Source organism: Alexandromys fortis, unplaced genomic scaffold, assembly GCF_014885135.2.
Source record: "Alexandromys fortis isolate MF-2015 unplaced genomic scaffold, M_Fortis_MF-2015_v1.1 scaffold_78, whole genome shotgun sequence".
Taxonomy (NCBI): domain Eukaryota; kingdom Metazoa; phylum Chordata; class Mammalia; order Rodentia; family Cricetidae; genus Alexandromys; species Alexandromys fortis.
This window is the reverse complement of record NW_026067977.1, coordinates 3,468,448-3,595,258: the sequence shown is the minus strand read 5'-3', so window position 1 is coordinate 3,595,258 and position 126,811 is coordinate 3,468,448. Positions and strand designations below refer to the sequence as shown.

General features: G+C 45.3%; 1 protein-coding gene across 1 annotated transcript; it reads right to left on the bottom strand.

Moving 5' to 3' along the window:
- Positions 1 to 22,439: 22,439 nt before the first annotated feature.
- On the bottom strand, positions 22,440 to 73,643 carry Ngf (nerve growth factor). The gene is made up of 4 exons (XM_050157552.1): positions 73,619 to 73,643; positions 44,524 to 44,735; positions 28,668 to 28,791; positions 22,440 to 23,340 (listed from the first exon to the last, which is right to left on the bottom strand). Exons 2-4 carry the CDS (start codon positions 44,553 to 44,555, stop codon positions 22,603 to 22,605), a joined length of 894 nt encoding a protein of 297 aa, XP_050013509.1. The 5' UTR covers positions 44,556 to 44,735; positions 73,619 to 73,643; the 3' UTR covers positions 22,440 to 22,602.
- Between the last annotated feature and the right edge of the window lie 53,168 nt (positions 73,644 to 126,811).

Genomic DNA, 126,811 nt, shown 5'->3' with positions numbered 1-126,811 from the left:
TGTGGTGTGAGTGTGGGTGAGTGTGGTGTGAGTGTGGTGAGAGTGTGGTGTGAGTGTTATGGGAGTGTGGTGTGAGTGTGGTGTGAGTGTGATGGGAGTGTGGTGTGAGTGTGGGTGAGTGTGGTGTGAGTGTGGTGAGAGTGTGGTGTGAGTGTGGGTGAGTGTGGTGTGAGTGTGGTGTCCCTCTTCTTTGTCCACCACAGCAACAACCTACGGCACCAATGATATTGAGCTGCTGGTGGCCTGGGTCCCCAAATGAGGATCAGTAAAGAAAGCTCTACCCCACATCTTTCATGACTGGTGACAGTTTGTATTTAAGGGGAAATGGAACCACATATAACATGAGCTTTCCGGAGTTAGCAAACTAGCTGGTACTGACAGGTAACTCACCTGAGTGAAGCTGAGTATAAAAATGGTCTCCAGACACCCCCACCCCCACCCCTGTGATAAGGGTCTCCTTCACTCTCAGGTTCTTACTACCTGCTAACTGAATGTGTTCTGACTCAATCGCAGCACTCAGAGACCCAAGGTGGGTAAGCAAGGCTGTCTGCCGCCAGCACTCACTCATCTGAAGCCCTTCCGTGACTCCTCTGCCTTGGTATGGAGTATGCTTAGATGCTTCTGGGGACAGGGAGATCACTCTGCTTCCAGTTAACTTGCCCAACTTTAGAGGAAAACGATGTTAAAATTTTTAACCTTATAGAGATCAAAGTTTAATTTAGATGTGGTATCCTCCCCTTGGTCTGAAGTACCTCTCTAACTGTGAGTCTTGGCCCTGAGTCCATCTCTGTGCAGTACAGAGGAGAGGGGCCAGTTCCTTTCCCACCACCACCCCCTCTTGAGTCCCCAAGTGTTCATGGGAAGTTGAGAGGCCCGGGGTGATGCTGAAATAGTCTTGAAACAAAAGCACAGTCATCAGGGAAGGAGATCTTTCCTTCGGTTCTCTCCAAGTCCTAAGCTCGATGGTTACAAGCTGTGAGGACAAAGCCCCACAGCTTGGGACACCACGGCCTTTTCCCTCAGATGTGATTAAACAACCCCAACCAAGAGCCACAGCAAAACATGTGGAGCTGTTCATCTTACCAGCCACAAGTCTGGCTCTGTTACGTCTAGCCACTGACCCTGCCTCATCCCTAGGGACAGGCTCAGGATGAAAGGGCTTGGGAGGGTTTCCTAAAAGGACACGGCTGACGTTGATCTAGACAAAGTCCATGGGGATGATGTTTTATTTGTGTGAACCGTGACTCAGGGCTCTGAAACCACTGGTGGCTCTGTGGAGGAGCTTGTGTGACATGTGCAGGAGCACGTGGAGACTCAGAGCCAGAGGTGAGAGAGTTGAATGCTCGACAGAGGCAATACTATCACACACTGAATCATCCTCAACTATAACAAGACAGGTTTTCTTTGGAAATGGTCTCATTTCCTTAAATGAAAACAAAACCTCTCCTACAGGAAGCACAACCTTAGAGTAGACAGTCCTAGAAGAAAGGCTTATAAAGCCAAGAGACCGAGTTTTCTTTTGGGCAAAATAAATAGATTTTAGATTTTATGGATCAATTTATCTCCCCAAGCACCTATTTAGCTTTACTTTATAGACTTCAGAGAAAATGAAATAGGTTCCCCTATGTTCAAGGTAGGAAGTTACCCATAGATAACTGATACAATATTCAAATACTCCCTGTAAGTGTATACACACACACACACATACACACACTGGGGGGTAGTGTATACACACACATACTGGGGGGGGTACTTTCTTAAGATTAATTAGCTTTTGTTTAGTACCATTATGTGTTAAATGCTAAAAATTTTCACAAAAAACCCACAGGTCTTGCGCTTGGATCGGAAAGATCTCCTCAAAGCTCTTGTGTTGAAGGCTTGATTCCAACAGAGCACTGTTCAGAGCCGGTCTTTGGGATGCAATAGATTGTGAGTTCTCTGATGCCATCAGTGAACTACTGTGTGTGGTAGAAATGTTGGGAAGTGGCGTCCACTTGGAGGAAGTGGGTCAATGGGGTTGTTCTCTCTCTCTCTCTCTCTCTCTCTCTCTCTCTCTCTCTCTCTCTCTCTCTCTCTCTCTCACACACACACACACACACACACACCTTGAGGTAAACAGCTTTTCTCCTCCACACACTCTCACGACATTATATCTCATCACCTGGAAACAAGTGACAATGGGCTGAGTCCATGAGCCAAATAAATCTTTCTTTCTCTCTTATGGAAGGAATGACGCCTTGAAAACAGTGATGGGAGCCTAATTTAACTCCTTCTCTACCCCTAACCCAGCTGGAGAGAAATGAGATGACCCAGGATGCAGAGTGATGAGAAATTCTCACATTGGTAGGTGTTGTGAGAGGTCCTTCTGTCTATGTGTTGCTTTTATTGGTTAATAAATAAAGAAACTGCCTTGGCCTATTAATAGGCAGAACTTAGGTAGGCGGGGAAAACTACACAGCATTCTGGGAGAAAAAAAGGCGGAGTCAGAGAGACGCCATGGAGCCGCTGTCAGAGACAGACATACTGAAACTTTGCTCGTAGGCCATGACCTTGTGGTGATATACAGATTAGTAGAAATGGGTTAAATTCAGATGTAAGAGTTAGCCAATAAGAAGCTAGAGCTAGTGTGCCAAGCAGCGTTTTGATTAATATAGTTTCTGTGTGGTTATTTTGGGGCTAAGCAGCTGGGAACCAATAAGCCCCTCCTCCACCATGTAGGGACCAGAGAAGAACGAGCCCAATGTCTTGTTTAGTTGGGTTGCCAGGGAACCAGCCACTTCCCGGACTCCACCTCTCTAGAAGAGGCTGCATACTGCAGGTGGCAGGACAGCAACGCCTTTGCCTTTAAGTCTCTCTAATTTCTCTGGAATCTCAGGATCTAGCTAGCTCAGGCACAGGACTGATGTCTTCTAGGGTTTCCTAAGTTGGAAGGAGATCCTCCCTTAGGGAAGAGAGAGAGAGAGAGAGAGAGAGAGAGAGAGAGAGAGAGAGAGAGAGAGAGAGAGAGAGAGAGAGAGAGAGAGAGAGAGAGAGAGAGCGCAACTGAGAAATCTAAGTCTTTGAGAGATCTAAGTCTGATAGGCAGAACTACTAATGATGGCCTGGGGACAATAGGCATTAAGTGACACCCTTATCTCCAGATGCAGAGCTTTGTAGTCTGTTCTCATAGTTAGCTTCAGATGCCATGTTGTCACTGAAAAATGTTTCTTTTAATTTTTTAAGATTTTAGTATCATTACATGATTTCTTCCTTTCCTTTCCCCCTCTGAAGCCCCCCATATGATCTTCCTTGCTTTCTTTCATATTCATGGCCTCTGCCTTATTTTTCATTAACCTGTGTGTATACATGTATATCCCTAAATATACGGAACAACCTGCTCGATCTGTGTAATGTCACTTGCATGAATGCTTTCAGGACTGACCACTTGATATCGGATAACCAAGTGCTGTGCTCATTCCTGGGAAGCCTATTTGTCATGCTTTTAGTATCCCTTAGTGACCTCTAGTTCTTTGTGTGGGGTTGAGGCATTTGGGGCTTTATCTATCCATTTTGGTATGTCTATTGCTGTTGTCCGTGTTCACCTCAGGTCCATGTTCATGCAGTCATGCCAGTGAGATTTTTATGGATGCAACTTCTGACTTTCCTAGGAGACACAATCTCACAGTAAGCCCCATGATTCTCTGACTTTTCATAATTTTTCGGCTTCCTGTTTTACAATTTTCCTTGAGCCTTGGGTGTGGGAGTTGTTTTACAGAGGTATCCTTTGGGCTGAGTTCCACAACTCCGCATTTTGATAGGTTGTAGTTTTCTACAATGCTCTCCGTCTGTTGCGAAGAGAAGTTTTCTTGATGTGATATGAGGATTACACTTACCAGGGGTATAAAGACAGATGTTTAGAATGCTTGTTAGGGATTATGCTGCATTGCTAAAGAGTCAGCTGTAAGTTCTCCTCCAGTAACCATGGCTTCACTAGCCTTGAGTGTTTGTCTAGGTTTCCAGTACAAGCAGTAATCTCTCTCCTTTTGTGGAGGTATCCCATGGGCTATTTAGGCTGCCTCCCAGAAAAGGAACACGTGGTCTTTGGGTATTTCATGGTCCCCCCCAATCCCCCTTCTCTCCATGCTTTTCCAGCCACCCGGGAGTGCTCCATTAAACGTGGGCATCTTTTATTCGGTCTAATTTGGTCTGATTGGATTATTTGCGTCAGCTAAGAGGCTCATCTTAAGAATGTTCCTAGCAATTACCACTTAGGTTTATTGCACCACACTGGTTAGTGTTGTGGTTCATAGGTGTTGTATTGGGTATGACTGTTGGTTACTTTTCTCCCTTGCAAGCTTGTCTGGTGCCTGCTGGTCCTCAGGGAGAAGACATTCAGGTCAGCTCTAGTCCAGGGGTCTCTGTGCTCTGCCTGAAATGTGTGATATTCTTCAGCCATAGGGACTTGCCTTCCACCTATGGGGGGAATAGGGCCAATTGCAGTGGCCTGTATGGTTCGGGAGTCTCTTAGCCAAATTTGGCCAACAACTTGAAAAAGAATTTCTCATGTCTGATGTTGGGGGTTTTGTTAGATGATCCTTGGCTTTTGGGGGGAGCATCGTCTGCCTAGATGAGAAATTTTTAATTGAATTATAAGTGTGTATTAATACACTGGCCATTTTAGGTCTTTTTAGGCAGTTAAAGGTACAATTCCTTGTGACTTTTTCAGCCATACAACTATTCTACCCTCCTCCCTCCTCCTGTAGCTATCTCCCTTCCCCTTCCCTAATTTCAGTCCTTCTATTTTCCCATTTTCCCCATCAGATAACTTGTACTCTGCCGTTCCCCTCTCTATTTCTCCCTCACCCCCTCCTTATCCCAGCAACCAGCCCTTTTAACCTCCCTGGGTTTTGCAGTTATTCTAGGATATGCACTCACATCTGAAGATTTGGATCTAGGAGGCTCAGGTGAAAGAGAACACACAGCGATGATATTTCTGGATCCCGGTTGCCGCACTCAATGTGATATTTTCTAGTTCCACCCATCTACCTGCAAATGATATGATTTCATTTTTCTTTGCAGCTGAGAAGTAGTCCATAGTGTTTATGTAGCACATTTGTGTTATCTATTCATCAGTGGAAGAACATTTAGATCACTGCTATTTCTCAGATATTATGAATAGGACAGCAACAAACATGGCTGAGCAGGTATCTGTGGAGCAGGATGTCTAATCTTTTGGGTATATGCCAGGGAGTGAAATAGATGGGTCATATGGTAAATTAGGTTTTAGATTTTTCAGAATTCTGCACATCCATTTTCCTAGTGGCTGCACCAGTTGGCAATCCTGCCAACAGTGAATGAAGCTTTCCTGTTCTCTGAATCCTCTGTAGCATTGTTCTTTATTCCTTTCATCTTTGCCGAGGTAAGGCGAAATATCAACATTGTTTTTATTTGCATTTCTCTAATTGCTATGGACAATGAACACTGAGATGTTTCTTGGCCATTTCAGGTTTCATACTAGGCATTTGAGTTATTTATTTATAGTTCTGTGTAAGGTGATAGGTGCAGCTATATTTTCATTCTTCTGTGTGTAGACATCCAATTTTCCCAGCACCATTTTTTTGAAGATGCTTTCTTTTTTTCCAGCATGTATTTGGCATCTTTGCCAAATAGTAAATGACTAAAGTCATATGCATTCATGTTTGGGTCTTCAACTTTGTTCCATGGGCCTAAATATCTGTTTTTGTGCTAGCACTGTATTTTTATTACTACAGACCTGTAATTTATCTTGAGATCGGAATAGTGATCCCTCCTGCTTTGTTTTTGCTCAGGATTATATTGACTATCTGGGGTCTTTTGTGGTCCCACATGAATTTTAGATTAGTCTTTTTATTTCTGTGAAAAATGAAATGCGAATTTTGATTGGAATTGCATTGAATATGTAAATAACTTGTATTTCATTGAGATATTCTTGTAATTTTTTTTCTTTAAGTCCATTCATGTAGTTTATTACATTTATTGATTTGTGTTTGTTGAATCACCCGCACAATTTAGAGATAAAACTGTCTTTGACATGGTGGATAATCTTGATGTCTGTCTGTACTGCTTGCAAGTACTTGATGAAGCATTTTTAGATCTGTGTTCATCAGGGATATTGGTCTGTATTTTCTTTGTTGTGTCCTGCCTCTGATGTTGGTGTTATAGTCAGATTGGCTTCATAGGAGTCTGGAGTGTTCTTCTTTTTGCTTTCCTACTTTGTTCTGCCTGCCCATGCCTCCCAAGTGCTGGGATTAATGACATATATGACCATGCCCCTCACCCTCCACACATTTTTTTTAAACCCGGAAGGCTTTTTATTATTGCTTCCATCTCCTTATTTGTTATGGGTAGTTTAGGTTGTTGACCTCCTATTGGTTTAATTTTGGTGGTTGAACTGAATCTAGAAATTCTCCCATTTCTTTTAGATTTACCAATTTAAGGCTGGTAAATCTATTAAGATTTTTAGAGTAAATCTATAACATTTGAAAGTATTCCATTATAATATTCTGAAGTTCTTTGGTGTCTGTTGTGATGGTTCTCTGTTCCTTTCTGATTCTGTTAATGTGGGTCCTTTCTTTTTTGGTTGGTAGGGCCAAGGATCTGTCAATCTTGTTTATTTTCTCAGGGAACTAGCTCTTAGATTTTTTTTGATCCTTTGTATTGTTTGCTTTGTATCTATTTCATTAATTTCTGTTCTGATTTTATTGTTTCTTGCCATTGCCTGAGTTTGGATTTTGTTTGTTCTTGTTTTTCCAATGTTTTGAGTTTTATCATTAAGCCATTTGTGTTCTTTCTGGCTTGTTAATGTAGGCAGTGAGAGTTATAAATTTCCCCCATAGGACTGCCTTCAAAGTGTCCCAGAGGTTTGGTTGTGTTGTTTTTAATTTTCATTTTGTTCCAGGAAAATTTTTATATATTTTTTGATTTATCCTTTGACCCATCCTTCAGTAATGAGTTGTTTAATCTCCATGAGATTTGTGTCTTTTAGAGATCCATTTGTGGTCAGTTTTAAGTGTTATTGCATTGTGCTCGGACATGATATGTGAAATTATTTCCATCTTTTTGAATTTGTAAAGATGAGTTTTGTGTTCCCAGATGTGCGGGCTCCATTTCAGGAAGCTTCTGCGTGCTGCTGAGTAGAATACACATTCATTGGTGTTTGGGTGGAACACTCTGTATATATGCTAGGTCCACTTAGATACACAATGCCGTTAAACTCCGCTGTTTTTGTTTTGTCCAGATGAACATTCTACTGGAGAAAGTGGAGTTCTGAAGTCTCCTATATTTAATAGCTTGGTGTTAATCTTTGTCTTTAAATCCAGTAATACAATGTTGTGAAATTGGGTTCATCAGCGTTTGGTGCATATGTGTTTGAGACACTTTGAGTAGAATGAAATTCCCTTCTTTATCTCTTTTTATTGGTTTTCATTGGTTGCCTGCTTGCTTCCTCTTCCCATTGGTTGGGATTTTCTTCCTCATCCATTTACTGCAAACTTTAAAGTTACTGCCTAACTTTGAAGCCATGTTTCCTGTAGACAACAGATAAATGGATTTTGTTTCTTGAGCCATTCAGTCAGCCTTTGTCACTTGATTGGAAAATTGACACCATTAGTATTTAAATTTATTATTGAAATTTGTGTGTTGTAGTCATTGTGTTGTTGATCCCTGGTGTTGTGTTCTCAGGGATACTTTGTGTTTTAATAATTATGGCTTTTTGCTTCTTTCCACAGTCTCTTGGCTGTGTTCATTTCTCTCTTCAGCCTGAAATAATGCTTCTTGTATTTTCTTTAGGTTTAGTTTGTTTTTTTACACTATTTATATTGTGGAAAAAAGTCTTTTTCCTTCAATGATGGCAGATAGTTTTGCTGGGTATATTAGTTTACATTGACCACCATGGTCTTTTGCCTTAGGCACTGGAATACAATTACTCCAGACTCATCTGGCTTTCAAAGTTTCTATTAGAAACCAGCTGTTACTCTAATAGATTTTTCCTTATATGTGATCTGTGTTTTTTTTTCTTTTGCAGTTTTCAATATACTTTCTTTGTTCTGTGTATTTAGTGTTTTAACTTGAATATGCTGTGAGGGATTTCTGTCCTGTCTTGTCTATTTCATGTTCTGTGAGCTTCTTGTGTCTGTACGAGCATGTTCTTCCTTAGTTTGGCAAAGCTTTCTCCTATGATCCTTTAAAGTCTGGTCTGTGTCATTAACTTGGGATTCTTTTCCTTCATCTATGCATATAACTTGAAGATTTGGATTTCTCATTGTATCCTACATTGACTGTATATCCTTTTCCTGTGTTTAGCATGTTTTTTCATATTCCTTGTTTATTTGGTCAAGAGTCTCCCTCTCCAAGTCTTGACATTCTGTCTTCTGCTTGGTTCACTCTACTTGAGAGGCTCCCCTTTGAGTTTTCTAGTTTGGTTATTGTTTTTTCAGTTCCATCTTCACTTCTGTTTGGATCTCTCCAATGTTTATGTTTGTTTACTGGATTTCAGCTTTAACCCCTGGATTATCTTTGCATTTCCCATCAGTTTGTGTTTTCTTGGATTTCACTCATGCATTTTTTTACATTCTTTCTCCTTGATTTTATTTGGTTTGTTTCTTTGTGTTTTCTTTAAACTCCTTAAATTTTTGGACAAAGTTCATGATTTTTCTTTTGAATTCTGTGCCCTGGGTTTCGTCTAGGTAATTCTCATTGGCAAACATTTCTACAGGATTGGTAGGTTTTGGAGGGGAGATGCTGGCTTGATCTTTCATGTTATTTTTATTGTTTGCAACTAGATCTGGGCATAGGAGTTCAGTTTCTGATATGGACAGGGCTGGGTAGGGCAGAAGAGAGGATGTGTAGGCAGGTTGGGCCTAGAGATTGAAAATGGTTTAGGGGGAGTAAAGTCTGGTGGACAGAGGGGACTGGGAATAAAGTCAGATGTTAGAAGATGTGTGTTCTGGTCCAAGCCTAAAGTATGGGGTTTGATCTGTCTGAGTGCAGAGATTGGATATGGTAGGAGGAGCCTTGCATTGGGGAGGCAGGCAAGGCAGTTCATGGAGGAAGCCTGGAGATATGGTTGTGACATAGGCAGAGATGTGTAGACTAGGCTGGGGCACTGTATGTGGCATCTGGGCTGGGTCTGGCACGTTGGCAGGCATGCACAGAAGGGAGGGTCAGTGTGTTGTCATTCTTTTTATTTTGTCTTTGAGCAGACTAGGGGGTGCCCCCGGGGCTGAGGACTCCTCAGACAACCTTCCCATGGAGAAATATAACAGAACTTCTGAGGACAAGGTCTTGGGTGTGAATGTGCGGAAGTCTCCGCCTGTCATTGTATTCCTAACAGCTCCACCCAGACCCCAGCACATGCTGTGGGCCAGGAAAGGAATGTGGGTGAATCAGCCAAGCCTTGGGGGTGCAAGCAGGCCCACAAAGCCTCCTCCCAGTGGTCCTGGTTAATCTCCACGAGCCCTGGAATCTTCTCTGGCCATCCACTTTCTTTCTTCATTCTTTAAACAATAAGGAATATTTTAGGAAATAAGAGATTTCACTCTAATCCCACAATGCACATACTACACTCAACATTCCCTCCATTGTTTCTTATCACCCTCTGTACACCTCTTTCCCTGTTCCACACCCTAATAATCCTTTTACTTTCAAGCCCTCTGCCCCAGGGCCAATTCCACAGGGGATATTTGTCTCTGTGACTATGGCTTATGTGCTTAGCCGAATGATCTCCAGTTCTAGTCATTTCCCTACAGAGAATGCAATCCCATTCTTTCTGGTTATGACTCCCTGGTGTACACAGGCCACATTTCTTTTATCTACTAATCTGTTGGTGACACCCAGGCTGAATATATGTCTCATTATAGACACCATCTTGCAAATATCTCTTTAATAAGCTGACTGTGATTATTTGGGATAGATTCAGGAAAGTGGTATAATTGGATCATTGTTTTTTTGTGAGGAACTTCCATATTGAGTCCCAGATTTGACTATATTTACATCAATAGTATGTAAGATGACTTTTCGTATCTGTCTTTACTAATATTTGTTGGGTTTTGCTTTCTTGATGGTAGTCATTCTGATACAATTTGTATTTCCATGATCACTGGCTATGATTGAGCATGTTTTATGTTTTTAATGGTCATTTGTATTTCTCCATTTAAAAATTGTTTAACTAGTCTATCTATCTCCTTTTTGTTCAGTTGCCCACTTCTCTATGTTTTCCTGCATCTCCTTGTCTGCAGACGATGCCTCCTCTGCTAGACATGGCCTGCCATGAACAATAGTTTTCTCCCCATATATTTCCCTTCGGCTCCAACATGCCTGCCTGGAACTCCATGCTTACATATGTAGAATTAAGTTTTTCTTACCTAGATTACCATTCTCATGGTGGTTTTCTGGCTGGCCTGTGAGCCCACAGCAGTCAGAATTCGGTGCTGCTAATGTTTTTATCGCTCAGCGCAGTGTGTAGCAGAAACTCAATCCCCTTGTTAAAAGAACAGGTGACTAAATGAACTAGCAATAATAGAGGAGGTCACTGCTCGGCTACGAGTTTGTGAGCAGCGTTACAGTGCTTGGCGACTGTGGAATGGAAGAAGCGAGGATCATGCTCCGTGGTCACCTGTTGACATTTCTTTCTAATAAGGAAGAACACTGACACGTGCGATGGTGAGTGATGGGATCCTTAAGGATTAAATCGAACTGTTCAGAGGAAGACAGTGAAGTTGTGCCTAGCTTTCCTAACTAAAATCTGGTTTTTCCCCCTTAATCTTCTCTAGCACTTAAAGCTTCTCCTGTCTTCTTCCTTGCGCTTTCAGGGATGCTTGTGCAATTATTGTTAAACAAAGGCAACAATCAAAGACCCTCTCCTCTCCTTTCCTTTGAAAGACTATCCTCAAGTCTGCAATTGTTCTACCGGGTCCATGATCTACACATGGAGTATTTTGTCCTCTCAAGGAATTGAGTCTATAAAATGCTTGCAAGCAGGGTAGGAAATCTGCATTAAAAATGATTGGATCGTTAGACTCAAAGAACACTGCTATAGATCAGAATTATTCTTAATGACCTTCTTCCACTGCCTCATGTTCCCTCAGGCTTCCACTGTGTGATGGTCTATTAGACCAGCTTCCTTGCTGCTTCTGGTACTTGCTGAACTCCCTCTCCATCAGGCCCTTGATGTAAAACCCTGGCGTTTGCTTGGAAGCTCCCTCAGTCCATCCTTACACAACTGTGGCGCTTGTCTCTCGTTTCACACCCATTTTTCTTCCCCAGCGAGGTCAGAATCCATCATTTCAGTGCTCAGGATCTCAAGAATTTATCTTTCTAATACCCATTATGGCCACACTTTCGCTTATTTCTGGATTATTTTTAACCATCACTAGATCATACGTTCCATATTTGATATTTTAACCTACAAATGTGTTCTTTAGTGAACAAAGGAATGGACAAAAGATCCAAAGTGTGACCAGCAAACACAAAGTTCAGAAGTTTGTTAAAGAAAACCCTGTTTCACATAGTGGCAGGAAAGACAGTAAGAGAAGGGGCTTGGTGCACAGTCACAATGAACCTGCAGCAGCTGCCTTGGGCTATGGTCACATATTCCAATGTTATGTCTATTCAGGTCAGCCTCATTCTGCCTACTTCTTTGGTAGTTGGGAGAAACAATCAACGTGTTGGATTACCAGATCAAGATTCAGAAAGATACCAGGTCAGTGACCACACAGGTTGTTGAACACTCCTTACTTATCCTAGGCTCTCACTTTTAGAGCCAGAGGTTCCTCCTCTCCTTCAGGACAACCAGAAGAGAAAAAACTTGTCTTAGTGTCAGGAAGAAGCAAACAACCAAAACCTGGGCTGGGCTGGGCTGGGCCAGCGTTCTTTCTCAACCCCTTGATTTGAACAGCACCTTTTATTTCATTTTTGGTTCTTCCCTACTGAGTTGGCCATCGGGTGGGCTTGTCTGGATGAGTTCCTAACAGTTCTACTGAACTGTTCTCCTCCAAGTTTGCCACTGTAAGGCTTGGTGCCTTATACTTTACTTTAGGTTTAAAATAGAGCATTTGCTTGGCCCTTTCTAGGTGTCTTCATTCTAAAAGCTTGCATCTAGCAGAAAATACAGCAATGTGCCAGCAGACTAGGCACAGTGCTAGACTCTGGCTATCACAATGAGTCAGCTAGAGTTCCTGGCCACATAGATCTTCTATTTCACCATTTAGTAAGCCATATGACTTTGTGAAGGTCAAACAATCATGGAAAAAGAATGCAAGATGGGAGAGTCCTGGTTATAATAGTAGGAACCAAAACCAAAGTCAAGGGCATCATAATATACTGTCAACTCAGAGTGGAAATCTAGTGTGATGTTGCAACTTGGAAAGTCTGCTTATTATCAGTCTGTGTTGCTGGAAATAGGTATGCTGTGTGGTCCAAATGAGTTAATAGTCCGGTTATAGTTAGGGCTGGTCAGTCTGCAGTTAGAGCATTGCGATTCCTTCTGGACACCACATTTACCACATTTGAAAGGAACAAATTAGACTGTGTCCAGAGAGGGTTGGAAGGTCTGGAAACCATCGTACAGGGGACTGAAGGACCTGTTTAGTCAAGGAAATAAAGCCTTAGATGGAAGAGGTACAGCATTTTCAAAGACTTGTTGTATTGACACGAGCGTAAATCAACTCTTGCACTGTCCAGAGAGTACTCCTGGGTCAGCAGTGAACAAATGGGTGGAGAGGTTAGAGAGACTCTTTTGTTCAAAATGAGCCAAAATTCACTTATATATACAATCTAACAGGGGACCAGGAAAGGTCTTTTTGCTCAGCACTTCATACTCTTCCATCCCTTTTGCTTCCCCTCCTTGGGGCAAGAACTTTTTTCTTTACCTCTTCCCCTTCCATGCCACCGTAATAGAACAAAACTGTAGAGTCTCCTATGTAAGTGACAGGTTATATTGATAAATAGCTCTAGGATGTAGACTTTCCAGAACTGACACTTCAATCTTATTCAAAGGATCCTCTGACATAACAGGTGAAGAAATCAAACGCAGATAACCAGGCAGAGGCGTCTGGACTGGTCCTCTGGAATTCTGCTTCTGTCCTCTATTGTCCTGATCACTCTACCTCATGTGTCCCTCCATCACTAAAATACACATCCATCAAAAAAAAAAAAAAGCATGCGGATTGGTAGTCTGAAGGCGTAGGGTATTTTCATAGTAACTGAGGGAGGAGGAAGTCAGCATGGGTGTTATTGGGTTGTTTGTATCCCTAGGGCCTGGCACCACCTGTCATGGCGCATAGTGGACTGCAGGGTGTCTGGGCGAAAAGAGAGCAATGCCCAGCGTCATCCCGCGGTTCCTATGTACGGTAGGTCGCTTGGTTGTTGTTTCTACCTTTCTCATTTCGCTGGGGTCTGGTTATTCTGTTTTAATCTCGTCTTTATTGCTTCAAGTAGGACTAAGCCTTACACTATGAGTAAAGTAACCGAAAAACTTCTTCCACTTGTTAAAAAAAAAAAAGAACAAAAAAAGACTTTTGTGACTCACCCAATATAAACCGCAACCCAATAAAGCCGCGATTAGAGTGGATGTCGACTAAATCTCTCAATGAATGGGGTTTCGCTTTCTGTTTTCACGAGCCACCCGAGTCCTTTGATGTATGTTGGGCCCTCTTGCTCAAGGCTCTCCGCGCTTTCATCACTCTTTCCTTCCACGAATCTCATGCCTGCGATGGCTCAGCACAGTCCTGGCTAACAGGAGACGGAGCTTCCCGGGACACGTGGAGCAAAGTCAGGAAATGACCCAAGTGAAGGTGAGCCCAGAAGAAGATTAGCAGTAAGCGCATGCGCTTCCAGCTGGACAGCTCGCCGGGGCTGCCTCCAAGGCTGCCGGAGTAAAGTGATCAATGCCGACCGGGTGGGACACTTACCCACATTTTTGTCTTCTGGATCATACTCTGGGTAGAACCACGTTGTGAAATTTAAAACAACAGCAGCAGCAACAATAGCGAAACTCCAGTCTCCGAAACAACATATTTTCCCAGAAGCGAGCCTTACAGTCCATGGCACCTTTTACCTGCATGCAAACCACAGAGATTCTGGGTGATGATGTTAATCCTTGACTTTTGGCACACACAAGCGTGTTTACGTTGATCTAATGCTATGAGAAACCATTAATGCAGAGTGCTCGCTGGCCATCTGGTCTGATAAACTTTGGGTAGTTTGAATTCTTTGCAATATTTTTTTTTTTTCAGCAAATCTCCTCTTAGGGCAGTCTTAAGACTCATTTTTATTGTGTCCATGATCTCTTACCCAAAATAGTGATATTTTTATGTCCTGGATCAAAGAAAGATTGTGATTATAGCAGGGACTATTATGAAACCAGAAAGGAGCCAACTAAAGAGAGAAGGGATACAGTGGGTTATTTTTAAATGGCATTCTTCAAATATGACCGACTGTAAATAAACTGTATGTTGCCCTTTGAGGGTGAGAGCCTGCAGTGGAAACACCACATATGGCCATCAGGAGGTCTGCTGTGGGGCTTCTGAATGTTCCGAGTGACTCTAGATATGGTCTGGCTACAGAACTCCCCAGCATAAAGCCTCCTAGGACGGGCTCTCTCGGAGCACTGGGAACTGCTTGCTTCACGCATTGAAATGTGGCATTTCCCTTTTTACAGCGATTACTGATGTCTGTAGAAAGAGTTATGTAAACCGCCCTGGGCTGAGGGCAAACAGTCCCTCTGGGAAGCTGTAGGCTGGTCCAAACCTCATCTGAGAAGGGTGACATTTCATCCCCCATTATCAAGAAGATAAACTGAAGAGAGAGACTTGTTCAGAATCATGTAAAGATGGAGAGCCTGTGCCATGGTTCCACAATGGCATTCTGTTTGTGGCCAAGCCTTTTGTTCCCTCCAAGCACTACCATGCTATGTGGTGAGTTGTTTCTCCTGACCCACACCGTTCCCTACAGCCCGATTCTGCCCCCAGCTTCCCTCTGTTATGGTCCTGCTTTGGGGGACCTTGGCTGTTGTTCTTACCAGCACATTCTTTCTGGTCTGTTGTTGGTCAGACAGGCCCCTTTCTGACTTCTACCTTTCCAGGAATGACAACAGAGCTGACTTGGGGGACACGGGCCAGGAGATTGAAGATTAAATTCCCAGGAAGGCTACATAAGTCCAATTTAGACTCTAAGAACCAAGGAAAACGAACCCCATCCAAGTTCCTAGGTGAGAATTGATGACCAGCCCCCACTGAGAGATGAGGTAGGGTCCCAGGCCTAGCTATTCAAAGGGTGGGCCTCAGAGTAACAGCCCTGGCATCATTGGGAGTGTTTAGTTCCTAGAAGCTCAGCTCTCAGTCCCTACTTAGACCTCTGGGTGCTTTGGGTGATCATAAAATCTTGAGAAGTGCATCTCAGAGAACCTGAGGCAAGGCCAAGGACCTAGTCAGGGTTGGTTGAGGAACTGAACCTTAGTAGGGCTGGGAATGAGAGCAGGTCAGAAGAGAGTAGGGAGAGACACGGGAGGAGGGGGCAGGGCTGATGCCTGCCAACACCGGGATCTCTGAAGCTGTCTCCACCAGCAGCTGTAGATATGTGGTTATGTGGTATGCTGGTATATCTTGACGCTAAAAAGGGTTCGAATCCTCCTCCTGTCAGCCTTCTCTGAGACTGTAAGAGACAGGGGCCCATCTCACTCCTTCATCTGCCCCAGACCTGCCATGACATCTCATAGCCCCAAGACATTTCCTCATATCTTTGTTGGACAGAATAGGGTCCCCCAGGAACCCCATTCCAGCCACACATCTTGAGTTTATTGTCATCTAGAGTCACCTTTGATGTTGCATGTCTCTCAGGAATGAACTTGTGAAATACCAATGCTTGGGTGTCTTCTCTAACACAAGTCAAAGCAAACAGAATACCCTGCTGGGCCTCAGCAGATCCAGCACCACATCCCCGAGAGTTCAGGCAGTGTCCCAAAAGAACTCGTGAGATTTGACCTGCCAATGCTCATTTTCTGTAAAAAGGCCAATGAACCTGCTGGCTCCCATGATGGCTGTCTGAAGAGCCAGTGCCCGGAGGCCCGCTTTGGCGGTTCGCTTTGTGCTCGGAGAGACGGAATGGCCAGCCACCTCGAGGCTTCAGGAGAGAGGGCTCTGTGCAGGGCAGCCTCCCACTGGCAAGAGTTAATGCTAAGGTGCAGCTGCAGGAATGCGAAGCTGGAGAGCTAGCTCGGGGAATTGCTATTGCAATCAGAGGACAGCCCGAGTCAGAGTTCCAAAGCCCTTTGAAGGGATGCCAGCTCGGACACATGTTTCCAATTATCATGTGCAATCTCGAGGCAGTGTGCAGGCTGCACTTTCATTATGTCAAAGTGAAAGGAAGGGTGAGGGTGAGACAAAGCGGGGGAGAGGCCGCCAGCCTGGAGACGGCTTCCCCGTGGCACCAAATGTTACCCCGGGCACAGAGTGGGCCTCCAGCGTTAGTCTGTCCGGGAGACGGAGGTGTGTGGCACCTACTCTGAGAGCCTTTGTTTTCTTTTATTCTGAGGACAGAGGAGACCCAACTGACATAGCCACAGGAGGTTCTGTCCTAGGAAACTTGGCCATCTCTTTGGTATTGGGTCTGACCATAGATAAGATTCTGGGTAAATCTCACAGGGACAGACACTGGGTCTAGCCATAGGGTATCGGGTTATTATTTTTAATTTTTCCCAGGTTTGTATTTCCATGAGGAATTGGTTCCTTTGCCTGATGTAACTCAGAAGGAGGCAGGAGAACAGACAGCTCCTTCTCTCCTCTCCAGGGCTGGCCATTCCTAGGCTGGGCTTCTCCTTCCTTCTCATTCGGAAGCAAGTCCTAGTCCAGGAAGCCATTGCTCTCAACCTTGTTTTCCAAACACAATCCAAGAGATTTTCCTCCAAGTTCCCCGGCCTTACCTCTTCCACACCATTGCCTCTTAGGGCTGTACTCACCGTTTGGAATGGCTATTTGACTGATCGTGTTTGCAGAGGCATGAGAGGGCAGAATTATACTTTCTGGCTTCTTCTAGCTCCCAAGAGTTATTTCACACACATGCATACTCACATTTATACACATATACAGCTTTGTGTATGGATATATCTTTTCATATTATATTTACATCTGTACACACATGCACCTGCAGCTGTGTGTATTTACCTGTTTATATACAATAATTGATGCTGGATTAAGTACTTTATAAGATAACCACAGAGTTTCCATTACCACCCCTGTTTGCATGGAAGAGAAGTGACATCTAGAGCTATAAGGAGCTTGGAAACACCATTCAACCAAGCCAGTGGTGAGGCCAGGCTTGGGCTCTGGCGATCTGGTCACAATCCTCATAGCATCTCCCTCTGAAAGCCGCTCAGATGTCTCCCACGCTGTGTACCCAGGAAATCTCACCCTGACTATTTTTCCAGTTATTGCTGACATAGGGGGTACAGGGGGAGAGGGGACGCAGCAGGACTGGTCTGTGAATAAAAAGGCAAGAACTAAGTTATGCTCCAGCTGCCCTGTGACACCGCTTAAGCAGACACTTGCCTGCTGCCTGCAAGACTGGGTCCTGGCGTGGAAGAGGCGCAGCTGGATCACACGACTAACACCAGGAAGCAGGTCTGGGTTAGAGGAAGCTCCTCAGGTCACTGCTGTGGTTAAGTCTGCCTAATTTTGGCCTCTGGGCCCCCTGAGCCTCCTCCGCAAGCCCAGAAGGACTCCGGGGAGGTCAGAGCTTTTTCTTCACCAATCCAAGTGAAATGCAGCAAAACACGCTCCACATGCTTGACACGTGGAAACTCTCAGAGCCAGCGGCTGATAAACGTGCCAACCTTGAGGAGTAAACATCCCAGAGAAGACAGAGCTGCATGCAAGTCTTCCTGGCTTCATCAGGAGGTTATATTAGTTTCAGAGCCTGGAGGCTAGCTCATAACTAATCCAGACAAGGAGTCCTGTGCCTGGTGCACAGCGAGCGAGCTCTCAGGAGGTGCCAGGAGGCACGATTGGTACCACTCGCTATCACTAGTCAGAAGGAACTGATCATATAACAACACTGGCGGCTAGTGAACTCACCTGCCTCGTGGAAAACCATTCCACCACTTTCTCAGGGCCTTCTAGTGTTCAGCTGACTCTAGTTTTCAAAACTAGAATTTATTACACATTTCTTAAATGCCAGGTGCATGCAAACATACAAACATACATACATATATGTATATGTACACAAGCACATACATAATCTAGACTTTCTGAGACGGTTGTCTCATAGAACTGTGTTTAGAGGCTGGCAAGATGTCTCAGCTGTGCAAGCCTGACAACCTGAGTTTGAGTCCCATGAGAACCCCTCCATGAAGTTTCTTCTGCCCTCCATACATGTTCCATAGCATGTATGCTAAAATATACCCTCCCACACACACACACAGAGTACATTTAAAAAAAGAACTTTGCTTCAGGTAGCCCAATACAAGCTCCCCATGTGACATCAAAGCCTGGATCTTCAGCACTGCTCTGGAACTTCTAGAATCTACAAGATCTCCACCAACCCCGATTCAGGCAGGATCTACTGAGGGAACGGCCATTCTGCTCCTCCCCTTCCCAGCCCAGCTGTGCACATCTGTATTCCATGATGCCCACTGAGAAGAGGGCGACCTTATCCCATCTGTACACCCTCCAGTAAACAAACATCCACTGAGCCCTAGCATGGCTGCTCCTCTCCTAAGTCAGCACAGTGCTGCTCACAGCTATGGCTTCTGACCCTTGCCTAGGACTTAACTGGTGTCACGGCTTTGCTTCATGCTCCCAGCTCTGCGATTGTTTTCATTTTATAGCTGCCCTACTCAAGAGGAGCTGTGCCTTGCCAGCGTTTACAGACAGCACCAAGTGAGCCAGCCTCCGGACTCCGCTCTGCTGCCTTCACCCCAGAACTTCCAGGAGGCTGCTTCCTCTCCACCGTGGGCAGCTGAGGACTTTGACTCTGTGTGGTCCAATGCCTCCTGCTGTTCCATTCCTACCTTTGATAAGAAGATTATAAAGGCAACGCAGGGTAGACCTCTGCTTTCCAGATAACCGGTGCTTCCCCTTGGTTCTGCTTTTCTTGTCTATTTCTTTCTCCCCAGAATACAGGCCAGGCATTCCAGATGTGGCAGAAGCTGCCCTCTCTCCTCTACTCCAGGTCTGAGGCAGGCCTACCCCACAGTACACACTCCTGTGGCCCACAGGAACAAGCCTAGCCATTTGGTGGTGGTGAAAACCTGGGCTATCTCAGCCTTCTGTTAGGAGTGCAGCTACCTTGGGGAGGGGCTCGGGGTCTGACTAGAGGTGGGAATGTCCAAGGGACAAACGGGGACTCTAACCAGAATCAGACCCCCCAGTGCTGTCTGTCTGCTCCTGGAACCAGGGAAATGATCCTGGAGAGAGGCTGGGCCAGCAGAGAGAACAGTGGGCTTGTGCCAGTTTTCTGTGGCTGGTTGGAGGATGCCTTCAGGTGGAAGAAGTTGCCAAAGAGAAGAGAGAAACCCAGGTAGAAAAGCTATAGGAAGACGCCGGGGGAAAAGCATAGGGTGGCCGCTGTTTCTCTATAAACACAATGGAGGAGTTGGAGCTGCCTTTTCGTCATGCTCAAGTGGTTGGGACCCTGGCCATGCAGTGACCTCTCGGGTAAAGCCAAGATAGACCGCTAACTGAGCCTCCCCCTCAACACACACACAGAGGGGAAGAGTTCAAGCTGTGGAAAGGCCTGGGCCTGGTGGGTTTGGACTGCTTACACGCTGCTCAGCCAAATTGATAGTCCCTTATGCTGTGTGAAAACACTGGCTTCCACATTGTGACTCCAGTGTTTACCTAAAGCACAGTTTGCCTTTGGGGGCATAGTAGTACCGTGGGGGCAGGAGGTCTATTCTTTCCAGTGACTGTAGGACTTCTTTCGTGGAAATGGGGTGCCCTCCACCGGTTTTCATTAGAGATCTGGATGCCAAGTTAGCCTGTAAGCAGGCCAGGGGAGCCAATGGAATTTTTCAGATATTCTGAAGAGTCTGGCAGCACTGGGCACGGCTCTCCAGAGATGACTTTGCTGGTGTAGCCACCCAGAGGCTCAACTGCTCTGCCTAGAAGCTTCCAGAATGTCCCTCTCTCTCTCCTCACATTGCATCTCCTCCCCCACTTAGCAGGTCTGCCTGGCCCTAAGAGAAAGGCCTTTATATTCTATCTGTTCCTGAGAGGGGCCTGGGACTTCTGAGGCCATGGAACTGGAACCCCACAAAACCCACAGACAACAGGCCAGTGGGAGGACTCCCTTTATCTGACAGAGCATCTCAGCACGAAATGTTCTGGTTAGTGTTTCTTGAACATAAATCTTTATTCCAGTTGCAGTAGCGGCGATAGGAAAAGCCAGCATATTTCACCGTGCTTTCACCCGAATCAGAACTCCAAAACTCTGAGTTTCCAGTGTGCCCTAGCTAAATGAGGGTAGGGGTGGGGCAGCGGTGATGGCTGCAGAGGAAATAAATGCAACCAGCTCCTATTTTAGCCAGTGAACAATTTGGGGTTGGTTTGTTTTCTCTCTTAAAAACCAGAGTGGGCATTGTCATCTTTGGAGAAGAGGTATGGAAAAAAAAAAAAAAACCAACAACAACAACAACAACAAAAAAAACCAAAGTATTGGTGTGATGTTCCTATTCTAGGGACAAAATTGTGGCCTGAGAGAAACAACAACAACAAACAATAAAAAAAAAAAAACAAAAACAACAAGAAGAAAAACAAGGTGAAAGGGATGGGGACTACTTAGAGCTGGGTCATATCCTGCTCCATGGAGGATTCTGCAGTCTCTCTGTTACCCTGACTGCTCTTGAGACAATGGTTAAGTGCACATTAAAAAGAAAGTTACCTTCCCCAAAACTACCCAGGGCACTTGGCTGTGGCGGTATTTTGTTTGTACTATAACAAATAAAAGCTTGCCTGATGATCAGAGTGTGGAGCTAGCCACTAGTTAGCCTTAGAGACCAGGCTGTGGTGGCACACACCTTTAATTCCAGCACTCGGGAGGCAGAGGCAGACGCATCTCCATGAATTCAAGGCCTCCCGGGGCTGCACAAGGTTGATCTAGTAGTCTAATAGAGAAACAGAGCCAGGTAGTGGTGGCTCGCACCTTTAATCCCAGCACTAGGGCGGTGGAGACAGGAAGGGATAAGTCTGGGTGGAGAGAGGAACATAAAGAGGCAGGAGGCAAGAGCGCAAGGCTTTCAGTCTGAGGACTTACAGACCTTACCTCTTTCTGTCTGAGGATTTCGGAGAGGTAAGAACTAGTGGGTGGCTGCTCTGCTTCTCTGGTCTTTCAGCTTTCACCTCTTAATATCTGACTCCGGGTTTTTATTATTAAGACCAATTAGAATTCGTTCTACACTTGACTGTCTTGAAGGCAAGGGCTTTGGTAAAGAATAGACAGTACACACACACACACACACACACACACACACACACACACACACACTCCAAATCCATTGCATCTTTTTCTGTCTTTCTGTTTCCTTTCCTGTTGGGCGGAGCAGAAAGCGGCTGCACCCGCCTGATTTGGCCTTTCTCCCATCCAGCTTCCTGGGCTTCTCTGTGTTCGTCTTCTATGTTTGTCTTTATCTGTTCTACCCCAACTCTCGTCTCTACAAGTCTGTGGTCCCAACTAGCTCTGGTCACCCATGGAAAACATCTCAGTAAGAATAAAAGGTTTTCAAAAGTTTGTTTCTCACTGGTCACTGGCTTTCTACTTGGAAGCAGATGCTGGGGTGCTCGGGCCACCAACAGTTGCCGCTAGAGCTGTTTGTGGGTGGTGAGAAGTTTGGAAGTCCTACTGTTTTCCTGGGGTAGGGATGCCTTTCTGGAGAAAGCCACAGGGGAATTGCGGAGAAGCAGCCATCACGCCAAGGTAATCTCAACATGAAATCAGATCCGCCATGACAGGCCTCAGGAGATGGTTTCATTACAGCTCCTTCAGACTGGCCCCCTGACAGTAAGCAGCCAGAAGGCCTTCCGCGCCGCCTCCACTTTTCCACACAGAGCGTTCCCAGTATCCTCCAAAGACCAGCCCGGGTCTCTCAGAGGTGGGAGGCCGCCTCTGCGCACAGCAACCTGCCTTCTTACTAGTCTCAGCTACCCTCCCTCCTCCAGTGAGGCAATCAAGGCTCATGGATCCAGGCCGTGCAGCAGATAATCCAAGGATTTGATAGATTTGGCTCTGGAATGTAGACCGGAGCCTGCAAGCTGACTTCCCTTGCTAATCATGCTATGCACAGGGTAGCAGGGTATCGTCTGAAACCAGTTAGCCTGCCCTAGGGCTGTGCTGGCTGGGAATGAGGGTTACAAATGGGCTTTGGAGCCAGGAGAGGCCTGCTCTCTTCCCCAACTGGTAGGTGTTCTTACCAAGAAAAAGGACTCTAGGGCGGGTACACAGGATGCTTTGAAAATTTAATAAATAATTGATTTTTAAAATTGTATAAACGATAAATTACCATGCAGTCATTATAATTTAAAATAATTTACAGGCTGAGGTAGGGAGGGGCCGAGGAGGGGGTGGAGGGAGCAGGTGGGGAAGGGGGCTGCAAACAGGTCAGCCTCTTCTTGCAGCCTTCCTGCTGAGCACACACACACAGGCTGTGTCTATCCGGATGAACCTCCAGGCAGCCTGCTTGTCGTCTGTTGTCAACGCCTTGACAAAGGTGTGGGTTGTGGTGCAGTAAGAGTTCCAGTGCTTGGAGTCAATGCCCCGGCATCCACTCTCCACGGGATTGGCGGCTCGGCACTTGGTCTCGAAAAAGTACTGTTTGAATACACTGTTGTTGATGTTCACCTCGCCCAGCACTGTCACCTCCTTGCCTTTGATGTCCGTGGCTGTGGTCTTATCCCCAACCCAGACACTGACACTGTCACACACTGAGAACTCCCCCATGTGGAAGACGGGGTGGGTGGACGAGCGCTTGCTCCTGTGAGTCCTGTTGAAGGAGATTGTACCATGGGCCTGGAAGTCCAGATCCAGAGAGTCCGAAGAGGTGGGTGGGGGCTGGGTACTAAACAGCACGCGGGGTGAATGGAGTCTCCGTTTCTTAAACAGTCTGGGGTCCACAGTGATGTTGCGGGTCTGTCCTGTCACGCGGGCAGCTATTGGGGTAGCAGAGGCGCTGCGGGCTCTGCGGAGGGCCGTGTCAAGGGAATGCTGAAGTTTATTCCAGTGGGCTTGGGGGACGGAGTCTCCTTCTGGGACATCGCTATCTGTGTAGGGCTCTGCCTGTACGCCGATCAAAAACGCTGTGAGCAGAGTGTAGAACAACATGGACATTACGCTATGCACCTGGAAGGACAAAGACGGACAGGTTACTCGGGGGAGTGGCACTGAGCATCGTCAAGTCAGTGTCGTGCTCCCTCTCAGGGGCCTCTCAGGAGGACGCCAGGAGGTTCTGATGGTGGGCTACGGATGCGGAGATGCTGGACTCGCAACTCAAAGTATGGTACTTGGGAGAGTGAGAAGGAGTGCTGGCAGCAATCACCCTGGCACGGCTGGCATTACCAGAGCAGCCTGTGTGGTGGTTCTCTGACTGCTGGCTGGGAGGGTGGTGGGAAAATTCTGGAAGCATAGCAGCTCTGAGCCTGGAGACTAGTGCTTACATGACCCACCACCTTGAAGACTCGGGGGGCATTCTGGCTAGGGCCTGCCATCTTTCTTTCACATATCAAGAAGCCTTCCACAAGGAATCAACTAACATGTTTACAAATTTACGCCAGAAGCTAGACCAGCAGGAGAATCTAAAAGATCCCTTACCAATCTTCATTTCTTCCACCCTCCCTCCTTCAGGTCTTCCATTTTTTGAACAAGTCCATTCTTTTTATTGCTTGCTTGTAGGTGAGTAGAGACCAAATGCCAGGCTCTAACCCGGATCACCCTGAGTAGCACTAGAGTCAACTTTGCTCTGGGTACCATTGTCCTTTCCACAGGGAGCACCAATTCACATCTGTAGAGGTGGATCAAAGGTCACCTCCTATGTGAAGCATCTCCAGCTGGTGGTCAGCTCAGAGGATCTCCTCTAGAGCATTTTCCAAGGCCCGGATTCTGTCCTTTCTCTCATCTTCCTGCTCTGATGGATCATTTTGCCTCCTCCCCTGTGTTTTCAGCCCCGTTTGTTTCTTTCCTACTCCTGGAAGCTTTCTCTGATAACTCTAGCATAAATGTTCCCTCTTGTCTGGCTTTCTGTCTCTCTGTGGGTATGTGAGTATATGCTTGTGTCTGCATGCATATGTGTGTGTGTGCATGTGTGTTCTTCCTGATAAATCTACATAATGAAAAAAGAGCCTTAGCACTAGATCGGAGAAAACGTTGGATATCCAGCCCAAATACTTGTTAGCAGAAGAAAATGCCATTTAATCTACTGCACCTTGGCTTTCTTCATGGACAGGAAACACTATTTTCCAGAGTGACTGTTTGGATTAAGTGTGTGTTGGTTCTGAATGATTGGGTCTCTCTTAAGACAAGGACTTCATCTTCTTTAGTTCTGCCTCTGGCTGGTCACTCTCTGAGCCCCTTCCATGAGGGGATTTTCATAGCTTATTGTTCTTCCTCTCTCAGACGTCTTTAAAGCATGCTTTTGGGCTTGTTCACTTCCTGGCTGTGTGGTCTTAGAGGGCAGAGCCGTGTCTCACCCACCTGGGTGGCAGGCTCCTCCATCACTTTGTGAGCATCTTTCTTGTCTTTCACAGCGGACTGTGTTACCTTTACCTGGGCACACGGTACTCATTCCCATTTCTCTCTCCCTGGTTGGGTTTTAGAAGTCATGTGACTTCCATTTTGATCATTGCACTGCCATGCACAATGTCTGAAATGCTGCAGTTTCTCAGCAAATACAAGGACAATAAGGAAACTATTGAATGGAGGTGTCAGAGAAGCCCACTCTTTGTTCACTTTCCGTATAGACGCTGGTCCTTTCAACCATGCCCAAGCTACACACTGCCTTCCAATCATCATTCAGCCAGTGAAATTCCATACAATACTGTGCTTCATGGTGGGATCCAAGAAGGAAACCGTCGCATTCTCTTCTCTTGGGTTCCTTTGAAGGACGTTTTGTCGCTTCACTTCTCTCGCCGTCCGTGCAGAGGATGAGGCGCTACACCTGAGGTTTTGATTCCTCTCCCAGACCCGATGGCTAAAGGTCTGGCTGATAATTGTCTTGCCAGCCCTCAGAGGAGCGAGCATTCTTTTGGCAGCTAATCCAGCCTTTTATGATTGCTCCTTTTCTTGTTTCGGTTCTTTCTTCTCGGTACACATTATCTTTCATCAGGTGAATTAAGGCAGAAGACACGGAACTGTAATCCATACTTGTATGTCCAAATTGGTAACACCTGTTAGAACTGGATCGGAAACTGAAGAAAAGTTGACTGGGGTTTAGGGTTTCAATAGAAATAAAGCCTGCCTTGCTCCATGGTCCCCATGGTCTCCTTCCACAGGGTCTTCTGGGGGTTCTCATCCTCTCTGAGGGACTGCTGATGCCCGTAGCTACATTCCTAGCCCAGTTGCTTCCTGGAGCACTCTCTGGACCCCCGACTTCCCAGCAGCACCTCTCCTTGGATATTGACAGTCTCAGTGCAAGACATCACCGAGTGGCCTCTTCCTGCTCAATCCCACCGTCATCCCATCTTTGTCTTCTGCATCATCGATAGCTGTCCAATCTTGGACCACTCAGTGCCTTCCAAATTAGTTCCACAGTCACCATCTCTCATGCTCTGGTGTTCTCGGTCTCCTAAATTGCATCTTCACTTTTAGCTTTCTTATTACGAGGACCATTGTACCTTCATCTCTCTTATTCCAGTGCCATCCTGCCTGGCTTCCACATTAAGCTTCTTAAGGCATTGCTCTGACCTTGTGACCTTGATCAAGGAGCCAGTGGTGAGTTTATGAATGATTGCTCAGCCTGGCGACAGCCCCTCCTCCATCAATGACCTCATATTTCTTCATTCCAGGCACAAGAGCTCCTGGCCTAGCTCCTGCCCTGTGCTTAGCCACCCTTGCTCCTGCTTTGAGCTCTTCCCTCCAGGTCTGCTCCTCCTGAACTCCTGGTCGCTTTATGCTCTCTCCATCTCCTGCTAGAATCCATCCTGTTGTCTCCCAGTATCCAATTTCAAGGTCATCGCTCCAACAGCACCCGACTCTTGGCAGCAAAACCCTCTCTGGTATACCCATCTTATGGCAGGTGTGTTATTATTAGCCTCTCTGACAAAGGAAGAGCTCTCATAGACAGAAAACTACCTGCTTATTGCTGTTGTCTGTGGCACCCCCACCTCCAGAAACCATTTTGTGTGGAGGTGCCTCTTTCCTTCTGAGTTCCTTGACTTCTCCACCTGAGTGTTGACGTTTAAGGTGTCTATACACTCTGATTTTTATAATTTAAGGAACTATCAAGTTTTCTACATGCATAGCACGTGCTCATTCCACACAACAACTCTGTCATGTTTTAAAAGTCTAATGATATTTGTGCATTTGCCATTGGGTCACCACATGGTACCCACTGTCCTTCAACGGCAATAGAGAAATGTCTCAAACAGATCTTTTCAGTTTTTGATTAAGATGTAATTTGGGGAAAACCTTATTGATCTACACATAATGGTGTGTTCCTATTATCTTTAAAAATTATTAGACAAGTCTTAGAGTCATCAGAGAATCCAGAACAAGAGAGAAATAATCCATGCTGTTTCCCATTCTAGCGACACAATGCATGTTGTAGGAAATACAGTGAGGTAGGGAGGAGTTGGTTTATTTATATTCAGCCTTCAAAACCTGTGTCTTGAGCAGTGATAAACTTCCATGTAGCTTCATGGTACATGTCTGAGTGGAACATTTAGCTGGGGAGAGCAGCTAGGGTTTACGTGAGAGAACACAGTCCATTTTAAATGTTCTTCATTTTGCTATGCTCCCGTTGACAATGAAGGGCAAGTGGCTGGGAAAGAGGAGTCTGTCCTTGGGGTGGCTTTGACGCAGCCTCCAATGGGACCCTCTCCCTGGCTAGCAGGATGTTCGGTGATTACCAGCATCCACCCCTGTAGTAGGAGATGCTCCTATAACAGATGAGTAATCTTTACATAGGTCTGGCCCTACCTGACTAGGTGATGAAGCTACCAGACAGAGTTGGACAGATGATCCTAACCAGTCCTTGCCTCCAGTTGCCGGGAGACCTGCCAGCCAGGCCTGCAGAGGTGTGTGATGGGGGGAGGAAGGCAAATCTCTGTCTTAGAGAGAGGTGTCGTGAGCTACTCACAGCTCCTGGGCTAGAGACCAGATGTGTGAACCTGGGTCACCAGTTGATGGCCAGAGAGGAAATTCTTGTGACCAAGGAAATCCTTCCTCTTTTATCTCACTGCCTACAATCTGACAGGGGGTCAAGGGAGCGCTGCTTGCTTTATCCTTGGCCTCCACTCTAAATGTAAGTCGGCTGCTGCCTTCCACTTTAAGACTTGGGAACTCTCAGCTGTTGGAGCCTGCATGGAGCATAAAAGGAATTCTGTGGCCCCTTAACTCCCTAGGGAGGGTTCCCCGAGGTGTCCTGGGATGAACACAAATGAGCGGTGACAGGACAGAGTCCAGCACCTCTGCCGGCATGTCCCACATAGCACTCCTGAGGAGGAGGCACAGCATGGAAGTGACATCAGAGACTGAGTCCAGGCTCTTAAACTTCCAGGCACCAGCCTGGAGACATCAGTACCCGGAGGTCCGTTAATCTAGGCGACTTCATCTACTTGTAGAATTGTTGATTCTCTAGGCTCAGGGGTGGGAGAGACATCAGACAAGCGACAGACAACACTGATGTTGCTGATCTAGAGGATGCATTCTGAGTTCCTAGGCTAGCCTTGGGGAGGCTGAATGATCTGGGGTAATGTGACTAGTGTGTGTTCTGTTGCTCAGCCTCTGCATCTTTTTGAGGATGGAGACTTGAGGGAGCCTAAATTCAGTGATTCACAGTGCATCCTGAGATGTACATATTCTCTCCGACATCCAAATGAAATTCTCAGATTCTGAGTTCTGACTCCAAGGTATCACAAATCTGGACACCAGGGAAGACACTGATGTCGGATTGCTTTTATGCCTGGCGTCTCAGGTTTCTGAGTGTCACGCAGACATCTATGATCCTGATCCAAGTATGTCTTTATCATAAAGTACATAAGATGGCCATGATGGTTACATGTGGCCAGAGAGTTCCAGAAGGTCCTAGACCCTTGGTTAGCTGGCATTCTTCAGGATAGGTGTGTGAGCCATGGGTAAGGAAAGAGAATGTGCTGGTCTGAGTTCCAGAGTCATCTTATGTCTCACCAGTCATCACAGCCACCTGGGAGTTGGGCTGTGTTCATCCCATTATGGTCAAGGGAACAGAAGACATGGGGATTACATCACTTGGTCCTGGATACCTGGTAAAGTAGAACTTAGAGCCAGACCCGCCAGTGTCCAGATAATGGAACTCTTCCCTTAGAAGCCACAAAGCAAAAAGACTTCTTTAAACAAGCCCCATTTGCAGCAGCATCACTAAGAGCCTTGGCCCTTACTACCCCATCAGGTCTGACTCTCCCTCCACAACTTGCAGAGTCTTTCCAGCCATGTTTCCCAAAAAGCCCCAGGAAGGCAGCTCTCACACAAGTACTTACCTCTGAGTGGCCAGGATAGAAAGTTGCGTCCTTGGCAAAGCCTTTATTGGGCCCAGACACTGAGGTGAGCTTGGGTCCAGCATGCCATCCAGCCCCCTGGACTGCACGACCACAGGCCAGAACTCTGCGGGGGAGAGCTGACATTAGACAAGGGTTACCATATTCCCTAGCACATTGGTAGACACCAGAGCCCATGACAGAGGGGAAGGGAAGTGCCAATAGGCCTTGAACCCTATTTCCACAATTCCAGCACTTTAGCAACATCAGAGCTCAGGGAGGAGCAATAGTTCAGTTGCCAAGGTTTCCAGGGCCCTGGGCTTACATAGCTCTGGTCTTGCATGGCCCTGCAATGATCCTTGCCTTTACTAGTCTCAACCTGGACACAGTCCACAGTGGCACTGCACCTAGTGTAGTGGCTTCCAGGTCTATACTGGAGTTCTGCTCCAGGGGCGCCTAAACTAAAATGAAAATTATTTTGCACACTGCCCAAGCCCAGATGTAGTAAATCCAGCTCCGTCCAATATTGGTGATGCAATATTAGAAACGCAGAAGTCCTGACAATTCAAATCAGCCAATTCAGGGATGAAAATACAAGATAAGCAATGGGAATGGGACAAACTGGCTGCTTGACACACCACTTGGATATCCCACTGAGACACATCAATGGTCTTGGGGCACTGTGCTAAAAGTCAAATTTCAAAAATCGAAGCTATGGCAATAACACATTAAGAGAAAATATTATGTTTTAACTTGTAGCTTCTAGAGCCACTGTTTTCCTCTCACTTCTGTCTACCTAATATATGGTCGGTCTTTCTTTCTTTCTTTCTTTCTTTCTTTCTTTCTTTCTTTCTTTCTTTCTTTCTTTCCTGAGCATCTACTATATGCCAAACACTATTCTTGTTTCTGGAGGCACAGCAGTAAATAAAACAAGCTAGTTCTTGACCTCTCTTGTGGCCTTTACAATCTAGTACAAATAGCGTCAGACTCTGTTCAGCCTGTGCAGAAAACAAGCATGGTGTGACGGGGGAGAGAGGAGTGCAAGAAGCCATGCAGGCAGCGTGCTTGTGGGGAGTTCCTTGAGGAATCCGGCCTCAAGCTTATGACAAGGAATGGAGGGCAGAGCATTCCAGGTGGAAGTGACAGATGCCAAAGCCTTGGGGATTAGTCAAAAGTCAGGAACAGACCTGGGAGGCGAGCTGGAGAGCTCCAACAACTGAGACATTAGAGATGAAGCCAGGAGCTACAGTCGCATCCCTGGGGGTGACAGGGAGGAAATGGGGGCTTTAAGCAGGACGGTGCCATGGCAATTTTGAAGGCTGAACAGATAAATGACTAAGTCTAGGAAGACAGTTTGTAAAGAAAGCTCAGGAATTGCATGCTTGCCCTATTGTCTGTGCTTTTTCAAGTCCCGCAGACTTTTCTTTTGCCGTGCCTTGCTCCACCGTGACTCCCACCACACCTCTCCCTTTTTACAGTGGCGACAGATGTCTTGGAAGCCTCCTCAAAGCCATGCACCTGATAGGAAAGAGGGGGCTGGAGAGCAGCTGAGGTGGGAGGGGCCCTGGAGTAGCTTCTGTGTTGCTGGAAAGCGTCTTTCTGGGGTGTTTCCATTCCTCTTGCTTCCCCACTCTGGTCAACACACCCCTTTTGCATTTCAGAAACTAACAGAGAAACCTTCTGATACACAATTGATAATTCAGGCATGGAGAAAACCTGACTCTAACGCTCTTCAAACGTGAGATTCTGGGACAAGTGACATCTCGATGCACTCCAGGATTGAGCTTAGTCTGGGGGTAGGGAGACTGACATGCGCTCTGAGGTTAGGAGGTGCATCTTAGGGGCCTCCTCACCCAAGTGGGGGAGCTCATCTATTCCACAAGCCATTTTGCTTGGGGCTTGGCTCAACTGTACAGGTTGCAAGGTTGGAAGCCACAGACCCGTGTCCTGACCCAATTCCAGCCAATTCTTGGGCAGGACATCACTCTGACTGTCTTTGTTTTTTCACCAAAATGAAAAGTTCCTATAACAGATGATAACTCAGATCTCTCCGACTTCAGTCCTCTGGAATTCCAAGACGGTATGAGTAAACAATGCTTTTTTCTCCCCTTACACTGAAGTTCTTTAATTTCATCAATTCAACACTGACATTTCAGACCCTCTGGCAGACGCTGTGCTAGGTGTTAGGTTATGGAGAGAAAGAAGACACAATATTTCCTATAGCAAATCAGCTAGAGGGGAGGAAGGGTTAGCACAAGCTAAGTAAGTATTTAAATCAGTGTGACGTTCAGGGTGTATATTACTCACGATGGGGAAGCACAGTCACCTAGGAACCTACTTTGTCCATTCAGGCTAGCCTGGGTCACACACTCATACAGGAATAGGACTCTTAAAAAGAATAGAGCATCTGAGCAGGATGCAGAAGAATAGAGAGAAAAGCCACACACAGCCTTTGAGCTCAAGAGCTAGCTGAAGGTCTAGCAAGGGTTAGAGTGTTGGGGAGAGTGGCAAGAGTGTGTGCCATGCCTGGATGTCATCCCATTGCTGTGCCTGCCCACTTCCTTCCCACAACACACAACAAACTTTTACTTTGAAGCCACGGAACAACCAGGGAAGGAAAAGTAACTCCCTGTAATTATTCTAGATATTTGTCTATGGGACGTCTTCTAATCTAAGTGCTTGGAAGGAAATTTAAATGACTGCCCATCTAAATTACATATTCCACAGCTTCTCACCCTTGCCATCTTGCAGAATGGAGTGCACACAACCACAGTTAAATTTCCCAGCTGTATATCCACAGTCACTTGCCCAGGTAACCTTGGTGCACACCAGTCTCCTGCCCATTCCACACTGGTCCTAACAGCTGGATCCTTCCAGCATCTTCCATGCCCTTGGTTTTTTTCTCATACAGTGCTGGTACAGCATAGCAGTTTGCTGCTGGAAAGAGAACTTCCTGCCAAGAACACAGACTGATTTTTTTCATAGGTGTTATTGCTATAGTCTCATTCTAGGGAAGGCTGGAGCCCTAAAATTAAATCCAACTTAAATATTGCCAATTTCTAATGTGAATACACCAGGGGCAAACAAAGTAAATGGATGTCTATTTTTACATCCCTAACTGTTCTAATAATCACTTAAGAAGACATCAGCTGGCTCTCACACTCTTGAGAAATGCATGGAAATAGAAGACAGCTCATTTCCACACCACCTTAGGCTCTTTCTGATAGAACACAATGAAAACCGCTGAAATCAGGGGGTGCCTCCGCTAGACCCTGGCCTGGTCTGATGCATTAAAGCTTGGTACCTCAGTCTCTTCAAACTTGTTACAAATGCAAAGTACTGGGCAGATGTCCTGAGTGCCAGCTTGTGGATTAATAGTCCTGTGTATTATATTATTATTTATCACTGAAGTTTAAGAATAATTAGGTTCCACACCGGTCTTTCTCCGTCTCTACTTGACTGGATGAAATCACCTGGGCGATTGGGATGTTCCTCTGGGCGCATCTACGAGAAGTTTTCTAGAGAGGATTGAATGAAGTAGAAGATATGTTCTTAATGTGGGGGCCCTTATCAAGCATGGGTCCAGATATAGAGAGGTCCAAGGAAGCAGCAGTTGGGAGGACCTGCCTTCCTTCCCTCTTTCCGGCGAAGCGTGTCTAACACAGCCATGCGACCCTCTGCTGACTTCAGACATTGGCCTCTAACATGGAATCTCTAACAGTGGCTCTTCAGGAAACTTCCATACTTTCTGGTTTGGGACTGGGTTGAAGCCCAAGCTTCAGGGACTGAACAGCTCCTGGGTTCTTTACCTCTGCAGCAAGCAGACAGACATTGTTGGGCCACTCAACATCTATTGAGTGAGCCAATCTAACTGTTTATAGTAGCAATTTACTATTCATATCCTGTACCACTAGAGAACGCTGCCTAATATACTTCCCGTGGAGTGAGAGATCCAAGCCAAAGAAGACAGACTCAGAGATTGTCTGCTGCTGCGGACTGCCTACCTGACTGTACCTTTCCGTGGGACCCCTCACCTTAGAGCCCATCAACAACCAGCCCAGAGTTTTCTAGAGAGGGGGTGGCAAGACTTTTCTGAAGATCCCTAGAAACAAGGTAGTCCATCTGGCTTTCTGACCATTGTTTCTCCATCCCTCCCACCCCCACCCCTTTCATTCTCTTTAAGTCTCAAAAGTATTTCTGTCAATTCCCATTAAGAAGTTTAGGTCAATGGAAAACTGTTAAAATCAATCAAAATGTAATCAAGGATAACTTTGCTTCTGTTGATAATTCATGGGGAGTGGTAGACATCCCCCTAAGTTGTTCATATTTAAATTTTATGCAAGACTCTATCTAGCTCCCTGGTTTCTACTTTTCATCGCCTTCTCTGCAGGGATGATTCTCAACCCAGGCCCTGTAGCTGTTTCACCAGGCCAGCTTTATAACACCCACCATGCTGCCTGGTCCTGTCTCCAGGGAGCCTCTTTTCACTAGCTTGTAGTGCTGCCTGCTCCCTAGGAGATCCAGATGTAAGACCAGAACCAAAGCCACTGATACTCAGGAGTACAAGGAAGCTTGGCAGTGACTTTGATGGGTCATCTAGGAGCTTCTTCAACATCAAGAAACTAATATATCTTAGATAAATACACAGTACAGGTGCAATCACTATACACACAACAAGGAGACATGAAAATATACCGTGCCAATAGGAGAAGGTTGTCTTTGCAAGCCTTCGTTGTCTAGTTACAAGCAACAGCTGTGAATTGGGGGTTTTCTTTTTGGCTTCTTGCGAGCTCTTAAGAAAGACATTCTTTAGTTTTGGAGCTCTGGTGGCTTAGTACTAAAAAGTTCAAGGACTCTTTGCTGATAGTTTTCATTTCCAAAGATTTGGGGACGGTTAACCTAAAGGACTGTACATCTCCCATGCTCCAACGAAGTAATAGCCAGTCCCTAGAGCAGCTTACACTGTTTGAAGATGCCAGGGAGCAGCTTCCACCTGGCTGAGTTCTGAGTAAGGAAATCTTCTGTAAGGTCTAGCATTAAAAACATGTTGTCAGGGTGTAGTTCATTTTGGTGTCGCTGTTATGATTTTTTCTATTGCTATGACCATTCTGTTTAATTTTATCTTCTGTCCATGGTTTCTTCTGCTGGGTCCACATACAAAGGGAGGGGAGCGGGAGGTGTTTTATATGGTTACTCTGTTTTCCTAATTCTTAGCCTTATTAGACATTTCCTAGGGAGGAATATGACTATAAGGTTTGTTGATTGGGAGTTCCCTCCTCCTCCTCCTCTTTCTTCTTCGTCTTCGTCTTTGTCTTCCCTTTCCCCTTCCCCTTCTCCTTTCCCTTCCCCTTCCCCTTCTCCTTCTCCTTTTCCCCCTTCCCCTCCTCCCTCCTACCTCCTACCCCCTCCCCCTCTTCCCCTCTCCCTCTTCTTCTTCTTTTCAGTTTGGGCCACTTTGAGACGACTTGATGTCTTTTAACTGTTTAGTGGTTTTGGCAGATCCAGTAGAAAAATAGTGCATCTGGCATCGAGGACTTAGGAAGACATAAAGGTCCAGCAAAACTGCGACTCTTCTTCACCAAATGACCTGATGCTGACAATTCTCAAGTGTCTTGTCACATTTCTTAAGGAGATCTGGCCCTGTGGCTCATTGGGAGATGCTGAGGTAAATTACAAAAGCCATCTCGGCATTTCCCCAGAGCCAAGCAGATCAAAGAAGAAGCCAGTGGTTGGCTGCCCTTCGGCTTTGGCATGAAAGAGCATTTGCTGTGACTGTGAGTGGTCTTCTATGGTGGGCAGCTGCCCAGCGCCTGCATTGTGTTTACCTGACTACAGTAACTCATGAGCTCTGTAGTGCATGACACACAGAGAGGCTTTCAAAGTACGGCTTATTACAAGGACATTAGTGCAGTAGATAAGCTATCTAAATACAAAGCAGCCTTCCAGAACCGAGAGCTGAGGGCCGGCAAGAATGTACTGCTAAATACAGTCCATATAGCCTAGGCCATTGTCTTAGTAATATTAATAATATATCTATAATCTATGTTTGAACGCCAAAAACAATCCAATAGTTTTGCAAGCTTCTCTGCAACCTTAAGAAAACATCTCTTTGGTTCCAACTGGCTGATCCTTAAACCACAAGCAAAAGATCTATTTCAACTATGCTTTTGGTCTTTTCCTGGCCTGCTCCATGCTTCTAACTATGCACAGACAGCAGTACTTGGATAAGGGGGACTCTGGTTGCTTGGGCTTGAAGTTCATATTCAATAATAACAGTCTCTAGGTCACGGCAGATCACAGATGACAACCTGGGACAGAAGATATGAATGAAAACAAACGGGACTTTTGTTCAGAGAATTGTAACTCAGACTGGGACCGTTTATTCGATTTGCTTTTTAGGAGCCCACGTCCTCAGTTCTCCTGGAGCTAGCCTTTCCTCTCAGTGTGTGGCATGTTTTCCAAGCAGTAGGACGAGAAATGTTACAACACATGACTCTCTAATGCAAGGCAGATGTAACTCCAGGAATTAAGCTAAATATCCATAGCTCTGGAAAGATCCGGGCTTAAGAGATACATGGGAAGGATTCCGAGGCTTTTAAAAGGCCAGACAGCCCTCCCCTTCGATCAGGGAAGGATAGCAGAGAGCCAGGAGACTTAGACGTAAGGACTCTAGCAAGATGCCACCTTAATGGGTAAAGCATCTGTTCTGAGGGCATTTTTGTTTAAGGAGCTGGACTGCGGGTTCCCTGTAAGAATTATTATAACGCGTCACCCTGTGTTCAAGAAAACAGGGATCATAAATGTCGCATGTGGACACCTCCTCGCAAATCCAGAGCGTCAGCTGTCACCGTCTTGAACCCCCTCACTCTTCTGCATTGACATTTCCTGGCTTGTCTGCTGACTTCACACCCAGAAAAATCCCACTTGAGGCAACAAATAGATCACTGCTCGCTTTGCCCGGGCATGCCACACATGAAGATCCTCAGTTACCGGAGGCTAAGACAGGCGCTCCAAATGAAGAATTGATTCCCGGGTGTGTTTGTTGGTGTTGGGTATGGGGGGTGGGGTGGGGGACGGGGTGCTGTTTCAGCCACTTCCTGTGTCTGGTTTCAACACTCCAGTCCCATGCTGTGAATGGTTTACACTAGAGAAAGGCATCCTTGGGCTATGTTAAGGAGATTCATCTAACTCAGATCTCAGGGGGGAGGTCAGGGGCCACGCAAACCTGCTGCCTGCTGAAGTCACTTTGACCTCTCATGTCACTGAGTTTTAGAATAGTTCCCATCTTCTAGTGTTTCTCTTTTTAGGGTTTATTTGGCCATGACAACATGGACAAAAGGAAAACTCCACTAAGGAAATTCACTCCAGAACAAGAGAGCCACAGAGAACATCTGTCTCAGAGACCCAGAATTGCAGGTAATTAGAAATTCCAGAGAGAAGGGCAATTTTCCACAGTTCATCGAAACACGCGCGCGCGCGCGCGCGCACACACACACACACACACACACACACACACTCATCTTGTTGCTCCTAAAGAGCAGAGCTGGTTTGTGTGATTAAGATGCAGAGAAATACAAGCTAACTTGCTTTAGCCTCTGCCTAAGTCTGTAGCCTTAGCTGAAAGGGGAGGCTAGAACCCCCGAAGCTCAGTTTTCTTGAGAGATCTGAAGCTGGTTTCCTCTCAGTGCTACCAGAAAAAAAAAAAAAAATCAGAATAAATTCCACTTCCACCGGGAGTGGAGAGGATTAACAGAATAAACACCTAGCCCAGTGCACAACACCCAGTTAGTATTATAAACATTACTTAGTCTTCTTTCTAACAATGAAGTATTGGCAGGTCTGGGTATAGGGGAGAAGAGATGCAGAGTGTCCCTTCTATGCCCCTATCTCACCCTCTCCTGAGGGCGACAGTGTTGGGGGACCTGTGGCTTTGTGTCCTAGTTGTGACCGGGGTGGCTGGCCAAGTGCATGCCCAGTGGCACAGAGAGACCTCAGAGCAGTATTTGCAACCGCATGGCAGTGAGTGACAATCAGTCTTCTGCCAACAAGACGCTTAGTAAAATCCAGAAAGACTTGCTCTCAAAATGATGTTTTGTCTCAGCTCTGGCCCAGTCAGAGGGAGAAAGCTGTTTCAGTCACCGCTGCAGTTAGGCAAACAAGGTGACCCGGAGCGACTGCCGGAACTTGCCTGACACTGTAAAGTTAGGAACATCTTCGCTTGTGGTAATTGCTGCCTTAGAGGGAAAGTGAGTCACAGGAGAAAGCACCAGAGAGTCATGGTCAGAGTCACAGTCATGAGAGGCTTGGGACAAATTTAGGCTCCTGCTGAATGACCAGCTTCTTGAGGGGTTAGGTGTATTTTTATCTGCAGGCACGTCCCGGAGTAGGCATTTAATGAACGTTCATTGAACAGAACGGAAAACTCCTCACACAGCGGCTCTAGTTTCTTTAGCCAAAGTGAATCATTATTTCACATTCTATTGAGAAATAGAATACGGTACCAACCCACAATTTCTGGATATTGTGTGCTCCGGTGAGATGCTCTCGGGAGCATGCCCTGTTTATGGGCCGGCAGGTGTGCCACTGGGGACCTAGGATGAGGGCCGCCTCTGCCTTCGCTGCAGAAGTGTGCACAGGTGCTGTGCAGTGTGCTCCATTCTTCTTGCCCAGCGTTTCATTAGCAAAGGCTGTGTCCAGTTTGGCCACAGGTTGTTATGCAATCCAATGGGATGGGTAATCACCTCATTGTTTAGTTCTAACCCAGGAGAAGAAGAAGGAAAGAGAGAAAGTTGAGCACACACAGATGTGTGCTGGTGGGGATTGTACAGTGATAATGGAAACTATTTGCGAGCATTTCACTCCTTTCTTTGTGGCTCAGCCAAATTCCTGGCAGCAGGCCTTTCTGCTAAGAGAGCTGCACCCCAAGGACGTTCTACTCATGCCCCGCGCTTAGTCTAAGGTTGTCACCCAGGTCCCCAGGAAGGTGGGTGCTTGAATGACTTTTGTTTCAACCCTTTCTTCTCACAGAACTGATTTCCACACTTCCAAAATAAAGCTTTAGGGTTCCTTTGGGCACAGGGAATAAAAAACAAAAATACAGAAAACATGAAAAGTCAAACAAAGTCTCAACAAAGTTACAGAGTCTTACAACTGGAAGAACGATGCATGCCTAAGCCTGTTTCTTTTGCCTACATTGTCCCCGAGAAGAATTACTTCAACAGACACATGAGGTGGCTTCACACAGAGAACTGTGTTGAAGATTTTTGGTGCCCTTGTGTCTGTCAAGTTCTAAGACCCAAAAGATTTCACCTTTCTCTATTCACTTCTCAAACCTATCACAGCATTTGTGTAAATCAAGTCCCTTTTTCAGATTCACAGAGCATAGCAGCACTATTTCCAGTGGCTCAGCCATTGTGACCACCAGGATCACCACCACAATCACCCCAGGATCACCACCATGATCATCCCAACATCACCACCAAGATGATCTCAGCATCACCACCACGATCATCCCAGCATCATCACCATGATCATCCCAGCATCAAAACCATGACAATCCCAGCATTACAACCATGATCATCCCAGCATCATCACCACCACCAACTCCAACACTTCTTGACCATCACTGTCCATTCTCCACCACTGTGTCATCTAATACCAGTTATCAACACACCAGGACACATAGAATCACCTAGGAAACAAGTCTTTAAAGTTGCCTTCAGGGATTATCAAGATTAGGTTAGTTGAGGTGAGGAAATCTGCCTACTGCAGGTGGCATCATTCCACTGGTTAAGATCCCAGGCCACACAAAGAGAAGACGATCTGAGCATAAACATTCATCTCCCTCTCCTTCCTGACTACCGAGAGAAGGGGACCAGCTGCCTCATGTGTCTGTCACCAGGACTTCTCTGTCCTGAGGTACCATATCCTGAAACTGTAAGTCAAAGTCAACCCTTCCAACTTAAGTTGCTATTGCCTGCTGTTTTGATGAGAAATGTAGCCAAGACAACCACTACCCAACCAACATTGCCACTTTAACCACTTTGCCATCACTATTTCCAATGTCACCATCAATAGCACCATCACTGCTGTAACCTCTGCCATCATTATTATCAGCATCATTATCTCCCCCAAAGTTAAGAAGCCTTTGGAGGCATCAAAGTCTGATAAAGGGCTCCCCATGGCCTACTGTTAAACTAGTTAGAGTCCTAGGAGAGAGTCAACTCCTGAGCTCAGTTAGCTATTCCCAGAGTGCTTCAGTGTATTGTTCAGGTCCATATAGTCAACTCCTGCGCTCAGTTAGCTATTCCCAGAATGCTTCAGTGTATTGGCCAGGTCCATATAAGTCCCAGATCGAATGGTGAATCAAGCAAGGTACAAGAAATAAACTTTCTTATTTCCTATACATTCCATTAGATTATTTTCCAGCTTCTTTCTAGAAGTTGCTTTTATTTCTACATCCCCTCCTATCCCTTCCCTTCTCCTTTCCTCCTTTTCTCTTCTCCCTTCTTTCCTTTCAAGCAAATACATATTTTATGTCAATTTTCAGTTTAGACCTTAATAAACTTCAGAATTATCTTAATAAGTAGGCATAATTTCTACAAGAGAGTTACAATATATCTATAAAATAAAAGCAAAAATACTGCAAAAAAAAAAAAAAACAAATGAGGAATTATATTCCTGGTTTCTCAAAAACGAGGCAGGGCCTTGCCGTTTCCTGATGCAATTGTTAAATATGTATGCAGTTTTTACAGGCCAGTGTGAGGCTTTTCCTAGCTGAAGACAGGTTGAACTAGCACTTAGGATCCTGCAGAGAGGAAATCTCTCTGTGAATCCCCTCCTCCTTCAAAGTATAAAAGTTCTATGGAAATAATTGGCTCCTACTTGAGATAGGGGAGCTAACTCCTTGAGAGTAAAGGTCAGGCCCTTTCAGCTCCATGTGTGTAGTGGCTAGCCAGGTGCCCCGAGAGGATGCCCTGGGTTCTCCTTTCTTGTCATTTATTCCTTCTGGTCACTATGAAGAGCGCACCAACATTGGGCGTGAATTGGGACTTGTGGGAAGATAGGACAGGGAGGGGACAGAGGTCCCACTGAGAGTCACCTAAGGCCCACAGTTTCATTATACAGGTATGAGAGTCAAGGTTAAATAGTGCTGTGTGTTAGCATGTTAGGTGCTTCCCTGGCATAAACTGTGGGTTGTGAGCAGGTCCATCTAACACTACGAGTGATAAACAACATAGAGGGGCTTCCTACGTAAAAATACTACAGCTCTTCTGAGGTCAGCGTTCCCCCATTTTACAGAAGTAGAAGCTCAAGCTGTCACTCAGTGACAGCCGCTTGCAGCCACGCCACACCCTGCTCCCATCAATGCAAAGGCTCAAAGGTTGCTGCAGAGTATTGACTTCTGTTTCTGTGACATGAGTAATGGATACCTTGTATTTTATACATTTTTCTTTTCTTAAACTTACCCGGTTTCTAAACAAACAAAAATATGTAGGACAGGTGTCTAGAACACTGTGATAGCTCCACTTCTCTGTCACGAGTCTTTCCTTGAAGGAGCCAGAGAACAAATGCCCTCCCTTCTCACCAAAATGCTCCAGCCACCAGAAATGGGGTGTGGGGGGACCCAGTATTCTGAGGGGAATGGAATAGCCATGGGAGACTGGTGACTTAGAAATGTTCCGTTGCTCTTTACTGAGAATGCTATAGAAATCAGAACGTAGCTATTTCTTTTACTCCTACAATTTTTTTTTAAACACAATTCCTTCTCTGTGTCCATCAAGAAATACCACAGGCAAGATGGGAGCTACTTGCCCTGTGCTGGGGATGCGACTCTCTGTTGATTGGCTTTTTGGGTGTGAAGACAAAGCCAGAGGCCGGAGCCAAGCATGGTCTGCTAATATTTCCATTCATGGACATGCAATAGCAAACCATTTCATACATTCGCAGGAAAGCATCAAATACAATATCTTTGTTGTGCTTAATCAGAACCAGAGTAGAATTCCAGGCGACAAGAATAAAAATCCATCCTAATGATTTAATTTTTAGTCCAAAACATACAGTTTCTCCCACTCTGTTTGTCACTTTCTAAAACAAGAAACCACCAAGCAGAGAGAAACATGGAGATATCGGATGGCAAATGGCAGAGCAGAAGAGGGGTCAATCCGGATGCTGAATTTACTCCCTCGGTTCGTGGGAAACACTCAGTTAGGAGTCAACTGTCCAGGCTTCGTGCTCTCCACAGCTGAGACCACCTTTAACAGAAGTAAATCCCACAAAAGAAACGTTCAGTGAACAGCAAGATTGTTTTTCAAGGAAGATGTAGACACTTTGATTCTTAGCAGGTGGAATACTCTTTTTCAAAAAGACTAAGAGTCTCATACCTTGAAAAGCAATAGGCCGCCTAATGGAAGGGAGTGCTTCCTTGTGATTTGCCCTATTGGATTGAGCGGGTGGCTTTATATTAGAGATCCCATTGCTAAGCACACAGCAAACCGCTGGTGTTCATTGTAAGCATTTGCCTTGTAAAGTCTGGAAGTTCAGCTAGCCCACCAGCTTGCTGCCTCTAGAAACCCACTAAAGGAGATGTGGTAATGGTCTTCTTTCGGAGTCTCAGGAACAGTAAATACTAAGGCGACAAGCAGAAGGCTCTTTAGCAGTGAGACGTGGCTATCACCTACAGAGTAACAATGCCATTTTGGCAGTCACTTCAGAAGGACACACGCTGGCCGTTAATCACACCGCTTGGCCCTGCCTCACAAGCGCCATGGGAAATCTGACTAATGCTGGCAGTGGAAGGGACCCTGCCCCTGGTACTGGATCTGCTGATTTTAATTAGTGGTCAAATTGGGGCTGATCCCAGATCGGGGATAGAGAGAGAGTGAGTTGCCCATCTCATTTCCCATCAGCTTGGAGCCTGGCGAGTGTAGTGGTGAGAATGGATGAGTCCGGATCAGACGGAATCAGATCAACCTGGCACTCGGTATTTGGCCTACCCTTAGGAAAGACCAAGTCATCGTAGAAGGAAACTGAGAAATCAGGAAGAGCAGGACAAAGCTACAGTAAGAGGCAATGGAGAGTTCTGGAAAAATACTCCTTCAGGGAAGTGTGGGCACACACCTGTGAACATGAGTTTGGATCCATAGCACCATGTAAAAATCTGGGTGCGTGATTGCATGTGCCTAAAGTCCTAGTGCCGTGGAAGTACAGACAGGAAGGCCTCTGGGATTTGCTGGCCAGTCAGGCTAGCCAATCAGCGAACTCCACAGTCAGAGAGAGAGAGAGAGAGAGAGAGCCAGGCTAGCCAACCAGCGAACTCCACAGTCAGAGAGAGAGCCAGGCTAGCCAACCAGTGAACTCCAGGGTCAGAGAGAGAGCCAGGCTAACCAACCAGTGAACTCCAGGGTCAGAGAGAGAGAGCCTGTCTCAAAATATAAGGTAGAGAACAATTGAGGAAGACCTCTGACATCAATCTCTGGACTCTACACATTTGTGCATAGAGATACATGTACATCTACACACACTCACATGCACACACACACACACACACAAGGAACAATTAAGAAAAGGAAGAGACTGGAGAACAACATCAAGGGTGATGAGGAGAGGCAGAAGAAAGTGGATAACTCAAAGGAAGGATGGAGAGCAAGATCCAAAGGTGGAGAGGCCGGGCGAGAGGGAAGAAGATTGTCCTGGAAGGCGACCAGGGAAATGGCGAATCTAGAATACGGTACAGGCTGAGAGAAGGTTTTGAAGACGAGAGCGAGAAACAACCACACAAACTGTAAGCAGATCCACGCTCCTTAGCCTGTGTTGGGGAGATGGGATTTCTAAATGTCCCCAGAGAAAAGACCCAAAGAGTAGGTAATCACAGTCATTCATAACAAGTAACAACTCTGCCAACAACACCAAGTCTCACTGAATCAGCTTCTGGTAACCTTACAAGACAGTCCTGGTGATGTTTCAGTGACCAGTCTATCACAGTGTGTGTTCTGCTGAGAAAACCCCAAATCTGAGCCCAAACCCAGTGATAGCATTGCCTTCTCAGACTGATTTCATCACACAGGTTAGGGGCAAGGCCACACTGCAGACTCACAGCGGATCCAACATAAAAGCCCTTCATCCCAAGGCCTCCAGGCTGGATGAGCCAGACTGGCCCTGGAAATAAATGAGATTGTATGACCTCACCATTATCAGCTTCAGAGAGAATGCTTTGGAAAGAAATCAAGAGCGGAAAGGACAAAAGGACATCAGGGGAACTGGGGTTTCCCACTGATGCTCCGGTCCAGCTGGAGCTGGTTACAGTGTAAACTTTGTTTAATCAAATCCACTGTCATTAATAAAACTCAAAACCAAATCCAAACAGAGATAGATGAGGATGTACTTGGATTTCACATTGGGTTTGCATCACTGTTCCGCCAGGTGCCATCCATAAATCTGGGATGCAGCCTGCCGGAGCTGGGGCTGCAGAGAGGCCATCTTGGGAACCTTCCGCCGTTTCTCCGAGCCACTGCCATTTCCAGGTCCTTGTCGCTCCTGCTCTGGGCTGAGAGAAGCACAGGATCTTCTCAAGACCCCTTCTCCTTCCTTCCCAGAGCGATGGATGTTAATGGCCAACTAGGAAATTGAGACCACTGGAAGGCACCTTGGGACAAACATGGCTGGAATTGGGGATGTTATATATTTAGCAAAGCTGTCCACAAGGCAAGGGGGAAGAGCTTTTCTCCAGTGTTGCAGGGGACACATCTGGGATGAGTGGGCAGAACTAAAAGAGAGGCAGGTGCTACCTCAGCCCCACTGACATTCAGCTAAAAGACTGGTCCATAGATTAGGGACTTCCAGTTCTGAGTAGCAAATGCCTATATGAGATGGATAAAGGTAATAGCTCTGCTTATAGAATCAAATGTCTGTGCCCATAACCTACATGCAATCATAAAGAATAAACATGAAGAGGAGAAGAGGAAAGAAAGAAGAGGGAGGGGTGGGCAAAAAGGAGGGAGAGAGGGAAAGGGAAAGAAAATGAATATCATTCTATCAAATGCTGAAGATAGAGACTTGCGTACACAAATACACATTATTCATACAATACAGTCTTCCGTTGCAGTTGGTTCCCATTAGCCCTTCATCCTGCCTGATATTGCAACTGATGATTTGCCGGTTTTAGACAACATGGTCTCTTTTGAAGCCAACTGATGCTCAGCTGAAGAATACGATCCTTTTCCGTAAGGGAGATAAAATGAACAGGTTGGACTTACAATGCTGTGCCCCAGGCTTGGACCCTCTGAAGGGTGTGCAAGGGAACTGTGACTGCATTTCACAGATCTCTTATGGTCTGGCTTTGAATGCAGCCCTGCCACACTCTTTTGGATGGGGCTACTAGAGAGATGTCTGCTGCCAGGGAGGATGGACAGAGGCAACACCTGGATGGACTGCTGTGTGTGGGAGTGTGGATGGGGGAGAAATCCAATAGCCTACAGACAGCCACCTCTGCACTCTAGGAAGAATACTTTATTTTGCTAAGTAGATCTGCTCACTGACTGCCTTGTAGACTAGTAAGCTCTATAGCCTAACGATTAGTGACCCTCGTTGTGAAAATGTTATAATAATAAAACTAAATTTAGATAGATGCATATGGAAAAGATGGACTTGGAGAAAAAAGTTAATAGTTAATTAAAAATCTGGAAGGGAATAAAGTTAATAGTTGAATTAAAGGACTATGAGTAAATTTTTATTGCTTATGCTTTTCTATACTTCATACTTTATTGCAATATTCCATAATTAGCTTTTATAATCCAAGTGATATCTTTAAAAATAATTTCCTAATTTCATATTAAGCTGTAGAACGCTCCTGGCTTCTTACCTGCTAGTTACCTCTGAGATGTTTTCCTTCATTGGGAAAAGTTTCACTCCTTTTTCTTTCTTTCCCCACTAGAAAATTTCAATCGCAGGAACCAGACACTAACTCTTCACAGGACAGTTAGTTACTTCGTGCAGAATCTTTTTCACGAGTGTCTGTGCAGTTAGTAGACATGAAACCCGCGAGTCCAGCGAGCACAGAGGGGTACTGGCAACCTAGCAAAGAGTCAAGAGCGTAGAGGAGAATGTGTGTGAAACCATGGCAGCCAAGGAAATCACACACACACACATAGGAGTCGGGCCTGGAAGGCGGTGTGTAAACGAAAACAGTTGTACAGAGTGTGGGAGCTCGGCATGAACCCCACCCTCCACCACCCTCCACCCCTGCCTCTTTCTCCAAGTGGCTAGTAATGTGGTTATAATGCCTTCATAATGAAAATAAGGTCCGTAAGCCTTTCCATATGTCTTCTCTCTGGGTCCCCAGGCTCCGGACTACACCAAAACTGTTTCCACCTTTAGCCTTCTCCCCTTGGTGCCTAGCTGGGGCTGCTTCATTCTGCAAAGGCTCAGACAGTGTTACTGAGTATGTAACCAGGTCTATTGGAGGACTTAAGATGGGTTTGGGTGGCAGATGGCACTTGTGCCTCTGTTTAGGCAAGTTACAATCTTATCGCAGAATGAGTCACTGAAGAATGGTTGCAATGTGCGTATTCATCCCTTACATTAGACCGTTCTTGAGTGCATGAGGGAAAAAGGCTGGGGGTTCAGGCTCTCATTCACCCATTGCTGGCTTATACTGTTCTGTTCTACAAAGCTCACATAAGGTTTGGATATAATATTAGCTCCTACAGATCTGTTCTTTAGAAGGGGAAATTGAAAATAAACCACCAAGACATTTGTAGAGCATAGAATTTGGCTGTGTTCATTCCAGACACCAGGGCAAAGGCTGGAGGGAGAGAGAAGGGTAGCTGGAGGAGGAGGAGGAAGGGAGAGGAGGAAGGGAGCTGGGTACTTAATGCCTGCCTTCTATTCCCCAGACACCATTCTAGGACATTTCTTTTAGGGCCTGGCTCACTATTGCTTGCCACGGCTGTGGAGCAGACACCTTTCATACAGATTGGGAAGACAGATAACTTGTCCCGAGCCACAAAGACTAGAAAGATAGATTCGCCTTGTTCTAAAGCTCCATTCTCTCAGCACAAACCACTGGCTCACCCGTGGGATGTAGACTTCACACCATTGGTCTGGAACAAACTTTAATTACCTGGATTTCTTTTGTGATTCTCAGTCAAGAGAGGTTTCCCTCACCTCTTCCCACCCCAGGGAACATTTGCCAGTGTCTGAAGACTTTCTTTCAGACCAGCAAGCAGGTAGCTGGGGAGCTGGAGGCGTCTAGTGGGTAGGGGCTCAGGATACTACAGACTTCCTCTAACACCCAGAGAGTCTTTTACTATAGAGAACCATCTGACCCCACAAGTCAGTAGCACAGATAATATGAATGCCATATTGCTGTTTCATAAGGGAACCCAAGGGGAACTATCCCCCTCTTAATTCACGTTCTCATTCACTTAGGAAAAGAAGCTTTTGTGGCTGTGAAGAATTCTCAGGTCATTAAAGCATCAGAGGTGCTTAATGGCTGTACAATTAGTAACCGCCCGGCATATATAAATCAAATAAATGTGCATAAAATCTGGACGACAATGCCAAGTTCAAATCTGAAATTTATGTAGAGAGTTTACAGTGAAATTGCCAGTAAGAAATTAACAAGTCCCCAAGTGTTCCCAATTGTGGCTAACCCTAATCTGTACCAAATTCTACCATGAGTAACTAAATGTTCACTTGATTCCAGGATGCTCATATGTAAAATCAGAAGCTTGGCTATTCTCTGCTTACAAATTGATTGTGTGCTCTAAGTGGCAACCCTTTAGCTGTGTCGGGGGCAGAGAGCAATTCTGCTTCTGTTTGCTGTGACTTCTCCTTAGGAGGGGTAGTGGCACACTTACTTTGTTACTTCTATGACATTAAGATGACTCTGGAAAAGCAGAGCCAATGAGTTACTTGATAATTCTGTGGTCCACCTTAGTATTGCAGGCACAGGACTGTACCAATAATTGAAAAAGACTCCTATCATTTCAAAACTCAAAATAGAACATTCTGTTCAGTATTGATCTTGAATCAATCAACAGGTATCCATTCGCCATCCTATTAGGTAGCTATCCCATGCTAAGAACCTGAGGGAATGAGTCTTGCCCTTAGCAGTAAACAACATGGAGGGAGATGGGTAAGAAAAGGGCATAGGAATCGTTAGCAAACCCTTTAGGTTGTAAATGAAGGGGTCAGGAAAGCCTGTACCATATGCTAGTGTGGCTACTGTCTAAATGGTCCTCTCTTCCCTTACACTAACAGCTACCAGCAAGCCAGGACTTTGGCATTTCCCTCTTATTTGTCTTGGTGTCTTGGTAGGATCTGGTCTGTAGAGGCAAAGAAATGTCCATGTAATATGCCAATGGATGAACAACAGCAAGTGGGCACCACAGGAAGGTCTTGCCCATGCTAGAAATATTAAAGAAGAGTTTTGGTGAAGCAAAGATTCTGCTAAGGTTTTTATCTGAAGTGTCTCCCACACCCAGGCTCACATGTTGAAGACTTGCTTCCTAATGGGCAGGCTCAGTCACTGTGAGGAGACTGAACTCTGAGAGCCCCGCCTCCATGAATGCATTAACCCATAGGCAGAATCATAGCTTGGTGAGACTGTTAGGGGGCTATAGAAAGTTCTGGAGACAGAACCTAGTTGGAAGCAGTAGGTCACGGGAGGCACGGTCTTGAAGGTTAAGGCTTGTCTCTGATCCCTTCTCGGCTTCCTTGCTACCTCATCCTCCACATACTGCCAGCTCCATGACATCTTTGCCTCAGGCCCAAGGCAATGACTCTAACTGACCTTGGAATTCATTCTTGAAATCGTGAAATCATGCTTCCCTGCAAGCTGTTCATGCTGGGTATTTTGTCACAGAAATAAAAGGGTCGCTAACACTGGCTCCATAGTCAAACACATTTAGGAGCTCCTGGGTTAGGGACGACTTTCATTGCTCAGTGCCTCCCATACACCAGCTGGCACTGGCTTCTCCAACATTTCATTTACTTGGAATCAGACTTATTTCATTAGGGGATCAACTTTTTTATTGATGAAAACTTGGAAGTGCATGCTTGAACCAATACCCCAAGAAATTCACTTTGACAGTAATCTAAATTATCCAAGAAAATGGTTCCTTGCGTTGATCAGAGCTGGAGAAAAAGAGACGTGTACACTAAACTGCAATCTGGGATTTTCTGGCGAGAGGGAGACTGCCTATCCCTCTCAGCAGGTCAGAATGAAAAACGGACCCGGGTGCTTTTCCTGGCTCACTTAAGTAGCTTCGGTACGTGCCTTCTTTGTGGTTTAGGGAGCTCTGCTTTGGCCTGTTGGAATGATTCAAGTCCTTGGTGCATATTTTTAAAAACTCTGGACAAGTCTTTTCTTAATATTCTCACTGGGCTTGTATTTTTGTCTTTTAAACGTCGTTTGCCCTAAACCACTCAATTGGACTTGATGAGTTCTCAGCAGACCACTGGCTGCTGACCCCTCGGGTGATCCAAGACAACTGCAGTTTGCCACTCTGAGATTCTGCACTTGTTTTGATTCTGGTGGGCTTCTTGGCAGTTTCCAGTGGTCAGGGTCAGGAGTGGGCAGCGACCCACTTAGCAAAAGCAAAACTCCCCATCATAGCAAGCTTCTTTACCTTATTCAACCTTTCTCTCTCTCTCCCCCTCTCTCTCTCTCCCTCCCTCTCTCTCCCTTTCTCTCTCCCTTTCTCTCTCTCTCCCTCTCTCTCTCCCTCCTCCCTCTCTCTGTCTCTTTCTTTTTGTCTCTCTGTGTGTCTGTCTCTCTGTTTCTCTGTCTGTCTTTCAGTTTCATGTATCTTTCAAGTGTATGATTCTCTTTCTTTCTTTCTTTCTTTCTTTCTTTCTTTCTTTCTTTCTTTCTTTCTTTAAAAATCAATTTTGAAACAAGTCTTCCAGATGCCAAAGAGTTTTTATTAAAAGACAAATATGTCCCCAAATAAGTGATAGTGACCTGGGGAGTTAAAGACATTCTGTTGTTATCAGGAGAAGATATAAACAGACAGTGACACATTTTGTGAATGATTTCTCTTTAAGTATTTGAGCCTGAGGAAAGAGTTGAATACAGAGATAAGTCATTCTTTTTTACAAGAAGTTTTGATTTTAAGATAAATTTGTCAAATGATCTGAGTGCATTGTGTTGTGTTCGATCTCCACTCACAACCCTGCGTTCTGTGTAACTCTGCTCCTCATAAAGGAACCAATTAATTGGAAAGACCTCATTATATCACAGTCTCCCCAATACTAGGCGTGGGTCCCAAGGATGGCACCGTGGGAGCCCCTACCCGTCACACAAACAGATGGGCGTGAGCCCAAAGTCAAGGGACCCAGCAGTCCCACTCTTGTGAAGTGCCGAAGTGGACAGGAGCAGAACTCTTCGTGTATCTCACTCACTGGTTTGTCTACATGGGTCTGAGGCAGACAAATGACATAAACTTCCCTCTGTGACAGACCCTTTGACCTTGGCTGCTCAGACCCAGTCAACTCTTGGGTCACATTGGCTTCTGCCTCTTTCCCCAGAGCTTGGCCGTGCGTGCTCAGGCCCAGCTAAAGGTCACTGCAGACAGCCGTGACTATTGGTGCAACACAGCTGCTGCCCACATTTTCAGTCACATGACGGCTATTTGTGCTGTTCCTCTTCCAAAGAGCTGTGCCCCAGGTTCTAATGGAACCCAGGTAAAATCTTTTAAAAAATTCATCCTTGGGTACAATTCTTCTTTCAGATGGCATGTGTCCTGACTGGTTTTATGTCAACTTGACACAAGCTAGAGTCATCTGAAAGAAGGGAACCTCATTTGAGAAAATATGTTTATAAAATCCAGTTGTAGGACATTTTCTTAATTAGTGATTGATGGAGGAGGTCCCAGCCTATTGTGGGTGGTGTCATCCCTGGACTTCTGGTCCTGGGTTCTATAAGAAAGCAGGGTGAGCAAGCCATGGAGTACAAGTCAGTAAGCAGCACCCTCTATGGCCTCTGCATCAACTCCTGCTTGCAGGTTCCTGCCCTGTTTGAGTTCCTGTCCTAACTTCCTTCACTGACTAACTACAATGTGTAAGTGTAAGCCAAAGACACCCTTTCCTCCCCATGCTGCTTTGGTCAGTGTTTCTTTGCAGCCATTGTAACCCAAAGCGCACCAGATTGAAACCACATAATTTGTGACTGGTACTGGACAACCATTTTATATAATCCAACACTCATGTAAGGAGCACCTGTTGTCCTGCGGGTGCACCAAGCTTGATGCTGCAGGGATTGCAGGGGTTAATGCCACCCACCTAAGCAGGGCATTTGCTAAGCACAACCACCCAAGTGAATTATGGCAGGAAAGTACATTGCTGACTTACGTTCACAGCATTTCCATACTAAGCACCTACTATGTGCGAAGGCATTTTCCTAGAGATGAGATACAGGTGTGAACAGAACAAAAAGTTCTCTGCTCTCAAATACTAGCAAACAAAGTAAAGCAGTAGACAGCAAAATGTCAGTTGGTGATATGTTTGGAAAAGGCCAAGTATAGGAATCATTTTAGAATTGAAAAAGTGCCAGTTTGGTCTTTCTGTGCAGTACTGGTTGCAAGGAGGCCTGAGTGGACTTCTGAGAGGTAGCAAAGGCAGTGGCTGAGAACCACGGGTGTTCTTCTATGGCCCAGGCAGCGTCAGCAGAGGTCAGCTGTGATGGGCAAGCGTAACTGGCTCTGACAGGGTGCTGTAGTCCTGAGAGAGTCTGGACTTTATTATGAAAGAGGTAAGGAAGCCCTGAGAAGGTATTGAGCAAGAATGGGGCACAGCTTGGAGTGTTTGAAAGGGAGCGCTCCAGCTGAACACGTGGAAAGGGGAGCGAAGGGTGACTGAAGCAGCTTCTGCAATCATCCGGGTGGGCAGTGACTGCAGCCTGGGCTGCGGTGACACCACCGTAGGTGGAGAAGAGCGCATTGTGCATGGGAGATGCTGGAGGAAGAAGGTCAGTGGGAGGTTCTGATGGACTGTGATGTGCGGCGAGGAGAAACTGAGGGGAATGAGAGACTCAAGTGTTCCAGCGTTTCGCTAGATGGAGGGCATATCCATCGAGGCGGAAATCACCGGGGAAGGAGCGGGGTGGAGAGGCAGAATCGAGAGCTAGGGTTGGGCATGCTAAATTCAAAAGCTTACACACTCACACACCTGCATTTGAGATAGTTCGTGTTGGACATACGAGTGTGAGGAGGTGGCCAATGCAGAAATTTGGAGTTAAAGAAGAAGTCAAGGGCTGTAAATATAAGCGAGAGAAATAAATGCACACTATTAATTCTATCTGGGGTGAGAAGCCTGAAGGACTAGTCCACTGGGGCTCACTGGGCAATTCCTTTCTCATGTTTTCATCTGTAAATTAAAGTACACAAATCTCCCCTCCGGAAAATTCCCATACCCCTGCTGTCCCTTCCCTGCTAAGTCTCCGGAAATGTTTTGAGGGCAAGGACTCTGTTATTTCGCTTCTAATCTACACCTCTCGGCAGCTACTTGGCACATCAGAGGTCTGATCAGGCCATTATCAAGTACCTGCGGTAGGCCCAGGGGTGGGCTACTGCCTGCGTGCCATCATGAGATCATCTCGGAAGTCAATGCCATTATAGATTAGCCAGGAGCAAGGCCATCTGTCAGAGTGGAAAGAGGGAGAAGCCTCAAGAGCTGAGGCCAGCCACGTCTTTGCTTCCCTGTGACATTGGGCGATGTGTCTGTAAAATGACCTGAGGTGATTATTACGGTTCTTTCCAGTTCTTACTACCTGCCATGCCATCTTGAGCACAACTTGGAGGGAAGCTGAGAAGAGAGCTAACAGCTGGCAGAAGCTAGAGGACTGTGGCCGGGCCCTGGATGCTTTTGTTTATTTTGTATTCCCATCTATCTCATAGACTCAGAAAAGAAGACAATTGAAGCCCTCTACCCTGGCACCTTCTTTCAAACATTGTTTAAGGGGTAAATGTTGACCATGCAAGCATGAGGACCTAAGTTCAGAAATTCTGAACACAAGTGAAGCTGGATGAGGTTGCGGGTATCTCTAGTCTCTGTCTTGGAGACAGGAGACTCTCTAGTAGACTCCTGGCAGGCACAGCAGTGACCAGCAAGAGAGCCTGTCTCAAACAATGTATAAATAAAGTGATCAATACCCATGGTTATCCTCAGACCTCCACAAGCAAGCTGCGGTATGTGCATGCCGGTACTCACAGAGGGTAGGCACACACACACACACACACACACACACACACACACACACACCATACAACACATCATATACCCATATTTTAAAAAATTAGATCTTGATGTTATCTTTGAAAGAGATACTAAAAATGAAACATGTATTGAATACACACATATACACATATATCTACAGAGAAAGACAGAAAAAAGGCTGAAATGATAGCTATTTTTCCAGTATCTAATATATTTTAGTTGCTATGGAAATATTTTAAATGCATTATCTGGATTGGTGCTCACAATAGGCCTGAGTTATTTTTCACGAGAAAAAAAAGGAAACTAATGAATTTCCTTATGTAAATCTCCAATTCCAATCAATTAGTAAACTTCCTCTAACAACCTTTTACCCAGATACTGTACTTTTAATTTAGGAAAAGAAAAAAAAATCATAACAATCTAGATTAAAATGTAAAATTTGGAGCTACTGAACTAATTTGTTACTTCTCGAACATTTTAAGATAAAATGTTCTTATAATTAAATTGAAGTACTAGAATAAAATACCTTATATATTCCTGCACAACCTCAGAACGTTTTATGGATAAATTACATATTTGATGGTTAAATATAAATTCTTCCATTAGCCTTATTGTCTTTCATTCCAATGCCATATTGATTTTTCTTCCAATACCTGCTATACAGAGATAACTAATATTAACATTTATGGCACATTCTTCTAGAATTACCTATCGTGTTCAAGTTTCTATTCAGTAATCACCCTTTATTGGTTTTAAGACACCCACCTTCTGCCTTATAGCCTGAAACATTGGTAATGTTGAATCTTCTACATACTATGCTCTCCCTGTTTTTTCTTTTTTCTTTTTTTTCTTTTTTGGTTTTTCGAGATAGGGTTTCTCTGTGGCTTTGGAGCCTGTCCTGGAACTAGCTCTGTAGACCAGGCTGGTCTCGAACTCACAGAGATCCGCCTGCCTCTGCCTCCCGAGTGCTGGGATTAAAGGCAGGTGACAAACAGGTAGGGGTAGTCCATACAGTGGGAATACGCCGCGCAGAAGAGATGACTAATATCCTAGCAGGATGGAGCAGGATTTTTGTCGAGCTACTCAGAACAGCGTGCAATTTACAACCAAGCTGTTTATTTCCGGAATTTTCCATTGAATACTTTCAGACTGTGGTTGACCACAGATAACTGAGACCGTGGAAAGTGAAACTAGATCAAGGGGCAAAGGTGCCACTTTAGCTATCTACAAGTGTTCTCTTTGACAGAGGTCTTGCCCCTCAGACTGCGCACAGAGAAGGGAAGAAGGCCTTTCTTCCGTGTGCTTCCTTGGTTAAAAAAAAACAACAACAAAAAAAAACAAAAAAAAAAAAACAGTTGTCAGAGCATTTGAAGTTGGAGGCAAAGCTCCTGACATTTTCTGATGGTGCTTGCACGGAGCCACCATCTGTTTGTAGGGCAGTACTGAGTGTCGTGCATCTGATTTCAATAAGCTAGAAGAATAGTTCCATCCTCCGGCGCATTAGCGGGACTCACATCTGCTCTGTCTCATGCTGCAGAAGCCAAGAGAAAGCTGGGCTTGTGGAGCCTGTGGTCCAACTTGACAACAGAAGACAGTAGTTGCTGTTGGAGCCTCTCCAATCCCCCTGAAGGTCACATTTTGACCCTGAGCCTTTGGGAGCATGGAAGCCAGGCTAGTATTGTGCTTTATCATTAGTTGTGTTGTCTTGATCAGGAGAAAGAAAAAAAAAAAAAGAAAGAAAAGAAAGTCTGGACACGGAATTCTCAAGTCTGGAATTCCTCCCACACATGGAAAACAAGACTCAGTCAAGGAAACAATGCCACTTGTGTTTGTCACCCACGCGTTCCACATTTTGGGATCTGACCACAGAGAATAATTTGCTCTTTATCAGCGTGATCCTCACCTGGAAGTGATAAGGAGTCATTGCTAAGCCCCAGCCCAGGGATGCCAGCCAGGTGGCTATGCGGCAAGGAGGAAAACATTCTGGCGCTCTGTGTAACCAGAGATGCATCCCTGGCCCTAGCAGGCGGCCCCCATTTACTGTAATGTTTGCACAATTATCAGCAATAAGATGTTTTATTGAACAATATTTGGACAACGAAGACGGTAAACTAAACAAGCTAATTATTTCAATGTCAATAAGGGAATCACCCCTTCATCTTCAGACCACAAACGCTTCAGCTGTCCCTAGGCAATATTGTAAAGTTGGTAACAAGAGTGTCTTTCTCCCTCAAGGGCTGCCTCCCCCTGATACTAGTGCCAACTCAAGTTCTTCTTCTCTGGCCAGCAGGAGCTCCTAAAGTCAGGATCACACAGAATCTTTGTGTGGATTAGAGAGGCCCTTTCCTCAGGCAGGTGCAGTCCATGCCAGGGGCACAGTTTGGAGAGCAGAACCTCTCTTGTCCCCTTGACTCCATGCCTTGACAGTTCGCACAACCATGATCAGTGATGGGATTCTGTCTCTCTATTATTATTAATTGGACAGTACTTTCCCTCCAATCCATCTTGCTGGCTTATTGTGTCTGGATCTGGAACCTCAAATGAGTGCACTTTGCTCTAAGAGGCAGGGATGCCTGTGGATCTCAGGGTAGGGTCACAAAAGGATGCTTCAGGGCACTGTGGTGGACCAGCATTGCAGTGCAGCAGAAAGGGAGCCTGGGGCAGTTCATTTATCATTGGCCTGGGTGCCTGGCTCACTGCCCACCCTGTGACATCTCTTTTCCTATAGACTCCAGGCTCTCCGGCCATGCCCTCTTCCTTGTCTCCTTCAAGAGCACAGAACCCTCGAAGAGCATCCATCATCACATCTAATCTCCAAGCCACCCTCGCGGATCACCTGCCGCCCCTTGCTCACCCAACAGTTCCTGTGTTGGGGAGACTTTCTCCCTTCTCTACCCTCAAGCATAAAGGCTCACGGTTCATGACCTGAAGAGATGACCTTCAAGACCAGGTGTTAGGAGCTGGGAGCACTGCCCTAACCACTCTCTGCATTTGCTTGAGAAGAAGTCTACTGGAGACGCACAAGGCAACAACCAAGTTCTAACATATGCACATGCGTACACACGTGTATGCACACATACGTGTGCATATAGGCACACGCATGCATGCATGTACACGCACACACATCTCATAGGTACCACATCCCTTTGAAACAAAGGTATTGCAGCTGCGAAACTTGTACCTCCAAAGTGACTGCCCATCCTTACTTCCTGATAGTCTTCATTTAGAACTCAAAATCCGCTTTTTCTTTGGGGGAACTCCCTCCACAACACCGTGATGATAGTGGGTGTGCACAGGTGGCAGATTCTGTTGATTTCAAACTTTGTTATCACACGTGCGCTAACCTGCAGCACCCACTCACCCGAGGGACAACATGGCAAGCACCAGCTGGGCCGTCTCCTGTCCTTTTGTCCTTAGCGGGGCTCCCAGCCCTGACTCGTGTGCCTCAGAAGCCCATGTTATATTAAAGAAGAACAATGTCAGCCGTGCAGCCTTATCCAGGCCCAAATTCCTCAGGGGTCACAGCCAGACTCGGGATCTGCCTGGCTGAGTGTCTCACGCCGTGCTGGGTAGGCGTGGGTGGTTGATAAATATCATTAGATGGCCGGGGTGACAAGACCACAAGAACAGGCCCTTTCTTAGCAGCTTGCTGCGAACATGTTAGGGTGTCCTGAACGCTAGTAGAAGCTGGATGGCCCAGGGTCTGAAGTAAACAGCCCCAAGGCCAAAGGCACTTGTTGATAAGAACAAGCACTTGGTGGTTTCGAAGGGAGGGAGCTCAGGCCTTTGGCATAAAGTGCAGTGTTTGTGCTGCCTACAGGCAGGAAGCAGGTGCCCATGAGGCCTGTGGAGTACTGGTAAAGCCCCTTTCCGAGCTCAGAGGAGGAAGGGCTGTGACATCTGCAGTTTTCTGTGATGTAAGCACATCCGCTGCAACCAATTGCAGGTTACCATGCGACCTCACAGAGCCTGGAGATGGGGGAGCAGTTCACGGTGGAGCTGCTGTGAGTCTGTATGCACCCCGTGACAGAACATTTCCTGGGTGAGGAAGGAGGATTTCCCTTCATCCTCGGAGCAGCCGTCTTCCGCCTCCTTCTGCCCAGCTTTGGATCTTAGATGAATTGTGCCTTCTTCCAGGAAGTCTGCTGCCGTCAGAAGGAACACTTTGGGTTTCTGTGTGGCATTGATGATGGATTGCCTTCTAGACTGGTCTCCAAACCCAATCAGGAGTGCAGGAACTGCATGACTTTGTCCACCAATGGCATGGGTGTGAGCTCTCAACACAAAGTAGTTGGTAAAAGGCTGAAAGATGTTGGAACCTAGAAGGGCTCCGCTAGTCACACTGGCTTTAGGCCAGGCATTTTTTCCCCACTCACTTTGGTTTACCACCCCCCCTTGAGACAGATAAGGAGGACCCACCGCTCTCAAGAGCACTGGGCAGATATTGAACTGTCAAAATTGCTATCGGCGTTAATGGCAGGCTCTTATTGCAAGCACTTTTTTCTGCCATTCATTTTCCTGTAAATGAGCAGAGATACTTAGGACGGGGCGGTTCCTTATTCATAACCGTTGAACTTGCCCTTGCTGCCCTATTGCTGCAAAAGAACTACCAGTCTGAGTGTTAACGGTGGCAATCTAGACCACCCCATGGTCCTCTTGAGGCAACTATGCACAGATAGCCTGGTGGCCCAGGCTTCTGATGGCAAAACCCCAACAAGGGCTGTTTGCAACACTTTGTATCAGACAGTTGGTTAGGACAAGCCTTCACTGTAGATGTCTCTGTAACTATTTCCGCCTTGATCAGAGGAGAGAGCACTTCCCCTAGTGGTCTAACAGAGACTGCTATAGGGCACTGAAAGGCTATGATTGGTTCAGTAAATGGCTGTGATTGGTCTAAACATCCATCCATCATTAGGTTATAGAGGTACGTTGGAACACTCCTCTGAACTTCCGGCATGGCTGATAAGGCATAACTAAGCTTCTCTCAAGTGTCTTCTCTTATCTACGTTCAGTAGTACTGGTGAACTGACAATATAAGAAGCAGCAGAGACAGCATAGAGAAGTAGCAAGGCCAGCAGAATGGTTACAGCTGTTCGGTGGCGCGGGCCACACTGTCAAAGCAGCGAGGCAGATGACTGCTTGGCAGCAAAAGCTGTCTTTCAGTGGTTCCGGAGGTGGCAGCGCTCTGTTGACTTCCCCAGCTCTCAAGCATCTTAACTCCTGGGCAATATGGTGGGCACCTTGGTGTCCGACTTTAGAGTGACCTGCGAGGTTTCCTGGCTCCTAAGTGGCCCCAGCAGGTATCCCAGACTGTGCCAGCCACAGCTGAGTTGTGGAAGTCAAGCAGCTTCCTATGGGCCTTGAAGACCTGCCTAGTCTTCAAGGCCCAGAGTCTACTGACTGCTTCCTGATACCCCAGGCTCTAAGGAACTGCAACACTACGGGGCGCCACTCACTGCTTCGGCCGGTTACCAGGAATGGAAGGAAAACAAAGTCCCTGGACAGTGACTCTGAGAGAGCATCTCCTTTCTCTCCCCCCACCCCGCCCTTTGGTTTTTTGAGACAGGGCTTCTCTGTGGCTTTGAATCCTGTCCTGGCACTAGCTCTTGTAGACCAGGCTGGCCTCAAACTCACAGAGATCCGCCTGCCTCTGCCTCCATTTTTAATATTTGCTTTAAGAACATAGGCAAAAATGCCCTCACATTTGTTTTGGTAGCTTTCTTATGAAATGAGAATCTCCATGATTTATTTCTGTGTCCAAGGAAGGTAGACGACCAGAATTCCTTCTCTGTCTTGGTCTAGCACTCCCTGGCAGGGCCAGAGACAAAAGATATAACCTGGCTGCTGAATTAAACTTTCTTCAGAGGGTATAGCTACCATGCTTTTGTGCCCACCGAGGAATGGGGGTTGAGGGCTAGGAGGTCAACTTCAAAAGAAAGGGAAAATGCTTTAGGGCATGACATTGTTGTTCCATGGGACAAAGTCACCTGAGACAGGTAGTTTATAGTTATAGGTGGCTCTGTAACTCTATGAGGATTTAGGTGACTAAAAATACACTGTGAAAGAAGAGACTCATGGAGTAGAGGCTGCATCATCTACCTACATGCTGGGTCTGGGTAAAGCGGTGGCTGAGGGCTTGGGCGTATTAACAGCAGCAAGGACGAGAGAGAGGCTGCTCGTTGAGGCTAGTGTACTGTGCCAACCATTTTATAAACATCGCGTCCTTATTCATCACAGGAATATCATGATGCCCATCTTACAGATGGCGTAACTGAGGCTTACCCCACAAAGGATCATCAAGTCGCGTGTTGAAACGCGGGCACAAGCCCACAACCCTTGTTTGGGGATGTCTTCCCATCCCGTTCATCTCCTTTGCCTTAAAAACACTTCCAGCTCGAAAGCCTTTTCAGGAGTGGCTGACTGACTTCCGCCTTTCACTTCCTGAGAGTTAACAAATGGAATGAGGAAGGCAGCCATTTGTTGAACAACTTTTAGGAGCCAAGTACCAGGTTGTGTGTTGCATGTCCTCTCTCCTTTAATCATCTTATACGGTAAGTCTTGTGATTAATGCGCTTCCACAGCTCAGGAAATGAGATTCGAGGAGTTTATATAATTCATTTAAGGTTACGCAGGGAGAAAAGAGACTAATATGGGCCTGCTGGCTGCCCTGTCAGGGAATGGCTTGCTGCCTTTCCCAATGGTGAGAATGTGGCAGTTGTTCACAGCATGTACCCCTAGGGTATGCGGCGTCACTCTGAGCCTTTGTTAGCTACATTCGTTCCTAGGATGAATGGAGGCTCAGAGGTTGTAGTGGATGGAGAAGTTTGAGAGCCTCAAACCTGCGTGCGCCAAGAAGGAGATGGCCAAGCGATAAGCTGGCAGATGGGTTCTCATGAGTGAGAAGCCACAGTAATGCATCAGGCTTTGGGTAAGCAGAGATGGATAGTTCTCCTAAGCGGGGGTTGGGAGGGAACTGTACCTTTGAGCCTGAGAGTGACAGACAACCTCATTGTCCAGCCCTGCAAAGCACACAGGGCCCAGGCAACTATGAGACCATGTCTGCGGGAAAAATCCATATTTCTATGGACTGAGTCAGGGCTAAATTAGACATGAGTCTTCCAACACATCTGAATTTCATCACCATTATATCACTCTTTAGACCTTGTAAATTTTCATAATAATATTTTCGGTAGGTTGGAGTAAACTGTCTCCATCTGAGGTGTGTTACTTTAAATCTGCATTAATAGACCAATAAAATGAGGTGTTGGCCAGCTAATCCCACACAGTCATCTGCTCAGAAGTATCCGGGCAGGAAAGTGAACCAGTCATGAGTACTTGTCCTGAAGTGGCCCTTGCAAGCACAGACCCTGACCACACAATTTCTTGGATAAGATTTTGGGATGGCTGGTGCCATGTGCCCGAGGTTAGCTTCCCTCTTCAGTGGGGACCCGACTAACTGCCAATCCCAGAATTTGCATTCCCTGGAATTTGGGGCCTTGGATATGCAAGCTTGATCAACTCACTTTTAACTTCATCTTCGTCAAGTGTCATCACTGGGAGATAGGTCAGGAAGCTGACCTAGACGGAGGGGGGGACACACTTTATCCACCATTGGCAAGGTCTAATCTCACCCCACGTGGTGTAACCATAACAACTGCCACACTCAAGCGTAAGTGTTGGACAGTGGGTCTAAGCATTTGGAACTGCTTTTCATATGATACCATGTGTTACCGATTCCCTAGTCACAGTGTGACCGTACAGCCCAGTTTTCTGCCTGGACACCCTTTCCTCCTCTATCTTCCTAGTGTCTCAGCTCCAACCCATCTCCTTTGTTTGACCCCTTGCACCCCGGGTACCAGAAACACCTCCATCCTTTCTGTGATCTTGGAACAATGGAGCAGAAGCTCTTTCAGGGCCCTCCCTTCCCTCTCTCCTAATCACCCAGAGGTGATATTGTTCCTGTTGGTTCTGATTTGCCCTCACCCATTTCCAGAGACCTCTCTCCAAGGATGTCAGGTGCCCTCCGCCTCCAGATTAGCTCTCTAGCCTTTGGAAGATTCAAGTCCACAGCTGTTTCCATAAGAGAGCTGCCCACAGGCACATAGGTATCTGATGGGGAAATGGTGGTCAAGTCCTTTCCATTTTAGGACATTGCATCTGAAGGAAAGATGACCCAAGAACTTGCATTGTAGATTATGGCCACCTCCTCAAACAGCTGGAGTTCACTATTTGCCTCCTTTTCAGACCTACAGTAAGCCACAGCTGTGTCATGCTTATCAATTATCCATTAAACTCATCTGGCAAATACTTTTTGAGGTCCTACCATGTGATGAACTCTTTGACCAACACAGACAATGCCAGCTCTCATTCGCTACTCCTTTGGAAGAAGCAGTAAAAGAAGGAAATAAATCCTAAGAGTACCGTGAAATAAACAAAGCAGACAGCAGATGGGAGTGGCCTGGTTTGTTGGGGTGGAGACTCAGATTAGAGTGGTTAGCAGGTGACATCTAGGCAGACCAGAGTGATGAGCGAAGTTAGCCATACACAGAGATGGGGTGCTATCTTGTTTGTTCTCTAACAAATAAAGCTTGCCTGAAGATCAGAGGGCAGAGCTAGCCACTAGTTAACCACAGAGATCTGGAGGTCTGTGCAGACAGACAGGAAGTGGTATGGCTGGACAGCGAGAGACGTATAAGGCAGGAGACAGGAGTTTGGCCCTTTTTTGGCGGAGGAGTTAGCAAGGTGAGAGTTGGCTGTGGCTTGCTTCTTTGTCTTTCTGATCTTTCAGCATTTCCCCCAATATCTGGTTTTGGGTTTTTATTATTAAGACCAATTAGAACTTGTGCAACACAGACGAGTGGGTATGGATGACCTGCCTGGGAGAAACAGCACCTGCCAGGACCCTGAGATGGCTGTGCACAGTACATTAGGTCACAGCATGATCACCGTGGTGTGGCAGGTCAAGGCAGGAGAGACAGGAGCTGCTGGAGTCAGTCAGTCCAGCTCATTTAAGACACCATTCTTCCCACAAGTATTACAGGCATTTGGAGCCAGACCCTTCTTTATTTGGGGGGGGGGGCTGTTCTGTGCACAGGTCCCATGAGTATTTAGCTCTGCCTCTGGTCTTTACCCACTGGATGCAGTATTTTCCCTTTTTTGTGAAAACCCAGACTGTTTCCAAGTATTCTCAAATGTCCCCACAGGAGGAAAATGAGCTCTGGAGAAGGAGCGCTGTGATAAGGTCCTGGCGAAGACGACAAGGTCACGTAGCTTAGGTGCAAGGATGACCTTGAACCCCCGACTCTCCTGCCTCCACCTCACCTCCCAAATTCGGGAATTGCAGGTGTGCACCAAGGGTGCGGATTTTAGTCTGTGTATACAGAAAGCAATTGGAGTCTGAAAAAAAAGACCGCAGCAGGATTTCCACCTGCAAGGCGCTGTGCTGACTGTTTCTGGGTAAAAATGCTGTATTCAGGGGAGCAAGAGCAACAGGGGAGCTACTGGGGCTGAGCAGCAGTGGCGGCTCAGACTAAATTGGCAGCAGCAGTGGCAGGAAGTGGCTGGACCGTGAGGGTGACCCAGCGAGACTAGGATAGGAACAGCAGTGAAGAACAAAATATAATTGGGGACAATTTCTACATTATTCTGTGGGAAGAGAATAAGACTAGGGAAGTGGTTTGGGAGGAGTCAAAAATGTTAAGTTTGAGATGTCCATTGGCTAGCCAACTGGTCGTGCCTGTAGAGTAGAAGAGCCTAGGGCCCAGGGGAGAGGTCCAGAGCGGAAACAGACATCCAGGATCTTAGGTCGTGTTTAATGATGGGCAGGAATGACATCATCCTGGAAGAGAATGATCTGGAAAATAAAGAGGATTTTGAAGCAAGCTCCAGGGACTTACATTTAGAGGTCAGAAAGAGACAGAGAAGGCAGAAAGGAGACACAGGCGAAGACCCATGAAGGATGAGGAACAACAGTGTCTCCAGGTCATCCTGGCACCATGGTCACATCTGCCTCGAGATGTCCTCAGCCAGGCCACCAGGTCCTCAGGGAATTCCTCAGACTCATCTTTGTTCTGCATCTGTGTGACACCACTGGAGGCACAGGACCCATGCTGCTGTACAAAGGTGACTGACAGCTGTCTCTCTTGACCCTTACATGAAGGAGGGTGTGCTAATAGCCTCACTGATATGTGGGAACACTGACGAGCAGGGAGCTACAGCCATGTATGTCCATCACGGGCATTTCAAGCCCCACCCATGGAACTAGAACCTGGAAGCTCTGGTTCCTTCTTTTGGCCTTTTCTTCAGGGCTCTTGAACTGTCTCCCAGGGCCTGCTTAATTCCCAGCGCAACCATTGCCAGAACACCCCACTACTTCCCAGGTTTCTGGGGGTGCTTCCGCACCTGCTCCTGCTGTTGAGATGGACAGTGGCTCATGTGGGGTTAGTGACACCCAACCACGAACAGAGTCAGTTGTCCCCATCCAGGCCTTCACCTCTAGCCTCTGTGGCTGTGGCTTGGGTGTTTTGTAAATCCATAGTGTGAAGCCCTGGGACTGCCAGTGAATACTATCTTCATCCCGTGGGTTAAGAAACAGGCTCAGAGAGTTCAGAGGTTCGCCCAGTGTAGATGGTATATGATAAGAACAGAACAGATTGTTTACAAAAACAAATGTGCGTTAACCTCTAATCTCTTTTTTTTTTTTTTTTTTTTTTTTTTTTTTTTTTTTTTTTTTTTTTTGTTTTTTTTTTTTTTTTTCTTTGTGGTTTTGGAGCCTGTCCTGGAACTAGCTCTTGTAGACCAGGCTGGTCTCGAACTCACAGAGATCATCCTGCCTCTGCCTCCTGAGTGCTGGGATTAAAGGCGTTGAGCCACCACCGCCTGGCTAACCTTTTTTGGAAAAATTCAAAATCAAGGACATTTAAAAAAAGTGAAAAAGAAAAGAAAATAACCCACTCCTAGCATATTTTTCTTTCATTTCCAAGATCCAGGGATGCTGACGCATGGGCATAAAATCCAGATTTGGGCTTTGGCATCTGACGTCTTCAAAGGGGCCATGGAAAGCGTTGCCAAGTGTTTGCACTTTCGCTGTGGAAGGCTCAGAAACAACACCCTTGAATCCAGATCAAAAAGAAAGGTAATTTGTTTCATTCTCGGCTGTATGTCATTTCTGGGACAAGTGATTCCGTTTGTCATGGTGAGTTTTAGACACTTTTTCTTTCCTCCTTGTGGCTCAGAAGTCAGCTGGCGTTTGCTTCCCCTTGTGCAGCAACAAAGAGTTGAAACTCTTCTCTCCAGCCTGGCCCACTCCTCTCCAACTCCCAGAAGCTCGGCTCCGTATTATCCACCTGCTGGGGGTGGGCCTGGGTCTGATGGGACAAGTGTCTGTATTTCGCTCGGACTCTCACTGAAAATGTACCTGCTAGAGTCATTAGTTCTGCAGGGACTGATGGGAAGAAAGGAGTTGTGTACCCTGATGGAACCCCAAATTACCCCGAGGACCAGATCAGTTTCCTTCCTGCCCGACTGTCCGGCAAACTCAAACTGTTTGGAAGGAGTCAGTGTCTGGTTTGGATAGGAATGCTGCCTTTGAGGAGATGTCACAAATAATTCCCCTTGAGTCTTCATGGTGAAAACTGCCTAGAGGAAGAGCATTTCACTAGAAGAGCTGGAATGAGCCCCGGGGAGCAAAGAGGTGGAGCCAAAGGAGACTTCAACAAACAAAGAGCCAGGCAGTCTGTCACCACTGATCTGCCCTCAGGGCCATAGCTACCAGGCTCTCAAGGAAATTGAGACTGTCACCTTCCTGGCTCAAGAGTCCAATAACCGTGGGCTCCACTTTCTCCAGTGCCCTCCGCTGAGGACCCAAGCAGCCAGGGCCAAGGACCAACTGCTGGTTGTGCTGAGGGCAAAGTTAGGTTTGTCTTACCTGAAGCTGTCAGCTCCAGTGTCCACATTGACCTTCCAGCTGCTTTTATTAAGAAAAAAACTTAAACACTCCAAGTGAGTCATGAGAAAATCTTCAGCCCTCTGGCCTAGTCAGGGATTTCTTTAGAAATTTGACAACTGCCAAAATTGCAATAATGTTTCAGCCCTGTTATCTTTTAAATATATGTACTGAAGTGAAGGATGATCTTTGTAAGAAGAGAAGCTCTCTCCAAAGTCACTGCTCCCCCACCAGGACCAAAGTGACAGGACTAGGAAAGGCCATAGCATCCCTCTGACCCTTACCAGTGACCGAGACAGGCGCCTGGCGTCTCTCGCATGGTCACTATCACGGTCACATTTAGGGGAACAGTGTCCAAGTAAGATGGCTCTGCACATGTGAAATGGGGGAGCGGGGCAGGAAGTGAGGTCATCCTTGCTGCTTCTTTGCTGGGTTTGCAAAGAAAAATGCAAAACTCAGGTAGAGAGACATCACAGCTCTGATGAAGATGAGGGGTCACAAGGCGGATGACCAAGGGAAGGATATCAGAGGTGATGCAAGGAGATGCAGGGAAGGAAGAGAGGAGACAAAGAAGAGGATGAAGGGGAAAGCAGATGAGAGCGGAGCCACAGAAGCCCCCACCTCGCCAGGGGCAAGCACGGCACCAAGTGCTGCGTTTGCGTTCGCCCTAACCTATGCAGCATCTCTGTGACGGCGCAATCATTCGACATTACAGAAGACACCAGCACTGAGAGAAGCAAGGTTACCCAAGACCATACGATGAGCTCCAGCTGAACCCCAAAGCTGTCTGTTTCAGTGCCCCTCTCTTTTCTATAACAGTCTAACACTGTCTTCTGTGCCAATGACTTTCAACGCTTTTCTTTTTTAAAAAACTATAGCTCATAGTTTGAGTAGAAAACGTTTCCCATTATTAGCCAATGGGAACACTTCCACATGTACAGAAACTGACAACTGCAAACAAGATTTCAGTGCTACTCCCAATGTGTATTGCTTTTTAAATCTTTCACCCAAATCTATCTATCCATCCTTCCTCCCTGCCTTCCTCTCTCTCTTTCCCTTTCTTTCCTTCTCCCCCTTTCTTCTCTCCCTATCTCCCTTCACATTACTGAGAATGGTACAATTAAAATCATCTCCAAGTCTCCCAATGGGTCTCACTCTGGATTTTGGAAAGCATTCTCCTTCCTCTAGACAGCTGGTCTGAAGTCTTCCTCAGCCTTCTGCTGGTCCCCATGGGCGCGAGCAGGGTCTTGCACTGAGCACACTCCTCATTGTGTACTCTGATCATCCTTCTGCCAAGGGGACATCATTGATAAACTATCTCAGAAATTAGAACTATCTGACAAAGCCACTGCGTTGGCAAGAGTCAGCCCAGGAAACCATCCAGAGGACACAATTGCTGATCGCAGGCTCCAGCGGGTGATATTTTAGGCGGTTTGATGCATGCTTTTCTGCAAAAGAGACCATTTCCTCTGCTTTCAGAAACTAAAGAATTCATCTGCTCCATGAGGCCATGTGTGGTCACCAGCTAATAATACATGCTAAGGGACAAGGAAAGGCCAGGGCTTGTGGGACTCTGCCCTTTCATGGCAAGAGCAGAACTGTCTCTCTCCACTCTCAGCATCTGATGTTGCGTTGTTTTTAGGGGTGTGCTCCACCCACCCTGCTTTAGGATTTGGGGGTGATTCTATCTGATGCTGAGGGCCAGTGGCTGGGATGGCTAAATCAGATTAAGTCATGGAAAAGTGAACTCCAGGTCAGGTGTGGCTGAGCGCGAGTCAAGCCCGATGAGCCGGGGACTGGTGACTTCACTCTAAGAAATGTGCACAGTAATTGAGAAAACATGTTCCTGTGATGTCCTCATGCAAAAATCCAGATTTGTGATTTTTTTTTTATTCCTAAGAATTCCTTGAATATTTTCTGTGCATGTCTGTACAGACTCCTGGGCACAACTTTTAACTTAGTATACTACACACACACACACACACACACACACACACACACACACACACACACACACACATATTGTTTTTTTTCCTGCAGTGGCTTGGCTTTTAAGGGGTGGGATTCTGATGGGGGTGTTGAACAAGCAGCCACAGGCCCTAGAGAGAAGCAGGAAAGGACCAGAGAGAGCTTATACCTAGCTCTTGTGCTTTTAGGGATCAGGCGAGGTAGGGCAGCCTGGGTCCCAGAAAAGCAGCTAGCTGAGTGCTGGATTCTGAGGTGACCCTTGGGGGTCAAGCCAGCCCTGCCTTCTCACCGCCTCAGCTTCCAATAGCTTCCCCCACACAAGCGTCAACAGAAAGAGTTGGTGTCACAGGCATTGTTGCTAGGGCTTCCCAGCTGGTGTCTGCCCTCTGCAGCTAATACTCTGCCCCCTTCTCACAGATGAGAGAACTGAGGCTCACTGAGCAGAACTCATAGAAGTTGGAACAATACAAAGCCCATTCTGATGGATTTTGACTCTGGACTTCCATAAAACCCCATAGACCCTCCCCCCCTCCTGAATCTTCCAGGATCTCCTGGCCCTTCACCTCCTCTCCATTTAGAGCTTAGGCCCACTCAGTTCGTACTCCTTTGGGAGATGGTAACTACTCCGAAAGTGGGAGTTTGGAACAAAAGATTAAGAGCCTTCTCACAGATTTTGTTTGAGCCACCAGGATTTACTTTATCCCCTAGGACTGGAGACTGAGCCTCAGGCCTGCCGCTGACCTCTGATCTGCCTTTATGATTTATTTTGAGTCAGGGTTTCATTAAGTTGCCCAGGCTGGCCTTGAGTTCACTCTGTAGCCAGTCTGGCCTTGAGTCTTTGGTTCTAGTGGTTTAGAAATGACAGGCCTATGCCAGAAGGCCCAGTGTGGCAGCTTGAAGGAGAATGTCCCCATAGGCTCAGAGGTTTGTTTACTTGGTCCCCTGGTGGTGATGCTGTTTGGGTCAGTTTAGAAGATTTGGTCTTGCTGGAAGAATATGTCACTCGGGATGGGTTTTGAGGTTTAAGAACCACACACCAATCCCAGTTTGCTCTCTCTGTTTCCTGCTTGCTGGTGGAGCTGTGAGCTCTCACCTGTGGCTGCCATGCCTGCTGCCTCTATTGCAATAGACTCCCACCCCCTGGAACATAAACCATACAAACGCTTCTATACCTTATCTTGGATGGTGATCTATCATAGCAACAGAAAGGTAAGGATCACGGCACTTCATGGGGACATTTTGACAAAATGATACATTCAAACTCCAAGTTTTGATTATTCAAACAGTTGTAAATTTTGGCTGCACTGGACCTACAATCCTGAGAGATAGTAGGCCTGTCCCCTCATATTGGGGCATGCTGCTTTAGTTTTCTATGGCTCCTAGTCCACTGTGGGCTGACTCTGGTGTATGATCTGGTGAGCCTCAGGAGCAAGTTTTCACTTGATTTGTGTTACACAATTACGTGTTTGTCACATGTCCCCCACAGTGCCCCACTGAGAGGAGCATCGTCTTTTAAAAGGCCAGATGAAAGAATGAAATCAAATGCTAACCGTGGAGGCAGCAGCTGCCTACATCTGCGAGCTTGCACTCAGCTGCCTTATCTTTTCTTATTCCCCTTGTAACTGTGACGAGGTACTTACAATCTTAGACATGCAGAGGGGTTGTTAGGCAGTGAAGGGAACCAAAGCACCCGTAAAACTACCAGGAAACATGGCGATTCTCAAGAGAGGCCTTATTTCAAGAGGACAGTCTAACATTTTCTGGCAGTAAAGTCTGAGGAGCATTTGACTCCAAAAGAAAATTCCAGACAAATATCTATTGGCCTCTTTTTGCTCAGATACGATGAGGAAGACAGAACTCAGAAGATGAAATGTTTGGCTTGAATCCCATCCAAGTGAGAATGTTAATTACACACGGGTCTTCTCAAACCCAAAGACACAAATGAGTAAATGCCTGGAGGAGACTTCAAGGCCATCAAACGATTTCTTGTCCCCGAACCCAGCAAAGTGTTCTATAGACAGAGACACATTAAGCTCACACGTGATGCTGACCTACTCCAGATGAAGGCACCACAGAGGGAGGTCAGCACCTAAAATCTAGACTCTTCTCACCCTCCATGTGGAGAAAGAGTTTTAGCAAGGGAAGCTCCTGTTGTGCCAGGCTCTTTGGTGTTCCAGCCACACAAACCAAGCTGGGCATAGCAGCCAGACCACAGTGATGTAGACTTTGTACACAGGAAGGGGAGGAAACTGGTCCTCTGCTCCCCATAGAGGGATGCCTCCTTTTCTGATTAATTAGCTGAGCATCTTTCAGGTAATGAGACAACAGTATGATGTCTTCCTTCTCTCGGTGTGTGTGTATGTGAGTGTGTGTGTATATATAATTATTTGTATTTTTCTAAAACTCACGATCATAATGCAGAGGGAACCTGTCCTTCCTGGCATCTCCCACATGCCATGGAGGATTTAACTCAAGGTTATTCATAAGGATGAGGCAGTACCTCCGTCTGCTGGCCTCTGAGCCAGGTCGACTCAGATCCAAAAATGGGGTATCATTTCACCAGTCTGAGCAAGGAAAGAGCTGCAAGTCACTTCATGAGTAACTATGCTGAAGCCACAGAGTTGGCTGTAAACCACAGGTCTGATGTGACACTTCCCTCTTCTCTAATATGGGCAGGCTGAGTTCTCGCCTCTTCCAGGAGGGACTGTTGTCTCTGAGCTTTCTTAGGAACAGCATGGAGAGCAACAACCCTCACTACTGAAGGAACAGCCAAAAGAAACAGGAAAACTCGGCCGTGGCATTGCATGAATGCTCTCTCCCCTTTCGACGACTTAGGGGTGAGCAGAGACTATGTGCCTTCTATAATAGCCTCCAAGATAGCAAAATACCTTGTGGTTACTGGGAAACTATTCCAGTAGCAGTGGGTTGTAACTGCCCAGCATGGGGTAGCTTCGGAGCCAAACCTGGGCTGAGCATTCCAGTCGACTTTGTAGCCAGATTCAGCCACTCATCCGGATTCCACCTGCAAAAAGGCACCCGGGCCGTGCCAAAGCTTCTCAGGCTGCTCGCTTTTTCACGGAAGTCCTGACTGTCTGACTCTGACTCACACCCCTACCCATAAAAAGACTTGCTGCACGTGCAAAAGGTCTGCCAGACTCTTGGGCAACTCAGGAAGCACTGGAGCTAGTCCTACCTGGCAGATGTCATCATCGGCTTAGCCTCATTTGTCATCCTTTAAATAGCCCATGCCCCACCACCCCGTGTGTGTGTGTATGTGTGTGTGTGTTCAAGTGTGTGAGCACACGCGCACATGCAAACACGTGTGCAATGTTTTCCTCTTTCCTCTTCAGCTTATTTTTTTGAAACAGCGTGTCTCACCGAGCCTGGAGGTCACCCGTCTGGCTAGACTAAGTCACGGCAAGTCCCAAGGATGCACTTGGTCCTGCCTCCGTGGCGCTAGAACTCAGGCTCACGTCACCACACCTGGCTTTGAGATGGGCACTGGAGAGTTGACGCTTGGTCCTCATGCTCACGCAGCAAGCGCTTCATCAACCGGTCCTTCTCTTTTCCATTTGATCTCATTAAGAACCAACCCCGAAATCTAAGCACCTCCACATTAATTTACTCTTCTGTTTCTACTAAGTTTGGGATAAGTAGGAAAATTGTGTTCCAATACATCCTCCAGAAATGCTCTTTTTATCCATTTGAACTATAAATAAACAAGGGGTTCTACTTTGCTTTTGTCTCCAAGTGAAACTTTGGGGCAGAGGTGAGGATAATGTGAGCTGTCCTATTTGAGGTTGTTACCAGTGCCTCTAGCAGCATCTCTTTCATGCAGCATCCCTAGCTGATTCTTCAGATGGCAATTCTTTATTCTCCTTGCCCTCACAGCGTGGCAAGTTTTATTCATTTGCGATCAACATGTGCTCATATTGTATTACAAGTTGTCAGGGCAGGTGATTAGCATGTACTCACTTTGAATTACATGTTGTCAGTGAGGGGTTGACAGTTGAAGGCTTCCTGCTTTAGGAAGGGCACCTCCTACTGCCAAAGTATAACTTCTTTAACAAGGAAAGATTTTCTTCAGTGTTGGGAATCTCTCTCTGCCCGTGCTTTCAATAGCATGTGGGTGACAGGGGAGATGCCCTGTTCTGATATCCCTATCTTTCCTCCACTCTTTCTGCTTTTCTTCCGGGTCATTTGCAGTGAACTTTCAGTCACAGAGTGCAGAGGGTGACACCCGGCAGGATCATAACACTGAGGCTCCTTTTGATGGAGGCACTGAGTCTGATGTGCTGCTACTCAGAGGACAATGACTGGGGCTGCTGACGTCCCAATCCTATGACGACATCATAGATGCCTCAACAGAAGGGCGTTTTTTGTCCATTCCCAAGGGAATTCTTAACTGTAAGCACCATTTATACATGGAGGCAAACTCAGATGACATCGTGACTTCTGACATTTAGTAGGTAAGGCAGGGACACTGAACTTCCTGTGTGTGTAGAGTGGTCACACTTAACCAAGAATGGCCCTGATGTGTCAATGGCTCCATTGACAAATGGCACCATGCAGTACATCACTCATATTTCATGAGGTTAATGACTTGCTCACAGTCATAGACTGTTGCCTTTCCTTTCTTACAACTGAAAAACTACCATTGGAAGGTTGCTCAAAATACAGGAAAAATTAACCAAGAAACCGATCTCCATCTTTAAATTTGATTCTCCCTACAGTCTAAGGCCAACAGTCTACGTAAATTCCTCAAAAAAGCATTATATTGTCCACAGAAGAGTAAAGAAAACACAATAGCCCCAAGCCTCTATAGTGAATTCTCATTTTTCCAGTACTGTCTAAACCTTGTGACTGAAGGACCTTGGCTGAAAATGGAACATTTCCACGTTAAGCACTCCCTGTTGGAAGGCCAGTGATTCCAAAGCCTCGTTTTCTCTATTTTGAACATTAGTCTTAGAGTTATCTTCATCTCACAATTTGGTATCAGGAATCATAAGCATAACCATATCCCCACTGTCAAGAAGCAAACATCGCAGGAAATGGTTAGGACGGGTTTGGGTTCCTCTTTATCTGGCTGACGTCACTATGACACAACACAAAGTCCCTTATGGTTAATCTTAGAACTGTTTTAGTTTGAGGGAGGGGGTGAGAGAGAGAGAGAGAGAGAGAGAGAGAGAGAGAGAGAGAGAGAGAGAGAACTAGAGAGAGCAGCAGTGTATAAGATATGAAAAGTGCCAGTCAGAGAAAGAAAAGAGAGAGACGCTTTCTGGAAACACAGGTCTTATGCTTCTCAGATGACCAGAGACTTTGTGCATATCCTCAGCAAACCTTCTACTTCCTGTCTGTGGACGGCCTGCTCTGGATACTGAGGTGCCTGGGTGTTCTTATTAGGAGAAGGCAAATGGCCGGGACTCTGGCTCAGTCTCTTACTGCTGTGTGGTGTCTAGGCACCGCTCGGTTACATTTGTAGCAAAGAAGAGCAGTAGCTGTATTCTCTGTTTCCCCTGCAGCTCCGAGACCCTGTGCTCCACAAGTGAGCAGCTGTCAGGCTCAGTACTCGTTTAGAAGTGTGTGATTTTCTCATCAGCTGAATCTCAGTAATGATGAGAAACTTCCCTGGGGCTCTAGCCCTGCCCTGCCTTGCCCTGCCCTAGTCTCCTTGCTGATGTTGGCAGCTGGGGCCCCCTTTCTGGTCCGGGCACAGAGTTCTCCCTGGAGTAGAATGGAGCGTGGGGGCCTCATCCCTTCCTCTTGCCGCCCTCAGGGCATGGGGATGGGGAGGTGAATAAGAGGAGAAAGTGAAAGCCCATTCCTTGTTAAAGGTTCAAAGTAAACAATTGAGAGTCACCAGCAGGGGTGACTGTCCTAAACCAATGACTTTCTGATGAGCCTGGGCTGCTTGGGGTGGCTGTCCAGGGATGATGGTGATGTCAGCTGGCTATAAAACCCTCTGAGTCACGCCTATAGCTCTGTCAAATTGCGTGCCCCATGCCCCAGAGTCCCTGACTTCCTATGTGTGTTACCTCTTACCACTTTCCCTTGGAAGCTTCTCTCTCTCTCTCTCTCTCTCTCTCTCTCTCTCTCTCTCTCTCTCTCTCTCTCTACCTAAAATAATGGGGGAAATGATAGGGAAGGGACAGGAGAATTGTCATTAGCCCATCCTCCTTCAACTACCTAGTGCAAGGGCCATTCAAGTCTACTGCATGTCAGTACCAGCCATGCTGGCCTCAACCCCCAGACCATCCTCTCCTATAGACGCTTGTCCCCTGTCAAACTTTGGGAAGACTGTCTATGATGATTAGTACTCAGATGACCAGGCTGACACATGTCTTAATTAACAGATGAAACCCATCATGCTTAATATGGCCCGTGACTCGGCAGAGAGAAGGTTCATGTGGTTGGGGACTGTAACACCGGTTACTTCAGAAGGGTGGCAGGGGCCAACTGTACAGACCTATCTGACCAATATAACACAGTCTCAGGAGTTTGGGACCCTAGGAAGAAGTTGTTGGGGGGGGGGGCACCGTGGCCCTCCATGCCAGCTGAGCTGGCAAGGTTCAGTTGGCCCTGACTACAGGGACAGTGGATTGGTATGGGCAGAGAGAGTATGCCAGGAGGATGGATGCAGAGCAGGCAATACATCAAGTGCCCCACCCCCTGCACCCAGGTTTCCACTGGTCTCCCATGGACAGATGGGGCAGAAGCACCCAGGACAGCAGTATTTTGGTTTGTAGCTGAGAACGTGCACTGAGTTTCCTTTAATACCCACAGCACCCAAAAGACTTTGCTGTAATACACTTGAATGCACGAAACACCCATAAATTATCCTTCAAACTGCTACAATTCCCAGCCTGGAACAATTGGAAAAACCAGCCTAGCAAGCAGGCGCTTCTTGAAATCTCTGAAGTAAACCTGACGAAAAAGGTCAAACCAAAAACACCTTCCTTAAGAATCTCAGAAAGTTTTTATGAAAACAAGAACATTGTAATCCAAGCGAACTAACTAAACCTCATGTTTACATTGGCTTCAAGTTGCAACACTCTGACCCCAGAGTCCTCTATCTCCCTCCGCTGCAGCTTCTCTGCCTGAACCCAAGAGCGACCGCTGCCCTTCCCCATGCCCGGTGCCAGCCTCTGCCACACCTGGCAGCAGACAGCTGAGTGTACTGGGTGACCCAAGCGGTGGGGCTACGCCTTGAGATACCCAGCAGGCCCCGCCGAGGGCCCTGGCGCTCAGAACCTCGGCATTTGGAACCCAAGCTCCCTGAATCAACCCCTGGCACCCACAATCTATACTCCGAGCCCAGCGACAAGCATTGAGTCTAGCGCGCCCTGGGCGGCAGATCCTCTTACCCAGGGGCAGCGTGGCACTCTCGGGACTCTGCGCACTCCCCAGCCGGCGCGCTGTGCACTCACCCTCCGCTGCGCGGGCTACTGCTCCGCCACCCCAGCGCGCTCGCAGCGCGCGCATCCCTCTCTCCAGGCTCTCTCTTGAGCGCTGTTCCCTTCTAGCCCGAGAGCTTAGGCAAGGCAGTACTGTTTCTGCAGGCGCCAGTGTTGACTTTGGGATTTCCAAATGTCCTGGGACAGCTAATTTCACGACCAGAAAGACCCTCACTCCCTTCGCCTCCCTTGCTTGCCCATGAACTCGCGTTCCTACATCTACTCCGGGCACTTATTTCAGGGCTGCGTTTCAACCCACAAGATCTCGCCAGACAGAGATCCACGCATACCGTCCCGAGGAGCCCAGCAACCCCAGCCCGCCGCACCGCGCTGCACCCCTGTTGGGTTCGGCTCAGTGCAGCCTGACTCACCGATGCGCTCCCCTCGGGCTCCAAGGCGCTCTCTGCTGCGCTGGAGTACAGAACTGCTATAACAGGCTTTTTGAATGTATTTAGCCCCTCCTCCCTGGCTCGAGTCACACCCTCTCCAAATCCTGCCCCCTCACCCACCCCACCCCTCCCTCCCTGCCCCACCCCCACCCCCAGCCCTGCACCTGCTGTGACTGTACCCAAGGTGCCAGACTGCAGGGGTCCTGGTGACAAGGGATGGATAGCTCCAGGAGGGCTGGTGGGACCTAGCCAAGAAAAGACAGCCAGGGAAGGATTCAAACCTTCTGAGGTCAAATGAAAATACATCGGGCTCGCCTTGGCAGAGGGAGAGTTTCTAGGGCACCAGGCAGGGTAGTTGGTCCCACACACCAATGAGCAGGCAGGCTGAGCAGGGCATGAGTTGGTTGGCCGACTTAGAATCTCTTTGCCTTATGCCCTTGCTCACTCACTGCCTTGCTAGCCTTCTGGGCTGACTTAAGACCTCACTTGGTGGCCAGAGGATCGGGCTTTCTTCTCCCTGCAAATCTGAGGGCTGAAGGAACACCCAGGAAGCTCCCTGGGTTGGCAAATGCCCGGGGGGTGGGGGGGTCTCTGAAACCAGGCAGAAGCGGAGTTAACTGGAATGCCCAGACAGGAGTGTATCTGCCTGGGGTCAAAGTGAAGAGGGCCTCAGGTGTCTAGATACCCCACTTCCACAGCTAGCCTTAAGACCTGGGATTACAGGAGCCTCCCAGAAGATCAAAGCCCTCCAACAGTGTAGGCAGAATTGTGTCTGTGTGTGCTGCCTACATTGTATTTAGATCAGGGATTCGTGGCTCTCATCAGATTTTAAGAGTTAGTGAGCACACACTCAGTAGAAGACCAAGCCCTCTGTCCCACCCCAGACCCCACCCAATTCCCTTTCACCCCTTTTATCTACTCACTTAAGGTGGGGGGGTGTCTCCCAGCTGGACCTCCAGAATTTCTTAGATCTGATAGATTCAAGAGCTGGTGGGGGTCCTGCCTGACTTAAACCTCCCCCTTTTCTGGTTTATTTCCACCTCATCTCATCCCCAAATCTATAAGGCAGAAATATATCTAAAGTCAGGTTTTTCACCAAATACGCATGAGCAATTGTAATAAAGGTCTTTGGAAATTAACACACACACACACACACACACACACACACACACACACACACACACCCCTTTTGCTGGTTGAACTTGTGAAAAGGCTCTTCTTTCTTTAAAAAAGCATGTTGCATGCCCCCACTCCACCTACAGCTCCATGAATGCCACAGGAGGGAATGGGTGCAGGGGAATGACAGAGGGAGGCTGAAGTACTGAGTCTCCGCACTGCTGGTGACATCTTGTCAGTGCTGCCCAGGCAAGGAGCATGCTCCATGCAGCTGGGATGCAGTTAGGCACAGGGTTCCTTCATCCCCATTGGAGCATACCTAGATAAGGAGAGGATCTGCCTAGGAATTTACAACCATCTGGATTTCGACTCCTTTCTGTCTTTGCCTTTGTCCCCACATCCACCTTCATTTCATTTGCAGGCGCTCTGGGAAAGATGAAGAGAGAAAAAAGGACTGGCATTGGAAGTGAGCTTTTTCGCTTTGCTAAGCATGTTCTATGTGGCCCAGACACGGTCTAGGAGATCCACACATTTTAGGAGTGAAGGAGAGAGGCCAGGGGACACCAGAATGGCAGAAAGCAGAAGTGGTGTCGTGGTCGTGGTGATCTATTAGAAACTTCCCATTGATGATCAAACAACCAACAGCTTCCAAACATTACCATACATTTATCCATCAACCATTTCACATATAACTTTGCTTTTTAAGCACCAGCTCCGTACAATAACTGCCTGGAAATTTAGGGGTGAAATTAAAAATTACAGAATTGCTCAGTTTGGTCATAAAATGTGGGGCTTTTGTATTTTTCCTTGTGGTGTCCCTTGACACACCACAAAAGGATTTGAAGTACTTGTTCTTTTTCAAGAGGGAAATTTTAAAACAAAGTAAAATCTAAGCCCAGCTGTCCTGCCCTCAATTTGTTGATTATATTCTCATGGCAAACTCTGGTTTAATAAGAGTTATTTTTTTTTTGTTTTTTTGTTTTTGTTTTTGTTTTTTGATAGCTCTAACTATATCTGCTTATGTCCCTGAATTTGAAGGGTCTTGGTCCAGAATCTGTAAACAACAAAAGCAATGACTTACTCTGTGTTGCATACCAGAAGATGGCTGTGACACCTGCTGCCACAGTTGATCCCATGATGGCTTGATTATTAGACCCTGAACACACTGTTAGTCTCCCCAGGACCCAGCATAGGGACTTGTTATGTGTGTTGGATCAAAAAAAAATGTTGAGATCTATTTGTGGGTGTCAAAAATCCAACCACACTGTGTTGGTTGGCAGCAGTTTTCATAATAGGTCAGCCTTCATTCTAACGACCATCGTCAGGTGCCTTCTCTTTTTGCTTTTTCCACTTTGATGGACTCCAACAGAAGTCTCCTCATGGGTCACCGAGAGAAGGACCTTAAGGTCTGAACCAGCTGAAACCAGCCTAGAGGGCAGCGGCCAGAAGGCACGGTGCCGACAGGCAGAGAATAAGAATGTTTTGATGTACTAGATTTTTCTCGAAAGAGCTTTTTATCCAGGGTATCAAAATAACCGGCAGCTGATGCATTTGCTGACTTGGAGGACAGCTTGTGGTGTGTACAGTAATTGTTGTTATTTCTGAGGCTGCAGAAGCCGGCAGCCATTGAGAGCCTCGTCAACAGCAGCACAGCCCGGTCCAGACCTCCTGTTCTGCCTCTGCCTCACGCCACACTTGTTCTTCCAGTGTGCTAGCCTGATTTCTAGATCCCAGCCATAGCTTCATCACCCTCTCAGACGCATTCTCGCCGTCACCAGTGTCTACTATATGCACAGTGCTAGGTAGCTTTTTTGTCTTAGCCACCCACAGGGACACCAGCAATGACTACTTTCATCTCAGCTCTGACCCTCAAACCCCATCCACCGTCTTTCTTGTTCTTTTCTTTATTCTTCTGGTTTTGTTTTGTTTTAAGCTAGGGTCTTAAGTCACCCAGGCTGGTCGCCCATTCACTGATAGCTGAGAATGACTTTAAATTTCTTATTCTCCTGCCTCCATCTTCCCTGGTGCTAGGCTTATAGGTGTGTCCCCCCACACCTAACTTTTGCAATGCTGGAGACCAAACCCAGGACCTCATACATGCTAGGCAAGCACTCTGCATCTCTTGTCCTGCATTCCTTCAGGGTCTCATTATGAGATGCTCCTGGGCTGGAGATAGGGCAGTTCCGCTCTTGTCCTATAGGGGCACTGTGGCTCAGAAAACCATCACCTTTAGACTAGTTAAGTTTTGACTCATTGATGTGACCTTGGGAGAAAGATCTAACTTGTTAGGGCCATAATAGTTATAATCCAATGGTTCATTCTCAACCTTTCTAATGCTGCGACTCTTTAACACAGCTTCTCATGCTGTGGTGACCCTCAACTATAAAATTATTTCTTTGTTACTTCATAACTGTAATTTTGCTACTGTTATGCATTGTAATGTAAATATCTGATATGCGATCCCTGTGGAGGTCTCGACTCACTGGTCGAGAACCACTGCTTGTATTAATTAATAACCACTATCAAATTATAATTATGTTGATTAAATGTATTAAATAAGTAGTTTTTGAGAACCTGTTCTGCCCAGTCCCATTCTGGGCACTGAAGATTTGGCCAGAGAAGAAAGTTGCAAAGAGGAGAGGGAGAGACAGGTTACACAGACCCCCAAAAGTCTCCTTAAGCACAAGGAGAGCCATCTATGTCTCTGGGGATCAAATTCTGTCCCCAACCACTGTGAGCTTCCCCTTTCTCGGTCTTGATTGACTCTGATCCCTTGAAGATCCCTAGTAACTCCTGGGTATCACAAGAACCACCCAGATCAGGTGCTGATGTCCCTGTGACTGTCTTCAGAGGTGTCTGCCTCTGTAGGGGGTCCTCAGTGTCTCTTAGGAGTCTGTGGACCATATAGGTATGCCTCTATGCAGGTCCTGAGTGGGGAAATTCCTGTGGGACCACCCAAGAAGTGCATTAGGACAGAACCTAATCTACAACCTTAGAAATCCAGCTCAATATACTTCACAAAATCTTTTTCTGGGGCAGGACTTAGATCAAATGAAGCAGAGGTCAAGAAGGAATGTTCTTGCCATGTAAGCACACAGTGTGCAGGACCAAAACAGACCCATAAATGAACAGGAAACCAATAGGGAAAGATGTGCACACTCTTTCAGGATACAGAATTTGACCAACTTCGAACTTCAGTGAGCCTTCATTATTGTCCTAGTTGTCCTTAACCTAAATTCCACATTCTTTAAAGAGATTCTGGGGCTCTGTGTCACCTGTTTCCCCGTCCTCCTGTTTGCTTCTTGCTTTGCTTTGCTCTAACTCTGGCCCTGGGAGTTTTCCTTTCCAATTCATTTCACAAGTAATGGTACTACCTCCAACATCTAAATATGTTCACAAGGCTTCAAACACCATTCCCCTGATGCCTCTTCTTCTAGCCCATTCCTCTTCTTCTGAGATGTATTTCTTAGACCCTTCATTCACATTTCCGATTGTAAAGTTTCTCTGATCCCCCCCAAGTCAAGACTGACACCCTTTCTAGATGACTCTCTAATAGTCTGTATGACTAAGGGAACACACTTAATACATGTTTGCAGATGAGATACTGTCTGTGCTTGGATACATGAGTAAGAACAAAAAGAATTCTGGGAAGGGCACCACGTGAGACAGAAAGAATGTCTTGGAAGAAGAAGGGGGTAAGAACCAGCCTAGAACTGATGGGGCATGAGGTAGCTGCAGGTGAATCTGGAGTGCTAGTGTAAGGTCTGGGGAGGCCTGGGAAGTGGTGATAAAACCACATATGGGCAAACCACCTGGGTCCAGTAGTGACGGTTCAGATCAACAGGCACTAGGATCACTCTGTCACTCATTCAAAAATACATTTAGGTGTAAACTGGTTTCACAATAGGAAATGGCAGTGTGAGGGGGCAGTGAGCTAGAAGATAGGGTCTCATGGATGCCCCTGCATTCCTAGTTTATCTGGCAAGGTAGATGGTAGTACCAGCCATGGATAAGCGGCATCAAAGTGAGCTCATGTGGTAATGGTCTGGGGATCAAAGGTCTTTAGGGCTTTGAGTGGCATCTGTGACATTGAATGTGTGGGTAGGACAGAAGTGGGAGATTTATGAGCAATGGCAAGGCTAGCACCCCCTCAGTACCGCACACAGGCTGAAGTAAACAGCCCCAACATTGTCTCTAAATCTATGCGGAAGGTTCACCTCCCAACAAAGCTACACTGTCCCTCCCGTATCATATTAGTGCAAGCAGAGAACACTCGAGCATCTCCCAGAGGTCAGAGGTCAGAACTCTGGGAAACAGATCACTTGCTCGAGTGTTCTCTGCTTCCCTCCTACCTGTTTTTCTTATAATGCTCAACCCCATGCAGGGGTGTATGCCAAAGACAGGGAAAATGAGGACTCTGACAGGTGAGCATCTCACCTGTCCCACCCTTCCAATTTTACACTCCTCTCCGGGGCTCACAGGAAGTTCTTTCTCCTGGTCTTTAAACCAGAGCCCTCCTAAGTCATATCTTGAGCTCTCTCTACCCCAAGTTTATGGCAAGACTCTATGATCAAATCCTCCAAGCTTCATTTTTGTTGTTGCTGTTTTTGGTTTTGTTTGTTTGGATTTTTGGTTTTTTTTTTTTTTTTTGGTTTTTCAAGGCAGGGTTTCTCTGTGTAGGCCTGACTGTCCTGGAACTCACACTGTAGACCAGGCTGGCCTCAAACTCACAGAGATCATCCTGCCTCTGCCTCCTGAGTTCTGGGATTAATGGCATGCCCACCACCAGGCATCGAGCTTCAGTCTTAAATACTTTACGGGAGCTAAAGGAATTCAGAAAACTCATTTTTCTTTTTGCTTCTGAATGCTTGGCTTTCAAAAGCATTGTCTTGCTGCGGACTCAGAAATTCTATTCTTGATGTGGAAAGATGAATATTGGCTCTTTCTGCGTTCCAACTGCAGCAATCCTAAAAGCAGTCTATGAAAACCACATGTTTCTGGAAGAAAGACGGCAGATCACACGCTAGGAAAAGTAAAAGAAGGTATACATACATCTCACTGTGTGCACACACTAGGCAACAGGCTGAATCTCTCTCTCTCTCTCTCTCTCTCTCTCTCATTCTATTCTTCTTTCTCTCTTGTCCTTCTCCTTTCTCATCTCAATCTCTCTCCCTCTCCTTTTCTTTTTGAGCCCTGCTCTCCCACTGTAGCCCAGGGTGGCTTTGAACTCACAGCAGTCCTCTTTCCTAAGCCTCCCGAGTGCTGAGATCACAAGGGCAAATCACCATGCTCTGCAGCAGAGAACTTTCTCCTCTAAACTCTAAAACCCATAAGAACTTCAGACCCCTATGGTCCTCATAACACCAGCATACCCTACATCTTCAGCAAGTGCCCCGTCTATGAAAGAATGAACGATACTCACAGCATTGACCAAGTGGCTTAAAACTCATCAGCCAACCATCAAGGGCTATTCTGTTGTTCTCCACAGTCCATATTTCACTCTTGACAATAACTATCCCTTACTAAAATGCGGAGGAAATTCCTACAGAACCACGCAAGGGTCAGTTGTCTCAAATCAGGTTTTGCCAGTCAGTTCCACTTAGCCCAGGCTGTCTCCCTTCTCAGTATGCAGCTCTGCGGACGGGACCTGTGGCATTCCGGGGGCTCCTCTAAGGCATGGCAGTGTGTGTCCTTGGCGCAGAGCTGCCAGGTTACCTGCTGCACTGCAGATGGCAAACACCTGGCATCCCTACAGGTACAGGGAGTCCTGGTTCAAACAAAACGTCACCTTCTGACCGATTCTGAGTCTGGCAGACGCTGCCTTGGTCCGGGGAACCTCAGCCATGCTGCACCACAGAGTCGCAATTGATGCTGCTCTCAGAGAACCGTCTTGGGTTGTCCATTGGTTTTTCAGGGCCATCGTAGTTTAGGGGAAACGTGAGAGGGTGGGGGTGGGGTCAGAGCTAACTTTGAAAGGTGGGAGACATAAGGTGTGAATTGAGTGGAGTTATTTGAGCATCTCAGAGTTAAGGGATAGAACACTAAAACCAATCTGTATACATTTGAAAATTGCTCGCCAGCCCTCCCTCCCCCCCTCTCTCCTGTGCCTCTGTACATGTTCTCCCCCTATTCCTGGGTCACTCACCATTTTCTGGTCCTCCTTCAGCTCTCCCTCACCCCTAGACAGACACAACCTCCAGAAGTAGCCCAATTGCCTTGGCCTAAGTTAGGGGTCCTCTTACTTAGAGCACATTCCTTCAACGGGACCTCCACAGTGTTCCAGACTCTATTATAAAGTCCTCTGTGCTTTCCTCTGTTCTTTCTCTCTTTCCAAACCCCAGCAAGCTTCCCTATGCATGCTAGCCACAATCCCAGCAGCACGCCTGCGTGCAGTAAGTGCATGCCTGAACGCAGTAGGTTCTGCATTCTTAGCTGCTGCAGAATGGTCTGTTGACATGCATCCTCTCCAGTTCCATCTTGGATTTTTGGTGGCTATGTGAGAAAATGTCACAATCCACTTCTTAGCATGTAACTTACTCTGGGAGAAGCTAGAAGACTCAGACCTTAGAGCCAGGAAGCCTGTAGAGCTTGGCACCTGTAAATTAAAACCAAACTTGCTCCCAAAGTTTATGGGAGAGTTTGCTTAGAGCTGTTGCATAGAAGCAGGTATAGTCCCTACCCTGTTGAATTCCCAGGGGCACATAAGCCTTGTCTACACTGTCCCTTACCACATACCTGCATCCTGTCACAGGTGGGTCCAGCGGCTGTAGCAGGATTTGGGCAGATGGAGATAGCCTTTAGTTATCATCCTAAATCAGCAAGTGGGCCCAAGGTGCTTGGGAAGAGCAGAAGGCGAGGTCTCAGGCTGGAGCCCCTCTCCCGGAGCTTCCAGCTCTTGTGCTGCAAATGTCCTCAGGCTTCTTTCTGCCCACATTCTGGAAGCCTAAAAGGGTGGGTATTTTGCTGTGGTTGTTGTTCTAAGGTGGAGATTCATCTATCGTCATTCTAATTTTAAAAGCTCCCCACATGCAGAGGTGACTTTGATCCTCATCAGGAGTCCGGCTCTCCCTATTAGCATCCCATTATACAACCCCTGGCAGATTAATCACCGCTATTGTTGGGCTGTTGATTCTACACACTGGGTAATTTTACTTTCAAAAATGTTATTTTAATTAAGAAGGAAGTGCTTTGGGGGAAGGCATTTTCCTGACAGACAGGCTTCTCTGGGCTCACCGAGCAGGTGTATGTTCGCTGCTTGCAAGGAACTTGAACCCAAGCACCAGGGAGGAAGTGAGTCCTTGGGGTTCTATGAGGCAGCCTCCTGAATATGAATAACTGTGAATAACTCAAGGACGTTGTCTTACACATTTTCCAAAAATGTTTTTAAAATAGATAGCATGGTTTTTTGAGGTTAAAATGTGTGGCTGGAGTTTTGTGGGAGCTACAAGGGACACAGGCTGAGTGCATGTTCTTCTGCTTTATCTAAGGCCCGAATTCACCCAGCTGCGACAGTCCGCTGGGTTTGAATCTTTATGCACATTACTGAACATCTTCGGGCATCGCCTCTCAGAGAAGGAAGATGCCCATTATGAGTTCACATAGGTTGTCAAAAGCTTTAACGGAGAGCTTGTATGGAAGTCGTTTAGGGAAGGTTTTTGACTGAGTGTTCAGTAGAGGAAACTTATTCAATTCCAACCTGATGCATTGCCTTCTGTGCAGACAAGCCAGGGGTGCCCACAGAGAAGTGTCATGATGGGAAGAGGTTGACCTGGCCCATTTTGCAGAGGGCCCACCTTAGTTTGGGAAGGAAAACCACTCTGAAACCACAAAATCCAGAAACACATTATTACAACTTCACCATTCACCCTCCAGCTCTGCATCCAGAGCCAGATACCAAGTAGTTGGAGCAGCAAGTTCATTTTTTTTTTTTAAGAAAAACATTTTGTGGTGAGGGAAAATATGCTTGCGCAAGAGGCCCAAAGAAGGAAGGCCCCACGTGTGAAGTACACACTCTGGACAGCGATGAAGCTATTTTACTACCCAAATGGGACAGAGACCTGGATTAAAGTGTGTTCTTCATGTACATTTTGGTGCAGATCAATCCTGATTCATCGGCAATGACGTCAGTACCAGTGTCATATGGTGAGACCTGACTGGTAGCTTAGAGTGGCCAGAAAATGGAAAACGTTTTTTTCCGCTCTTGAAACTTAGCCTATTGCAATGCAGAAGACTGGATCAAGGTTAAGGGCTTCTATTCTTGCTGCTAGGACCTAGGAGCCATTGGCCCGCCAAAGAGCTGCAAAAATAAAAGAAGAGAATAAAAATATTCTAAAATTCCTATGGGTGAAACCACCATCCCCACTTGCCATCCTCCATTAGGTCCCATCTGAACAAAGTTCAAGGGATAACCACAGCTCTTTGTTGTGTTGGAGTTCAGTCATTTCAAATACCCAGCCCTCTGAGATTGAGGACTCAGCTCTTTTCATGTCTGCATCAGCAGAACCAAATACAGGAGTTGGAAGAATTGTCTTCAAAAATAGTCATTAAAATTGAACTGAGTAAAATTATTCTAAGAAGTGGGCCATTGTTTAGATCACTCATTGTAGAGAAGTCTTTGTTGTAGTGGGGGGCTTAAATTGTGCTCCTTAATAACAGCTGGCATCAGTTAGGCTAGAATAAAGGTATAAATGGGGGCTGAAAAACTGAAGACGGCACATATGGCTTTGCCATTAGTGGAGTTGAGCATGCAGTTAATATATGAAACAGGCTGTGTGTCCAGGCACAGCCCACTGTCGCAGGGTTCCAAGCGTGGCTTCCGAGATCTTTCCACACTCCCTGCACGTGTGCATGGAAAGACGGAATTGCACTGGAAGAAAGGGAGGCTTAGCCAGCACATCAAGTCCAGAATATTTGGAGGAATGGAGCACAGAGCATGCCTTTTTATGGGGACATCTCTTTTCCAACGAAAGCGAGTTCACTGGAAACACCCTGCCATAGTTAACGGTTTTATAGACTTCCAAGCACTTTTCGGCGCTTTTATGTAAGGCAGATATTTTTTTAAACTTCAGAAGGGGAAAGTTAACACAGTTTTAGTTTATCCTACACATTTTCCAAACACTGAGGCCCGGGACCCTTTGCAAGCTCGCCCTCCAGCTGCTGAGGGCTCTGAGGTGGCTACTTGGCCTCCGGGGTTGTGAATCTCTGCGTCTGTGTTTTTCTCTTCCAGTGATCCTTTTGCCAGCATCCCAGAAGAGAAGATTCTGATCTAAGCCTCCTGCTTACCACTCTGCCACCCTGGGGCATCGCCAATCTGCCTAAAATGGCAGTTTGGCTCCCTGGGACTCCAGAACAGGTCTATGACAAGCAAAAGTGCCTGGCCATGGGCATTGCCCAAGCTTTGCAGAAACATCAGAGAAGGTTTCCAATTTAATGATTTCAAATTGATGTTTTAAAAGGTACAACGAATAATAAAAACTCCAATAAAAATCACAGTCAGGCACTTTTCAGATTTGGAGTATGACGCAGCGACGCATAATCCAAACGATTCTAGTCGGTGTGCTAGGAGACGGGGTGCTAGGAGACGGGGAGGCGGCTGCCACTGTCTGTTTTTAGCTGTCCCCGACCCATGCGGAGCAGTGCAGAGAATGCTTTGGAAAAGGAACAGCACGAAGCTGGCAGGCAGGAAAATGCCACACAGGACAGAATGAAGAAGGGACTCGAATGTGCCCCATGCCTTTTGATGCCAGAGACAAACCAAAAAGGCAGGATACATTTCTTCCAGTTCCTTTTATGATCATTTTTCTTCTCTGATTTGGTCATTGGATCAGAACTAGTGAATTCAAAGGTTGTAACTGAAGGTGCTCCCCGAGTTCTATTTGAGCCTGAGAGACATAAAATAGGAAAGGCAGTGATCCCTTCCATGCATTCCCCTCATGTATCCCTGGGGAGGCACAAACCCAGCCCAGTGCACCCCCATCCAGGCTGGGCATGGCATAGGAAGAAAACCCTGCTGAGCCAGGGGCTCCTGCTCTGGAACTCAGTTGTTTCTCCCTGACCTTGTACAGGATCACTTGCTTCTGCAGACCATGGCTTCTCCAAATTAAACAAGAGATGAGGACCAGGGTTTCTTGGAATCGCAAGTAGCTAAAATGAACTGGTCCTCGTGAGGGCAATCCTTCCATCCATTCCAACATGAAACATCTGAGAAGAGCAATGCTAAGCCAAGAGGAATGACCTTGAGTAGTGAAAACGTGGGTCTTTTTTCCCGACATATCAAGGGTTGTCTTTTTTTTTTTTTTTTTAATGGAGGGCAGACATGGAGGGGCATGGCTTAGGGAACTGAGAACTTTTCATCTTCACGGAAAGCTCTGGGGTCATCTTTGTCTCCTTTCTCCTCCAGCCACCGTGTAAGTTGCTGTAACACTTTCGTCATTCCGTCTCACAGGTAGAATGTGCTCACCCTTCCTTTCCTCCATTGCTGCTGCCTCTCCCGAGATCATGGCAGGGCTGTCACGCTTTACCCTTAGTATCCATTTTCATAGCAGCAGCAGCTTCCAGAACAGTGCTTCTAAAGCTCCCCTTTAACCAGCCCGTTCATGGACTTCATATCAGTCAGCTTGTTGAGGTAGCAGCAACATAGTCTCAGTGGCTTAACCCAACCCAACCTACTTCTTCAAACTGCATAGCCCCGTGGGACTGGCTGAGGGGACTCTGTTCATGGTGGTCCCTGGGTGTCTGACCTGAGAGAGCGGAGGGTCACCCAAAGAGGGACAAAGACAGCTCAATCCACACACAATGGTTCTAAAACTCTGAGCTGAAAGAAACCATCTACCCATGCTCCCATTCTGTTGGAGGAACAAATCACATGCCTTTCAGTGGGGTGAGGAAGGACAATCTAAGAAACCATCTACCCATGCTCCCATTCTGTTGGAGGAACAAATCACATGCCTTTCAGTGGGGTGAGGAAGGACAATCTTATCGTGTGGCACGGGGATTGGAAATATTTAACAAAAATTATAATGGTGACCTATAGCTTTGTGTCTCACTTAGAAGATGCCCTTGCATTGAGGCTGCCCTAGGATCCTTCATAACAACACCCTTCAGCCCATTGCCTCTCTGAACTCAATGCATCCCACTTCTCCTTCCTGTGAACTTCAGCTTCCAAAACACTCCTGGGACATTTGGACTTACTGTCCAATCATTGGATGCTCTTCCTCCAAATGTTTGCATAGCTCCACCCATTCCTCCTTAGTGTCCCTGCTCAGTGTCCTATTTTGAGGACTTTCTTTACCACCACACTTATATCTGAAGGCTACCCTTCCCCTACGCATGCCCACAACCCCTCCCCTATGCTTTGCCCTTGTTAGGTTCAAACCCACAACTCTGCTTCCTAGCTGATGAGACCACTTTCTGTGGTGATATTTTGTTTGTGCTTTTTTAAAAATTTATTTATTAAAGATTTCTGACTCTTCCCTGCCACCGCTTCCCATTTCCCTGCCCCTCCCCCAATCAAGTCCCTCTCCCTTGTTAGCCCAAAGAGCAATCAGGGTTCCCTGCCCTGTGGGAAGTCCAAGGACCACCCACCTCCATCCAGGTCTAGTAAGGTGAGCATCCAAACTGCCTAGGCTCCCACAAAGCCAGTAACGGATAAAGCTTACCTGAAGATCAGAGTACAGAGCTAGCCACACTAGTTAGTTATAAAGAACAGGCAGGGGTGACACACACCTTTAATCCCAGCACTCAGGAGCCAGAGGCAGATGAATCTCTGTGAGTTCAAGGCCAGCCTAGGCTACAAGAGATTGAATCAGCCTAAAAGAGAAACAGAGCCAGGTAGTGATGGTTTTAATCCTAGTACTTGGGAGGTAGAGATGGGAAGGGATATGGGTGGGTGGAGGGAGGAACATAAGACAGGGTGAGATAGGAGTTCAGGATTCAGTCTGAGATTTCCCAGAGAAAGCATTCAGTCTGAGGACTTGTAGAGACCATACACCCCATTCAGTCTGAGGATTTCATAGAGGTAAGATCTAGCGGCTGGCTGCTCTGCTTCTCTGATTTTTCCTCTTGCACCCCCAATATCTGATTTCAGGCGTTTATTACTAAGATCAATTAGATTCGCACTACAACTTTCTTTTTCCCTTCCTCAGTTTCTTTCTCCATAAAGTGGGGTTAATAATGGTGCCTACCTTCCAGCATGGTGGTGAAGGTGAAACACACAGAGCCTGGGGAACGGGAAGTGCCTCGTGACAATGATGTTTGCTATTCTGCTGTGCCGTCTGAATTACCACACTGGGACAGCAGTTCCACGGGGCAGTGGTTTTTGATCTTTTCAATACTGATTCCCAGAGCGGTATCCGGTCTATAGCAAACTGCAGGGGGACTTAGTGAGTGAATGAATGAATGAGTGGCGGACTGAGCTACAGGTGTGTGGGACAAGCTGGCCAGCACTCACTCTCCTCTGGCTCCTTCTACCCCTGAGGGAAGACAGCAGAGTTGCCAACTCTCCTGTTGGGCTGCACTGCACAGAGTCCCTGAAACACCTGCTGGGGGACGTGTCCTGATGTACCAGTGTGCAATGGGTGGCTTGGCTCTCTCTTATCAGGAAACATCCTGCCGCACTTTGAGTCTGAGCACAAAATGGACCCCAGAGGGCAGGCGAAACCAGAGTGCTCTGCCGTGACAAGTGCCTCATTCAATATCAGCCTTGGACCTGTGATCTGCATCTGTGGCATCGGGTATGGCTGTTCCCATTGCAAAGTGGATGCTTCCTAACATTGGGATTTGTCTGGAATCTGTCCCCTGTCAGGAGCACGAGAGCCCGGCAGCTTTCTCTGGGTCAGGCACATGGCAGTTTCTTGTCAAATGACTGAACTGATGGCTTCTAGAAGCCTATCACATAGAAGTCAAATAGCACAGCCTCTCTCTAGTATGGTGAAAGGAATTTCGATCTCCTGTAGTGTGGGAAACTGCTAAGAGAGCTATCTGGAGATCCTTTCTTCCCCTTGCAGTTGGACAAATTCATTTACTAGCCCCCAACACTGCATGTCTTAATAGGAGCATCTGCAATCCCGGAACCCTGTGATGCTGCGAAGACAGCCTCTGAGACCTTCTGAGACCTTCACAGGTGGGTCAGCTGCCTGAGGGGCCTCAATGAGTCCAGCATCTGCCTGATTGATCCCATTGAAGCTGACTGGAGCTGCCAATTGTGAAAGCGGCTTAAGGTTACAAAGCAAAGCCCAGATACCTCAGGAAATTCCTAGCAGGAAGGTGCTCCAGTGTTTCAGGTGTTTCATGTTCTTAAATGATGAGCAGAGGTGAGAGGAGAGCCAGGGAGAGTATCAGGGACCTAGACTCTCAGATTTGACTTTGTTTGATAGTCCTAGGTCCTGTACAAGGCCCATGGGAGTATCACTTCCCTGTTAGTTGCTCCTCAACAACCTTCAAGGCCTCTGTGTAAAAGCTTTCTAGGATGGCCTCACAGCCATGACTGACAGGAGGCAAGAAGGGAGGGTCATATGGTTGCTTCCCTTCTCTCCTTGGAACCTGGCGTGGGAAAATGCTCCTAGTCTTGCTTACTCATATGGGTGCAGAGCTAGCACCTCACTAGTTGGGAACCCTCCACCCCACCCCACCCCGTGCCTATTTGGGCCCCCTTTTTCTCACACAGATGGTTTAGTTTAGGGCTTGTTCAAGTGCTTAGGCCTCAGGACAATTGTGGAGTGGTTAAAACCTGTCCATTCACACTGTTTTCTGTCCCTTTCCCAAGTTCTTTGCATCCTCAAACCTTGCCTGACCCAGGCCATGTTTGTGTGTCAGTTTCTTCATCTTCAGAATACCATTTGGATGGTAGTCTGTAAAACTCAAACTTTAAAAGGAAACTAGGAAATCACGGGGGGGGGGGGAGGTTCTTCAGCGCATTGTTATGAGTAATGACTCTGTGGACAGAATGCCAAATGCAGAGGAAACAAAGCAGAACCCGAAAAACAGGATCACATCGTCTCCTGCAGCACAGGAGCCACTCAGCAGAGAGAATACTCAGCCCGCTGAAGGAGAGCACACCTGTGCAGGTTCCTCTCTGGACAGAGGACTGCTAGCCAGAATATATAAAGAGCTCAAAAGGCCTAATACAAATAGATGATCCAACTAAATGTGGGCAAATAATCCCAGCAGCCACTTCTCAGAACAAGAAATACAACAGACAGTAGCTGTCTGAAGAAAAGACGCTTGATAGCATGGGCCCGTGGGGAAAGGCCAATCTGAGATGCGATGAGATACTATCTCACGCCAATCACAATGGCCATAATTAAGGAAACAAATAATCTAAGAAATAAAACAGGAAAACAATTACTTGTTAAAAGGTATATGGAGAAAAGCATGGGAATACAAATCAGTCCGGGCACAGTGGAAATAATTCCCATGATGCAACGGGTCATGAGATTGCTACCTGTCTTTTGATGCTGGGTTTATTTTGCTTAGCAAATGTCCTCTAGTTCTATCCATGTTGCTGCAAGTGGAAAGATTTTACCTTTCCTCATGGCTGAAAATATGCCGTTGCATATAGGTCATATTTCCTACCTCCTGAGTGTGGACACAAAGAGAGACGGGAAAGAAACTTGAGAAGTAGATGCTAGGTGTTGGGACAGATGCATGGCCCATTAGTGTGTTCAGTGAGCATGTACTAGTAGTGTGGACATTAAAATAGCATTTGTACCCAGGAAACTACTGGGAACATGAGGTGAGAGAGCTCTGTAATGCATGTCTAGTGCCTTAATACCGTCTTTCAGAAGAATCTGGCATCCACGTTGGCTTTCTTAGGGCCAGTGCTATCTGACTGTAAGAAGAGCTTGGGCATCCAGCAGGTCATTAGGGGTGCCAAATTTGAGGCGTAAGCACCCTTGAAACACAGAGTAGAGTGGCCTGCTCCTTCCAGGAAAGACCATCCATTTCATGAAGGAATGTTTGGGGAGGGGAAATAAAGATTAACAGGTTCCTCACAATGTGCCCACTCTCTTTCCCACACAGGTTGAACATCCAACCTCGTGCCCTACTTTGAGGAGTTAACATCGTGATCTCAGTCATGAGTCCCAGAATTTCAGTGGGTGCACTCTGTTCTCAAGAGGTTGCATACGTCCTCCCAGCTGACAGACACTCTGAGTTCCCAGCATGTTGTTCAATTCCTAATAAGCACAACTTTAGTACTGTACTGATTGAATAGCAGCATTTTAACTATATATTAATGTTGGAGGAGGGTCATCTGTCTATGTGTTACTCTCATTGGTTAATAAAGAAACTGCCTTGGCTTTTTGATAGTGCAGGATTTAGATAGGTGGAGTAGACAGAACAGAATGCTGGGAGAAAGAAAGCATAGTAGGTCAGACGCCATGGAGCCAGCCACCAGGTCAGACTTGTTGAATCTTTCCCGGTAAGCCACCACCTTATGGTGCTACACAGATTATTAGAAATGGGTTAATCAAGATGTGAGAGAGTCCAGTGATCACATGTAATCTAGTGAAAGAGTTAAGATGGAATTGTTTCCCAGTTTGTGTTTACAGTGATCTTTGTTTTTTTTTTCTTCAAACAAAATATTTATTGATCCTAAAGTAAAAAGTAACTTTATATATTGAGGGGCTTACATGATGTTTTCATATATGTACATGATAAAGAAATAAAATCACTTAACATAAATTATATTATTATTAATATGTGGTGCTTGAATTCACTCCCATATATATTCTGAAATATATAACACAGAAATATTTACTAATCACAAGTGTCAATGTGCAGTATGATTGATATTCAAATTTGTTACTCTTAGTTATTTCAAATTAAGTTCTAATGGACCGTTTCCATTTGGAAATATTAGAGAATGAAAATACATGTAATATATCTCATCAACTAGAACATAGTTCAGTAAAACCCTGCCTTGTAGTGTGAACCTCTGACTGCCAGGCTGATGGTAGCTGTGGTGTCCACTGTAGTTCNAAGTAAAAAGTAACTTTATATATTGAGGGGCTTACATGATGTTTTCATATATGTACATGATAAAGAAATAAAATCACTTAACATAAATTATATTATCATTTAAAAAAAAAGATGTGAGAGTTCGCCAATAAGAGGCTAGAAATAATGGGCCAGGCAGCGTTTAAAGGAATACAATTTGTGTGTTGTTATTTCAGGTGTAAAGCTAACCATGTGGGAGTCGGCGGGACAAAAAGCAGGCCTGCTCACCTCATCTCTACATATTAAGAGGGAAATTATTAGACTGGCTTATAGGGTACAGTCCAGGTAGTCCAGCAATGGCTGCCTCACACTGGAGGTCAAGAATCTAGTACTTGTTCAGTCCAAGTGCTGCGTGTCTCAGCGGTCTCAGTCTAGCGTTGAAGACTGGACTTGGTGGAGACCTGCTGGTCTTCAGTCTGCAGTGGGATCCCGAGGAAGATGGTAATAAGGTTGCTAAAGAAATACCATGGCAGCAGGTTACAGAGAGTGAGGGCAAAAGGGGAAAACCCAAGTTTCTTCATCGTGTCCTTTAACCTGGGCTGCTGTCACACGCAGGGCAGGTCTGTCTGCGCCAAACAATCTGATCTAGAAAATCACTCAGAAGAGGGCCCCAGCAGATTATGTTATAGTTCTAGACACTGAAGGTGACAACCAAGACACTTCCTTTCGGGTGTGACACACAGTGGCTATTTCCAAATCAACAATAATTTGAATGGTGGTAAGGAGGGCGAGTGGCTCCTGCCTCCACACTGGGTTATGGCTTCCAGGTTATAAGCAAAAGTAAGGCTGACTGGCATTGGCCCATGCCAGGGAACCCCAGTTATAACTAGACAAAGAGGAACAGGAGGGGACAGGAGACTGGAGAGTTCCTCCTGCTATTCTAAACTGCTTACCAACTTTAATCAACAGTTTCAAAACCATTCCCAATCAATACTTCAGGACAGCCACAGGAAGCGATTCCCTTGGCCAAAATGCTTTAGACGCTGTGCGGAAATCTGCCTCCCTTAGCAGGACTTGCAGCCACTGAGATGGCCAGTAGGCCAAGCTTTGATTGGGTGAAAACAGGCGCTGAAAGGAATTTGTTTGTTTTCTCAGGGACCGTTGGCTGCTGGCATCCTTCTGCTGTGGAGTGGCTGGAAGGTCGTCTGTTTATGGGATCTGTTGTCAGAAGGAACAGTCTGGAAAAGTGAACTCAGAGAGGTGCCCTCCCCCAAGGGTGGACTCAGACAGGAAATGTATTGCTGAAGGAAAGCATCTTTTCTGTGCAGGTACTGTTATGTAGCATGTTTGCTGTCTTGCTGGTGGTGATAGTGGTGGTAGGTGTGTGTGTGTGTGTGTGTGTGTGTGTGTGTAAGGATCCCAACAGATTCCACTTTACAAAAACAAACAAAACTAAACTAAAACAATGGAGCCACAACCCAGACTAAAAGAAAATGAAATTTTCTTTTTCATACCACAGATGGATTTTGCAATGCCTTTCTGTGCCACAAATTTGAAAACAACAACCAACCAACAACAACAACAACAAACTCTTAAATCCAGTTCACACGTGTTCTTTCAGGACTGGAGCACACCACCTGCAAGCTAGTTAATCAGGAAATAGGTCTGTGGGATAAAGCAACATCCGCAGGTTCCGAGGCACTGAATTTGGAACTAAGAGACATAAGGAGAGAGTTTTCATCTTATACTCTTCCTTTCAACTTAGGATTTGGTTTCAAATATTTTGAGCATTGTCCACAAACTCGGCGTACCAGCTATGGAGACACATCAGCCGGCTACTTGCCAGTGTCCCTCTGTTTATTCTGTATTACTTGTAGCCCTGGGGGCTATGTTTGAGATGTAGCTGGCCCCTGGCTCAAGCCCTATAAAGCTGTCTTATGGTCATGATTTTTTTCTGCCTCAAGCCACCACTTCAACCACTGTCACCTGGTGTTGGAATTTCTGCTTCATTCACGGCAGGTGAAGCATATGGTCTGGGCCCAGGATAATCGATACATCCCAATACCTGGTCACTGGTTAGTTCATGAATGGCAATGACCCCACGTGGCCAATGAGATGTCTCTGGGAATTCTGAGACAACAGGAAATGCCTCTGCCCAGACTGGTCTTCTAGCCTGAACTTGAAGCAATGTACCCCAGAACTATTTGGTTTGATAGGCTACAACATTTTCTAACAGTGGAGCCCAGGGAGAGGATGGGGAATTTGGAACTCTCCTTAGCCAGTTGTGCCTAAATTAAGGTAAAGTTTGATCTGCTTCAGTTTCTCTAACAAACTATCACATAAACCTGGTAGCTTAATCCACAGATAATCATTTATAGCGATTCTGAGGCCTAGAAAGTCAAGACCAGTGTACAGGTAAGAACAGGTTCTGGTGAGGACCACCTTCCTGCTTAGTTGCCTTCTTGACAGTCCTCAGATGGGAAAAAGGATGAAGGAAAAAAAAAGACATAGAGGGGACAGGAAGTGGAGGCAGAGAGGAAACGCTGACTGCTTCCGATAAGGGCAAAGAACACTAATGCTACCATGGGAGCCTCACCTCAAACCCTCATCTAAATCGTAAATGTCTTCCCAAGGCCCCACATCCAAATGCTATCTCATTGTGGGGTAGGTTTTCAATGGCAATTTGAAGAAGACATAAACATTCAAGTTATAACAACTCCTCTTTAGGCTTGTGAGTTACAGGATCTATGAATTCATATTTTGCTTTAGACTAATTTAGTCTGGGTCCTTTGTCACTTGCAGCTGAGCCTGAATGCACAGAGATATCTATCTTGGAGACCAGCATGTTTGAGCCCCATCCATGAAGTGCTTCCATTGTTCAGGCATTAAAGCTGGTTCTTTCTCCCCCACCCCGTCTTTCCTCCCTCCAGAGCACAGGTGTGGCCCACATTGGGACATTCTGAATCAGAGACTTAAGGAGCTTTGTACACTCATTTCTTTTCTAAAAGGTAGCTCCATCAGTTGCTGTAAGAAAGAGCTAGGGAAAGACTTAGGCTAAGCTGCTTTCATTTCCCCAGATCTTCCTACACCGCACCTTCCGTAACAGGTCTTCATATGCTCCCGGTGTACTTTGGGTCAGAAATGGTTCCATAGGGTTTGTCACACAAAGCTTGCCATTACTTGATGCTTTCCAGACTGTCTGAAATTTGGGGGGAGAAAAGGAAGAAAAAGAAAAGCAAAAAGAAAAGGACAACCCAAGAGCACTTTGATGATCTAGAATGTGGTTCTGGGAAGCCATGCTTTTCATCCAGATAGTCCAACTTTGCAGGAGTGTTTGTATGTAGCAGCCAACAGGTCAAACTATGCCTGACGCTTGACCCTTTGGCAGGCACTGCCAGTCTGTTTCCAGGGCAGATGGAGCACACGGGAGGCTTCTGACCTTGGACTTGGTATGAGCCAATGTGAAGACGTATCAGGCGGCTAAGTCACCCCTGAGCTCCAGCTCCGCTCCAAATCCACTGAGGAAGCTTGGGCAAGTCACCTTGATTCTCAGAGTTCTCATTTCTGCATCTATCACGTGAGAATAGTAGTAATACTTTAGTAGTAATGTCCTAATGTGTTCGCCACTTCTAAGCAGTGCCCTACAAGGACACTTGGACATAGTTTGCTGTTGTCTTCTCTATCACATGTTAGGACAATTAAAGGCCTGGAAATCGGTAGTGCCAATTCCAACCATGGCTCTTTTCCTCACAGCTATGATGTTGAACAAATCTGGGCTTTTTTTTTTATTTCCCAACATGAAACAGAAACAACGTTATTATCCTTGTTTTGTATGTGACAAAAATAAAGTTCAGAAACTTGGACAAAACCACTCAATAGTAGGCAGAATTCGGAAACACATTCGTCTTCTCTAAAGAACTTATTTTTGCTTATTCTCTCTCTCTCTCTCTCTCTTTTTTTTTTTTTGTGTTTATTTGTTTTTTTTTGTGTGTGTACTCATGTGTATGTGGTATACTTATCTGCATATGTACACATGGAGGTCAGAGGTCAGCATTAGATGTCCCTTTCAAATTTAATTACAAAGTTCCTCCCTCCAAACCTTACCATATATGCTCCCACTCCTTCAAATTCATGGCCCCCTTTTGCATTAGTTGTTATTACATGTATGTATGTATGTGTATGTACATAAATTCCCTAATATAACATGCTTAATCCATATAATTTTACTTGTATCTCTGTGTGTTTTTAGGACTGATGGTTTGGCACTGGACACACACTTGGTGTGCTTGTCTCTAGGAGGACCATCTCTCATGCACCCAGATTTACTTAGCTGCCTGTAGTTTAAGTCGAGACCTCATGGGACTTTTCCCCACGCAGTTTGGTGTGTTTGTTGGTGCCATCATTGTTCAGCTCACATTTGGGTGGTCATGTTTGTGAGACTTACAGGTGTAGTTTCTGATGTTACTAGGAGACACAATCCCACAGCTAACTATCTAATGCTTCTCTCTGTTATCTTTGAGACAGGGACTCTCTTTAAGCCTGGAGCGCACTGTTTCAGCTAGTGATGACCATCAAACCCATCCCACCTCACAGTGCTGGGGTTAATTCCAGAGACATCACTGTATCCAGCTGTGTAAGGTGCTGGGAAACCAAACTCAGCCTTTTCTGCTCCCTCAACAAGCACTTTGCCCATTGAGCCATTTTGATAACCTTTGAATCCATTTTAAAAATCGAGGCGAATTCTAGTTACCCATCTGTTCATCCACCTGTGTACCCATCTATTCACCCACCCATGTATCCATCTATTCATCCATCCACGTACCCATCTATTCATCCACCCATGTACCCAACTATTCATCTACCCATGTACCCATCTGCTCATCCACCTGTGTACCCATCTATTCATACACCCACTACCTACTCCTCCCCCACTTACTCATCCATCCCTTTCTTCGTTGGGTATTTACATAAGTATCTAGGCTCTCTGTGGCAAGGTACTACTGCTTAGGTTCCAGTGACAAACAGAATGGTTCCCACCCTCAGGGAGCTTAATGGCCTGTAAAATCCCGCCCTCTCCTTTATCCCTCAGAGGTCAGTTCCAGATTGAAAGGAAGACATAAAAAATATGAAGGTGCTTGGTTGATTATAAATGCAGCAGATTATTATTATTATTCTCTGTTCAAACATATTGACAGCTTCACTCACACAATGATTTGAAACTGAGCAAACTCCAAATAAGAGGATATGAAAGGCTTCAGGTTTAATCCTCAAGTTCTAAAATAAGTCACCAGAGTCAGAACCTATATGTGGCCACAGGCAAACTCTGAGTCTCCAGGCTGAGACTCCAGGGTTTGTCTCACAATCTGTCTTGGAGTTGCTCAGAGCCCTGCTGTCCTCAGTCTGGCCTTCATGGGGTTGTTTTCTTGAGAATGTTTGCTAGTTCCATGTTCAGACACTGTCCTGGGTCTTGTCACTCAGGTCTCTTCAGTTGTCTTCCCAGCCCTACTTGTCTGTGGTGGTTTTAATGAGAATGGCCTCCATAGGCTCCTATATTTGAATTCTTAGTCATCAGGGAGTGGAACTACTTGAGAAGGATTAAGAGGTGTGGCCTTGTTGGAAGAAGTGTGCCACTGGGGGTGGGCTTTGAGGTTTCAAAAGCCTAAGCCAGGCCCAATGTCTCTCCCTTCCTGCTGCCCTCAGATTCAGATGTAGAACTCTCATCTACTTCTTCAGCACCATTTCTGCCCTTGTATTGTCATGGTCCCCTACCTCCATGATGGTAATGGACTAAACCTCTGCAACTGTCAATGAACCCCAACCAGATGCTTTCTTTTATAAGAGCTGCCATAGTCATGGTGTCTTTTCCCAGCAATGGAACAGTGACTAAGACATCCTCCGAGGCTGTTCACACGTTAGAAAGGAAATCCAATTGAGAAAGACTCATGGGATTTCTTTCTTTCTTTCTTTCTTTCTTTCTTTCTTTCTTTCTTTCTAGCACTTTGTACCTGATCACATTCATTTTACTGGCATCCAAAGGACAATCACTATGTTGCTTGTCAGAAGAGAGTGACTTGGACTTTAGGACAGACATCAGCTGTGTATGGTGTCTAGCATGGATATGGCTCTCAATGAACAAACATCAAGAAATGACAGGAACTCTGTGATAATACTTGGGGTGGCTGTCCAAAATGGGGTGTGACTGGCTGATACTAGACTCTAGGTCAGGTTGGGTTTTGTTATCAAATCCTACCTTATAGAATCTGAGGTGAGCCCTGAAATCTCATTTTTGTCTATTCCTGATGGGTGAGTATCCTCAAGGCTCTTTGCACTGCGCTCACAGATGACCCTCATCCCCTCGTCTCTAAGCTGACCTTTGAGCAGGGCACAAGGAAGCCTGTCCACCTCTCCCTGAGGAAAGCAGGTAGTGGTGTCTCTGTGAAACATGGCTGTACCTGGAGAACACAGGCTAGCTCCTCTCTGTCTCCTTGTTTAAGCCTCCTGAACATGGTGCCAGGGGAGTGTGGGCAGGCCACTCTGCTGGTGGCAGGCTTGAATGGACCCCTCTGGGCCAGCTGCTGCTGTGTGTCCCAGCATGTCACGCACACCTCCCTGCTGCCACACACGCTCGGGATAGCCTTCGAGCCAGGATGGTTAATATCACATCACCCCAGCCTTCTGTGTGTGTGTGTGTGTGTGTGTGTGTGTGTGTGGTGCAGCTCCTGGTGTTCCTCAGAAGCCCTGGTCTGGAACCTGCACAGGCCTTTTAATACACGGCTGGGAAAAAGAGAAATGAATGTTCCCAGTGTGTCTCCCATTCCCGCTCTTACCAAGAAGACCTCAAGTGAAGGGGGTGGAGAGTTTCATACCAGAGGCAAGTCTGCAGTGAGAATCTCGGAGTCTATTTTCGGCTGGGACCATCTGGACACAAATCAAGAATCTAATTTCCCCCACTACTTTCTTTCCCCCTTGTACTTTAGCTGACTCTGAGAGCTGGGAGCCTTAAACCAAGTCTGGACCACAGAATTCCATTAAAATATAAAGAATAAATAGAAAGAAAATGTCACCGAGTTCCACAGATTATTCCCCCCATCAAGCAGAGGCCAATGCTATGGCAGCCAGGGTTCTGCAGCCCCTCCTTCCAGGATCTTCCAGAACCTTCTAGACAAGTTACAGAGAGAGGCAAGATTCACAGCCCTTTCTGGGGTTGTTGTGCACACACACGCCCCCACCAGTGGTTGGTGTGTGTTGTGAGCTGCAGGACCAGGAAAACTGAAGTGAAAACCATGCAATAGTCATTAGGAAATCTCCGCTGAGGGCCAGAAGTCCACCAAGAGGATTTGCTTCACCTGTGAGCCCTGGAAACCTCTCCAGGCGGCATTGCCCACATGATGAAGAAGCTCGTAGAAGCCCAGTCTCTTACCCAGGGGTGGTGTGACCTCCTTCCACACGGTCAGCAGCGTGAACTGGGCGGCAGGGGGTGAGCAAAGGGCTCACACTGATGGACTTCCTTTAAAGTCAGGGATGCTTGAGTGTGTCGGCCTGAAAGCGAAGTACAGGATGTTCTAGGGTGGGTCGCCCGTGTAAAAAAATGACCATATTTACTCTGGAAACTGGACATCAGCAGCTTAGATTTATGTTGTATCATCTTAGCTAGCAGAACCGGACCAGGATGAAAGTGAAGGCTGGGTTGCACGTGGCTGTGGGAGAATGGTGTTCTGAAGAGTGAGTGTGCGAGTGAGCTGCTCTCTCCCCCATCTTGTTCTGATTGCCGGACGTGCAAGTCTTCCTTGTGCTCCTGGACCATCGCATGTGGGCCTACTGCATGCCCACATCCCTGTGGCTGTCTTGGGCAGGATGCCTTCTTCAGTCTGAGTGAAGGGCTTCAGGGAGCTCCTTGTCTGACGGAGTCTCTTAGAAGAGGCAAAGAGCCAGCTGGAATCTTGGTGGCCTCCGGCTGCCAGCAGGACAGATGTATCAAGTCAGGTTTATGGGAGAAGTTTTCCCAGACTATTATGTCCAAACTTCTGTCCATCCCGCTGTAACCTCTCCAGTTAGATGGATGAAAACCAGATCAATCCAGCCTTGGACCAGAGTTGCATAGATAAGAACTCAAAGAAAAAAAACAACTAGTTTATCATTGGATATTTTTTTTTCCACCCCGGCAGAACTATCAGGGATTGAAGAGATCTAGAAGGGTGTGTCTTCTGAAGGACAGTTGAGGTGACAAACCAGCAAGGGACTAATGGGACACTTGCTTAGGGAAGCTTTACCAGGATACTTCAAGGCCAACTGGACCTAGGACCTTCTCAATATAGAAATGGCCTTAAAAAGAAAGCAGACAGATTCCCAGGCAGAAAGTGACCTCTCCTCTGAATTCCATGCTTGGAAAAAATACTCACTTAAAGGAAAGGGAGGAGAGTCTACATAGCAAAATCTGGCTTTGTCAGAAGAACCTGGCCTACGAACACGGCAGAAGCAGAGCCCAAGAACATGCCTGCATAGTAGACGCTACCCGGTGCAAGGTGGGAGTCCATTGCTACCTCTGAGCTTCCTGGGCTTATGTGTGACACTAACACCCATGTGTGTGAAGAAATCTATTTCATAAGCATGACGTGAGGAGAATTATATTAACAAGATGTCAGCCAATATTTGAAAGATATTTTGAGAGTCGTATCTACCCATCCCTCTCAACTACAAGGTAGAACGAAGTTGTGTTTGTTCACTGAGACTGGCCAAAGAGGCTACATGCCAACTCGGGTTTTTTGTCTTTCTTTCAAAAAAACTTAAATTATTTTTTCTTTTGAGACTGGATCTTACTACATCAGCCACACATCAGACTCACTACATAACCTGCATCGGCCATGAAATCGTGATCCTCCTGCCTCAGCCTCTTGAATGCTGGGACTGTAGATCTGTACCACCACACCCAGCCGGTTTCCTCTCTTGAGGGCAGGCCAGGCCAGGCCAGGAGATGGCTTGCTCTCAGCACGGTGGGGAGTAGGGAAAGGGAGTAATTGCCGGGCGAAGGTGGCGCACGCCTTTAATCCCAGCACTCAGGAGGCAGAGGCAGGCGGATCTCTGTGAGTTCGAGACCAGCCTGGTCTACAGAGCTAGTTCCAGGACAGGCTCCAAAGCCACAGAGAAACCCTGTCTCAAAAAACCAAAAAAAAAAAAAAAATTCCAGGCTGGGGAAATTCAGAGAGTGACTTTGAGAGGCTCCTGTAAGGAAGAGTACTGACTAGACTTTTAAACTTGGGGATTTGTCTTCTAGCTGTGGGGAGGCTTCTGAACTTGAAGACCCGGATAGAAAGGAATAGTGCAAAATTGTGTGTGGCCTTTATTTGCCTTGGTTTTAAGTGTTGCTAGCTGATTTTCTACCTTTTCAGTTGATGTTTAAAACTATTTCTAGCCGGGCGGTGGTAGCGCATGCTTTTAATCCCAGCACTTGGGAGGCAGAGGCAGGCGTATCTCTGTGAGTTCGAGGCCAGCCTGGTCTACAAGAGCTAGTTCCAGGACAGGCTCCAAAGCCACAGAGAAAACCTGTCTTGAAAAATCAAAAAACCAACCAACCAACCAAACCAAGAAAAGGCTATTTCTAAGTAATTAGCATAAAGGAAAACTCAGTTTACAAGGATTGCTTTTAGATATTTTTGTTTTGAATACAGAAAACATGGCAGAAATAGTATTGAGTGTCCCATTTTTCCTTTGTCTTCTTTCCTCAAGCACAATTGTCACTGTGCGAAAATACCTGACCAGAAACGACTTCAGGATGGAAGGGTGTATTTGGGCTCAGCGTTTAAAAAGGGATTTAGTCCATCACATTTGGGAAGGCGTGGCAGAGGTATCGTGAGGTAGATGGTCACACAGCACCCCTGCGTAGAAAGCAGAGAGCAGACAGGAAATGGAAGAGGCCTGTAAAACCCGAGGTCCACGCGCAATGATTCACAACCTTCCACAAGCACTTCCAGCTGGGGACCAGGTGTTCAAACACATGGGCCTTGGGGCACATTTCTCTGCAAAACCACAGCAATAACAATACATTTAATCAAAGCCACGAAATGAACATGGGTGCCATGCTATGAAACAAACTCCACCCCACTGATGTCCATATTCCAAGGGACATTGAGTTTTTGTAGCACCTTAGTCTCTCTCAGTGTGGAATTGTTCCTAATTGACTTTTACAGCCTCAACATATACTTTATTTTAGTGTGTGTGTGTGTGTGTCTGTGTGTGTGTCTGTGTGCATGTGGTGTGCATATGTGTTCATGTAGTGCTCATGCATGTATATAGTTGTGTAACAGTTTCCTCTGAAATTAAAACAATCCATCTTGGAGGAAAAGCCTTAAAACATGTTTTCAGGGAGGTTAAATAATGGGATGTTCTAAGCTGGAGGTGGGGGATTAAAATATTTCAGGCAAGCTCATTAAGATAGGAATAAACAACTCAAAATGGCTTCAGGAAGTCCCTGAAACTAACCAGATTCATTAAGTCTGTTCCTTCCCAAGAATAGATACATAGTAAAGACTACCTCTGAAAAAAGACTCTCGGATAAGCCCCTCTCCTGGAAGAAATGATGACCAGCTGAGCTGCCTGGAAGAGGCCCAGAACAACAGGGGCACCTGGAAGGGACGCTCTCCAACCTGTTGAGCTGCCTGCAGGCTGTGCAATGAGCTCCAGGCTCCCAGCTTTTGTGAGCTGTCACTCATGCTAGGGAGGGCTTTGGTGATGCAGCTCCTTGTGTCATTTCGGCTCCTGTAAGTAATCCTTCAACCATACTCCTGTAAGCAACCCCTCAGTCATGTTCCTGTAGTAACCCCTATAAAACTTGTTGGTTCACTAAGTAGGACTAAGGTGGTTTCCTTACTCTGATCTGTCCTCGTTCCCTATCTTGGAGTGAGAAGACTTTTGTTCATGGCACCCCAGAAAGAGTGTCACTCGACATGAATGCATGCATGCACATAGAAGTTAGATGTTGCTATCAATTGTCTTCCTACTCTGGCTTCTGAAAGGACACTGGGACCTGCTTGCTCCATCTTGTGTCCCTTCCAAGAGGCCAGCACTCCTTACCTGGGCTCTGGTTCCTAGCTCCTTCTTGAAAGATCTTTAGACATCCACCTCTGCCATCTTTCTCTTGTAATCACTAATCACTTGGAGACATACAATGTTAAAAAGATTTGATTCTCTTCCATCTTAAAGATTTTAATGAACAGGAAGCAAGGGAGGGAGGAATGGAGGGACGGTGGGTTCGAAGTCATAGGGAAGAGGGGCAGCTGAAAATTTTCAGTGTTCCCTGTAGAATGAATAATAAAAACTCAGAGAAAGATTTTGGAGTTTAAGCTGAAAGATCAGAGAAACAAAGTAGTCACTCCACTAGAGAGCTCTTCCCTCTATGAAATCTTCAGACTGAAAAGAGAGCGAGTTTTTGTTTCATCCTGCCTTCTATTTCTCTCTCTTGCTGGTTATTAAAGGCATGCATCATCACTGCCCAGTCTCTATGACTAACTAGCGTGGCTGTTGGTATTAAAAGTGTGTGCCACCACTACTGCCCAGCCTCTACGGCTAACTAGTGTGTCTGCTGGGATTAAAGGAGTGTGCACCACCACTGCCCGGTCTCTATGGCTAACTAGCCTGGCTGCCAGAATTAAAGCTGTGTGCCACTGCCTGATCTGTATGGCTCACTGGTGTGGCTAGCTTTGCACTCTGATCTTCAGTCAATCTTTATTAAAACACAAATAAAATATCACTACAGCCAGCAACTCCAAGAGTATTTCCATTTCCATTACAATGATTAACTAGCTCAATGACTATGTGACCAGCTTTGATCAAAAGGAACACAGATTTTTCCTGAGAAAATTTCTTCTTTTAAATGGGTTGGTCTCTTTCTCCAAGTAGACAAGAATCAAGAAACACAAGAGCCTGGCTTCCACAGAAACCATTCTGCAGCCATGATAAAGTCAGGTTTAGGAGGAAATAGTCATTGAGGATAGTGAATTGCCAGACAAAAGCAGGTGGACCTTCCAAGATGATTCTTCTCAGGAAAAAGTGAATACAGTTCAATTTTATGTGGACTTAGTCTGTTTTCTAGCTCTTAGTTTATTTTCCTCATCCTCGCTTTCCCCACAAAGTGATGAGTGAGCACTGTGTTTTGATCTTAGTGACTGCCAACCACTGTTCTTACTCATCCCGTTAACTCATTAAGTACTTATGTGCACCTCAAAGGTGGGTTCCCTTGTCCACATTTTAGAGATAAGAGAATACAAGTTTAGGGAAGTTAAGTTTATAGTAACAGTTTGAGTCAAAATTCTAAGCATACTCTGTCCAAGGCCAAGTTCATCTTCCTCTTTGGAAGGAAGCGCAACTTGAATTTGAGTCCTTGCTATTCGGCACAAGGCCAACACGCAGCATTTGACGAGTGTTAGAGGGGTGAACATGGACTCTTTACATACCTCCTTCCAGCACAGATGTGGGAGTGTTTTCCTTTCACAAGAAAGTCACGGAATTTCTGGGATCTGAATGGGAAACACGAGAACGTTTATGGAAGACCAATCTTGACTTTTAACTGGGGATACCTGATGTCATTCAGTTTCTGCTTAGTGGCCTACATCATGTCTCTAGAAGCTAAGACTGTCACCAGGATAGACTTACAAGCAGATTTATGTGTACACAAGCCTTTCTTTATCATCCCTGAGTGAGGGTGATAAAGGAAGAATACTTTTATAAGCATCACCAACAAAATACCAAAACACATCCTTACTGTCAAGAATGCTGTGGTGGTTTGAATAGGAATGGCCCCTATAGACTCATGTGTTTGAATGCTTGGCCCATAGGGAGTAGCACTATTAGAAGGCGTGGCCTTGTTGAAATAGGTGTTGCCTTGTTGGAGGAAGTGTGTAACTGTATGTGTTGGCTTTGAGATCTCACATGCTCAAGCTAGGCTTAGTGTGGAGTTTCCTTCTGCCATTTGTGTATCAAAATGTAGAACTCTCAGCTTTTTTTTTTTTTCTTTTTTTTCCTTTTTGTTTCTTTTTTTTCTTCCTTGTTTTTATTGTTTTTATTTTTTTATTTTTATTCTTTCCCTATTTTTTTTTTTCTTTTGTAAGAGTTGCCATGGTCACATGGTGTCTCTTCTCAGCAATAGAAACCCTAACTAAGACAAATACCTTATCTATTATGATTCTTTTCCACAGGGAAAAGTGCAGTGGACATTATTTTGAGTATGCTAAGATATAGCATTTGAGAATTGATTTGAGATCTCAAGAAATAAGAGAAAAAATATACCGCTTTGTATAACTTGACCATGTGAATGGTTTCTTAATTACAAATATCTTAGATGAAGCAGTTAAGGCAGGGTAGAAGTCATGGCAGAGTGACCCTCTGAGGAGGAGCCATGTTCTCAGAAATGGAGTCTGGAGAGAACCCTAGAAGATGCTGGAGCCTGGCCAGGACCCATGGTTACAGTGGATGCTGCTCCATAACTCTGTTTAGATATTGCTCCAAGGCCCAGGCCGCTCCCTACATTTCTCCCTAGACAAGTGCCTTGGCTGAGTCCTACATGCATCTGAACTCTGGTCTAGTGGGACCCATTAACACCTCATTTGTCATCCACCACATCTATCCCTAAGGTGAGAGTGCCTGGGATGGAGGAAGTAGGCCATTGTGGCCATTTCTGTCTTTGTGACCTAAAAGAGAGGCCTTTCCTTCTTACTCATATTTTGGCTTTAAGAAATGCCCAAGCTGATGAGATTATGGTGATGGTTTAGCAGTGGTTTAGAAGATACTGTCTTTGACTTCTCTGAGTAATTTGGGAGTCATATTCAATGTCAACAGATTCTCTGTCATGAAGGAAAAAATCAGTAGAAATAGCCATAGCATCTAGTGCAGGGTTTTCTATTTTTGAAAATATCCACCCAAAAGAGGGTTATGGAATGGCTCGATCTGTACAGTGCGGAAGTGTGGGTCTGAGGAACTGATGTTTGGATCCGTGCTGTCTAGTTTTTTGTCAACATGACACAAGCTTAAGTCATCTGGGGAGAAGGAACCTCAGCTGAGAATATATCCCCACCAGACTAGTTGTAGGCAAGCCTGTGGGGCATTTTGTTGATTAAAGGTCGATGTAGAAGGACCCAAGTTTCTGTGGGTGGTACCACCCTTAATCAGATAGTCCTGGGTGCATAAGAAAGCATACTGAGTAAGCCATGGGGAGTAAGTGTTCCTTCGTGGCTCTGCTTTAGGTTTCTGCCTTGAGTTCCTACCCCGACTTCTCTTCAGAATGAACCTTAAGCTATAAAATGAAATAAGTCCTCCCCAGCTTTCTATTGGTAATTGTCTTTATCACAGTGATAGAAAGAGAACTAGGATAGACTCCACCCCACCCCTGCCACACCTACATGAAAATCTTATTGTACTCCCAGTAATTTAAGGTGGGCACATGCGGGTCTCTGGAGCTTGCTGCCCATCCTGTTTTGCCAAATTGGCAACTTCAGGCTCATCAAGAGATCCTGTCTTAAGAGAAATCAAGGCTGCGAGTGCTTGTGGAAGACACATAATGTTGACCTCTGACCTCCACATACACATGCATGCAGGTGCTTACATATCTACTTGGGCATGTAGCCACATGTACCCATACAAACTTGCATATGTACAACATGTGCACACATACATACACACAGAGAGACATGCAGGTGGTTCAGACTTTGCTACAGTAGTGGTTTACGCTACTGGAGTAGTTTTGCAGTCTTGTTTCTCTTCCTAAAGTTCAGGGCTTTATGTAGTTCTGTCCGTTGTACTCTGCAAACTGTTTCTTGTGTCCTGTTTGTTGCCCTCTAACTGCTCAGCATGCCTGGGACCACAATCGGGTGGTTAAAACCATTCATTCAGCTAGTTGGCTTACGCATTTCACCCTGTGTGTCCCATTGACCCTAGGTTTGTCTCCCACAGATTACTCTGAAGTATTTATTACTAGCCTTCTTTTCTAGATGTTTGAACTCATTCTATTAAATGCTTCCTTACTTCAAGCTTTTCTGCTCGTCGTTCTCTTGCTTCCCGAGTTCATTGTGATCTCCTTTAATTCTCATGTGTCTAGCACACATATTGAGGAGTAAGATGATCCTGTTTTGATTATCTTTCCACCAACCTGTGCAGAGCTGGAGAAATGCCACATGACTTCAGAGATAATGTGACTGGGGCCACACTCAAGGTGGATTAAGAAAGCTGGTGACACAATGGCAGTTGTCATGGTCAACAAAGTCTCTGCTTCTCACAGAATCTTCCCCTGACCTTTCTTACAGATGCTACTGACCATGCACAGTGGGTCCTACAACTCTGGCTCCAAATCCCTCTATGACACTCTTGAGCCTGTGCCTTGGTGTGGTCTTTGTAAGTGTGCCGTTCCAGTCCACATAGGCAAGGCTATGCTGGAACAAAGGCAATCCCAACACTTCAATGATTTCAACCCATCCAGTCACACATTGACTGACCCTGATCAGGGGACTTGCCAGCTCAGCAGCTCTGCTCATGAGGGCTCAGTCCAGATCTCCATATCTGCCTTGTTTCCCAGGGTCATTATGTCGATAGAGGTAAAGGGGTGGAAAGACAGGGCAGAGTTTAAGTGGAGAATTAAGCACTAGGAACAATGGTGCCAAACCTGACATGACTTGTGTTACTTTGGTTCACATTTCCTTGGTCTCAATTTGTATCATCACAACTAATATAAATATGATAGAGAAGAAGTGAAGAGAGACATAAATAAAGAGCTGGCTACTAGTCCATAGTGGTAATGCCACCCTCTCTGACCTTTTTTTTCAAGAGCAAGAGGGAGAGACTATCTACCACAAAGGATGTTGTGATAAGTCAATATAATACTGTATACAGAATATCTAGAATTAATAACAAAACATGCAATGAGCAAAGGGGATTTTATTACCTGTAACATTTTATTTAATGAGCATGCAGTGATCCACCTCTACAGCACTTTGCACAAAGGGAGAGGCATAATCTAAGGGGCTCCACACCGTAGTTCCCATGACAGGCAACTTCACTACCGCCTCTTGAACACCTTGACTTCAGGTATGATTTTCTTTTGCATCATGTGGAATGAAGAAGAATATTCATCAACATGTTGGCAGTCATTACCTCTAGCTGTGGGAATAATAAAATGAGTCAATTACTTCCTCATAAATCCAGATGTTTTTCTGAATATTTTACCACCATCATGCATGATTAAAAATAACAACCCTCCGCATGCCAGGCATACATTTCATTTCTCCCAGTACATTCGGGCGTGAATGCTGTCATCCTATCCACTTGCCAGCTAAGGAAAGTAAGTCACGGAAAAGTTAATTAACTTGCCCAATTACTGAGTAGCAGAATCAGGATTTGTACATAAACCAGAGCATAATCAATACTGATTTTGATAGCACACCTTTGTACTCATGGCCCCAATATAAGATAAAGCTGTGCCTAGCTCTGCAGTGGGGAGGAGACACTATCAGAAGCCTTACTACTTTTTCCCATCAAGAGCATCCTCACACATACTCATAAAGGGCTCAGTAAATCAGAGGCAGGGATTCAGAGTCAAGGTAGTGGTCTTTCTTTTTCTGACTCAGGATCTGGTATAGCATAGCAATCTGATGCTTATTTGCTGAATTAGCAAATAAATAGATGAAACTTGGGAGGCCCCCACCTCTCCAAGGATAAGAAGGAAGTCTGGGTAAGTTACACGGTGGTTAGAACTGCCCAGCTATTGATTGGGCAGACAGAGAAGCCCAACGGACTTTTGCTTTCTTTCCTCATGCATCATCCCAGCTTCCCCTGAGGAGACTTAACTTTGGGAAGACGCTAGCTGACTCTGTCTCAGTCACTGCCCCATTGCTGTGAAGAGACACCATGGCCAAGGACACTCTCATAAAGAAAGCACTTATCCGGGCCCTTGCTTACAGTTTCAGAGGATTAGTCCATTATCATCATGGCAGGGGTGGGGCAAGACCATGGCACCACTCCTGATACTGGAGCAGTAGCTGAGAGCTCCATCCTGATGTGTAGACAGAGAGGCAGAAAGACTGGACCTGGTGTGGGCTTTTGAAATCTCGGTACCCATCCCCAGGGATGCACTTCCTCCAACAAGTTCATACCTCCTAATCCTTCTCATCTTATCGAAGAGTTGGTGTTTTACTCTCTGATGACTAAACATTCAGATACATAAGGCTGCAGGTCGTTCTTATTCAAACCACCACACACCCTGAGTCATTCTACATCACCAGGGTCTCAGATGTCTCTTCTTAAGATCCCCCCTGAATTGCTTCACCTGTGGGCCTTTCCCACCTGTCTGGAACTTAGCCTTTGAGCAACAACCCCCAGCAACTACTTCCTCCTTCAGGACATAGTTTTCCAGTCTTCTGAGCAGTACCATGACCTGTGTGTGTCTTTCCCATGGTCACTCTACCTGTTCTCCTCTCTGGATGGCTCCTTTTCTGCTGACTAGTGAATGCTGTAGTTCTTCTCAATCAACATCCTCTAAGGAATTCCAAATGGTTTTGCCATTCAACTGTCATAGTTCATGCAAATGATATTCAGATTTGCATTTTCTTCTCAGTTTCCAATTCATATATCCAAATGCTTACTTGACATTTTTACTTGGATGCCTAATATGCCTCTCAAATTAATTTCCAAAACCCAATTCTATTTTTCTTCCACTCCTGAGTATCTCAGTAAATGATATTATTGGCTTCCTAGTCATTGGAGATAAAACCTTGGAATCATTTGGCAGTGTCCCCTCCCTGAACCATCACTTCCCATCCACAAGTAAGTCTTATTTTCTGCTTCCAAAATCAGTCCCCAAATTTATCCACTTCTTCTCATCTTCACTTCTATCATTGTAATTCTTACTTGGACAACTTTCATGACCCTTCACTGCCTGCCTGCTTATATTCTTGCCCTATCCCAGTTCATTCTCCTCACAACAATGAGAAACATCTCACAATGTGAACCAGATCTCATCCTGTATCTTGTAAAGTAAGATCCAAGTCTTCACATGGAAACTTGTTCCCCTCTTTGGCTTTCCAAACCCTCTGCCTCACAGCCTTCTTCCTGTTTTAGGCACTGAGTTTCCTGCTGTAGTGCTTGTTCATCGGCTCTCCTGTCGTCTGGAATACTCTCTCTCTGTGTATTGCAAACAATCCCTACAGGCCCTACAGAGCAATATGTGGCTTTCTTTCAGCTCCAGGATAGAATTCAAATGCTACTTTTTCAGTAAAGTTTTTTTTGACCACTCTAAATAAAAATGACCTCCTCAGTCCCCTACTCTACCCTTTTTCCTTGTATATCACACTAACTCGCCATCTTTCTTAATACTTATGTTACTGCAAAGACTTGTAGCTCCTCAGGTGACTGTCTTCCCATTGCAATGGTGACTTCAGAAATGGGGGAAGGTGCCTGACTCATTCACTGAGACATCTTCAGCTCTCAGAACATGATCTGGTTCATAGAAGATGTTCATGAGAACAGGTTGAGTTTTGAATAATCAACTGTCTCATTCCTACCACTCATCTGTACACTGGGTTGATCCCTCTGAGTTTGTTGTGAATTTTTCCCTTCAATTTCCTTGCTCAACCTCAGATCTTCTTTCTGGTCATATGCCAGCATTTCCTACACCACAGGAAGTAAAATTTATCAGCCTGCTCTCCTTACTATTTATTATCTGATTATGCCATGATATGGGATTCCCCTCTGTATGCTGTGAATACCATTGGTTAATAAACAAGCTGCTTTGGGCCTATTGCAGTGCAGAATAGGGCAAGTTGTAAATTCCAAGCAGATAGAGAAGGAGAGAGTTGGCAGACTCAAAGAGAAGCCATGTAGCTGCCTCAGGAGACAGACTCTGGATGCTGGATGCCTGATGGAACCTTACCAGTAGGCCACATCCACGTGGCAATACACAGATTAATAGAAATGGGTTTATTTAAGATATAAGAGCTAGCCAATAATAAATGTGAGCTAATAGGCCAAGGAGTGTTATAACAATACAATTTCTGTGTGCTTATTTTGCATTTAGGTGGCTTGGAAACAAACGAGCAGCCTCCGACTACAAATTGGCATCCACGTGGTCAACTACATCCATGTAAAACCTGAGAAAGTTTGGAAAGGAATTCTAGACACAAAAACAAAGTTAAACATGGCTTCTTAGTAACCAGCATGTTCTTTTCTTTCTTTCTTTTCTTTTTTTGATGTGCTCTGTTTGCACATCAAACAGTGAGTTGGAGCTTTGCAGCTCCTTTAAGAAAAGGTTTACTGGAGCTGGGAGGTGGTGACACATGCTTTTAATCACAGCACTTGGGAGGCAAAGGTAGTTGAATCTCTGTGTGTCTGAGGCCCGCCTGGTGTATAAGAGCTAGTTCCAGCACAGGATCCAACACTACAGAGAAACCTTGTCTTAAAAAAACAAAAAAGAACAAAAGAAAAGAAAAGAAAAGAAAAGAAAAGAAAAGAAAAGAAAAAAAGAAAAAGAAAAGGCTTACTAACTCAGCATGAGAAATAGTGGCTTCCTGGTTCATGTGGAAGTGTGAACTCTGACTCTTTCAGGAGGCTGAGCACTTAAATGGTGTTTGTGAGCAGCATCTACTAGATATGTAATGGTTCCATAAACCTGCTGCAATCCTGGAGCTGGGGCAGTGTGCATGGCTCTCAGATGCAGCAAACATACCTCTGTCATATTGGACTGGGTGGAGCCAACAGACAGGATGATGGAGTTGGTCCTAGCCATGCACACTTAGACAAAAAGAGCTCCTGGGAAAAATAATTACAGATACACATGCAATAAAGACAAATCCAGATGGAATAGACCTCTAAATGGGTCACAGTGTTAACTAAATGTATGGAGGCTTGAATCAAGAAGAAAAAGAGTAAAGAAACAACAAAAGTAATATAAAATAGTGCAGACACTCATAGATTAAAGAAGTAAAACAACAAAATACATATTAAATTTGTAGATAAAGAAATAGAGTAAGAAAAATAAGCCACATAAAGATGGAAAATACACAGAGAGTCTGGATTATATATATATTGTGTTTGAATTTTTTGACTGTGTATGAACTAAGTACAGAGAGACATTTCATTGAACAGGATGCTAAGCTACACCAACATGTATACTTTAAAGGTATCTTTACTTCAGAATTTGGATATATTGCTTTGGAAAAGGGGTTCTGTTTTTGTTTCCACAGAGGATGACAACCTGTGGATTCCTTACAGACTAATGTGGTGTGATGGGCCAAGACCCCAAAAGGTCTCTGTGAATCCCCTAAAAGAAAATACTTCACCTAATAAAAAGCAGGAAACAGTTTGGAGAGAACTATGCCCAAATTCCCTAAATGATTGCTTATAAATGTTTGTTTACATTTAAAGGGCGATATGCTATAGAAATGAATACTTTACATTGGAATGAATCTTAGTTTAGTGATACAAATTTAGGCCAATTTTGTTATATTATATTTCTGCTTTTGATTAAGGTATTTTGCTTATGAGGCTCATTCAAAAATGTAATGTATAATTAAGAAATATAGGTTAATATACAGTAATCTCTAATAGTCAAGCTTGTAGTTATGTTAATTAAGTTTTCTAGATGTACAGAGATATATTTCAGATGGATAGTTATTCTTCAAACTGTTCAAAGACTAACAGAATATGGTATTTAAAATTTTTTTAAGAACTTAGGACTTTTCATGACAATGAGACACATCTGCTCTTGGCAGCACCAATTACTTCAAACAGGAGATAGGCATTGAAGAGGCTCCTTATGGAGTTTGCTAGCCATTTGGGCAAGAAACTGCTCTTGCCTGGACTGCTTGATGTTATGCTGTATGAACTGGCATGTAGAACCCACAAAAAAATGACTGCTGAACTTGCCTAAAGGTAAGGCTGTTGGTATAGAAGGTCCTTCTGTGTTTGTGTTGCTTTCATTGGTTATTAAAGAAACTGCCTTGGCCTAGTTGATAGGGCAGAACTCAGGTAGGTGGGGAAGACACAGAACAGAATTCTGGGAAGAAGGGCAGAGAGAGAGCTGCCATGGAGTTGCCAGAGTCAGACATGCTGAACTTTTCCCAGTAAGCCACGACCTCATGGTGATAAATAGATTATCAGAAATGTGTTAAATCAAGATGTGAGAGTTAGCCAATAGGAGGCTAGAGCTAATGGCCAGGCAGTGTTTAAATGAATACAGTTTCTTTGTTGTTATTTCGGGGGTTAAGCTAGCTGGGCAGCTGGGACATGGCCTGCCCCTTCTACTACAAACTGTCCTTTGGGGTCCTTGCTTCATGAAAGAGTCTGCTAGACATTCTGTAGGACACAGAAGAAAGTGATTGACATACTGCCAATATAGGTGGGACTGTCTTTGAAATTTCCTGCTTCATGGAAAAGTCTGCCCAATACTATGGGCCTTTAGGCTAAAGATGGGTACCTGCAACTTTACAGAAGAACTTTGGGTGACTGTCCAGGTAGCGAGATGTCAATTCTCAAGTTTTGGAAGTTGCTTACAATGCATGTCTTGTTTACCTAGGTGATATTATATCCTTCTGGAGTCTTTGATGGAGTTGAAGTAAAGATAGTTATGCTTATAGTTTTCCCTGGTTATGATAAAAGATAAAGTAGATAAAATATTATAACTATAATTCTTGCTTTATAACTGTTTTGTTGTATGTTGTCTTGCTATGTCAAAGTTAAAAACTTTCCTTTTTATTTAGACAGAAAAGGGGAAGTGATGTGGGATTCCCCTCTGTATGCTGTGAATACCATTAGTTAATAAACAAGCTGCTTTGGGCCTATTGCCTTGCAGAATAGGGAATGTCAGGAATTCCAAGCAGACAGAGGAGGAGAAAGTAGGTGGAGTCAAAGAGAAGCCATGTAGCTGCTGCAGGAGACAAATGCCAGATGCCAGATGTTGGACACCAGATGGAACCTTGTTGGTAGGTCACAACCATGTGGCGATACACAGATTAATAGAAATGGGATAATTCAAGATATAAGAGTTAACAAACAAGAAGCATGAGCTAATAGGCCAAGCAGTGTTGTAATAATACAGTTTCTGTGTGTTTATTTTGGGTCTGGATGGCTGGGAAACAAATGAGCAGCCTCTGACCACAATGCCATATTTCATTTTCCGTCTTAGAAAAAGGCCAAAACATTTGTCAGCCTGTACAAAGATTAGGACATGGGTTAGTACCATATTGCCTTTTTCCATCAAAGAAATAGACAGACCATTGAGAACTAGAGCTTCTCTCTTGGTTTCTTTTGAGCCCATTTTCACTTCTTATCTATTCTTGGAGTTTCTTCTTACCTAACTAACTTCTTTAACTTTTTTGTTTTCTGTGTTGCTGGAATCTTTTCTTTCCAAATGACTTCCACCTCCCCAGCCCAGAACATGTACTTGTGGAGCCTTGACTCAAAAAACAAGCAAAGCAATTCCTTACCATGTAGACTTTGCCCCATCTTCTCCACAGTCAGTCACTTAGAAGCTCCATCCATGTGTACTGCCTTCATTTCTCCTGTCTCAACTTTTCTGATACCTATTTTTTACTAGACTGTACTATCACTAGAGATTTTTATATGAATGTATCGTGGAGATTGATCATATTAACCTCTGCCAGGTTCCTACTTGCCCCATGAAATCTCACTTTTCAGTTCTTGCTACTGCCCCCTAAGATATTTGGGTCCTTTGAAAAAAGTGCTGTCTTATTTTTGTATCTCTAAATATTTCCCTTTAGCATATTTGAAGTTTCTATTGAGGCCTTTGATACATCTTGAATTGTTTTTATAGGGTGAGAGACAGAGAGCTTGCTGTGATTTTTTTATTTTGGATATCCAGTTCCGAGGTGTCATTTATTGAAAAGGCTGTTCATTGTATAATGTTTAGGGTACCTTTGTCAAAAATCAGATGGCTGTAATGATTAGGTTTACTTCTGGATCCTCTTCTCTATTCCACTTTGTGTCTGGTTTGGAATCAAGACAATGCTGTTTTTTATTACTTGAATCTATAGTGTAATTTGACATAATATGCTACCCAAAGTTTCTCTTTTAGCTCAAGATCGTTTTGGATGTGCAGGGTATTTTGTCCTTCCATGTGGATTTCATGATTGTCTTTTTTCTATTTCTGATAATGCTGTTAAAATTTTGATAAAAGTTTAAAAATGATAAAAATTGCATTGAAACTGTAGATCACCTTCAGTAATGTAATCTTTTCCACAATGTGTTGTCAATCAGCAAACACATAAGATCCACCTTCTAGTGTCTTCTTTGGCTTCTTTCTTGGGTTCTAAAGTTTTCTTTGTAGAGGTCCTTCACTTGTCAGTTACATTTGTTCAAAGGCTATTTTTTATAGACTGTTTCTAATGAGGCTGTTTTCCTGAATTCTTATTACAAACATTAATATTGTATATGAATGATACTCACTTTTCTGTTGATTTAAATTCTGAAGCCTTACTTATGGTGTTTCTCAGATCTACAAGTTTTCTGGTAGAATCATTAGGATGGTATTTGAAGTGTTGGAATGTTTTGTTTGCAAATAAGGATAACTTACTTGACGTCTTCCTTTCCTATTTGTGTTCTTATTTTCTTTCCTTGTCTTATTACTTTGGCTATGATTTCAAATATTGAATACAAGAAGAGAGTGTGAATATCTTTGTTTCATTCCTGATTTTAGAAGAAATGCTTTCAGTTATTTTCTTATTTAGCATGTATAGCCCACTTATGCTGTGATACATTCCTATTATTCATAGTTTCTCATGACTTTCTCATGACTTATCATAAAAGGATACTGAACTTTATCGAAGACAGTTTTTATTTTCTTCATTTACTTAGTGTGTGTGTGTGTGTGTGTGTGTGTGTGTGTGTGTGTGTGAAAACTTCCACAGTGCACATGTGGAGGTAAGAGGATAACTCCCAGGAATCAGTTCTCTCTTCTGCCATTTTATAGAATTTGGGTATTGAACTCAGGTTATGAGGCCAACAAGCAATTACCTGTGTCTGCTAACCTATCTCACCAGCTCTGTGAATGTCATCTTTGCATCTTTTGAGATGGTGATGTAATTTTTGTTCTTGGCTCTATTTTTGGCAATATTGCATTATTTTATTTTATGTGTGTTGAACATCACCCTTGTGTTCCTAGGATGAAGCTAACTTTGCCACAGTAACATTTTTAGTGTGTTGTTTTGTTGGATTTTGTTTGTAAACATTTTCTTTCAGAATTGCAGGTCTGTGTTTATTGGGGTAATTAGCTGTATTTTCTGTTTTTGTTGTGCACTTACCCAGTAGTGAGACCACAAGTATTGTGGCTTCATAGACTAAATCTGATAGCACCCCTTCCCTCTCTGATTCATGTTTGAATTGTTCTGCTCTTGTGATTCTAAACCCTTGAGAAAGGTTTCATACTAGATCACTTGTTAGGGACATCACTGATTGTTTGATGTACATCATATCTCTAAACTTGCCTCTTAGAATTTTCCTTGAATTGGGGTGATGAAACAGCTATCATTTAAGGCTATTACTAAGAGATATTTGTTTATTTTGCTGATCATGGTGGCACACACATTAATCGCAGCACTCAGGAGTCAGAGGCAAGCAGATCTCTGTGAATTCAAGGCCAGAATGGTCAACACAGCAAGTTTTAGGTCAGCCAGAGCTACACAGTAACACACCGTCTCAAATATATAAACATATATAAAATATATATAAAAAAACAGGTATTTGCTTATTTTTGCAATTTTGTTTGTTTTCATGGTTGATTCAATACCATTTGATTTCTTTTCTTCCTTATCCATCTTGGGCTTTACCAATTTACGGATTTGATTCTTTGCAAGTGTTCATTTTCTCATTTGCTCCCCTTATTAAATTCATTCTTCCTGGAACTCTTGTGTTTGTTGAGCTTCTGTCTTATTCCTTTGTATGTAAGATTCCTTTATTATCTTCTAAGTATTGACTCTGTAGTCATGACCTGCTTCTGTTTGTACTCTTCTCAGAATGCTTTATCTTCATTTACTTAAAAAGTGTTTCGTCACACATGATAAATTTTGCCAATAGATAATTAATTTCAGGGCTGAAACTACTTATATTTTTTCCTGAGACTTTTGGGTTTCTGCTTACAGATCTGATGTTATCCTGATGTGTTTATCTTTGGATACAAATTGGAACCTTCTTGTGACAATTAATATTGTTTCTTGGTCCTTTGGTATTGGCATTTCAGCTACAAAATATCTTGGAGAAGTCCTGTGAAATTGCCTAATTGGAATCAAACGCCTCCTTTATTTTCCTGCTTCCATCTTTCCCTAGATGTGGGGATTTTTCTGATATAATATCATTGACTATTTCTATGACTGTAGACTGTGTCTCAACTGCTACTTCTGAGGTATGTTCTCTTGATCACTACCCAGTGTGCTTGGTCAGTTTTTTCTTTCTTTACTGGCATCTGAATGTATTATTTTCTTGACATTATCCTCGAGTACTGATATTATTTCTTTGGTGTGATCAAATTTATTGGTGATGCTTTTCACTGTATATCATATTTGATTTAGTAAATCATTTCCAGTCTTTCTGTCTGGTATGATTGTCAGAACTTTGTCCCTTTTTTGCTGCTTTCCCTTCCATATTATCAAATTTCTCATTCATGTTATAGATTTTTTACAGGTAGATTCTGAACTTTTTTATTCCATCCATTGGAGTAACTTTTTTACTCCATTAAAGCAAAGAGAATTGCTTGAATCAGCTTTGAAATCATTGATCATTTTTCAAAATACACATTTTGAATGGCTGGCATTGAAACCATTTCATTAACTTTGAGATTTTGGAGGGGTTGGACTGCCTTGGTTTTCCTTGGTGGAGGTTTTGCTGTCTGTCTGTTTTTGTTAGCATGGGGGCACACTCTTTGACGTTTGGGATTGTGTGTTCTTACCTGATTCTATTTGTTTTACACAGGTCTTCTTAGGGGCAGTCTTCTCTTGTGTTGATGAGTTCTTCGGAGTTCAGGTTGGTGCTCTCCTAGAGATTTTTCCCCACTGCTCTTCTCTGCACGGTCCAGAGGCCACATCCTTCACTTACGTTAGCATTAGCATTCCCAGATCTGAACCCAAGTCAGCTTCAGTTCCCTGTGTGCCCAGTGGGTCTGGGATTTTCACTGGCTTAGTCTCTAACGAATGGTATGCTTAGCTGAGTTTTCTCCTGATAGTCAAGGATCTTGATTGTAACGACCTCTAAGAATGGCCTCTCTCCTTGGCATTGGCTCCATCTTTTTGTTTTATTAGCTCTTTGAGAATTCCTCCACCCCTGCTTCCCTAACTACCCAACTTTGTATTCTCTCTCTCTCTCTCTCTCTCTCTCTCTCTCTCTCTCTCTCTCTCTCTCCTCTCCTCTCCTCTCCTCTCCTCTCCTCTCCTCTCCTCTCCTCTCCTCTCCTCTCCTCTCCTCTCCTCTCCTCTCCTCTCCTCTCCTGCCCCGTTTCATTGATCAAGTCTAACGTGTGCTGTCTATCTACTCTTGGATGTGCAGCCTTCTGGTGGATGGTCAGCTTACTAGGGGAAACATTCTTAAAGAAAACCGACTTTCCCTTTCCCAGAACCCTTCAATTACCGCAGCTGCTCAGCTAGGGGTAGGACTCCAGGTCTACCTCCCCACTCCATGCTGAGATTTGGTGTGGCTCGAGTTTGCATGGGGCTTGTGTGTGTCATCACAGCTGCTGTGAGATCATATTTGCAGCTGCCCTGTGGTATCTGGAGGGCACTGCTTCATTGTGGTCATCTATCACCTTTGGCTCTTTCTGCTCATCTCTTCTGCAATGCTCCTTGAATTTTGGGAGGAGGGAATGTAGGAAATATGTCTCCCATTTAAGACTAAGCAGATCTAAGTCTCCTATTCTCTGTCTCTTGGCCAGTTGTGAGTCTTCATGTTAATAGAAATCTATTGCAAATAGAAGTTTCTCTGATAGGGATTGAAACATGGATTGAGATATTACCATGATGATGTTATTAGGAGTGTGCTTAATATATGTTCATTTAGCAGAGTAATGGTCATAGGTTCTCCCCTGGGGCCCATTTCCTGTCTAGACACAAGTAATGACGACAGGAATAGATTTTATCTCATGAACTTGGACTTAAATCCAATCAGAAGGCGGTTGGTTACCATCTTGACAAAAGTGCCTTTCCATGTAAAGCTCATATGGTTCTTACTCGCCTAAAAAAGTGATGGAAGTTACTATATTCAGTCAGTTTGACTGAAACATTCTGTGTTTTTATTTTATATGCCATATTGCTTCCTTTTTCTTGCTCAACACAGTCTCCCTAAAAAATCTCATTCATTATCTTGTTTAAAATTTTCTTCATTGCTCTGACTATTCTGAAATCCTTGTTGTCATGCAAACTCTTTCTTCTAAACTTCAACCCTGTATGGACAATTACCAGTGTGGTTAAAGGAGAGTCTGGTACCATTGCCCAGTGGTTAAGGGGTGGTGGTGTCTGGTACTGATCTTTGTACATCAGTATTTCTCAGGTGATGGGATAATTTTCTAGGGTGGGATGGATCCGAAGAAAACAGGGTACGAAGCCCTGTTGGTAAGTGAGGAGTGGCAGATTGACTCTCAATATTCTTGGAGTCTTGCACAGTCAATGATGCCCTCTTCTTTGAAAAGGAGTTGTGGGTGAACCCAGAAAGGTCAAGCCTACCCGTGGCCCCCACATGCACAACTCAGGCTCTATGTTCTTCCAGAACTCTTGTTCTGAGGTCTTTTATCCGTGCACTCTGACTGTGAACTAAATGCCTATCTACTGAGTACCTCTTAACTGTTAGACCTCACTGTACCCATTATAGCGTATGGTTTTGAGTAAGCGAGTTAGTTCCCATCATCAAAGAGCCCACAGCCTAATTGGGTCACAGATGTAAGTCATTATAATGCAACATACTATTTGCTATAGTAAGGATGAGTATGCTTTGTTATTGGAACATGTAGGTGGGACATCTAATCCACTTTTCATTGATTCATTAAATTTCAAGTCTAGAAAGTTCTGTTTTGAAATAGCATAACCTGAATAAGGCATGCAATAAATTTTCACATTGTATCTTTTGGAATAAAGTAGAAATCTGTCCAGAGATAGCCAGGTATACGTTCATCCATTTCTTGTTACTACAACAGAATATCTGAGACTGGGTAAATGATAAACAGTGGAAGTTTCTTCGTTTTAAGGCTCTCAAGATTGTGTAAGGTAGAAAAGGCCAACTATCTGATACTGATTTATTAGTGAGTTACTTAAAGAACTTTTTGTGCTTCCATTTACCAAGCATGACTTCACTTGCTATCTGGTACACAATGACCTGGAAAAATAGTTGAAACAATGGGTCATTGCCCTTAACAACCTCCTGATTGCAGCATAAACTTCTGGAAAATCTCGCTTGCTTGCCGGCCCCACCTTGTGGTTTTAGAGTATGAAATGAGAATAGAAACAGAACCCAGCATTGAAGTCTAGGAGTTATCCTGGCTTCATCTCCTCCAATGGCATCTCCCCTCTTTCACTCACAGATGTCAGAGTGCATATTCCAGAAAGACTCCCACAATAGTGTCAGGCCACAGTGTTGCTGGGTCACAGCACAGCGAAGCGCAAGAGGGCAGGGTATACAACCTTCAGTCTTTCCTGTCCCCCAGGGACTCATTCCACATTCATAGCCTTGTCCAACACTAACTGCCTCCTGTAGACCCCTCCTCCAAATATTATCAACAAATGCATTTGGAAGCTGTTCTTAATAGAGGCTTTGGATGGGGGCATTTGGCATAGAAACTGAGTGTTGTCAATTAATCAAGCCACATAAATCTGGCAAGGAGTCATCCATGGTATATGTCAGGAAGTTCCCCATGGAGCCTCATTCTGTGCTGTGTTTTCATTCATGGCTTACATGGTGACAGGAAGAATACAGTTTTCAGCTTTGCAGTTGAAATCAAGCTTGAATGAAGAGGGCTAAGATGTGTGCTGATCGTACCTTCAAAAGCCGGTCCTGGGCCAATGGATATGAAGAAAGTCGAATTTAATGTGACGTTCTACATTTTAATTCAATATTTAAATGAGCTAGACTGTGCTATTCATGTGTGTGTGACACAGTTAGTTATATTAAGAGTGCAGCCTGTTTGTCAAAACTGACAATCACTAATAAGTCTACATTAGAGACAGATGGAAGAAAAGGGGTGAGTGTGGATGGAGGGTCTCCCCCATGTCAGTGCCCTATCCTGACCACATGGAGGGTTTCAAAAGCTAAATGAAAGGTTGCTAACAGCTCAGATACAGTGTTAGGACAGCGAAGAAGGATTGTGGGAATTGGAGATTTCATTTGGAGAGGACACCAGAACTGTCTTCCAGAGACTAGTCTATGCATCTCCCGTGTGAGTTCCAAAGGGTAAGACAAGTAGGTAGAAGTTAGATAATAGAATCTTTGACTTGGTAAAAAAGAAAATTTCCTGGTAGAAATGAAATACAATGAAACATCCCTCTGTGCTTCAAAGAGGTCAACGTCTTGGAGAACGTGGGGCACTTCCCAACTTTGGCTCTTCAGACCAAATGGCATCCAATGCTGTCCCTTCTGATGCTCCGTGTCTTTGGTTCTAGAACAGGGATCTAAGACAAAGAGAGAGCATCGCCAACAGTGAAATTTGCAAGATGAAAAACAGACTCAACTCCACACACCTTGGAAGACGCATGCTCTCTAGCGAGCCATCTGCACACACTGTGCACACAATGAGCAATCCCTATCAGCAGGGCGGTCATTAAAGGCCAAGCCCACAACGCAGATGAAATGTACACAAATATGCTTCTGCCCAAGTATTCAACTGATGAGACAAATGACCATGCTTTAAAATGTCTAAGTACATATTTACTTGTATAAATAAAGACATGTGTTCAATTTCAGCTCAAGGGCACTTTCATGGCCCACTGTGGAAGATCAAGTGATTAAAAATAAGAAAAAACCTGTTGGCTCTTTTCTTTGTGGAGAAACAGAGGAAATTAAACATACAGAGCACTATTTAAACAACATCAAGGCCATGATTCAAGAAAACAAAAGGCAGGAAGTATGAGTGTGATATGCTGTCCTTCATCCCAGCTGCTGGGACCATTCGCAGGCAGCTGAAACGAACACAGAGACACTCTATAGGCACAGTGCTAAAATCTATTTACTTAAGAGAAAGCACCGTAAAGATCTTTTTATCCTATTTATGGGAGAAGGGATTAAACACTGACTCATCAGGGTATCTTCAAAAACCATTTTCCAAAGCCAGAAACTATTTGCTAACTCTTGCTTGACTTACCATATGTACATCAGCTGTGCTATGGAGAAGCACATTTTCTAGATATTAATTAAGAGGATCTGTTCGATTTATTCTTGATTCCAGGGGATCATGTGGAATTAAATATTTGCTTTCAGTCTTCATAAAAGCCACCATATCAAGGGAACAGAAGGCTGCAAGGGGAAACAAAAACACAAAGGAGCAGAAAGTACTGGAGGGACCGTAGCTTCTTCTCAGTATAAATTAGGAGGGAGGACATGCCCAAGGCTGGGGGTCAGGAGGGAGGACATGCTCAAGGCTGGGGTCAGGAGGGAGGACGTGCCCAAGGCTCGGGGTCAGAAGAGGAAGACGTGCCCAAGGCTGGGGGTCAGGAGGGAGACATGACCAAGGCTGGGGGTCAGGAGGGAGGACGTGCCCAAGGCTGGGGGTCAGGAGGGAGGACGTGCCCAAGGCTGGGGGTCAGGAGGGAGGACATGCCCAAGGCTGGGTTCAGGAGGGAGGACATGCCCAAGGCTGGGGGTCAGGAGGGGAGGACATGCTAAGGCCAAGGGTCAGGATGGAAGGACATGCTAAGGCCCAGGGTCAGGATGGGAGGATGTGCCTGAGGCCAAGGCACACTGTCTCTGTCCCATAGGTCAGGGCTCTTCTATTGGAGGCCTCACAGCAACTTCTCATCTGGTCACTACTTTGTTGTCGCTGGTGTGGCCTGAAAACCATCTTCCTCAACAAAGAACTGGAAGCCTCAGGTGGAAGTGATGAGAAAGAATACGAACAAGCTGGATGGATTTGAAGCCAGTCAGAGGTCCAGCGTGGGGGGGGTGGGGTGGGGGCTGGAATGTCATAAAGCCTAATCCATAGCAGAGGAGCTACTGGCAGTTGAAGCCTCCTGGGGAGAAATCTATTATCTTCAGTGATGCAGCCCCTGGGAGGCTGCCATGCCCCAAAGGGTGGCTCCTACACCTACGTACATAATAGCTGCACTAGCTGGACTCCAGGTTAGAAAAGGATATAAAATTGGGAGAGAGTTGGAGTAACGGAGACTGGAAGGAGTTGGGGAAGGAGTGGGGGATGGATATGATGAAAATACATTGAACAGATGTATAAAATTATAAAGCATAAATTCAAAATATATTTAAAAAACAAATCCATGGTCCTGTGAAAAAACATGAGGACAAGGCTTGAGGTTAGGACTAAAGAAATCTTTATTTTAGGCAGGCAGACAGGCAGGCAGTAAGAAAAGAAAAAGAAGAAGGAAGGAAGAAAGGAAGGAAGGAAGTAAGTAAGAAAGAAAGAAAGAAAGAAAGAAAGAAAGAAAGAAAGAAAGAAAGAAAATTCAGATGGCTACATGAATCACATTTTTTTTTTTTTAGGCAGGCACCAGCTTGCCTTGGTCATTTGGTCCATCGTCCCCCTTCATGTTTCACAACACTCACATGCCATCTCAAAGGGCCTCTGAGTCTACTGATCTCAGCTCTGCGGGCTTCACCTCTGAACTACTCACCCTGATTTTCTTATATTGCCTTTTCTCTACAATGACAGCCCATGCTTTCCTATTCAACAGCTCCTTGTTGTGGGTGCTCTGAGATGTCACAAAGCTATGTCCTCCATCAGCTCCAAGGTCAGGCAGCAGGCAGTTTGCTACCATAGCTACCTTCTTGTTCTCTTGTGGTACATTCTGTGTTCTAGAGGGCAAGAAGCGTTGTTAAGGAATAGCTCATCTATTCTTGCTCTTTTGTGCCTGGTTTCCTATCTTAAATGGTCATCAGAGTGTCTGATATACAGGGGGAGTGCATCATCGCTTTAGAGAAAGAAATGAACGAGAGGTCAAAGAAGCGAGTTTGTAATCCCTTAGAAGGAAAACACACACTGGGATTTGGATGAATGGCTTTTGTCTCAACTCATTACAGCAAGTGCCTTCAAACAACATGTTCTGGGCTTGACTTTTTCAAATATCAGTATGTCTATTAAAATGATGCATTAGAAGACTTTTTGAACTTCTTGGGAAGATCTGGGAGAATATAGTACTATTTTGGTGGTTCGGGAAGCAGCTAAAAGGGCAGCACCCTGCTGTGGAGAATGGTGAGGAGTCCCACTTCAAAGGAGAGCCTCTATTTCAGAAGGTCTGACTGTCCAGCACCTTGCTGTGGTGGCAAGTGCCACCCCCCAGCTGTCAGTAGCTTAGGGTTGCCTAGGCTCCAGAGTTGCTTTGCTGAAGGTCACCCTGCTTTGTGGTCCAGTGACAGAATGGGACAGGAATATAAAGGCTCTGTCATTTTGGCCTAGCCTGGGCTGTTCTGCTATTCCCTGTTGGGTTGGCTAAGACCCCACCTGGACAAACCAACCTTTCCCTCTGCCCCTGACTTTTATTCTGTCTCAGAAGTTACTTCTAGAAAGCAACCTACAGTTCACAGGAAGTCAAGTATCTGGAAAACAGCCGGCTGTTCACAGGAAATCAAGTATCTTTTCCTTGTTAGTCATGGGATGCCACATTCTCAGAATCTCTGTCTGGAAAGAAACATCCTAATCTGTTGTGTTCTGAGTGTCATGGTAAGGCTATTGCAAAGGGTTGAGTATGGTGGAGAATGTGGTGTTGAATCCTGGAGTCCGGCAACAGAAGGTGAAAAAAGACCCTGTGGTTCCTGTGCACAGTGAACTGTTTTCAGCCATTAGAAGGATGATGTTATGTCATGTGGAGGAAGACATGCATTTCATCAAGTCAGTTTCAGAAAGACAACTATCTCATATTTTCTCTCACTTCTGAGTTTTAGACTTTATAGATACATAAAATTGTGTCTATACTGATGACCTAGGAGTCGGAGTAAAATTGTTTGGGGAACAAAGAGCACTAATGGGAGGGGAAAGGTGAGGTGATATGCAGAAAGTACATTATATATGCACATGCAAATATTCTTGCATTACCCTGTATAATAATGCTTTTTTTTTTCAAATCATTAACCAGAAATTTGGTGTTGGATTGCTGTGTTGCCCAACCAGAAACATGTCTGTGCAGGGTACAGGATAAAACTGTAAATTAGAGCAGAGACCTGGGGCTCGACACACCTGCTGAACAGTAAGGATACTGGATCCTATTGCTTGAACTCTGTGGGGCTCTGTTCCTTCATCCATGACAAGCAGAAGCAGCGGTAGGCACTCCCCCATGCTTATTTGGAAGACTGGCTGGAATACTGCGTGTGGAGGACGCAGTACAGAGGGACACAAGGAAGCAGATGCTGCTGCTGCTGCTGCTGCTGCTGCTGCTGCTGCTGCTGATGATGATGATGATGATGATGATGCTGATGTTGGTGATGCAGCTGCTGATAACACTGCCACTGCTGCTGATGTTGGTGATGCTGATGTAGGTGATGGTGATGCTGATGCTGATGACACTGCCCTGCTGCTGCTGCTGCTGCTGCTGCTGCTGCTGCTGCTGCTGCTGCTGCTGCTGCTGCTGCTGCTGCTGCTGGTGATACTGATGTTGATGCTGATGACACTGCCACTACTGCCGCTGCTGCTGCGGATGTTGGTGATGCTGCTGCTACTGATGATGCTGAAGTTGGTGATGCTGCTGTTGGTGGTGGTGTTGCTGCTGCTGCTGATGTTGGTGATGCTGCTGCTGCAACTGCTGCTGGTGGTGATGTTGTTGTTGCTGCTGCTGCTACTGATGGTGCTGAAGTTGGTGATGCTGCTGCTGGTGGTGGTGGTTGTGCTGCTGCTACTGTTCCTGCTACTGATGATGCTGATGTTGGTGATGCTAATGATGTTGCTGCTACCACAGCCCCACCACCATCAGCTTTACCCCTCTAATCTATAGAACCTTCATCACGTTAGTCATTTTGAGAACTGTCTAGTTGCACATAGTTCCATTTAAAGAGCAGTGTTATCTCCCTGAATTCCACATTTTCCTTCACAATCAGTCTTCCCTCACCCATGATCCTCTGAAGTCACTGACTTAGTTTTCTACAGCGAATCTAGAATTCACACAAGAGACCAATGTGCTCAACCCTTGTTAGGTTCCATGCAGTGCTTTGGAGAGTCATCTGTGCTATCATATGTATCAGTTGCTATTTCTTTAGACTGCTGCATTTGTAGAAGGATTTCCTTCTACAAATGTTATATAAAGTTTATTCATTTGCCAGTTGGTCAGCATTTAGGTTGGTTAGTGATCATGGATAAAGCTACTAATAGCAATTCCTTTCAAATATTTGTATTAACACATTTCCATTTCTTTTGGGGGAAATAATTACAGTGATATCTGCCTGGAGATGCCAGGTTTGAGGTTAATCATATCAAATTTGCAGGAAACTTCTCAATGTTTTCCGAAGGGCTCCTGTGTATCAACCAGTAATTATGAGAGGTCCAGCTGCTCTACACTGTTGCTGAAGTTTAGTATTTTCAGATTTTTTTTTTAAAAAAGGAAACCAAAGAGCCTTTCAAATTTTATAATGAGCATGCAACAGTACCTTGATTTGGTTTTGATGTGAATTTTGCCCATGACTGAGGGAGTTGAAAACTTTTATTAACGGGCTTTATTTGACATGTGTGTATTTGTCTATTGGATTGTTTGACTTTTATTGCATTGTAAAAATTCTTTATATATTTTAGACATGTTGTTTGTTGGATCCATATTTTTACAAGAATTTTTACTTTTAATTTTCTGAACAATGTTTTTGAAGAGCAAAGGCCCCATTTTGACGATGCCCAGTTTGCTGTTTTTCTATGGTCTTTATGTTCCCGATTTTACCTAAGAGAACTTCTTTTTAATTTTAAGGTCAAAGGGTTTTTTTTTTCTCTTTTGCATATTCTTCTAGATTAAAAAAAGCTGTGTTAAGGTAAGTGCCCTATTTAAAGTTGGATTTTTAGTACAGTGGAAGGTTCATTTCTCATTAGGACATCTAACTGTGCTGGAAGTGTTTATTGAAGCAGATCTATCTTCCCATTGAATTGTCTGCCTTTCCCACTACGATAGGTCCAAGCCCCTGAAAGCACAGTGAAGATAAACTCCTCCCAAATCACTCCAATCAGACCTTTGCCGCAATAAGGAGAGGGCCAGCGAGCGACCAGTGCCTTGCTCCTTCAACCCCTAGCTTCCAGTGCTTGGAGAAAATAACTTGCTGTTGTTGAAGCCAACCAGTCTATGGCATTTTGTTACAGTAGCCTGAGAAAAAGTGTGAGAAGAATTAGATTCCTTAAAACTATCAAGTCTTTTAATACATAAATTATATTGGAACCTTCATTTGCAATTTTAGTGTCGGGTTGGAGAGATGGCTCAGCATCTAAGAGCTCTTAACCCAAATGAAGGCCTATCAACTTTATTGACATGCTCAAATAATTATCTTTTGTTTTTATTTCTGTATTTCATGCCCATTTTAAATCTTATTGGCTTCCACCCATATCTTTCTTATTATGTTCTGGAAGCTTATTTTAAGCTGAGTTTGCTTTTATTTTTCTTATTTTTTTAAACATGAAAGCTTAGATAATTGATTTAAAATCCATTCTCTTTTTGTATCATCATGAAATATTGTAGATTTCTCTCTAAGCACTATTTTGGGTCTGGGGACACAGCTCAGTGTTAGAGTCGGTGCTTGTCTGGCCCACATGAGACCCTAGGTACAGCCCCCAGAGCCATCGATATGAATCAGCCCTGCTTCTGCAGATTCCCACGTTTGCATTCGGTTCAAAATATTCTCCAACTTCCCTTGTGAGTTCTCTTTTGACCCGTGGTTGATTTCTACTTACATAGTTTAGCTTCCTAATATTTGGGGATTTCCCAGCCAGCCAGTCCTTTTTTTTTTTTTTTTTTTTTTTTTTTTTTTTTTTTTTTTTTTTTTTTT

Excerpts from the sequence above, each read along its gene's own strand:
- Ngf (XM_050157552.1), bottom strand. The coding sequence starts at position 44,555 with ATGAAGGAAAACATCTCAGAGGTAACTAGCAG. Across the intron at positions 28,792-44,523 it reads ATCTCAGAGGTAACTAGCAG|AGTTCTGGCCTGTGGTCGTG; the intron begins GTAAGAAGCCAG and ends TCTCCCCCGCAG. Across the intron at positions 23,341-28,667 it reads TCTATCCTGGCCACTCAGAG|GTGCATAGCGTAATGTCCAT; the intron begins GTAAGTACTTGT and ends TTGTCCTTCCAG.